Source organism: Miniopterus natalensis, chromosome 1 (genome assembly GCF_054644295.1).
Source record: "Miniopterus natalensis isolate mMinNat1 chromosome 1, mMinNat1.hap1, whole genome shotgun sequence".
NCBI lineage: Eukaryota > Metazoa > Chordata > Mammalia > Chiroptera > Miniopteridae > Miniopterus > Miniopterus natalensis.
In genome coordinates, this window is record NC_142081.1 from 198668552 (window position 1) to 198799106 (window position 130555).

A 130555-nucleotide genomic window follows, 5' to 3' on the forward strand; every position below is an offset into this window, starting at 1 on the left:
CTGACCGGGACAAGCAGCGCTACGTCCGCGAGCTGCAGGCCTACCAGCGCTCCGAGGCCTCCCGGGCCTTCCTGCGGAGGCGGGCGGCATGGGCGCAGTGCGTGAGGGGGCCCGGGACCTACCCCTGATCGGATGAGTGGTTCGCAAGTATTTGCTCCCGTTCTGTAGGTCGCCTTTTCATTTTGTTTGCTGTTTGCTGTGCAGATGCTTTTAAGTTTGACGTAGCCCCACTTGTTTACTTTGCCTTTTGCTGCCTGTATTTTTGGTGTCAAATCCAAAGAAAACATCGCCAAGACCAGCATTTAGGAGCTTCTCCCATGTGTTTTCCTTCTAGGGGTGTCATGGTTTCAGGTCTTGCATGTAAGACTCGAGTCGGTTTCAAGGTCACTGTTGTATACGGTGTAGGACTGGGGTCCGGTTTCCTTCTTTTGCGTGTGGCTGGCCAGTTTTCCCCGTTGCGTGTTGAAATTTGCTAAGTGTTCTCAGGACACACACAGGAAAGGTCACAGTGTGAAGTGACCGATGTGTTCGCTGTGGGCAGGTGGGAAAAGCCAGGCCCTGCCCGCATGGAGGAGCTGGCATCGTCCACTTCCTCGCTGGCTCTCTGGTCGGGGTTCAGACGTGTTCTGAACCTGGTGAAAGATAAAGGCATCTCAGTTCCTCCCACTCGGGAGGGTTGAGGAGCACTCCAGTGTTGCTGGGGCCAGTGATTACTTTTTAGTGCTTTGAAAAGGGAAAGGAACCCGTGGTTTGGAACTTACGCTTCACAAACTCAAAAGTGCCCCCTCAGATCACTGGGAATCTTGTTGAAATGCAGGTTGTGATCCGGCAGGTCTGGGGTCTGCATTTCCAACACACCCCTGGTGCTGCTGTGCTGGGGGGTCCATGTCCCCGCACCATTCACAGTCCCCTCGTGCCAACAGCGTCCTGCTGCAGGCCCTGGCGTTGCCTGGCCAGAGGCACACCAGGAGTTAACATGCCCAGCATCCGTAAACCAGTGCACAGGGGAGTAGGCAGATAAATACCCCCGTCTGCCCCCACTCCTCCCCCAAGGGACAGCTCTGAGTTCCATGCTTTCCCTAGAGGATCCTGGTAGGACTGCACCCCACGGACTGTGGTGGCCCCTGCTCAGCAAGGCCCCTCATACTGGCTTTCTTCCCTTCCCTGACTCCCTTCCCTACTCCCCCACCAGCGTTTCCTGGGATCACTGCCCAAAAAAAACCCATTTGCACCAAAATCACTGCGCCAGAGCCTGCTTCTGGGGGTCCCAGTCCAAGGGAGAGAAGGAGCTTCGTGTTTTGAGTGTCTGCTCTGGCCCATTGTACTTGCAGGTTTCCACGTAGCATTTGTTTTCAATCAAGCACCTGCAGCTGAAAATACTCAACTGGAAAACCGCAGGTCAACATGGAAGTATCACAGGTACACTCGCCCACCGGGCGTAGTGGGGTCTCTGGGGGTGCGAGGAAGCTGCCAGGCAGCTGGTCCCATCATCAGTGTTAGAACTAAGCAGACTGTGCCCTGAAATCTCGGACCACGGGTCCTCTGAGAGCGGCTGTCACTCCCTGCTCATATTTTTATTCCTAAAAATCCCACTTGTCAGATTTAACAGAAAACACGTCCTGTGGCTTCTCTCACTTTTGCGGTGGTTTGCGGACTGTCGTCACGTGGAAGCCGGTGTGTTACCAGGAAGGGCCTCCAAGAGAGCTCTGCTTCTAAACAAATAAGGTGTGTGAAACTGCCTCGTGTAAAACAGTAATTTCTTAAAGTTTACTATATAAAAGCCTAATAATTATAATAAACAAGTGTTAAAATATCACCTAGAATCTGCCACCCTAATAAAAAAGTGAACTATTGTCACTTTTCCCCCTTCCTCCCTAATCCCTGTTCAGTTCCTGGCCCGGTGTTGGTAAACGGAAGTCGGAGGCACCCGCTGTTTCCTTGGTTTCTGGGGTTTTCAGGCCCCGACAGAACCTGAGCAGCTGAAGTCAAGCCCGGCTCCCCCCTTGGGGAGCGTGGAGGCCTCAGGAGAACCCTCTGCAGCCCCAGCAGGCACTCCTGACCTCGTGTTGACTCCCACCCCCGCCCAAAGCGAGGCTGAGCCTTGCCGGGGTGAATGCTTTTGAACTTGATGCCATTTGTCTCCCCGCCAGGAACAGGTGCACCAGGCGGTGAACTCGGGAGCCAGGGCCTTGGCTTCTCAGCAGTCGATGTGTTTTGAGGGTGAAAACACAGTTATAAAATAATCACCCTCATTGAGTGAGGCAGGCTGAAAAATGCCCTCCCCAAGACGTCTCAGCCCTACTCCCGGGGACCTGGGAATGTCACCTTATGTGGAGAGGAGGACACAGCCTTTGAGGATGCGATTAAGGACCTTAAGGTAGGGGGACTATGCAGTCACAGTGATGCCCGAGAGGCGAGTCCCTAGTGGGGACTCGAGCCCTCAGCCAAAAGGGTCCTTGGCTTCGTGCAGGAAAGAATTCAAGACACGAGTCAGACAAGACGTTACGGTAGAAACGCAGGTTTTACCGAACAGGGGGACAGACAGGAAAAGCCACCTTGTGGACAGAGTGGCAGACTCTCCCCACGCGAGAGGGAAGAGAGACCCCAACCGTCTCTAGAGGCTGAGCTTATATTGTTCGTAGTTTCTGTGGAAAAGGCTGGTACGGGGAAGTAGGGTGGAAAAAATGTCGGGATTAACTTTCGCCGTTACGAGGTTTATTCTGTGGTCTGTTTCCCCTTCACGGTCCGGGTAAGCGAGAAGGTCTTGGTGCGGCGCTATTGGTCAGTCTTTGCAGGAATGTCCCCTGCCTGGGGCTCCTTGTGGTCGGCCTGTGTCTCCGGTCAGCCGCGTTCCTCGTCGGGCAGCAGGTAGCAGCCCGACTGAACCTCGTTTGACTTTAGTTTGTATAGTTTTCGCGCCCCTCTTTTGTATTAACAGTGCTCTTACAAGCAGGAGGCATCTATAATGCTATATTTCTATAAGCAAAGGTGAAGTATGGAACTTTTGTCGACGGGTATGTGCAGTTTGGTGGCCTTGGCACCGCATCCTCGCTCCTCTCCCTCCCTGGAGCCCCTTCAGTCACAGTGCCCTCCGTCTCCCTCTCCCAGCTCCCGCTCGGCTCCTCTCTGGAGCGCCCGGGGCTCCTGCTCCACCATCTCAGCTGAGCGGGGTCGTTCTGCTCGCTCAGCGACAGCCAGGGCCCAGCCTCATGGGGGGGCGAAGACATCAGACACGACGCCGTCCAGCCTGGGGCGGTGGCGCTGACGGAGCCCCTCTCCGAGGAAGGAGGGGAGCCCTGGGCAGCAGCGGGCACCGCGTGGCCTGGGCCTGCTCCCTTGCTGGCTGTCCCGGGAGGTGGAAATCAGGCCTTTGTCAGGAAACCTCTCTCGTCAGAGCTTAGGGAGTTTCTACATCTCTGAACTCATAGACGTCGGCAAATGCATGCAGCTAGATACGTCCTTAATTAGCTAGGTTTTTTCATTTAAAAAATAACGTGTGTTCGTGGTACAAAACCAGAATCAAAATGCGCGGAGACTCGCAGCGATGGGGGTCCCGCTCACAGCCCAGAGCCTGTCCCTGGCACCCCACCCACCTCCGCTTCTCAAGGTGACCCGTTTCTAGCGCAGCTTCTAGAAAGGACCCACAGACACACGGGCACCTCCAGGTCAGCGCATATGTATTTTGAGGAAAGGGCACATCCTTGTCATTGTCATAGTTCATTTTGGTCTAGAGCAAAGCAAACTCTTTTAAAATAAGCAAAACCTGGGATTGGTTTTGGACTCACTCAAACAACACCTCCAGTTCTCAAAAATCTCCCCGGCGTTCCCTCCTTGCCACGTACCAACACTTTCTCTCCATCGGTGACGGGGGTCCTGGGATGATTTGAAATTCTCAGGCGTGCTTGGGAAAGGCCCAAACCGTACGCAGTTTTGCAGGCGGAAAAGGGCCTGGCCGGCGCAGACGGAGTCGCTGTGCCCTGCGCCTGAACCCGCTGTCCACAGGGGGACAGGAGCAAGGACCTGTCCTGTCGGCCCCGCAGGCAGTTCCTCAGTTCCCTGCATAGCCAGAAAGAACACCTGCTGGGCAGCACCTGCAGACGCTCGCGGGTAACAGCAGGTGCTGCCCTACTCGGTGTGGCAGACGCAGACCTCAAGTCCCTGCGCCCCGAGCTCACCGCCCCTTCGGACGCCGTGTTCGCTTCGTGTCAAGGCAGGATCTCATCGAACACTCTTAATGCCAGGGGGTGTTGGGGAGGGGTGGGTCTTCCAGGGAACTGTCTATCAGTTTGCTTCCTAGGGAACAAAGCTCACCTGCTCTGGCCTGTCCCTCGGGACCTCGGTGATGTCCTGAGCCCTCAAATTCTTACTCACTTGGCTCCTTACCCGTTCTCAGAGCACGCTGGCAGTGCCCACCTCCGGGCCCCGGCTCCTCCTTATCTCTGCCTGGGCTGCTCTGTGCCCGTCGCTGTGGGGACCACCCCCCTTCTCGTCCAGGTGTTGTTTAGCTGTCACCTTCCCTGGGAGGTCACCGCGGTCCCTCTGCACAGGTGCACACCTGCCTTGCCCACCCCTCTGTCCCTGGTTTATCTCTCCCCATCATTCCATCATCTTCTATTGGCATCTTTCATTTGCTCACTGATCTTCTTGCTTATCTCCCCCCAGAACGCAAGCCCCTCAGGTTTGGGATTTTTTGCCTGCTTTGTTCACCGCGGTATTGCGTGGGCCTAGCAGGCCCTCGGCGTGCACGCGTGAGCGATGAATGAATTAATGGACAAATATGTTCAACCAGTAAATCTTTTCTTTTTAATTCTCACCAGAGGGTATTTTTTCCTTTTTTTTTTTTTTTTTTTTTTTCAGAGAGAGTGGAAGAAAGAGAGAGAAACATTGATGTGAGGGACATTTCCATCAGTTCCCCCCCCCCCCCCCCCGACTGGGGCCGGGGATTGAGCCTGCAACCCAGGTAAGCAGAGTGCTTACAGCACCTGGGACCTCTGGAGGGGGAGGAAGGTCGGAACGAGACCAGAGGGGACTCGGAAGAGGAAGCTGAGCGCCCCTATCTGCTTCCACTCGGGGCCCTGACTCCAGAGAAGGGCTCTGCTTCTCCTGACTTGTGTTTACTGCAAGAGTTTATCTTCAAACTTTTGACAAGTGAGTGGCCAGGTTCAGCAACTAACTCCCTGGTAACTCAGGTGACCTAGGGTGTTATAATCCTAGTCAGTACAGCCTACAGAGTAGGTTATAATATTAAGTGGAACAAAAAGAGAAAGGGTGCCGTCTAGCAGAACAGCAACACGTCAGCACAACAATCGGTTGGGAAACAACCGAGAGCCGCGGACGAGCCAGGCTCCAGCCTAAGCGGTTGATACAGATCACCTCTTAATTCTCATAAAAGTGCTGCAAGGTCGGTAACAGTATCACCTCCTTTAAAGACGAGGAGAGTGTAACACAGAGAAGTTAAGTAACTTGCCCGTGGCTGCACAGCTAGTGAGTGGCAGAGCTAAGCCTTAAACCTGGGCCAACTGCGTACAGTTACGCGCACGGAAACCTCACCAACATCATTGCTGGTTGTCTCTAGGCCAGGGGAGGGTATTTTGTGTGTGTTTTGCTCCTTTCTGGACCTGCCACAATTCCTTTATATCAGCAAAGAAAGAAAGAAACTCTGTTAGAGTGGATTTTGAAGGTGACCCTCGATTGGCAGGGTCCCAGCTGTTGCCTGTGTGAGGTTTGGCTCAAGAGGAAGGGCAGGTTCTACGATGCAAGAGAACAGAAAATGATGGCTTTCTCTCGCCGGTCCTCCCAGTCGAGGAATTTGAGCTCAGAGAGCTGAGGAAGACTCTAGGAAGAGCTCGGGGAGAGCAGGAGGCCCTGCAGAGGCAGCCGGCTGAGTTCCCGGTGAGACGCTCAGGAGGGGAGCCCCTGCGTCTCTGTCGCCCACTGCTGAGCTTGGGGCCCCTCCGGCGGTGTCAGGAAACAAGGGACGGAGACTGCGTGGTCCACTTAATAACATGTCACAAGCCCAGCGCCACCTGCCTCCATATACCTGTTGTGTGTCCTTAGAAGACAGAGCATTTGCCTGTGTCCCTGATGCATGGACCTGCGCCGAGCCTTCCTGTGGGACCTGCTCATTTCGCCCAACACCTGCCTCGTCCACGCCGCCACGTGGCGTTCCAGCTGGGGACCTGGGCCCCTCCCCAAGCCTCGCTTCCCAGGCCTATAGAACGAGGCGGGGATACCTCTGCTCGAGGGTGAGGGGACTCCGAGCCTTGTGAAGGGCCCCCCTCTGCACAAAGCAGCAGGATAGCAACCAGCAGGGGCTGCTTCCTGGAGGAAGGAGGCGACGTCGGGGTGTTCCGGGTCCTGGATTCCACGGGGGCCCCGCAGGAGCAGCTGTAGGACCCCCTTTGGTTAATTGTTGACTTATTTACTTACTCACCTATTTAATCATTTGCTAATTTACTTTGTACTAATTGACGCATTTTCTCGTTTACTGATGCATGTCTGTCTGCTTGTTTGTTCACTTTCGGTTTGTTTCCTCGCTCACTCACTCACTCGCCTGTGGAGCGCGGGCTGTGCACACACGGGGCCTGTCCTTTCAGAGCCGGGGCAGAGGCTGCGGGGCTGCGGGGCTGCGGGGCTGCGGGGCTGCGGGGCTGCGGGGCTGCGGGGCTGCGGGGCTGCGGGGCTGCAGGCCGGGCCTGGAGAAGGGGCTGGAGAACCTGAGCGGGGTGCTGATGCTGTCCCGCTTCGGCCTGCGCGCCATGGACATGGGTGAGCCCGCCATCTAGGCAGCCCCTCTGCCCGAGCCCCTTGCACATGCCCTCCAGGTCCTCACTGCTCCCCGAAACCCAGGCCCCGGAGAGTCCCGTCTATTCACTTACCCACGCCCGCACTCCCCCACTTCGCTCAGTGCACAGTCCCCCTGTGGCCCGCGTGCCCAGGCTCTGCGCTGGTGCTGGGGGCGTGGAGATGAACAGTGATGCTGGTGACCCAAAATCCAGCACCCCCCCATCCCGGTGCCAGGCCCGGAGCTGGGCACCGCCAGGGCCTCAAGCTCCAGTCTGGTGGACAGACCCTGATCCCTAGACTGTTGGGGTGCAGCGTCCCAGCAGGGGCTGCCCTCCATGGACAGGTGCCCCCCGGGAGGCAGTTCCTTATCTGTGGGGGTGGGCTCCAGGAAGGCCGGGACAGAGCAAGGGACATGTCAGCTGGGCCCAGGAGGACAGTCACAAACTCCTCAGCACAGAAGGGGCCCCCAGGCCCCAGGCAGGAGGTTTGGAAACTCAGGTGCAGGGGGAAACAGTGGGTGGTCGTGTCCTGAGCAGTCCTAGTGCAAACACCACCTCTGTGAGGGAAATTCACGAACATCATTCATTGTAAAATACTTAAACATGAGCATTTGGTGAATCGGTCGGCTCTCCCTCCCCACCCCTGCAGCGTTGGGACCCCAGGACATCCCCCCGGGGGTGCTGACGTCGCTTCAATGGAGGCCTCTCTTTCGGTGGAGAAAGGATGGCAGATCCTGGGCCGTGCGGGTAGGATAGTCAGACGGCGCCACTGGCCTGGGGAAAATAAACTGTGTACGTGTGTGTTTGTACCACAGGCTCAGTCTTGTGTGTCTGGGGCTGGGCTATGTCTGCCCTGCAAGTGTCCCTCCTGTGGGCTGAGAGCTGACCACCTTGGCACGGTCTCCCTTCCTGTTTCCTGTCCCCACCTGGGGGCATAGCCCCCCACACCAACTTCAGGACTTCCTAATAGATCATAGGGGTGTGATTAAAATGTTTCCTCAGATAGCCTCACCACAGCCCCCTTAAATTTGCCGATTCAAACTTAGGCCCGGGCAGTCGGAGCCCCAGGCCCGACCTCTCCTGTCTCCATCCTTGAGGCCAGAAACTTGGGCGGGGCCTCTGGCTCTGCCTCCCTGCAGGGCGGGGTGAGACTGAGGGTCAGAGGTGGTAACATCCACACCCAAAATGAGGATTAAACACGTAGCTGAGCTGTTAGGAGCACTGGCTGGAGCCAGACTGGGTGTCCAGACACCGCTGTTTAAGAGCTGGGTGGCCCGGGTTAGTTAGTGTGCCTCCAGGATGCTCGGTTTCCCCATCTGTAAAAGGGGGGCGATAGCAGAACCTCACCAGATTGTTGGAGGATTGAGTGGTTCGCAGCCCAGCTGGCACGTGGTGAGTTCTGTAAACGTCAGCCGGATGGTCATCGGGCCCTTCGCAGGCCTGCAGCCTCTGAAGTCACAGGGCCCCACTCTCCGCAGGGCCTCGCACCTGCTTTAATGCTCGGCTGCCGCCACCTTGAAAGTCTCGGTAATTTTGTCTCCCCAGACAGACCCTACTTGAAGCTTTAAAAAATTTGGGGACATAAATGCTAAGAAAGATTTAAGTACTTTCTGGATTAATGATGGTTATTACCATTATTAATAACATTTATCACATACAAGAAGCAACCAATGAATGCATAAATAAATAGGACAACGAATCGATGTTTCCATCTAAAAACAAGGTTGCTGAAAGTGTAAATGGTGGTGACCCAATCCGTGAACTTGCAGGAAAGCAAGACAGCGAAATCATATAACCAAGCTCTCGTGTCAATAAGGCATCATTTGTTGTATGATATAAATTATGACACCAAAATATTTTTTTTACATTTTGTGCCTTTACGTTGTTACTCATAGGTCACTATTGTCCCTATTACAGTGTCTAAGTGATAAAATATTCCAAAGGGAAAGCTTTACATTAATACCTTTAACTGGCATTTACCCTGTTCCCAGGGGCCCCCTACTTTTATTTTCCGCTGGGCCCCCTAAATTACGTAGCAAAGTGACGGTAACACAGGTGAAACCGTATGATTGTAGCGTGCTGTCCGTGGTATTTCCGAGCACGTTACTGTGGATGCGGGGGTGCTGGCTTTGCCAGGTCCCCGTGAGAACCCCGCCTCGCCAGCGGCGTGTCCTGGGCCTGTCCCTGACTCGGGCGGTTAGACAGCAGGGGCACCTCCCACGGGCACCTGCGCAGAGGCGGGAGGATCCAAGCCCTCCCCACCCGAGCGTGCTCTGAGCCCCACTGCCCGGACGTCACCTGGGAGCATGTGGCAGGTGCAGAACCTCGAGCGCCCCCCGAGCTGCGGAGGCGGACTCTGCACTTTCACACCTTTCCCGATGACCTGTGGGCAGGTGAGAGCCTAGGAGCTCAGGGCACACACTTTTGGGGGGAACTTGTACCGCCTGGTCCTCAATCCCTTTAATTATCCCCAATGTTGCTATTAAAGTCATGTCCACGAGGGGTCACTAGAGCCAAGTGATTATTTATTTGGTTTGACACACACCCCCCCACCCGGGGAGCTTGGAAATAGAAAAAAAAAGTCAGGAACAGGGCTGGGAGTGACTTCAAAAAATCCTTCCCTCGGCCCCCCCCCCCCCCCACGCACATGTGTCTCCCCCAGTGCAGGAACTTTCCGCCAACCTCCTCAAAGGCATGTTTCATCAGAAATCTGCATCTGCAAAGGAGGTGCCCTCTGAGGTGAGAGCCCCAGTTTCCACAGTGAAACCCCTGCTGTGGGCCAGCCTGGTGGGACACGGAGCCCAGGGCTGGGGGGCCCAGTGTTCACAGTGCTCCCGCTGCCACAGGGTGACCTCAGGCCTAAAGGTCTCCGTCCGTAAAGTGTAGGCAGTGGGACCGTGAAATCCCCAGGGTCGCCTTCAGTCCCAAAGCCTGAGGAGCTTGGGTGATGCCGGTCTCTTCCATTGCAGCTTTCGGTCCTGTGCCCCCGGACTTTCCAAGGAAACAGAACAGAGCTCCAGGCCCTGTCTCAGCAGGGAAGACGTCCCCCTCGTCCTGGCCGTCCAGGCCTTGGGACGCCAGGGGCTGGGCCTGGAGCTCGGGTGCCCGGGAAAGCCTGAGGTGATGGCATGTTCATCTCTGTGCCAAGTAGATGGGCTCTGAGCACAGGCGGAGAGGCATAAAGTGACAGGAGGACAGAGCTGGACCAACCCACCCATTTCACAGATGGGGAAATCAAGGTCCAGGCAAGGATGTGGGGGCCTCTGGGTCCCTAGAGCCCGGCAGCAGTGTGGGGCTGGGACTAGGCCTCAGGCGTCCGAGGGCCAAGGGCCGAGGGCAGCAGCCCACATACTGCAGTCTTCCTTCCAGCCGACTTGGATGGATTCTCACTGCCCGGCTCTCGGGGGGACTTAGCGCTCGCTGACTGATGCTCTCATAGGGCCTGCTGCCCAGATGGAGGTCAGAGCCTCGGCCAACAGGGCAGGACGAGGCCAGCGGGGTGGCCCGAGGTCCTAATGTTCTCAGGGTTTCTGCCAGGAAGACAAGAGCAGGGGGTGTCTGCCCACCGCTGGGACACCGTAGTTCTCCGCTTGCCTCCAGAGATACGAACTGCAGACCCTCCAGCCAGTGGGCCACACGGTGGGCTGTCTCCCCAGAGCACAGCCCTCGCCATGCTGGCCCTGCTTAAAGGCCCCAGCGGCTCCTCACTGCAGAAGACCTCACGCGCCTCAGCCCCCCATCAGCATCCTTCGGAATCAGGACTCACTGCCAAGGTACCCACACCCAGCCTCCCTGCCAGACGAGCCCGCTTGCGGGGTGGGCACATAAGCCCACCCTCCCATTACCCCAAACTCCTGCGGGACACACCCCTGGCCTTTGCAGCCAGCCTGCCTTCTTCCAGGAAGGCCCTCTCCCCTCCTCTTACCTAGGACCTAGCTCACAGGCGAGCCTTGCCCCCGCTGCCCCAGGCCCCCTCTGGACTCCACAGGCCTCCGTGGAGATGGCTGAGCTGTAGAGTGACAATAACTCCGGGCTTCCCGCAGTGTGGCACAGCCTGGGTCCTGGTGAGTCCCAGGCAGAATCCCTGCGCTGACATCCAACCAGACGGTCCTCCCCTTGGCTGAAGGACCAAGGGCGGATGAGCTGAGGATGGCAGCTCATGGGCCCTGGGCAGGGGCGGGACAAAGGGAGCCGAATTGAGAACAGCCACCAATACTCTATTTTCTCGGGGATAAATGTCCAGTTCAAAGAATTCACACAGCACACCTTGTCCCACACAGGAGCCGTCCCTAGGCCGGGCCTGGATCACCCCACCCACCCAGCTCCTTCTTTCTCGCCCAGGGGTTCACCGGCATGTCACAGAGCAAGTCGAGACCAGAGTCTGACAGCTCCCATTGTATCGAAAAGTAAGGAAAACAATGATCCATGATCACAGTAGGCTTTCCGGGGAATTTCTATTTCTAACCATTGTCAAAAACAATCTCTCTTCTGCACAACTGTCCAAACTGCTCCCACAAATATCAGAAGGGCTTTGTTCCCCCAGCTTTCTCTGCCAGTCAGCGCGGATCTGCTGCTAAGCCAGGCGGGGGTCAGCAAAGTTGGGGGAGGCTTTGAATGGGGCGCGTTTCAGCTCCTCCTGACTCGTCCTAAGTGCCTTACGCCTGAGTTTTCTCCATTGTTTTCTACTAAAGTGACAAGAAGTTCCCTCTCCCACCACCTGTGGGCTTTGTCAAGATGACAGCGGGAGCTCGGAAGGCCTTCCGGGAAGAAAGCTTATCACTTCGGAGGGAAGGAGCCCTGGGGACAGCCCGCCTCCCCGGGTCGGGTCGCTGTGTGGATCTGATGAGCCGGAAGGTGGTAACCATTCAGGAAGGGGACCTGTTGATTTCTGGTGCCACGTGGAGGGAGCCAGCAGCCACTCGCCCCGCTGCGCCCTGGGCTGTGCTGGCCTCCCCACAGGTAGTTCGAGGGCCTTCCCTACAGCCCGCAGTGTACGGGGCCATGCTGAGGTGACCCTAGGGAGGTCCATGCACCGCCTAAGCCAGACCGACCGACCCAGTGACCTCGCGCTCAGGTCTCTGATGTAGGGGCGGCCCCCTCGGGGGCTTCAGTAGGTGGTGAGGAACTAAACTGCGCTCCGGCCACACCGAGGACCGTTATTCCGCTAAAACGAGACGCGCTCTCCAGGCACGAAGAGACCTGGAGGCACCGTAAACGCCGATGACTAAGTGACGGAGCGGATCTGAGCAGGCTGCACACTGTGTGAGCCCAACCACAAGACATTCTAGAGACGACAGAACTACGGGGACGGCGGAGAGGGCAGTGGCTGTCGGGCTGGGGAGAGGGGGTGAACGGGGGGCGCAGGGGACTTCAGGGCAGAGAAACTAGCCTGCGTGATGCTATAATGGTGGACACGTGTCATATGCACTTGTCCAAACCCAAAGAATGACCGGCACCCAGAGTGAGCCTCGTGTGAACTGTGGACTCTGGGTGATAAAGACATGTCCGTGGGTTCACTGACCGTAACGCGCGTACCATCTGGGACGCGCAGCTGAGAGCGGGGAGGCTGTGCCCGTTGGGGGGCAGGGGGACACGGGAACTCCATACTTCCTGCTCAGTTTTGCTGTGAACGTAAAACTGCCCTAGGAAATAAAGTCTAATAAAAGAAGACAGAGGAGGAAGAGGAGAGGGAGCAGAAGAACAAAGCAAAGTCAGCACCTCCTCCAGGAAGCCTTCCCTGACCACCACAGCCAGCGGCAGTTTTCCCCCCTGCCAGGAACCTGCAGGCAGGCGTGGCTTCCCCGTGGCTTCCCCGTGGCTTCCCTGTGGCTTCCCCGTGGCTATCCCATCCCTCTCCTCTATCAGGTGGCTCCTGTTTCCAGCTTCCGAACCAAAACAGCCATAAGCTCTTCCAGGGCGAGGAGGCAGCATTTCTGTCTCTTTCCTCTGCCTCTAGGGTGGCTTGGGAGGGAGTGCATAGTAGGTGTTCAATGCACACTTCCTCCTGCACCCTGACATTTATAAGATGGACTCGGTGTCATATGAGAGATGCGTGTGCTGGGTATGTGGACGTGCTCAGCAAATGTCACGCTGCCCTGGTGACACAGAACCCTGTGGCCTGTTTGCCATGAGTGGCCCCTATTGCAACGTGGCTGGGCTAAGGGGAGCACGGATAGCTGGCAAAGCACTGCTTCCGAGTGTGTGAGGGCATCTCCAGGAGAGACCAGCATTGGGGTGAGGGCCGAGGGGAGGCGATGGCCTCCCCAGGGTGGGCCGCGGCATCCCTTCAGGGCTGGATAGAGCCGAAAGCCAGAGGAAGGCGGGTTTGCTCTTTGCTTGAACCGGGGCATCCCTCTCCTCCCGCCCACAGACCTCGTTGCCCCGGGTCACGGGCCTTCAGGCAGGACTGACCTCCACCAGCGGCTGTCCTGGGCTCCAGCTCGCAGAGGGCAGGTGGTGGGACTTCTCAGCCTCCAGAATCGTGTGGGCCAACTCCTCACAATACATCTCATTCTCCATCTCCCTGTATGTCCTGTGGGTTCTGCTCCTCAGGAGAACCCCCACTAATGACTAATGACTGTTGACAGTGGGATGACAGGGACACGGGGGAGGTCCCCGTGCGGGCATGTGTCCTTCTGCCTCAGCGTTGCCTCCACGCCCTCAGTGTTCTTTTCTCCGAATGAAACTTCTAAATGTACTTGGTGACTCATCACAAGGCCCTTAAGTGGCATTATTTCTTCGCCTTCAGAGATGAGTAAGTGACCACTCCACTCATGGAGGGGCTCTGAGCCATGGCAACAATGCAGTGTGGGCGGGTGGGTGGGTGCCCTCGTGGAGCTGCAGGCAGGTGGGTGGGTGGAACAGGAGCCCCTGCTGCAGCACCCAGCCCGGGTGACACAGAGCTGTGTGACCGGCACCAAGCCCTCCGTCAGAACTCTGGGCACGTCTGTTGCAATTCCAAGAAGATTGCAGCATGAGCTTCGAGCTTGTGTTTATAAAGGAACATAGAAAAGGGGGGGCACTGGGAGGGGAAGGGGTCAGAGGGGGAGGGGGAAGACAGATGGGCCATAATTAAACAGCTATTTCCCTCTTAATGTGTTAAAAGTAATCAAAGAGCTCATATGCATATAGGTATAACCCACAGACACAGACAATAGTGCGGTGAAAGCCTGGGGAAGGGGAGGGGAGGGGAGGGGAGGGGAGGGGAGGGAAGGGGAGGGGAGGGGACCAAAGGGGGACATCTGTAATACTTTCAACATTAAAGATAAATTTTTAAAAATTAAAAAATAAAAACAAATGAAAGTAAATGGTAATGATGGCCCTTCCCGTGAGGTTTTACTGCCCCCCCCCAGGCACCAAAGCAGACCCTTGTACTTCCTCTCTCCTCCCATCCAGATGTGGTCTTAGGATGTTCTGTCCGCACTCCATCCCTTGCTCCCTCAGCTCCTGGGTTTGCTAAGATGGACTCTATTTTTATGTCCAAGGCAGATTTCCCTTACAGTATGTGGCATATATTTCAAGAATCCTTACTTAGCAATGACTGTGCAAAATCCCAGGCATATTTAGACTGAGCCACGTATTCTGCAAGGGTCCCGGCTCACCACCATCTCCCATGCGCCATGTCCGCTCGACCTTGAGATCGCGGATGTGACTGAACTGTCTCGGTGAGAGGGGAGCTTCCACGGGAAAAAGGGAACGAGGCTGGAGCCCTCTCTGTCTTGTCATTGTCACCGTGTTCTTTCCTTTGCCCTAACAACGAATTCCATCACAGCAGGGGATAGGCCCCTCGGTCAGATACTCAGAGTCCCTGGACATTGCCCCAAAGTCCCCTAGGAATCTGGTGCCACTCTGATTCCTGCCTTTGGACGTGACCGTTAGTTTTCGGATCTCTGCAAGCCTTTCTCCTTGTATTTGGAGACATCGCAGGCCGGCTGCAGCCCAGACGCATTTGCTTCTAGCATTTCTTTCATTGCTGTTTCCCCTCCAGCGCCTTTTGGAGCTCCTGTTCCTTACAGGCTGTATCTCCGGGCATGGTCCTGCAAGCCTCGCATTTCCTTCCAGATGGTTCTCACGTGTTTTCCCTGCACCTGACAAGGCATTTATTTACATCTTCCCCACCCCCACCCTTCTCTTTCTGCATTTGCCTACAACGGTTAAAGTTTTCTTAGTTCTGTGGAGTATGTTCAATGTTTCTATGCTCCAGCTAAGGCTCCTTAAGCAGCTGCGTACATATTTCTTGAAGTTTATTTTCTCTCCTTAGCCCTCCCCAGGAGGACTTATTCAATCTGTCCGCTTCCCTCCGCTTATTGAGTCTGCTCAGAGGATTTGGGGAGTGTCTTGGCCTTTCTGGGATGTATGTTCAGGCCCATAAGGACCAGGACATGGTGGTCTCCCAGGCCAAGTCCTGCTGGGGGAGACCTCTCTGCTTCCAGCCTGGCAGGTGTAGGGAGGGTGGCTGGTTCCCAAGGGTGGGCTGCAGGAGCCATTCAGGTAGGCCCTGCGTTCTCCGAGCTCAAGGAGAGGATGGGTGGGTTGGAAATAAAACAAACTCGTAGAGGTGACTTTTCAAAGAGCCTCTAAGTTCCTAATAGATAAAGGAGAGAGCAGATGGAAATCAAATTACAATAGCAAAGAGACCATTTTTCAGTTACCATATTAGGAAAGAGTTGTTTTAAAAAAAAAAAAAAAAAAATGGTAATTCCCCAAATCCCTCAGAGGCAAACTACAAACAACTTTGAGAAACATGTTTTGGTAAAATGTATCTTTAGATATGAAAAAGTCCACCAGGATCCAATGCTTCTGTTCCTAAGACTTTACATGTACAGGGATCACGGGATCATGGGATCACAGGATCACAGGGATGTTGCCCCAGTGAAACAGCCACACGCGCACACATACACATGCAGTGTAACCAGCGACTCTTGGAGACCCTTTCTTAGATACGCAGAGACCCCAAGATGTGAACAGCAATAGCCTTTGAGTAATTTTTTCTTCTTTCTACTTTTTTTAATTGTCCAAATTTTCTGTAATTAGTATAAGGAGGGAAATAACTATCTATGTCGGAGCCTCAATTTGCTCATCAATAAAAGAGAGTCAGTGCCACCTGCCTCTTTGGGTCGTTGGGGTAAAACGAAAAACCTCAGGGCATGAGAGGCCCCACACCGAGCCTGAGGCAGGAGGGGTGCCGCTCAGTGCCAGTTTCCTTCCTCTGTGAGCCCCGCGGTATTAGATGAGAAGAGGGGAGAGGGTGGGGTGCAGCGGGCAGCTGGGGGGTCAAGTGAGGTGACTGACAGGAACCATGCAGCTTTGACAAATGTCCCGTGTGGGGGGGGTGCAGTGGCCAGAACTCATCTCCAAAAGCACCCGGAATCTTTGCTCCCTAGGCGTTGGTAACATGCCCCTGGCAGCCACTGTGAGCTCAGGCTGGCTGTGAGGTCCCCACCTGGAGCAGAGGACAGGCTGGGGGCCCTCAGGCCAGGGGCTGGGGGCTCACAGCCTCAAGGGCCCCACAGTTGCACGGGTGGACCTTTGCACCTCTCACACGTGGGGCAGGACCAAGGAGGAGGGTTTCCGAGCTGCGAGCCTCGCATCACCCCCTGGGCTAACATATATTCTTAGACGCACCCCACGATTACCCCGTGACTGCCACGTGCATTTGACTTTGTGCGTTTAAAGCCACCCATGGCTACGTGCACGCATTTAAATGCGCACCTTTTTGCAACCCGGCCGCGCTCTGGCGCCGAGGGAGCGCTCAGCCTGCACGTTAATGCTGCAGCGGCGAGGCCACCTGAAGTTGGGGGGCAGAGTGGCGGGCGAAAGGGGGCACGAGTTTAGTCCAAGGGTCCACCCGACCACTTGCTGCAGACTGAGGGCAGAGGTCTCGCCGGGGCGGGGCGGGGCGGGGCGGGGCGGGGCGGGGCGGGGCGGGGCCGAGGCCCGAGTCCGCTCGGAAACTTTCGTGGTTGGACCCGTTGCCCCGCCGCCCTCCGGTCTGGCCGCGCGGGGGACTCGTCGGCGAGGGCGAGGCGAGGCACACGGTGATTGGCGGAGGTTCGCAGTGATTGACAGGCGCGCCGGCCGCTCAGCGGGCCGAGCCGGCGCCGCGTCCCCCCAGCCGCGTCAGGAGTGGAGCGCGGCCTGTGGGCCCGCCCCCGGGCCCGCCCCTCTCGGCGCGGTGGGCGGGGCTCCGCGGCTCTCGGGCTCTCGGGCTCTCGGGCTCTCGGGCTCTCGGGCTCTCGGGCTCTCGGGCTCTCGGGCTCTCGGGCTCTCGGGCTCTCGGGCTCTCGGGCTCTCGGGCTCCCCGGCTCCCGCCGCAGCTGGCGCCGCCCGCTGGTCCCGGCCGCTTCCCTTCGGCCCCGCGAGTCCGGCTCCTTCCGACAACTTCGCCGCGCGCGGGGAGGCCCGGGAGCGTCGCGGCCCGCGTGCGGCCCCCTGGCGGGCGGGTGAGTACTTGGGGACCGGGGCCGGCCGCGCGGGGCGTTGGAGAGAGACGCGGGGCGCCGGGAGTCGCCGCCCGTCTCGGGCCTCAGTTTCCTCGTGGGAGCCGAGGGCCGGCTGGCACCAGCGGACCCCCTGCAAGTTCCTCAGAACTTGGAGGGCGGGGGTCCCCCGGCTCCGCGGCGCCCCCTGCCTGGGTGCGGTCTGCCTAGCGGGGCGAGCGCCCCCGGAGCCCCAGCGCCCCGGGAATCGCGGGGCGCCGCGCGCTCAGAGCCCCGCACGCCCGCGAGACCCCGTTGCGGGGCGAGAGCGGGCCGAAAGGCGGGGGTCCGGCGGGTGCGAGGCCGCCCCGTCCCGAGTTGCCCCGTCACGGCCCTGCCCCCGCGGCCGGTGGGACGGGCGGCCCTCGGTTCCCGCCGGGCTGGGGGCGGGCGCCGGGGCCCCGAGGGGGCGCGAGGGGGTGGGGGAGGGCTCAGGCCCCCGTGGGACCGGCCCGCCCCAGCAGCAGCCCCCTGGGAACCCGCGTGGGCGCTGCCCCTCCCCCACTCCTCCTGGCGAAGGGGGGGCCCTGGCCCCCCGGAACGGTTTCTGTTTTGAAAGATGGATGCTCCCCGGGAAATCCCGCCCAGCCCTGCTGGGCTTGATGTTAGGGCATTTTAAGGACCTCACATCTGTGCAGTACTGAACTCCGCGGGTCGTCCTAGGGTAGGGATCGTAGCTCCACTTCACGCGCGGGCCGAGGCCGCGGGGATTTGGTGACCTGCCCGCGCGGCGCGGCCCCGCCTCTCCTCACCTTGGACCGTGACCCCTGGAGTTCAGCCCCGTGGGAAGGGCTTTCCCTTCCGCCGGGTCCATCGCTCACAGAGGCCCTGGTACCCCTGCGCTGGCCGCCTGCCCTCCCTGCAGCCCAGCGAGGGAGCGGTTCTGGAAGCCGAGGCCGCGCCGGCCAGTGTCCTCTCCTGGGAGTCTCCTGGGAGCCCCGGGGCGGCTGACCAGGGATTTTGACAGAGGCTCCTTTGTCTTCCCCCCGCCCCCAGCAGGTGGACACAGACGTGGCTGGCCCACGGCCTCTCACCTTCCTCCCCAGGATGGAAGAGTATGTGAAGGGGCATCAGGCCCAGGCCTCCTCTGCCTTCCCAAGCCAGGGCGGGACAGGTCACAGAGGGGAGCCTCGCCCAGTCCTGGCCCCCCAAAACGCCTATGCTGTAGGACAGACCAAGCCCTGGTCCGCAGTGGTGGTGACCAGAAGAATCCTAATGCAGAGGGAGCCCTGTGCTTCATACCACCCCCTCTCTTCTCCCCCATCCTCACCTCAGAAAGTGGCACCACCAGTCCTGAGGTGCAGATGCAGCCACCCTCTTCCCCACCCCTCCCATTCAGGTGGTGACGCTCCAGAGCTGTGCTCAGATGCCTGGGCTGGGCCAGGCCTCCTCACCTTTCCCTGGACAGCCTCCAGGCTCCTTTCCTGGTGCTCCCATCATGTCCCCACATAGCCCCAATGGTTAACTGCCACTTCCCTGCTCAGCACCAGCCTGCACTTCCTCTGGTCCTAAACCTGGCACTCATCCAGGCCCTCAGGACCTTCCCTTGCCACCCAGACAGCCTCTTCTCCCATTCCTGTGTCCCCTCCCCCAGAGATCACTTCTCAGCCACCTTCACCCTCCTGGCCACAGTGCTGGCTCACTCGCCCTCACTGCCTTTTTTCCTGGGCAGTCCCTGCTGGAATGTCCCACACCCCCCTTCCTCCACCCTTGCCTGGCTCAGGCCTGCTGGTCCTGAAGGCTCAGTCCAGGCCTCTTCCAGAATCCCTACCCCACCCCCTTTCCTCTGGGTGACAGACACTGTTTCCAGCTGAGTGAGGCCCTACGCTCTGACTCTGTAGTTCTCTTTAGGTGTCCTTCACATCTAGACTGAGCTCTCCAAGGCCGGCCCCACAGGAGCTCTCTCTGGGCAGGGAGTCCCGAGAAGTGCCTGGCATGGGATGGGGCCCAGTGCAGACCAGGTGCCAGGTGTATGGGGGTGCTTAGCCACTGGGGAGATAGTGTGGCTTTCCATGGTCACTACCCTGGACATTCCCAGTGACTCCCCCTTTGTTCCTGTGAACTTGGCACTTGAGAATGTTCCTTGGTTTGGCCCTTAGTACCCTGGGGCAAAAATAGGTACATGGGAGCCTCCAAGGACCTTGTGTCCTTGTCTTGAGGAGCCACCCTGTGCCAGGGGGCTCAGCCGGAGCAGACTTCCCAGGCCCTGGGAACCACCCCAGGGCCACTCACTTAAGAGCTTGGTCACAAATTTTAAAGTAACATTTTGTTGTAATTCCAAAAATCTTGCACATTCATTATACAAAATTAGGGAAAATACTTTTAGAAAAAGAATAAAGTAAAAACACCTGTAATCTCTCCACCCAGAGATAGTCAGGATTTACCTTTTTGGAGGCATTTTCTTTTATCTTTTTCTGCAGATAAACTTTGTTTTCATCCTAAATAGACTCAGGCTACTATGGCATGTTGCTGTAGATCCTGCTTAACAGTGTTACACACACATTTTCCCCACATTTAAATGTTCGTATGCACTATACAGCTGTTAACAGCTGTAGCACCATATGGAGGGGGTGTAGCATTCATAACTGCCTCTCTGGACGATTCTGGGAAGTATAGCGTGACAGACACTAGGAAGAGGGCTCCGCAGGGCAGAGGCATGGAGGTTAGCAGCGTGTAGATGTAGAGGAACACCGGGTTTGAGAGAGAGTGGACCCCGGAAGAGAAAGTGTAGGGAGGGGTCGGGTTGCAGAGGCCCCTTTTTCAGAAACTCGCCGAGGTTTTGCAGATTGGAATTCCAGCTCTCACCCTGATCTGTGTGGCCTCGAGCAGGAGTCAAACCTTCCTGGACCCATGTTTCCCCATCCATGAAATGGGGTAGGGGTTGAAGGATGAGCCATTTCTCCATCCATAACACCAGGATATTACTGCCTACCTGCTAGGCGAAACGAGGAACCCCGAGAAGTCTGTGGGAAGCGCTGGGAACAGAGCTCATGCCAGAAACATGTTTGTCGTCATTAGCGACACAAATGCTTGGTGTAAGTCAGCTATCATTTGGGCAAGCTGCCCTTGGCCATTCTAAGAAGGTGGCACTTGATTCTGGGGCGGCAGGAGCCACAGGATGGCCAGGTAGGACATGGCCCCCTGTGGTTGGAGTCCTGCCTATTACGCCGTTTTGGGTTGGCCAGTGGCCTGCATATGCCCGGCTGTGTGTGCCGGGTCACAGTTGAGGTCCCACCCAGAGCCAGGAGCAAACTCAGTTTGGTCTGCACATGCCACTAAATGACAAATTTTGCAGAAGTTGCCTCTGGTTTGGTTCCTGGAAGCCTGGGGTTTGGAAACAGACCGAGCACTGCTTTGATCTCCAGGCAGATTTGCGTGGCTTGATCGCACCCGGAGGGATGTTTTAAAATAAGGGCTCAGTCCCTGTGAGGCAGGAGTGTCCAGATTGGAACATGCAGGGGTCTTTGATGGACACGGATCCGACCTGTGGGGCCCATGTGTAGCTGGGAACGAGGTGGACATGGCTCATTTCTATAGACCCTCCAGAAACCTGTGTCAGCACCTGCTCCACCAGGCTGGGTGCTGGGAGCTGGGTGTTCGGAGATGTCTGGGACCCTTGCCCCTCTTGTGCACCTCATAGTTTGGTCTCATTTGGTCTTCACAATGCCCCAAGCATGGGGCAGTAGTCCCCATTTACAGTTGAGGAGACTGAGGTGCAGAGAGGGATGAAGCCTGCTCAGGACTGCACAGCTTGTGGGGACAGAGCCCAGGGCAGGGAGCCCTGGCAGGTCAGGTTGGGGAGCCTTTGCCTGCCCGGCACTCGGTGTCCTCATCTCAGTGAAGAGGGTGGATAGGCCTTGAGTCTGGGAGGGGCACGGTGTCCTCTGGGAGTCTGAGGAAGAGCCTCACAGGATCCCCACACATTGCACACATGGTCCCAGCATTTTCAGTGGGTTATGTCCCTGAAGCCAGCCAGGGCCCCAGGTTCAGCTTTCGGCCCCATGGTCTGAGCCGTGTCAGTGGTTGTGTCCATGTTGCCCCCAGCCGGTGCAGCCACTTTCTTGGACTGACTGAGCCCTTCCCCCATCATTAGCCGATCCTAGAGTCTGCACACTCTGGCCTATTCCAGGCGTCTGTCCTCAGACCACCACGCAGCTTACGTCACTCTGCTTTTCTGTGTGTGTTCCTCTCTGGTGGCACTTGAGACCTTTGTCCTTTGGTTCTGGCCTGGAGTTGGGCAGATCTAAATTCTGGTCCCACCAGCTTTGAATCCCCCCTTCCCCTCTGCTCCTTCTAGGGGGTTCTGAGGGCGAGTCCTTTCTGGCTTTTCCAGTTCTGGTGGCTGCTGGTGACTCGGGCGTCCCTTGGGTCGCAGCTGCATTATTCCAGTCTCATCGTGTGGCCTCCTGTCTGTGTCTCTGTTTCCCTCCTCTCCTTGCAGTGACACCAGTCATTAGATTAGGGCTCAGCCACACCCAGGATTACCTCATCTGAAATCTTTAATTATCCCCTTTTCCAAATCGGGTCACCTTCGCAGATTTGGGGTACACCTGTCGTGGAGGCCGCCATCCAGCCCACACAACCAGACACGCCCGTGCTCCACGTGGAGCATCTTGTTGACACCTCGCTTCAGTCATCATCCCTCTGCTCAGATGGGGGCACCCAGGCTGCATGGCTCATGCCCCTTGAGGTGGGGCCTCAAGGCCTCAGATGTTAGGGCCTGAGCTCCTGACTCTGGGACCTGTCGAGCTGGGTGGCCTTGAATGTGTTTTTTCCCCCCATTTCCTTGTCCGTAAAGTGGGCACGGTCTTGTGGGAGCTGTTGTGATGCTGCATGAGGTCACGTAGAGAATGTTGGGCAGCCCCACCCTGTTCCCTTTGCTGTCTCCTTTTTTAACCAAAAACAAGAGGGCTGAGCTGGGCTAGTCCTGGTGTGTCTGACCCACAGCTTTTCTCACCAGCAGGATGGACTCCAGCAGGATGGACTCCAGCGCCCCCTCTCCAAGCCCCTCCAGCCCACAGCCTTCGCCGCCCCCACAGCCCCAGGCCCGCTCACGGCTCAATGGCACATCCTCAGTGAAACAGGAGAAGAATGGGGCACCCCAAGCTCCTGGACCCCAAGTTGGACCTGGACCAGATGTGAGAGACTCAGTGGCCCCAGCGGTGCCCCAGGCCCTTCGTGCCAGGAGCCGAGAAAGGGCAGATGGAACAGGTAAGGGTTGGAGGCCTGAGAAGCTGGACTGTCCTCAACCCACGCTGGGGATGTTACATGGATTCAGGGTGAGCACAGAGTCCTCCCATGCGGTTCAGGGCCCCCCACTCACTGAGGCCCTTTCACCCCTCACCTGCTCAGTGAGCTTTGCTCCTGAGCCCCTAGATGGGTGGCAGCAGATGCCACGTTTCCTTATTTTATTTATAATCAAATGGCCCAGCTCCAACCTGCTTGCACTCTGGGCTGGGGGTGGTTCCGCACCAGGCACTGTGAAGGTGAAGGGGGAAAGACTTCCCCTCCCCCAGCTCTGGTCCCATGCTCTGGGCAGCACTTGGGGAAGCCCATGTTGTCCCCTCTCCCCCATGGCCACTCCTGGGCCATATGGTCAGGCAGCCCTGTTTGGTCTGGGGGCCCCACGTGGCCACCCTCAGAGCCAGCTGCCATAGTGGAATGCGCCTGGGGCCAGCCCAGGTCTCCACTCCCTCTGACCACTGTTCTCCATCCCAAGCTGGGCTGCTAAGAGCTGTCCCCGCTCCAGTCCGTTCTTAGAACTCCTCAGGTTTCCACTCCCCACACCTTCCCAGGAGGTGTCTTCAGAGCAGAGGTGAGACAGTGAGGACTCAGGTGGGACAGGGCAGCTGGTCACAGTGCTGGCTGCCTGCTGACATTGCAGGGGCGCTAGGGTTTGGTCCATCTTCTGTCCACCTGTGGCCCTGAGTGGCTGTGGGAGGCATAGGTGAGTCAGACCTGCCCCAAAGAGTCCACAGTCTCGTGGGAGCAGAGGGAGGCCTGGGGCCTGTGGAGCACTGAGGTGCATGGGCCTAGCCCTGTGTACCTTTGAGAGAGTTGCCCAACCCATTTCTGCATCTGTGAGGTGGGTTCAGTCACACTGACTCTGTTGCTGGGCTCATGTGTGGTTGCTGGGACCTTATGAGGTGCTGGGACCTTGTGCGGTGGGCGAACATTCCTCAGGCCCCAGTGCCGGTGACTGTGGAATCCTGCTGAGTCCCACCCCTCGACCCTGCAGGCACCTGCCTGGTGGCGCACAGAGACTGGCTGTCCATTGAGCTGTGGTACTTGATAAGCTTCGTGAATGTCACCAAGCATGCTCCTAGCCCTGGCTCCTTCACTGAGGTCCTGTTCAGACCTTCTCTTGAGGGCGACCCCTTGCACATTAGTGCATCCATCCAGTTTTATGACCCCCACTAAACTCCCCATAATGTTAGCTCAGGACTGTGTGTGTGTGTGTGTGTATCAGATTTTTTATGTCCTCTGAGGGAGACTTATGCCACAAACTACGTGTGCCTGCTTGCATGTTTCTTTTATCTCCCCCACCACCAGGGGGTGAGACCCTGTGACTTCTCTCTCCTATTCTCAGGCTGAGTTGAGATGGGCTACATTTTCCCCCCGGTGGTCTGTGTGAGTTAAGGAAGCCCCAGCCTCCCACTGCCGCCTGGTCACGCTCACCTCACCTCTCCAGCTCACCCAGCCTTTGTCATGTTTTTCCCACAGAGAGGCCGCAGCCAGAGGCACTTACCCTGGCTCAGCGAGGCCCTGTGCAGAGGCCCCGCACCTATGTGAGCACCTGTCCTCAGGGCTTTATGTGACCCCTACAGCAGCCCAGGAGGGGAGCACTGTTATTAATCCCACTTAGAGATGAGGACACTGAAGCACAGACGTGTCCAAGTGACCAGCCGCTGAGTGAAAGGTGACCCAAGTTTCCTCTCCTACCCCGGCCCTCCCAGCGGAGCCTCTGCCCTCCAGACTCGGTACAGCCAGCCGAGGCTTCCTACTCAGTTCGCACTGGGCTAGCACCCGCTTGGTGCCTTCTGATCATCAGTCTCCTTTAGAGACCTCTGAGTTCTCTGCTTTTATCTCCAAGCCTCTGTGTGGGCCAGGGCCTAACCCTGGAATCTCAACCCAGCTACAAATGCCTCCCAACCGCAGGGTTCAGAGACCAGGGCTGGGCTTGGGTTCAATCTGGCTGATGCAAAACAGCCCTGAGAGGACGAGTCAGACTGTACATTTCAGATAAGGGGTCAGGAAACAGAAGCGGGTTTCTGTTTGGTTCTGCCCCGGAGGGGAGGGGAGGACTGCACTGGGCATGAGCAAAGCAAAGATGGCTGAGATTTGAGCCCAGGCTCAAGGGCTGGCCCCCAGAGCCAGGCTCTGGTAACAGGGGTGGAGGCTCAGGCCTGCCCTCCAGGGACCCTGGGGGGTGGGTCACGGCAAATGGTTCACCAGCCCAAAGGACTGCTGAGTCCCTGAGGCCTCCCAGCTGTCTGTACCAGGCCAGGCACCCGCAGGACCACAGGGATGGTGGCTGGAACCCTTGGGTGAGGGTGCAGCCTGCCAGGAGGTGGTCCCACCAGTGTTGTCCAAGGACCTGCCCAGCCGGGTGCAAGACAGTGGGCAGTGGACAGGAGGGGAGATGCTGGGCATGTAAGGGAAGGAGGACGAGACTGTGCAGGTGTCCTGGGCACAGGGGCTGTGAGGTTGATGGCACTTGGGCAGGCGTGGAGTCAAAGTGTGGGGTCCAGGGTTAGCCAGGCCAAGTGGGACTTCAAAGCTCAGTTCTCGTGAGCACCAGCTCTAGACCAGCACCTCATACAGTGCCTCCTTCTCCATAAACCCTCCTGTTGGCTGGGTGTCAGGTTGCCTTGAAAACTGCTCTTGCTTGGACACGCAGCACTTTGATGCTGATGGCAATTCACGCCGGTAGGGTTTCTCTGCCTGTGCACTCCCTCCCTGTGAGCCTGAGGGAGGGGCCCAACCTGGAGCCCCCAGGCTTTGCATTCTGCCCTTAGTCTGAGTCCTTGGCCAGCACCCAGGAGGAGACCTGATCTTGGGGACGCAGGGGGCACTGGGGAAGGGGCAGCCATCCTGGGCCTGAAGCCATTGCCAGTGAGTCCCCTGTGGACCTCAGCGAGGACACCCAGTCTGAACTTGGCAAGGACTGTCCACCAAGAAAGCTAGGTGCCTGTGCTTTCTTGAGGTCCCGTGAAGAACCCTCCCCTTTGAGCCATCTTCAGCTCCCCGAGCCTTCTTTAGACTGGATGTGATCTCCCCTTCGAGCCTTGAAGGTGTGTCAACCTTAGGCCACTGCCCCTGCCACCTCCTCCTGGAATCCTGTGTCCTGTAGACTCTAGGGCCCTAAACACAGGGTGGGAGGCACCATTGCCACAGAGCTGGCCCTGAGCCGGGCAGAGCCTGGATGAACAAACGGAGGGCTGGACATCGGGCGGTGTTAATGGGGACTGTTCCTGTTTCCTTTCACTCTGCCCTTTGTTTCCAGAAACATCTAGAGAGTGAAAGTTTATTAATTTCTAAGAAGCGCCTACTATGTGGTTAGCAATGGTGCAGTCATATCCAGGTGTCATTGCGAGATGTTGCGCTACCTGCCAAAGTGGGGAGTGGCGATGGACGGGGGCAAGGTGTACAGTGGGGCTTGGCCCCTGAGTGTTGGTTGTGTAAATCAAAGAAAGGGGTGGGTAAAACTGGGTTTTTCAGAAACTTGGTTGTTACATGATCCACTGCCAGTGAGGTTAGAGTGAAACTGTGTAGCGGACATGGTGCTTTTGTGAATTGGGCTCACTTTTTAGGAGTAAAGTACAGCATGCGCCGTGTGGCATTTGGACCCTTGGACCCAGTAATTCACCTGAAGGATCTGCTGGGAGAATAGCACCCCCAGAATGTGCACACAGATGGTTTGTGGCCCCCTTTTATAAAGTTAAGGAGAACTGAGAGTAACCGAATGGCCTGGCGGAGAGGAGAGGCCCAGCACCCTGACTGGTCCCCTCAGTGGGATTTCTGAGCCCCTGAAATGTAAGTTTCAACACAGGCCAATATGGGAAATTGGTTATAGTCCACTGTTATAAATACAGATCTCTCTAAATGCACACGCCCTGGTTGTGGCTCCCAAAAACCGGGTGTGTATAGACTACAGCCTCGGAAAACACGCATTTGGTTTGTGGGGGTTGGGCATTGGGTGCAGGTTTGGCGTTTAGGTAGGGGGCCTTCAGAGCTGCCGTTGCAGCAGGGAGCTGCGGGCAGTGGCGGGACTTGGGTCTGTGGCCTCGTCCCGTACCCCCCCCCCCCATGCCCACCAGAGATCTAGCGGAGACTGAGCTAACTCCCCGGGCCGCTGTCCTTGCTCCTTAGGGGGCTCCCCGGGACATTCTCGCCACACCTTCTCTCGCCTCCTGACCTGGGTTTTCACAGAGAAGCGCGCTTCAGGCCTGAGTGGGTCCTGCCATCCTCTAGACCTCTGAGCAGCAGGGACCCTCTTCGTGACATTCTGACTATTTCCCTTGTTAAGGGCCCTCAAAGGGAGATGTGGAAACCCCCTTTGAAGAAGTCCTGGAGAAGGCCAAGGCAGGGGACCCCAAGGCACAGACGGAGGTGAGGACCACAGGGTCTGGTGGGGGGCTCAGGCCATGGCCCCCAGAACAGCAGGCCTGGACGAGAGCTCCATGGCCACGGAGGTCAGTGCTGTGTGAACGGGGAGTGGGGACCAACATGATGGCACCCACCATGTGCCTGGCCCCCTTTTACTGTCTTTCTTTGCCCGGTCGTTCCTGCCAACCCTTTGGGGAGGTTCGAATTACTCTCCTGTGTCCTGCTCACACCTCACACCTGGTCTTGGGCATCACCTCCTCCAGGATGCCTTCCCTGCTTCGTGCCCATCCTTGGTGCCCGACCCCCACTCTCATTGCATCCGTGGAGGGGGTGCCACACCCTCCTGATGTCTTTGAGGAGCGAGCACCCTGAGGGCCCTATGGCACCCAGCCTAGTGCAGACACCAGTGGGATCCGGTTCCTGCCACCTTTTTTCCTGGCTTGGGTGACAAAGGAGGCTGGCTGGCCTGGAACATGGCCAGGAGGGTCCAGGAAGCCCGAGGCTGTGGGCTGGGGGGGAGGGGGGGCAGCGGGGGTCAGGTCAGGAGCTAGGTGGAGGAGGAGCCCCACTGTGCGCAGGTGGCCTGACTCACGTCCCTGGCAGGTGGGGAAGCGCTACCTGCAGCTGGCGGGAGAGCAGGACGAGGAGCTCAACAGCTGCACGGCCGTGGACTGGCTGACCTTGGCCGCCAAGCAGGGCCGGCGCGAGGCCGTCAAGCTGCTCCGCCGCTGCCTGGCCGACAGGAAAGGTGGGTGCGGTGGGGCCTGGAGCCGCTGCCCGAGGGGTGCGGTGCTGCTTGTTTAGTCACAGCTGAGACAGTAGCAGCAGGAGCCTGACGCAGGCCATGAGAAATACGCCTGATTTCTACTCTCCTTGGGCAGAGGCTCTGGCGTAAGACAGACTCTAGGAGGGGTCCCCTGGGGCCTTTGACGTGGAAGCTGAACTCACTCCTCAGCTCCTGTCTGCACCTACAGGCGACACCCTCAGGGCTCCCATCGGACTGGGGAGTGGACCTCACAGCCGGTGCAGGTGCTCCCTGCGGCAGAGGGGGAAGTGTCATAGCAGACACCTCAGGCACTCGCTGCCGGGAGGGGGTCTGGGCAGCCGGTATGGTATGGCCTGGCCACATGTGGTCACTGTCATGTTGCCCACCTTTGGGAGACTTCGGGCCCTGGGGTCATGGAGGAGCCCACTTCCCGAGGGTTCAGGCCGCAGAGAAAGATGGATATGTGCATTATAAATGCCCTTTTTAATGGCTCCTTTTTCAGATTATAGAAGTATTTTATGTTTGTCATAGAAAACGTAAAGACACAAATTAGCCACAGCCCTGAAACCCAGGGAAAAGTACTCTACAGTTTGCTGCATTTCCTTCTGGTTGGTATCCTGTGTCCAGAGTTACGCTTATACAGAATCTGTTCTCCTTGGAAATTGGGCTGATGCTTTGAAAGCACGGAATTGGTGGTGGTCTGTTAGCCAGAATTTCCCATGGCCCCAGCCTCCTTCTTGGAGCAGGTGGAACGCCTCACGCTGGCCAGAGCTGGTCAGTACGGCCCACACTGCGAGCAGTCAGAGCTAGCAGTTCCCAGAGGCCATGAGGGAGCCAGGTCCGGACAAGGACCACGGGGGCTGTAAGGGGAGTGAGCCAGGAAGACAGGATGGCCACTTGGTGTGTCTGCTGGAGTTGGTCAGCCTCTCCTCTGGAGAGGGGGTGCCCACAGGGACTGAGGCCCCATGTCCTTTATAAACGGGTATCCTTTTCTGCCCTGGTAACCAAGGGGCCTGGGGAGCCCCTTGCATGAGTCCCTGCCAGGCCCCCTCAGGAAGAGCCACCAGGGCTCAGAGCGCCACTCAAGAGTCCCAGAGGGGCGGGGCGAGCCCTGACACCTCCTATCCCTTAGGCATCACTTCCGAGAACGAGCAGGAGGTGAGGCAGCTCTCCTCCGAGACTGACCTGGAGCGGGCGGTGCGCAAGGCGGCCCTGGTCATGTACTGGAAGCTCAACCCCAAGAAGAAGAAGCAGGTGGCCGTGTCCGAGCTGCTGGAGAACGTCGACCAGGTCAACGAGCACCGTACGTGCCTCCCTGGGGGTGGTGGGGGCCTTCCTGCCAGGATGTTGGGGCTCCCCTGTGGGAGCCCATGGGGGCTCTGGGAGCCTAACAAGGGGCCCCCGGGGACCTGGGGATAGCATGGATCTCCCATAGGCCTAGGGAGGGTCCTTCTGGGGACATCCTCCTGTGCTCAAGGACACTTCCTGGGGCTCGGGTAGGGACCCTGAGAGACATGCTTGATATGACAGTTGGGGCCACCCCCGGAGCCCCAGAGACCCCTGCAGTGGCCCAGCCCCATCCCCATGTGCTGCCCCCTCCACTGGGACACCCAGGAAAGGCCTCCTGGGAGCTTATGGTTTATTCCAGGGGAGGGTCATAGCAAGAGACAATGCCAGCAAAGGTGTTCAGGGACAGGTCATGCTGACCAGAAGTCTTGACGTGTCCAGTGCTGCAACTACATCCATAAAGGGGTTGAGCTGTGCCCAGGAGGGCACTGAGTCACCCTAGTGGGTGGAGGCTAGGAGGCAGCTGCCCAGAGAAGTGGCCCCTACAGTGGAGGCTCCAGGCCCTGCGGCCCCGAGCTCGGGGACCCCCAGGAGTGCACAGCTTGTTGTGGAGTGCTGCAGAGCATGAGAGGACAGTCCGCCCACCTTGATCCCCAATCTTCTCTGCCCCCTACAGATGGAGGGGCACAGCCAGGCCCTGTCCCCAAGTCACTGCAGAAGCAGAGGCGGGTGTTGGAGCGCTTGGTCAGCAGTGAATGTGAGTACAGTTGTCCTGCCTCCCCCTGTGGCAGCTCCCCATGCTGTCGTGCCTGGCGCCCCACACCCCAAGTCTACTCTGTCCTTCAGGGTCCAGGCTTGGGCCCCCTAGGATGAGGCCTGATGGATGTCAGTTCTGGGCACTGGGACCTGGGCCTTGCCAAGTGGGAGTACACCCCTTAGCGAGAAGGCAGACACAGCAGAGAGGTCAGCATGCCAGTCCCTGCAAGACAGAGAAACATGGGGGTCTGGGCACATTGTGGGCCTGAGCAAGTCAGCAAGGGGGAGGTGGCAGCTAGCAGGTGGAACGAACCAGGGGGCACCCAGCAGGGAGAGCGGGGGCTCTGCACCCAGCGTGGGCTGTCGGGTGTAGGGCAGAACGTGCGTGGTGGGGGAGGGGATGGAGGCTTGGGGGCTCTGGAAGCTCAGGTGCCTTCCTCTCTGTGCAGCGCCCAGCACGTGGGTGGACTCTTGGTCTCAGAGCTCTGGGATCTCATCCTGGAGGAGACACGGTGGGTGGGAGGACCTAGGATTGCTCAGCACTAATGGGAAGGTCCTCTCCCAGATCGGCCACCACTTTTCACATGACCTGTCTGGGTCTCAGTCTCCCCTTCTTACAGCAGTGGTCATGTTAGAGTTCCCAGGGGTTTCTGTTGCATCAGGGTGGGGGCGAGGGAGGGCTTTGTGTCGAGGGGACACACTTCCCATTCTCCCACACGCTGGTAAGAAATGTCTGGAGAGTGTTGGAGCTCTGGTGGCAAATCCAACACTGAGTGCGAGGGGCCCTCTGCAGGCCGTGGGTGACAGGGACACAGAAACTGTGCTCCCTGTTTGGGAAGGCACAGCACTGTACCTCCCAGTGTCCTGTCTGCTGCACCGGTCACTCCTGAGGGTCATCACGTGGTTTACTGTCTTTCCTAGCTACACGGCTCTGCCCTGGGAGGCTCCATCTCTCTAGTGACCCAGGCATCCCAGGTGCTGCCCTTGACTTCCCCGACCCTGTATCAGTGAGCAGCCCGCCCCGCAGTCCAGACCCTGTTTGCTTTCGTTGTTACTGTCGCTTGGCATTGTGCCCTGCACCTGAAATGCAGCCCCTCTGACAGGAGGCCTCGGCAGACACCTGGTGTACGCCAGGCCAGGCAGGGCCAGCCCTGTGTGTCTGGCAGCCTGTTCATAACTGTGATGGCTCGTGTCCGCTCACCCCACCCCCGGTGCCCTCTGCCAGCCAGAGGGGCGCTCCACGTGGACGCAGCTCTGGGTGCAGCAGGGCGTGACACCTCTGCTAGACTGAGAGCCCAGACTTGGGCACACGCTGGGTTTGCTGAGTTCCCATTCCACACGTTTCCCAGGCTCAGGACATGCTCAGTGCATACGGGTTCTCGGTGGGTGTGTGTTGGAGGGGTTGGTAGGTGGCTGGCAGCTGCCACCAGTGCTGTGAGGAGCTAGAGCTGAGGGAGAGAAGGTGGCAGACAGGTGCTGAGGCTGGTATCTGAGCTGGGCTCGAGGGCAGTGGACCCTGGGATGAAGAGCTGAGAGGAACAGCCTGTCGCCGAGGTGAGGCGGCAGGGGAGACCGCACTCCGCAGCCCTGTCTGCCTCTCGTCGGCCGGGTCCTCGCCCCCCACCCAGGACAGAGGAAGGGCTTCGGAGCCCGTCTCCGCCTTGCCCGTCACACGGGTGACGACGTGCTTGCGCTGCGGGGGGTCGCCATGCCGTGCTCTCTCGTGTTTCAGCCAAGAACTACATCGCGCTGGACGACTTCGTGGAGATCACCAAGAAGTACGCCAAGGGCGTCATCCCCACCAACCTGTTCCTGCAAGACGACGACGACGACGACGAGCTGGGCGGCAAGAGCCCCGACGACCTGCCCCTGCACCTGAAGGTGAGCGCACGGCCAGGCCCCCTGCCTCCCGGGCGGAGCGTGGCGCCAGCACTGCCGTTCGGCTTTGGTTTGGGTTTCGTCACGTTTACAGTGCAGGATGGAGGTTGGTTCCTCAGAGGTGCCTTCCCCCCAGAACAGAGCTGGTGCCCAGGACAGCAGGAGGCCCCGCGGGGCACCGCTTCCCCAGGTCTGCGGGGCAGGGAGAGGTGGGGCGTGCAGAGTGGCGAGGAGGTGAGCCTTGCTTTCCTGGCCTGTGGCTGAGGCTTCAGTTACAGACACACAGGTGGCCCCGCTGCCCTCTCACAATTTACCCCAGTTCATTCACGGGCTGAGTCACGTGGGCCCGTTGGTCACTTTGCAGAGAGCAGGTTTCCAGAAGCTTGGCTGCGCAACCCAGATAGGTTGGCCAGTACAGGGGCCTCGGGAAGACACATCATCACCAGGCCCAGCGTTAGTCTTGGTAGAGGGGACTCAGCCCAGAGGGTAGGAGTGGGGGACAGGCAGTTGACTGAAGTCCCCGTATTGGAGACATCTCGGTGTATGCGCTCCTGGGAGCCTGGGTGTGGTGCCAGGCCAGGGCAGCAGGCATGGCAGCCATGCTCATGGCTGATGGCTGAGTGAGAGTCCCCCAGGGACAGGTGGCATGTCCAGGGGACGATTCTGAGATGCAGGGCCAGGGCGGCTGAAGAACTTGATCAGGGAGGTCATGGCTTTTGTAGAAGGTCCATGCAGAGGCAGGCCTGGGCCCAAACGTGTTCATAGAGTGATGCCACGAGTGTCCTTATTGACATTCAAGGAGAAAGGCGGGTGCTTACTATGGTTCTTGGAGGAGACCACAACCCGGGTGGCCATGGTCTGGGGGTCCTAGTCTGCACTGTCCCGGGTGATGGCTGGTAATGCCTGCTCACCAGAGCTCTCTGGTGTGAACCTCCCTTACGAGCAGCAAGCACAGTGCTGTAAAATCTCTTAAGTTCTTTTTTGGGAAGAGAAGTGTAAAGTGTGTATTTCTGACGAAAAATAAACAGGCTGTGTATCAAAGTTGTCAGAGGCCTTGGAGTCCTTCACAGGTTTTCTCATTAAAAGTCCTTTGCAGAAGAGATGATGAATCATAGCAGGTGCCTTCTGAAGTTGAAAGGTGTCCCAGCTTTTAATAGCCTCTCAGAGAGCAGAGAAACGGACGGGTGCTCAGGGGTCTCCTGCCTCTGAAGGGAACAGTGGCAGGCACCTCGTGAGCTGGCACACCTCCCTTAGAATGTCCCGGGCTGCAAGCACTTTGCTTCTCCAGCCTTTGTGACAGATGAGACCCACCTGAAAATAAGTGCAGTATATTCTAAAACCCCAGCGGACTTTACAGATGATTGCAGAGTACAGCCTGCGAGTGTTTCCCTCAGGCCTACAGCATGCTGTCCAGCGCAGCTTCCTGGGCCTAGTTAGTTCCAGGCGGGCTCTTTGGGAAGCTGCTGGTTGTGACACTCTGTGGTCTTGGTTTCTCATGTCGGGAGTGGCTGACAACCTCGGACCTGGCCGGAGCACTTGTCACTGCCCTTTTACAGAATTTGACTCCCTACTTGTCTTTTAAAATTTCTTCCCTGATCAAAGAAGAGCATGTTTTCATTTGTTTGGACTTTCTCTGTGGAAGATGTTTTTAACCTCAGAGTTTGGTAGACCGCAAGGCATGGGGCTGGGCGGGGCTCCAGGAGGCAGAGTTGGGACCCTGCAAGGAGAGACCTGCCTGTCGCTGCAGCTGGGGCACCAGTGTGCAGGCAAAGGCCGGACTCCCGTGGACCCCCTGTTCTAGAACTTCTGTTGTCATTTAAAAGTTCTCTCAACCATGGGATTGTGTGGCCTCACAGGCAAAAAACAGAACAAAACAAAACCGCATGAATGGCTCTGAACATTAGGGTGGGATTTCAGATTAGAGGGAAAGCGCCAGATGCTTGGGGGCGCTGTGCCAGCTCACCTCCCCACAGCCCTTCCTTCCTCCTCTGCTGAGGTCAAGGCCAGGGGTTCCCTCTGCCCTTTGCCCTGTGTGCAGGTTGGGAGACTGAGACCCAAGGCAGGGAAGGGGCTGCATTTGAATGTAGTCGTGCGGGGTTGTGCCTGTTCTAAGAGGGATGGGGTGGACGGGTGTGTATAGGGGTGGTGGTGGCAGGTGACTGGTCTTAGGTCCCCTGACACCCGTGAACGCATCCCATCTGGGCCTGTTGCAGTTGAATCATCTCCACTTAGTAGAGGTGGCCACGCCCCTGCCCTTCCGTCCACAGACTCTTTTCTGGAGTTCCTGCTCCCACTGCCACTCCTGGGACCGTTCAGAGCCCAGTGTGGGCTGGTGGTGTACTGGTTCCGCCCCCCTCGGTGGATGGGGAGCCGAGGCACAGGGGGGAGGAGACATTTCCGGCAGCCCAGGGCACTGTTGTCCCGACAGCGCGAGACCCCCTGGGGAGGGAAGAGCGCGAAGGGCAGGTTCCTCCAGGCACTGGGATCCCACAGGGAGACCGGCATGCGTGAGTCTGGAGACTGTGGCAGAAGGTCAGCGTCAGGCACTGGCGGGACAGGAGTAGGCGATGGGCTCCAGGGGCCCAGAGGAGGTGGTCAGGACCCAGAACTGGGTGGGAGTGACTGCAGAGCGTGGGGAGGCTGTTCCCACGTGGAGAGCGCGTTACGGGTGGGAAGACCGCTTGGACAGAGGGCCCAGCAATGGGAAGCAGCCGGGGCATCTCGCTCACTCTGCCCACCGCTGGGCGGTTGACTCCAGGGAGTAACGAGGTGACTGCGAGAGGCCTCCTGTCCCGGCGCTGACATCGTCTCCCCCTCCCCGCAGGTGGTCAAGTACCCCTTGCACGCGGTCATGGAGATCAAGGAGTACCTGATCGAAATGGCCTCCCGGGTGGGCATGCACTGGCTGAGCACCGTGGTCCCCACCCACCACATCAACGCCCTGCTCGTCTTCTTCATCATCAGCAACCTCACCATTGACTTCTTTGCCTTCTGCGTCCCGCTGGTCGTCTTCTACCTGTCCTTCGTCTCCATGGTGATCTGCACCCTCAAGGTCTTCCAGGACAGCAAGGCCTGGGAGAGCTTCCGCGCCCTCACCAACCTGCTGCTGCGCTTCGAGCCCAACCTGGACGTGGAGCAGGCCGAGGCGAACTTCGGCTGGAACCACCTGGAGCCCTACGTCTACTTCCTGCTGTCCGTCGTCTTTGTGGTCTTCTCCTTCCCCATCGCCAGCAAGGACTGCATCCCCTGCTCCGAGCTGGCCGTGGTGTCCGTCTTCTTCACTGTCGCCAGCTACATGAGCCTGAGCACCTCCGCCGAGCCCTACACCCGGCAGGCCCTGGTCACCGAGGTGGCCGCCGGCCTGCTTTCCCTCCTGCCCACCCTGCCCTTCGACTGGCGCTACCTGAAGTTGCTGGGCCAGACCTTGGTCACCGTGCCCGTCGGCCACCTGGTCGTGCTGAACGTGAGCCTGCCCTGCCTGCTCTACGTCTACCTGCTCTTCCTCTTCTTCCGCATGGCCCAGCTGCGGGCCTTCAAGGGCACCTACTGCTACCTGGTTCCCTACCTGGTCTGCTTCATGTGGTGCGAGCTCTCCGTGGTCATCCTGCTCGAGTCCACCGGCCTGGGGCTGGTCCGCGCCTCCATCGGCTACTTCCTCTTCCTCTTCGCGCTCCCGGTGCTGGTGGCCGGCCTGGTGCTCATGGGCTTGGTGAAGTTTGCGCTCTGGTTCCTGTCGCTGGAGCTCACCAAGATCGCCGTCACCATGGCGGTCTGCAGCATCCCCCTGCTCTTCCGCTGGTGGACCAAGGCCAACCTGTCCGTGGTGGGGATGGTCAAGTCCCTGACGCGGAGCTCCATCGTCAAGCTCATCCTGGTGTGGATCACGGCCATCGTGCTGTTCTGCTGGTTCTACGTGTACCGCTCGGAGGGCATGAAGGTGTACAACTCCACCCTCACCTGGCAGCAGTACGGCTTCCTGTGCGGGCCGCGGGCCTGGAAGGAGACCAACATGGCGCGCACCCAGATCCTCTGCAGCCACCTGGAGGGCCACCGCGTCACCTGGACCGGCCGCTTCAAGTATGTCCGGGTCACGGACATCGACAACAGTGCCGAGTCGGCCATCAACATGCTCCCGTTCGTCGTCGGCGACTGGATGCGCTGCCTGTATGGCGAGGCCTACCCCGCCTGCAGCCCGGGCAGCGCCTCCACGGCCGAAGAGGAGCTCTGCCGCCTCAAGCTGCTGGCCAAGCACCCCTGCCACATCAAGAAGTTCGACCGCTACAAGTTCGAGATCACGGTGGGCATGCCCTTCGGCACCAACGGCACCCGAGGCCCCGAGGAGGATGACGTCACCAAGGACATCGTGCTGCGGGCCAGCAGCGAGTTCAAGGACGTGCTGCTGCACCTGCGCCAGGGCAGCCTCATCGAGTTCAGCACTGTGCTGGAGGGCCGCCTGGGCAGCAAGTGGCCCGTCTTTGAGCTCAAGGCCATCAGCTGCCTCAACTGCATGGCCCAGCTGTCCGCGGCCCGGCGGCACGTGAAGATCGAGCAGGACTGGCGCAGCACCGTGCACAGCGCCACGAAGTTCGCCTTCGACTTCTTCTTCTTCCCCTTCCTGTCGGCCGTGTGAGCGTGGCCCCAGCCGGAGGCGTCCGGGCAGGTGGCTGTCGGGACCCTCCTCCCGTGTGGCTGCCCAGCCAGGTGGCGCGACGCTAACACTGAGTGCGTGTGAGTGTGTGTATGCTCACGTGTGCACGTGCGGGGCCCTTGGTCACCCCCTGAGCGCCGCCCGCTTCCACTCCGCTGCCTGGAATGCCCAGCGTCGCTGGAATTGCATGCGCAGTCCTGACCCCGCCCGGACCTTTCAGAGTGAAGCCCTTGCCGGGCTGGACAACTCTGTCCTGAGAAGCACTGAGTGACAGCCTCCCTCCCGGCCCCTGAGCACTGGCCCCTTACTCACGCCTGTGTGGATTTGTGTTTGACTGTGCTGCTGTGTAAACTCAACGTGACACTTATTTATTTGGTGACTGCTAAGCCTTGACAGCTGTGTGCCAGTCCCCAGGGCCCTCTGAGCCGTCACATGGTCAAGGCCCTGCCCGAGTCCTTCCACATTGTAGGCAGAGAAGCGGCAGCTCTGGGCACAGCATGTCCACGCCAAGCTCTGAGTCCACAGCTTGCCTCACGCTCTGTCCGGTGGGTGGTGGGTGAGTGTGAGGGTCTCAGACGCCTGAATCCACCAGGACTGGGAAGTAGGACCTGGCGCGTCCCTTCCAGCCCTTAGGAAAGCTTGGCCATGTTCCGTAAGGGAGAGCGGAAAGCAAGGTCCTGAAGCAGCCGAAATAAAGCCTGTGTTGAAACCTGTCGTCTCCTCTCGTGTAAAAGGAGCCCTTCCTCGTAGGTGCCCAAGACTCAGCAGGTGTCTGCGCTCGCGCTGAATTGAGTGCAAGTGTGGTTTGTGTTACGAAGAGCAGAACTGACGTTCTCAGTAGTAGATAGGCCGCCTGCCAGTGAGCAGACCTGGCACCGCCTCCAGGCCAGGGCCCTGTATCGCCATGGCGACAGTGACCACGACCGCCCAGCCGTCGCTCAGGTCTACTACATCTGAAACACGCGTGGTCATGATTATTTGTGAACTAGATCACTGGTGAAATAGCGTGTAAGTGGTTATTCATGGTTTGTGAGACCATGGCCCGTGGTCAAGGCCGGACAGTCTGGCTGCAGCCCCGCATCCCGAGGGCAGCCCCACCCCAGCTCTGATCATGAAGATCTGAGGCCACGAAACGCATCACAGTTCAGCTTTACCCCCCAGACTCACCACTGATTGTTGGGGGTGAGAGGCCACTGGCACTTCCTGAGCCAACACAGGTGACATCCGATCCTAACCCTGTGTGAGGGGGGTGCAGTGACAACCTGAACCACAGAACCCCAGGGAGTAAAACAGGCTCGGGGAGGAGGTCACAGCACGTTAGCAACAGAGCCAGGGTTGGACTGAGGTCTGCCTGCCCCTGTCCCCGGGCCACCACTCTGTGCTCACAGGCACCCCAGCAGAGCCGCCTCTGCTTGGAGCAGAGGGGCTGGTCTAGTGAGGTTTGCTCTGGATTAGGCTTTGGACCCCAAGTTGTGCTTTTTCCATCACATGCCCCTTTGTGACCAGGAGCCATTCAATCTGTCCCCGGGCCTCAGTGTCCCCATCTGTGAAATGGGAAGCCTGAGCTTGGTCAGTGATTTCCAAAATTTAGTATTGAAACTTTTAAAAAAATATATTTTTATTAATTTCAGAGAAAGGAAAGGTCGGTCAGTCATTGATCGGCTGCCTCCTGCACCCCCGACTGGGGATCGAGCCTGAAACCTGGGCATGGGCCCTGACCCAGAATCTTACAGTGGTCGATGTTTAACCGCCGAGCCACGCTGGCCCTGGCTGGGCAGTAATAAAACGCTTTTTAGAAACGGAATGGTGTGCAGGACTCCAGCCCAAGTGAGGAGTGTGTTCATCGTGAGTTCAGGTGCCACATACACAGCAGATGAGAACAGGCAGCTGCTTAGTGGGAACCCACTCCTGGGCCCTCAGCTGTGACCTGGGGCAGGCTCGTGCTTTCCAGGCCTCAGTTTCCTCTTCTGTGAATTGAGGATATAGCAGGACCTGCCTCATTAGTTGTTTTTAGGCTTAAATGAGTTCATTTTCTTGCAGAGTGGATAGAATAGGGCCGGACACTAGTAAATGCTCACTAAATGTTTTAAAAAAGAGTTAAAAATGGAACTTCAGGGCCAGATGAATTGTCCCTTCTAGCTTTTTAAAAACTTACGTTTTGTGAAGATAACCATGTTTAGAGTGGAACTGGTCAGAGTGGCTTAATCCAGGCAGAGGGCCGGATGCCTGATGACGCTCTGTTTGCCCCTCCCCGACACCCCCACACACACCCTGGGAAGCACAGTCCCACCTTCTCCCTGCATCACGGGTTTCATCCCTCACGGCTGCACATTCAGGAAAACTTGGCCAATACCTGTGACCTACCATCTAAACATTATTTAACTTAACTACTGAGCCTTGAACAAATATTTACTGCCCTGTGATGCTCAGCAGATGTGGCCGATCCAGTCTGAGTCAAACCCAGGTTATGCCCCCATGAAAAGCACCCTAGCTGCATGCGAGGGGCCCCCATTCAGAGCAGGCAGCGGGAGCCCGAGGGAGGCACCTCCAGCCCGGGGGGGAGACCGGTCAGGAGGCTTCTGGGAGGGCTCCGGGTGTGCCTACTCGGAACACGGAACTAGATTTGGCGAGGCCTGAGGAAGGCTATTCACCAGCCAGGGCACCACTGGGAGGCCTTGGGCACGGCCCCGATGCCAGCTGGTAGCAGAGGACAGAGCCTGAGGTCAGAGGCCGGGGGAGTGACCAGTCCTGCAAGCAGCCGGAGCCCGGTAAGGTCGCTGAGCTCTGGGAAGATGGTCTCGGTTTGGAGAAGAGACACTGGAAGGCCATCCCCGCTCGGAGCAGACAAGGCCAGCTGTTGTCCTCTGGTTCTGGAGGTCGGACCACTTCCACGGACCCGCAAACATCAGAACACCGTTGACCCTCATGGCCCCAGGGCTCTGGATGTGTTCACCATCCCCCTTTCCTGTTGATAAACAGGCTGCTGCCTGCGACCCAGGACCAGGTGTCCCCCAGGAGGGCCTGACCCGCCCTCTGCAAGGGGAGGGACCTAGGTTTCTGAGCACCACCGTGGGTCTGGCACTGTTTACATGAGGTCATTTGGTCCCTGCAACTAGGTCTCATGCCTCCCCTGCCAACCTTGTCCATGAGAATTCTTACAGGTTCAATGACTTGCCCAAAGTCCCATGGCAGAGCTAAGGTGGGAGCCCAAGCCTGTTCTTTTCTTACTGGGCCATGGAGAAATCAACATTTTCCTGGGTGTCGAATTCCCTCTTCAGAACACTGCCCGTGGAGCTGTCCTTGGACCCCCTGGATGGACTGTGCGGGCCGCAAGGGGCAGCAACAGTCGACAGCATGCCCGGTTATCTGCTCAGGGCTGGGCCTCACCACCCCTGCCCCGGGTGTGGGAGCCCCAGGCACAGCAAGAGCAGGTAATGTCCCCAAGACCCACAGCTCATCAAAGCCAGGATGTGAGTCCCGGCCAGCAGTGGGGCTGCGGGTCCCTGCTCTGGGCCCCCGCCTCAGTGCTGCTCACCTGGTAGGTGCTCAGACAACACCTGTTGGGTGTGTTAATGTAAGAAATCATTCAAACCTGTGAAGAGTTTTTGTGAGTTTATTTGAGCCAAAACTGTCAACAATTGTCGGGAAGCAAAACCTCAATGTACTGAGACGATGCTGCGGAGAATGGCAGTTTTGCACCTTGTTTTAGGCATTATAACAAAAGGAGACGGGAGAGGGTCACATGAAGTCCAGTGGTGACAGATCGGGGAGGTGGGAGAGGGCAGGGCAGGGACACCTCAGGGGTTGGAGAAAAAGTAAAGTGATGGAAACGCTTCTTTTACTCAGGTGGGTGCGGGACAGTTAACAGTCAACAATTAACTCAGTAACAACGAGGGGATGTGTGGTCCCTGCAGAGCGGGGCCTGTGCTTTGAGGGGTCTGGGAAAAGGAAAATGACTTTGATATTCCAAAGATATGTTATCATAGATGCAAAAAGGCAATAAACAGGCTCAGGTAAGGTAAAGATTGACTTTCGTCAGGGAAGATACCTGCCTAGGACATGACTACCCACCATAAACTGCTTTTAGTTAAAAAGCTTTAATCTCAGACCATCCTTTTGTGGTTACTTTAGGTCTCTGAGTTCGCCAGGTCGCCACACAGGCCTCCCCCGGGCTCCTCAGGTTAGCGTGTGGCCCCTTTGCGTCCACAGATGAATAAGTGAATCAGCGGATTTGCAAAGATAAATGGTGGTCCTCCCAAGGCGAGGGGGTTCTCATTTGGCGCATTCATAGATGTCACGGTCACGGGCACCTCGGGTGGCCTTACAAAGGTATTAAGCGAATGATTCACTTCTCCAGTATCCATGCCTATTTTGCATGTTTAACACTTTGGGCTTAATGTCAGTAACAGATTCTTTCATTTCCACTTTTACTTTCATTGCCCCCCACCCCCAGTTGCAGACTTTTCAGTCCCTCTCTAAAAGGCAGCGCCACCTGACTGTGTGGGCCGGGTTCTAGCGGGATCCAGGTGCAGATAATAGGGCTTTGTTTTCCAGGAGGACAGAGCTGTTGGAAATGAGTCACTCACCACTTAGGCAATGACTCTGAGCGCTAAAAGCTTCTCGGTTGCTAGGAAACCCCCCCAGGAGCTGACGAGCCTTTGTTCAAGTTTTTTCCAGGTTTCTGAACTTCTGCGGGCCCTGACCCAGTTGGGGGGGCGGGGGGGCAGGGACAGACTTAGTTCCAGGCAGCTGACCCCAGGCGTCCATCAGAAGTCACCTTCAGGGACCTGGTTCAGGTGGCAGAGAGTCCAGGACCCCGTTTGGGACCAGGCTGCCTGGGGTTCGTCCCATCCTGGCTCCAAGACTCACAAGTTTGCAACCTCGGGCAAGTCACCCCCCCTTTGTGCCTCAGTTTCCTTGTCTGTGAAGTGAGGGAAGTCACAGCACCCTGTTTTAGGGTGCCTGTGCGATGGAATGGGGTGAACCGCGCATGGTGCGGGGCGCGGCTCACAGGTGCCCGAGGTTAACACGGACCGTGGAGGGAAAGAATGCTGGCAGCTGGCTGGGCCGATCACTGAGTGGCCCGCAGGCCAGGCCAGGGCTCAGGGACGGGGCCCAGTGGGCGTGAGGGGCCTCGGAGCTCCCAAGCTGAGGACAGATGGGACGACAGTGACACTTTCATCTGAGATGGTCTGTGGTTGGGAGAGGCCTGGGGAGGGAGCAGAGTCTGAGCATTACTTCACGTTGTTACTGCAAAGAGAACCAGCCCAGAGCAGGTCTGCCTCGGGCCGGCCTGTAGTGTGGGGTCCTTGGCATCCTGCAGGAAAGATTTCTCAACACGCGTCCAGGTGATTGTGAGAGGACGTCTAGAAAAGCTGGGGACAGTGAAACAAGGGAGGCTGGGGTAGTAGATGCGACAGGAGAGAGCCTAGGCGGGGCGGCTTCGTCTGCCCAGAAACGTTATGGGAAAGAAGTGAGCCACGCGGGGCTGCTGTCAGCGCACTGGAGAGTCAGAGAAAAGGGGCCTCGGAGGCAGGATCAGGGGATTGGCCTGGGACGAGCTTCTGCTGCCCATTGCTCCCCTGGCTGCAAGTCTGGCGGGGTCCCTAAGAGTTTAGGGGATGCTGGCTTGAGAGGGAAAGGAGGGAGGAAGAAAGCACAGGTGTGCTCCAGAACGGACACCAGCGCTGGGGCCTTTGTTTGAGGGTTTTTAAAGGCTGGGAGTTTAGGGGCGGTCTCAGGGGAGGGTCCCAATAGAATATTCATCAGCTTTTCCAGGTGTCCCCTTTCTGGGTCGTGGTCTCCTCTGATTGCTCGGCGCCAGGGCAGGGGTCATTAGTCACTGCAGCTGGTCCTGGCATCACCGGCCTGGTTTTGCTGCTTTTCTGGGCCTGGAGCGGAAACAGAACTGAGGCCTAGATGTTATCTTGGGAGGAAAAGTCAGGGGGGGGTCTCACCCGCATGGCCAAAGATATGCCAGGGGAGGAAGGGCCACCCTGGGGTGAGGTCCAGCATCAGTTTTGCCTGTGGTTGCTAGGCACCCAGGGCTTTCCCCCCTGGGGACCTTCTGTATCTGCTATAAATTGCTCGGCCAATTTGCTCAGCCATCTGTCTCAGTTTCCCCATCCCACGTGCCCAGGAAGTTTCCTTGCTTCTTACTGACCTGCCTCAACGTGGCCCCCTCTGTGGTCGCCCACAGCTCTGAGCCCAAGGCGGTCCACGTGTGCAGACCCAGGTGGAGCCAGCCCGGCCGCTCGCCCAGCCCACAGCCCAGCTCCCCACACGTCCCTGGCCTTGCAGGAGCCCCCGCCCAGCCTTCTGTGCCACCATCTGGCTGCAAGCCCCTGAGCACTGCCCGAAGCTCCCCGGCAGGTCCCCCCTGCCACCCTCAGCAAGGGCAACGTGGAGTCCGCCGGACCCCACCTCTCCTGCCCACTCACGTGTGCGCGACACAGGCAGGTGCTCGGAGCCGCCTGAGAGCCCCCAGCCGTGAGCTGCAGGAATCAGCCGGAAGGAGTCAGGTGGCGGGGAGATCAGGATGAAGGTACCCAGCTGTGTTCATCTTCTAGCCCGTGGGACAAATTACCACAAACTTATCCTCACACAGCACAAATTACTCCCTTACAGTCCGTGGGGTCCAAAGTCTGCCATGGGTCTCCCTGGGCTAAATCAAGGCGTGAACAGGGCTGGCTCCTGCCGGAGGCCCCGGGGAGAGGCCATCCGTGCCCTTGCCTGCTCTAGCTCTGGGATGAACCCACGTTCCCTGACCCACAGCCCCTTCCTGCGTCTTCAAAGCCAGAGATGGCAGGCGGGGTCCTCGTGTCCCATCCTCTGGCCTGCCCACTGGGCAGCTCCCTCGGAGTACAGCCGGCAGAGGCGCTCCGCTCTCGAGGACGGGTGTGGTAGGCTGGTCCCCCTGGATTCCCAAGGCTACCCTGCCCCCACCTGAAGGTCCACGACCTGAACCACAGCTCAAAGGGACCGCATGAGGCCTAAATGAGACTGAACAGGTCACGTGCCCCATACGGTGGTACCATGGGTTCAGCCGAGTATTTTTTATTATCTTAGTCATCCCAACTGAGGAGTGGCACTGCCCTCTCCTGGAGGTGCAGCTCGGAGAGGTTAGCCACGTGCCCAAAGTCACACAGCCAGGAAGCGGCTTTCTCCAACTTCATGGTCTGTCCCGAGGGCTGTGTGACTGATGAACTCAGCCGATGAAAGTCCTGCCCGCAGACCCTCCGGAGCAGCTCCTGCCTTCCTCATGCTGGGCCAAGCGTGTAAAACGCCCGTGTGAACATGGAGAGGCGAGGCCTAGGCTCCCAGGAGGGGTGCGTGCAGCGCTCCCCACAGGCCCTTTCGTTTATCTCAGCCATCACGGCAGGCTGGGCCGGGCCCCTCTGGCTTCCGCAGCTAATACAGGCACCTCATGGTCTCTGTCCTCTGAGGCTCCCTTTCCCTGGGACACTGAGGCACTTCTAGGGGAGCCCTGAGTTAGGAGTCAGCCAGCCTAAGCTCAAAACCCGGCACCAACACATGCCAGCGAGGTGGCCGCCAGCTAATTCCTTAACCTCTTGGAACCTCAACTTCTTCATCTGTACCATATTCTCATGCTGGATGTGAGGGCCAAAAAAGATCTTGGAGAGAGTGTGAGAATATTTGGGAATTACGGTGGGTTTTGCTCACCAGCTTCCAAACCACCCACCACATGTTGAGGGCTTGGGTGCCAGGCACTGGGCTTTGCAGGCCACGTCCGACATGATCCTGTCCCTCCTGGAACAAGGAGGTTGATATTATTAGCTCCATTTCCTCGGGGACGAATTCAGAGCTCCGAAAGGTTAAAAGCTGCGCTGGGAGCTGGAGGCAGCAACGCCTCGAGCGGCCCAGGCTTCCCGGCACCCATGTGCACTTCCATCCACCAGGCATATCACCTCCGGACAGGACCCACCGACCTGGGGGGGCCTCCTTATAAACAAACAGCATTCCGAGCCTCATTTTGGATGTAACATTTGTTATTTTATTGGAAAAAGCTGGTATTCACATATTTATAATTTTTATTCAACAGCTGGATAATCTGTGAGACACCAAAGAAAACAATGCACCCATGAGTTACAGAGTCCGAAATGGTCAGGTCTGTCCACTCCCCCAGCACAGGTCCCACGCCACCAAGAGCCTGGCCCTCAGAGAATTCAAATAAAAACAAAGACAGCCAACCACCTCACAAGGACCACGTTAACGGACGCACAGTCAAGAAGAGCCGAGATCTGAACAGTCAGAGAGCAACGTCCGTGACCATTTCACTGGTCCTTCCGCCGTCTTCGGTTTTGCCCCCTGCCCTCCGAGCCTTTTCTCCACACGCGTTCGATCACTCATGGTCTGCTTTGGATGTTTTTTCCTGGGGCTCCAAAGACAGGCTTTTCTTCTGAAAAGATTTTCTTTCTGTTCCTTTTTGGTTTGCTATCCAAGTTTTAAAACAGAAGTTAGACACCGGGAACTGCACGCAGGCCTCCTCGGGAAGACGGCGCAGGCTCCGTGCCCGGCAGGCGGGAAGGGCTAGACCCAGGGCCTGCAGACACCTCCAGCTGCCTGTGCCAGTCTCCTCTCCGCATCTCAATCACAAAGGGGGGCGGGCTGTGCCAAGGACCCCAGGAACCGGGTGAGGCCCCCAGAGCTGGATTTTGGCTTCCACGAGATTTCTATACAATTCACCACATTCCTGAACCTCTTTGCAAAGCAGGGGGAGAGAGGAGCCGATCCTGTGATCGTTAATCTTACTTAGAGTAGGTATGTACATGTAATAGCGTCCAGGCGACCTGGGTTTACGGTGATATAGAAACAAACATTCTTCATTCGTGTTGATTAGAAAACAAAATGGAAAGGCCCGTTTCCCGTGCCCGTGGCCGGAAGGGAGTGCACATGCGTGTTGTGCTTGGACACACAGGTTCACCGTCACCCACGGAGAAGAATCTCAGGTGGGTCTGTACCTGGGTCAGATGACGTCTTGTGGGGAAAAAACAACAACAAAAAAAACCCTGGATTTGGTGGGGGCCTGTGCAGGCTGCTTTCTCAAGCAAACAGCCCGGGTCCCTCCGCCCTTCCTGGGCAGACAACAGGTGGGGGGGGGAGCTGGTCCTGCTGCAGTGGCCCCTGGGGGAGCGTCCCCAGAGGATGCTGCGGTCATTAAAGAAAAGGTCCCTAAAATGTCATAACATGCAATTTCCTTCGCAGGAGCTGCGGTGCACCTGAAAGGAGCCAGGGCGCCGCGTGGGGGGGGGAGCCGGGGCGGCCGAGCTCCTGGAGCCGGCGGAGCGAGCGAGGAGCCACCGGGGCTTCTCTGTTCTGCACCCGGCACCTGGGTTCTCCAGGAGCCCTGTGGTCGCCCCACCGCTTGGTCCTGATTCACAGGCAGAGACCCCGCGGGCCAGACCTCGGTTTCCACGTGAGCCGCCAGCAGGGGCAGGGAAGCACCTGTGCTGGGACCTGGACGGGGTTCCCGAGCCACCGCCTGGTCGGTGCACACCTTGGGCAAACCGAAGATCGTTCAGGGCCTCAGTTTCCTCATTGTGCAGTGGGGGTGATAAACTGCTCACCTTTCCATCCCTGGCACCTGGCACAGGGCCTGGCCCTCGGAGCGGGTGATGTGTGTGGAGGATTCCGGAAGGCCACGGAGGGGCCGGTGGAAGTCCCCAGGAGGTGCCCAGCGACTGCCGCAGAGCGATGGGTGCACAGGGGTCAAATCAATGCTCCTAAGCGACCTCGGGGCAGGCCTGGCACTCGGCCGGCCCGCAGCAGAGGTTGGTGAAAGCAGGAGAGACCAGCAGGCGCACACACGGGGAGATTTCCCTCCCTCCTTTCCACTCAGAAACCTAACAGACCTGGGACATGGAAAGACCTGGAAAGAACCTAAAAGACGAGCCTGCGTCCCCAAAGTCTCGGCGTGAAACCACAACCCCAAATGCACGGGTGAGCCCTCAGCTCCGAGACCACGGAAATTACTCCCTTTATCGTCCGAGGACCCCCGGCTGGCTTGTCTGAGCTTCGTTTCTGTCCCCGGAGCCCCATCTGGGGCCACTGAGGCTCGAGGCTCGTGAGAGTAACAGCTCCCGTTGGCTCCCGCTTCCCCTGAAAGGAGCCGCTGGAGAGAAAAATGAACCCGGAGACATAAAAACCCTAATGATGTAAAGATGGCACACAGGTCAAGGGGAACGAAGGAACCCTGGACTTTGAGGCCGACACCACGTCCAAGTTGCGATCTGTGGCTGTGACTCCTTGTGTTACTCATTTAAACAATTCCCAGCGAAGGCTGCCAGGCCCGGGGCAGCCCGGGGCGGGGCTGCCCCACAGTGACCGCTGCCCCACGGTGCCATTTCCTGCCCCCGTGGCCGCCTGACCGCGTGGGGACAGCAGCAGCTGGTGGCAGGCGGCAGGGGCTCCGCGCACGCCTAGTGCATCTCGGAGTTCACCTTGTCCTGGAAGATGTACAGGTTGTTGGTGGCCGCGATGGCGATGATGTTCTCGGCCGGGTGCCAGGCCGTGTGCAGGATCTTCTTGGTGAAGTCCAAGCTGTCCACGCTGATGTCGTCCCGCCGGCGCTTGCCGCCCACGCACACGCGCCGCGGCTTGAGCACGGCCCGGGGCTTGCTGCTCTCCCTGGAGGCCTCCAGCGTCACGTCGCGCTTGGTGTTGCGGTCGAACATGCGGAAGAAGTTGTTGTAGGCACCGGTCATGATGACGCTGGGGGAGAGAGGCGTCAGGCAGGGGGCGCGGGAAGGGACACCTGCCCCTTGTCAGGACAGGAACCCCGGGTGCAGAAGGGAGCCCACGGGGGGGGGGGCCAGGTCCGCCTCCAGGACACCTGCCCTCGTCCCTCCTCCCATCTCAGCTGCCACCCCACACAGACTCCCCAGCGGGGAGCTAAGGCCCCTTCAGTGAGGGGCTCTGCACCTTCGGCTCAGCCCCAAACATCCTCGCAGGACCCCCTGAGCTTCCCCCTCTGGGCCAGGAGCCAGAGCCCAGGCGGTCAGGAGACAAGGCCACGTGGGATGGGGGCCGGGGGAGCAAAGGGATCCACACCGCGATGCGGGGCTACGCCGCGGGGCTGACTGGCCAGGCCCGCCCTTCCCCGCAGGCCCCGGCCCCTCTGCTCCCTGAGCAGCTGAGTGAAGAGACGACGCCCGTGGCACACGGCTGCTGCGCAGATGTTCACACACCTGCCCCCCCTCGGGAGAAAGTCCTGCCTGTCCCCCCACCGTTCCCACCATGAGAACAAGCGGGCGCCCCCCTCTCCTTTCTCGCCAGTAAGTCAGCCCTGGGAGCTCTGGTCCTTCGCAGGACAAACGTTCACTCGGCCGGGGGCCTGGCACGTCTGGGCCAGGAATTCCCTCCTGGTTCCCGCCCAGCGTGGCTCTGGGGCTCCACTGCCCGGCCTGTGGGTGCCTGGAGGTGGTCGCATCGATGAGGCTGGGCTTGGCCAGAGCCCCCCGCCCGCAGTATGTGTGTTCGGGGTCACCTCCCTTGGCACCCAAACCGCTTTCTCTGACCTCGTGTTCAGGGGTAGGTGGGTAGGTGTTGGGGGCAAACCCTCCATAAACTGGCTCTTCCCTGGGCATTCCAGGGTGTCCAGGAGGACCCAGGAGGGCTCGCCTGGGCAGCCAGCCCTGTGCTGGGGCAGGAGAGTGCATGGAGGGGCCTCTCTGGTGCTATCTGGGGAGCGGTGAGGGTGGCCCAGGCTGGGGGGGGGGTAGTCAATCGATTCCGCCTTCTTCAGAGATCTGTCATCTCCGGAGACCGAGGGAGGTGGGCAGGTGGGGGGAGGTGGGCGGAGAATTCTGATGTATTTTCTGGCTCTGTTCTTTTCTGTTCTAAAATCCTGTCTCTAAAAAACCTTAATCCGTGTGAATAGAACGGTTTGCTGTTGAGACAATTAAATGACATGTGTGGAGGCACAAGGCGGCAGGTGGGGGTGCTCGTAGGCGTGAGGAGCCCACCTCCCGCCAGCCTGAAAACGCCTCTTCTCTCCGGAGGGGCCAGCTCACCCTGGGGGAGGCCGGCTGGCTCTACTGTCCCTCAGTCGCGACCCGGGAGACCTCACTGCACTGTGATCCCCAGTGTGGTAGCAGGGGGTCGGCTGAGCCCCAGATCGAGAGGAGGTCTGGTGACTTAGTCACTGAGGCGTCAGGGCCGCTGGCTGCCCCTCAGCATCCAGGCACCTGGCCATCTTAGCCAAGTGGAGGCCACCCGGTCAGGTCATCACCAGGAGTGCCCTTGACCTTAACTGGGGGCTCAGAAGGGAGACCAGGTTGGAAGGATGGCGTGGCAACCAGGTCCCCGCCCCAGAGCTGTTCGGAGGAAAGACAGGCCCCGGCATTCAGCCTGCTGAGAGCCCACTCGGACCTGGACCATCTGTCCCGGTGGCCTCTGTGGCCCAGCCTTTGTAAGGCCACGCTAGGGGACAGCACTGGGGGCAGGTGAAGCTGGCGCTGCAGCCAAGGCTGGGGGAGCCAGAGAGGCCACACTGCCCCCTGGCCCAAGGTGTCCCAAGGTGTCCCAGGGTGTCCCAAGGCTAGGGAGTGGGGGAACAGGGGCTCAGGGCTGACCCTGGCAATAACGAGTGGACTCTCAGGGGCGAGTGTGGCCTGTTCATTGGCACACTGATCCCCATGCAGCCATGTAGCCCGGGAGGTGACAGAGGGATCAGCCTCCCCTGCGGGTAGGAGAAGGGCATGCAAAGGGCTGTGGGAGCATGAGGTGTGGGGGGGACAGAGAGAGAGATTGGCGCTAGCTCGAACTCTGACCTCCCGACCCAGGGCAGCACCCCCCAGGCCTGTCTTCCCCAGACAAGGGGAGACGTGCCTGTGGTCCAACAGGCACCCGGGGCTCCAGGTGCTGTGCGAGGCCGGGTCCCACCTGCAGGTCCTGAGGGAGTTAAGCACAGTGGTCGGTGCCCACCAGCCAGATGCCTGTGGGCTGAGCTCTCTCAGGGGGGCTCCTGCCTTCCCTCCCTCCTCCCTGCTCCTGATCCCCACGGTGCTGGCCTTGGGACACTGGGGCGAGGCGAAAGCAAGAGAAGGTGGGTCCTCTCCTTTCCCCAGGGAGAGCTGGGGACCCTCCCCTCCCTCATCTGACCTCTCCCTGTGGCCTCCACCCCAGCCCGGGTGGCCCTATCAGGCGGCTGCTCCCCAGAGCCTGGGAAGCAGGGGGACTACTTGGGGTCATCACCCCCAGAAGCAAGGGGGAGATGTCTGCAGTAGGAGAGGGTGCGGCTGGAGTGTAAGGAGCAGGGAAGAGCAGAGGGGAGAATGGACACAAAGATGTCCTCAAGAACACGGCATGAGCCCTGGGTAGCCCTGCCCGGAACTGCTGGGAACGAGCTCAGGCTTGTCCGACTCCTGCAGCCGGAGACGAGGGTTGGCACACGCCTTTCTCCCAGGCAGGGCAGATCAAGGAGAGCTTCCGAGAGGAGGCGGCACTTGAGGTGGGTAAGGAGGCTCTGTGGGTAACGGGGCGGGTACGAGACCAACACACCTGTGTGTGCAAATCATCGGACCATCTGCTGCCACTATGGACCCGGGGGCTTGCCAGGAGCTTCACATGCAAGGTCTCAACCTACAGCAGTCCTGGAGGTCAGGGTCCATTAGAACCACTTTCCAGACCCAGGAGGCTCAGGGGCTTACACACGGCTGGAGAATGGTGGCGTGCGGACCAGAAATCAAGGGCGTCTGACCCAAAGCTTTCCTCTAGGCCAGGCTGCCCACCGGAGCCTTGCTGGAGGTGGGTAAGGGGCCGCCGTGGGTTTAGCAGACATCCGGCAGCTCTGGGTGGCCGTCTGTACACTGTAAGCGTCCCATTAACAGGAGGACGGCACACGCTGAGCCTGTGGGATTCAGCCGGCCTGGTCTGCAGGGGTTGGGCCTGGAGGACAGCACCCGCCCCCCCTCAGCCTCCGAGCTCCTGGAGGGCAGAGACCAGGGTTTATTGTTTCGAGATCCCTGTCCACAGGGCATGCCAGGTCAGGGGAGTGCCAGGACAAGTAAAGAAGGTGGCACATGCCTATGCCTTCTAGAACGTCCATAGCCATTGACTGGACACTCCTGGGGCCCCTGGTGAAGGACTCCGGAAGGAATAAACAGTCCCATCTCCAGAGCACCCCAACCAGTGGGGGAGGCAAACAGGGCCAAGGAGAAAATGTGATAAATACCAAGACATAAAGGAAAACCCAGAAGGCTCGGGGGGGGGGGGCAAGGGGGAGATGACCCTGAGGCCTTCCTGGAGGAGGTGCCCGTGAGTTGAGTCAGAAATGTGAGGTGACAGGAGTGAGCCAGGCGTGCGCAGGGTCCCAGGGCAGAAGCAGAGCGGGTTATGGAGGGGGAAGCAGTAATGGGGGGGGCCACCAGGGCTGGGGTGGCTGAAGTGTAAAGGGCAAGGCAGGAAGCGGGGGGGCACCCGTCCGCAGGGAGGAGCTGGGCGGCTCCTGTTCCAGGGAGCAAGGCCTCGCCTGCCCGCGTGCGCCCCCTGGTGGCGATGTGAAGGAAGGGCAGGCAGTGGTCACAACCCGTGGAAACCACCCCCCCACAGTTGGATTTACCTTCTGCCCGCGTTAAGAACAGAACCCCCACCCCGCTGGCAGTGTTTACCAGGGATCCCCCGATGTGTCAGGGCCTACCGCTTGGGGTGCCTGAGGAGCCTGTCCACACTGTGGGTGTCTGGGGCCAGCATGGGTGCAGGCACCTGGAGGGAGTGCCAGGTGTCCCCTCGGCCCAGTCTCAGGCTGGCGCCTCCATCCTGGCTTTGTAAGCATCAAGTGGACCCCCTGTGACCACCAGGCTGGTCCCTCTGAGAGCACAGCCCTGCTCGGAGACTCCCCCAGGCCAGGTGGCCCCAGGATGTCAGCAAGGCCGTAGGAGCCCCCCCTTCATGAGCATATGGCTTGACCCCACTTGGGGCCCCACTGCTTCCAGGTGGCCCCACCCCCATCCTATCCTGTGGTTTCTGGCCCCTGGCCCCAGACCGGCCTCCCCTTATGGTCCCAGCGTGCCTGAGACCACAGCCACACAGATAGGCTTATACTCAGAGCTCTCACACCACACGGGAAAGCCCAGCCTGCTCCTGGCCACACGTGTGACCGATGGGCTCCCTGTGGATGGACACACAGCCCTGGTGACAGCTGGGTCAGGGCTGCCGGCTCTCACCGCACCCCTGGACTGCAGAGGAGGGGTGACACCATCTGGCTCTGACTGAAAAATTCTGCTACACTGGCCAGTGTGGCTTTATCCTGCACTGTCCTGTCACCTGGACCCCTGGGCTGGGCCTTCCCTGTCCATCCCCCTCCTGGGCTGAGCCAGGCGAGGGGAAAATAGGAACTCACACCAAGCTCAGGGCAGCTTCCCAGGTGGGCAGGGCCGTGAGAGGCGCTGGACCTGGGGACCCTGCCCGCCCCAGAGGGTGCAGGAGCTGGGATGTGCGCCCCCAGCTGCAGTGGGCCTGGAGTGGGGCCCTCCAGAGGCAGCTGCAGCATCCACGGCAGGAGGAAGGGCAGGCAGACTTTGGTGACTAAAGCTCTCCGCCCCACGGATGCCCCGGCACCAGGAACACCCCTCACCCTGACAACCGGGGGATGGACCCAAAATTGAAGAAGTATGTTTCCACCATCACTCAGGAGGACGTGGGCTCACGATGGGTGTACCTGATGGGTGTAGCTACAGAAGGTGAAGTGCTGTTTCCTGCCCTTGAACTGAGAGCTGAGAGTCCTGCCTGTTACGAGAAGGGGCACCTGGATTCATGGAGACATCAACAGCGAATCCCCATGAGGCATCTGCCCAGGTCACGGGCCCCCTGGCCCAGGTCTGAGGTTACCTGTCGCTCCCGTTCCAGGCGCATTCGAACTTGTCGAAGATGCAGTCGTTCTCGTACAAGGAACAGAGCTTGCTGCGAAGGTAATCGTGCACCTGGCGCGAGAAGGGGACCGGGTGAGTCCAGGGGACACCTGCCAGTCCTGCACACCCCCCACCCCCGCGGGGAGAGTCTCACTGAACAGTGAGGGGCTGTGCCCTCTGGGTCTGGTGGCATCCTGAGTCAGCCCCGCTCACCAGGAAGGACCCACAGCCTGGCACATGGCCAACCCCTGAGCTGTGGCCAGAGAGGGGACAGTCACAGTGACAGAAGGGACCAAATCCTGGCTCTACCCCACTTGGGGCCCCACTGCTTCCAGCTGTGCGATCCTGGACAAGTGGCTTCACCTCTCTGAGCCTTGCTTCCTTCATCCTTAAAGGGGTAAGAGTGCAATTCTCAGGGGCTGTTCTGGGCCTGGTGTAGGCCGCGCCTCTGAGGATAACAGTCACATGCCCACGGTGGTGCCCATCATGGAGAAAAGGGGCAGGCGAACCACCCTGCTCCAAGCACCACCCCAGCAAATGCCTCCTGCTGCTCCCCCAGCCCCAGTCTGTCTCCACAGGCAGCCAGGGGGGTCCCTGTGAAACGAAACTGGATCATGTCACACTTCTGCTGAAAACCCTCCACTCCCCAGTCTCCCTGGGCTCTACCCCATCACCGGGAAGGGCAAAGCTTGCCGTCTTAATGGCAGAACCGCAGGTGCTGACTCCTGGGGAGGGATGCCCTCGTCTGCACCTTAATCATTTGCACCCTCAAACTGAGCCCAGCCTGATGGTCATCTTGCTGCCCTGGGCCCCAGCCCGCAAGCCAGTCACAGCCCTGCTTCAGGGCAGGAGCCGGCAGGCAGAGGACACCCAGCTCCCCACGAGGCCGGCTGGGCAGGTCCTCCTCCTGTGTCCGAGCTCTATCTGCTTGATTTCCCGAGCCTCAGCGTCTCCAACTACAAAATGGGTGCATGAAAGCCCCCCCATGAGCAGGAAAGCCCCTCCATGGGAGTTCTCAGCACAGGGAAGGGTGGCTGGGGGCCTCCCACCAGCAGAGGGGCTCCAAGGTTGTCCAACCCACAGCCCACCTGGTAGGTCTCGATGGGCCTCGCCTCCATGTTCAGGTCCCAGACCTTGACCGTGAGATAATCCCGGGTGAGCATGTACCGGCCGCTGTGGCTGAACTTCACGTCGGACACAGAGGAGATGATTTCTGAGAAGAAGGAGCGGTTACTGGGGTCCTCAGGTTCCTCAAAGACTGCAGAGACAAAAAAAATAAAAAATGCCATCACTGGCTGCTCCTGCCCACAGCCTCAGAATGACACGTGGCTCCGTTTCCACCCCGTGTGCTTGCTGTGCGGTCATTCAGTCATTCATCAAACCTGTAACAAATACCTGTCAGGCATCAGCCCTCCTGCAAAGAGGGAAGAACCAGCGACGTTCACTGAGCAGTGACTGAGCCAGAGTCCGTGCTGAGCCCTTTCTCCGCATTACTGCATCTAATTAATCTCCAATTAAAGTAGCATTTTTATTCCCACTTTATAGCCAAGGAAATCAAGGCACAGATGGCTGAAAACCTTGCCGGAGGTCTTGGCGCTGGGAGAAAGGGCAGAGTCGCCTTCTGAGCGGAGCTGCACCGCTACCGCCTCCTGGTGGTGACGCTGAGCACCAGGACCACGAGGTGTCCCCAGATCTTCCAAAGTGCTGGGCCACGTCCGTCCCGGTGGGTCACCTTCCGCCTCTCAAACCTCTGAATTCTGACTGGTCATCTCACAAGGTCATGTTTTGTGCCCCAGTAATAATAATAATTACACTGGTGTCTATTTCTGCAGTTATGAACATCTGTAATTTTCCTTTGATTAGTCAGAAGGGATCAATGGCATGTCCCTTTCCCCTCAGAAGCCTGGAGTAAAGAAAAACACCATTTCTTACTTTAATGAAACAAACAGGCGTATAGATCTAATATTTGGAAGGAAGCGGGCAGAGAGTTTGAGAGAAGAGGGACCCCAAACTCTCAGCAGGGCCCCAGGCGGCCCCAGCGGGCCCCAGGTACACTCGGGAAGGAACGGCTCTGGGCTGAGCTCACAGGGCTGCCGCTGGGGGTCGGAACGGAGGTGAGTTATAAACACAGAAAGCGGGGTGTGTCTCTTGCACCCCAGCTGTGAGGGGGTCTCTGGAACCCCCGCGCCCTCCTCGGTGGTTTCCTCTGGCCAGCCCCCACGTAAAGCACTCGGGCCGGTCCCGCTTACTTCCCCCCACACCCTTGCGGGGTGAGGCGGCCGATGGGGACCAAGTCGCAGCAGGGGCTGTACCCACGCTGGATGTCACAGGGCCACCGGCTGCGTCTCCTGCCAGCTTCAAGGCTCAGGAAACCACGAAGGTGAAGGGTCAGTGGGAAGGTGTACTCCACGGTCGGAAACACGCCCCAAACGGGCCCTGTAACCTCAGTTCCAGCTGAACTTGGTGCCTGCGACGGGCTTTTAAATACAAGGGGTCAGAACTGCCAAAGGTTAATGGGAAGGGATTTTAACAAGCCTGAAAAGAATTATACTAAAAGTTTTCATTTTTCTTTTTAAACATTTCTATGACATTTCTCATACAATAATTTTTTTATCGCGGGACAGCAGAGCCTGCTAAGTCTGTTCCGCATTAGCCCCGGCCCACCCCTCCCCACCTCAGCACCACTTCGTCTCCCAGGGCATCAGTAAGAGATACGGGGGTCTCCCCTCTAATTGATGGAACCACTAAGGACATTTCACGGTAATTATTGCTGCCAAGAGTTTAAAAGAACCATCAGAGCCCCTGTCGCTTGTGATGGGCTCAGTTCTACTTCTCTCCCTGCCCCGATTACTTTGAAGTTGGAGGGCCCTGAATCAGCAGAAATCGCCTTCCTATTTTTTTTTTAAATATTTTTTTCATTGATTTCAGATTGAGGAAGGGAGAGGGCATTGATCGGCTGCCTCCTGCACGCCCCCTACTGGGGATCGAGCCCAAAATCCGAGCATGTGCCCGATGGGAAATCGAACGGTGACCTCCTGGATCCTAGGTCGATTCTCAACCGCTGAGCCACACCAGCTGCGCTTGATCCCGTTTCTCTTTAGTGATGTTGCATAATTAAGGCTCTCTTGGCCCTCGCTGGTCCCCTGATGCCCTTTGGGTGTCTCGTGGTGTCACTATTGTCACACAGGGGACGGGTGAGAAGCACACACCCCTAATAGCCACAGTGAAGTGAAGGGGCTGGGGACCCTGCCCAGGCTCCGAAGCACCTGTGTATCTACAGAAGCAAAGGCAAAGCCCAAGGCCGGTGCTATTGCCCCTCTCCTGCCCACGCACAACTGGCCGGCGTCCCTCTGCCTAAAACCCTGCATGGCTCCCAGCACCCACAGGATCAAGGTTCAAGCTCCATGTGGCTGACAAGCTCCTTCACAACCAGGTCCCCCGGGCTTACTGCTCCAGCCTCACATAAACACAGCCAACCTCTGGCAGCCATGCTCAACCTCTTCCCAGCCAGGGCCCCAGAAACTCCAACGGGAGGCAAGCAAGGCCCTTGGGGTACCGCGATGGACACCTCGCTCTCAGGGTCACCTTAAATGAATGCCGCCTGCAATGACCCCTCGCCCTGCCGCGTGCCAGGCAGCAGAGCAGCTCTGTGTGACCCCTGGCAAGCCCTCTAACCTCTCTGAGCACCAGTTCCCTCACCTGGCGAACAGCGCAACACGGCCTCCGGAGGTGATACCTGGAAGCCCCCGCCCTGTGCGGGACTGGGATCAGCTGCTTAATAAAACTGCGTAACTATTTTTATTTTTTTTTCATATGTTTTCTCTCCCTGAAATTTCCTTTCCCATTTTCAGCTGAGTCTTTCCTACCAACTCCTATACATCCTTCTGAACCTCAAGTGCCCAGCTCTCTGTGCATCTTGTCCAGATGCCCCAAAGAAATCAAACGCTCTCCCCTGTTGACCACATAGCCCCAGGGTGCCCTCTTGTATGGCACCAGCAGGGGTGCATGGTCACCTCCAGGGGCTGTGAGCTTTGGGACAGGAGTCCCTCTGTCATCAGTCATAGTGGCATCCACGTAGCCTGGAGCCGGGCTCAGGGCCCCAGCGCTGCTCACAGGGCAGATAGAACCTCCGGGTGCTGCCTGCGGACGCCCCTTCTTCTCTGTGCCTTTCCTGGCATGTTTCACCCCAACAGTCATTTTTTTTTAATTAAAAATGCCTCTTCGATGGGCCCACTGTGAGCACAGAGGTTCTCCTGAGATGGAAACGGGGAGCCCGGAGGCGGGAGAAGAGATGGGGCGATACAGGCGGAGGTTCGGGTGCTGAACTTTGAGGATGGAGGAGGCCCGGTGGCCTCTAGAAGCTTCCAGAAGCAACACAGCCCTGACAACACCTGGATTTTGGACGGCTGAGCTCCAGTTGTAAAAGAAGGTGTCTGTGTTGTTTTAAGACACCAAGTGTGTGGCACTGTTACAACCGCCCCAGGAGGCGAGGGCGCCCAGGAAGCCGCCGTCGGGGGGGGCGCTCGGAGGACTGAGCCGTGAGCTCCGCACGCCCCCGGAGAGCAGCGAGCGCTCGACACGCCTGAGCCGCACCTGCGGGGCCGCGCACGGGGCCACCGGGGCGGCGGTCGTCACCACCTCCTGTTCTAGGAAGCCTCCCCGCTCGGGCACAGCCCTTCCTCCTGGCAGACGCCAAGCTCTTAGGAGCAGAAATAGCTGTCTATTTCGAGGACCCATGTACAGCCGTTCCCATGGTTACGCTGTCATCACGACCAGCAGACAAAAGAGCGATTTCGCTGCTCCGGAGAAAGACCGGACGTTGCGGGCGCTCGGCAGCCACCCGGCCCCCAGCTCGGCCCTGCCGGGGCCTGGGGAGGCCGCTGCTCTGTCCCGGGCCTCGGGTTCCTCATCCGACCCGGCAGACACGGACCCACTGAGGCCCGGGCGCCCTTCCCTCCGGACCCGGCTCACCTGCTGGAGAGTGACCCCCGACAAAGCTGCCGGCTCCCCGCCTCCGCCGGCCCGCCCTGGGGGGCACCCTGGGGAGCACCCTGTCCTCTCCCCTGAACCTGCAGGGGCCCCTCCCGCTCCCCTGGCCCTCGCTGACCCCTCTGCCCTCTCTTCGACCACACACCTTGCTCTCGACCCTCTGCTGGTCGCGGGGCCTTTAGAAGAGCCCCGGGGGGCGGGCACTTACGTTTGGAGTGCTTGTCGCACAGGGCGGCCGCCCGCATGTCGCAGAGGCGCAGGGAGCCCTTGCTGCTGCTGTAGACGAAGAGGTTGCAGTGGTGCGGGTGGAACTCGGAGGCGGTGATCACCTCCGTGAGGTCCTCCATGTTGGCCGGCTTGATGTCCACGATGTCTGGCTGGTCAAGGAAGGCGCCTGGCTGCTCGGCCTCCCCGGCTCCGGCACCCTCGGCCTGCCCACCCCTCCGAGCCCCCCTCCGGTCCCCAGGCTCCTGACCAGACACCCGCCTCAGAGAGTCCCCGAGCTGCAGACCCCTGTGTCATACTGACCACTGGCTGCCCCTTCCGGGTGCCTGTCCATTGTCCCCAGAAGGCTGGACTTGCCACCTCCCTCCTGACCTGTGCCCTCTCCCCAGCAGTGCCCATCAGCTGCCCAGCCCAAGGGCAGGGCTCCTCCTGAGGCGCCCCCTCCACCCAGTTCCCCATCAGGAAGCAGGCAGGAGGCCGGAGCATTGACAAAGAGCCTACTGCGTGCTGTGCGCTCCTGGTGGGCAGTTTCCACCCTCCCCTCACCCTGTGAATGGCACCTGGGCTGAGGGTGCCGCACCCGTTGGCTCCCCTCTGCCCACACCAGCAGCCTCTCCTCTGCTTTCTGGGTTTCGGGCCCTGGCCTGTGCCTTCCATCCCCCACTCGCAACCACGAGGAATGAGCCTACGGTGTCGCGGTGGCCACGGAGAGACCCAGGACCTGGGCTGCAGGGAACGCTGGGGAGCCGCTCCGTCCCCTCTGCTGGGCGGGTGAGGTGGGGTGAAGGGGCCTGTACCTGCTGCCCTGACAAAGGGAAGCCCTGGAGCCTGAGCGCGGGGCAGCCAGCAGGGAGGCTGGCGCACAGAGATCCGACTCCTGGAGCAGGCCGCACCTGAAGCCACGCCCCCTGCGCCGTCAAATACGGGAGCCGTGAAATCCATTTTCTGCTTAGGAACAAGGATTTTGTTGCCTGCAGAGGAAGTATCCCTGACAGACACCGAAGCACAGAGAGGGTAAGCAGCTTGTCCAGGGTGGCCCAGCAGCACGTGGTGAGGCTGGATGGCTGTCCACTCCCTGTTGCTACCGCAAATCATAACCCCGGTGTGGCGTTCAAGGCTCGGCATACACCAGCCTTTTTACCTGCTTTTCTGGATTCAGATGCTACTAGTCGGACGGCCCTACAGGCACTTTCCCACCTGACAGTGACGCCCTTGATCTCTGGTCTTCCCGGCCCTGCCCGGGGCTCTGCCCAGCCGGTTCCATGTACATGAGAGGCCCCCCCTCCGCACGTGCACATGCCCAGGGGTCAGAGTCTGCAGCCTGAGCCCGGGTTGGCCGGCTCCTGCTGTGTGACCCAGGACGAGTTCCCCGCTTCCCCACGCTTCCGCATCTGTAAAATGGGCTAATAGCTCTAACCTCGGCTTCACTGTGAAGATGAGAAGAGGCAGGGCCCCTGGCGCACTGCCGGGCGCATCTCAGAGCCCAGAGCCCGTCGTCGCCGGTATGACATTCACGGCCCAGAAACCCTGGGACCCCAGCTCCTCCTCCTCCCACCCCAGGCCGCTTTCTCCCCAGTAGAAAGGGGCGTTTCTGTAAACACGAGAGTTTATAAAATATCAGAAAAGACGCTGAATCTGCGATCAGAGGCGCCGAGGAGGGGTCTGTGCTCATGTTAAATCCTGCTCCCCCGAAGCACAGTGCTAACCAGAAACCTAGAATCACAGGAGCTGCATTGCCGGTGCCTGAGCGGTTTCCCTGGAAACTGCGGTTCTCTGCACGATACGGAGCAGAGATTAAATCACGAAAAACGAGCTGAAGGCTGAATGAGAGCGAGCCAAGATGTGTGGCGCTCGTTCCATCGGCACCAGCCCTGCCCCCCGACAGCCCAGCGCCCAGGTTCTCACAGCCCGGCCAGCGGGGGCCCCTCCTGCCAGGGACTCCGCCCTGGCCGGTGTGGCTCTGCGGTCAGAGTGTCAGCCCGAGCACCAAAGGGTCAGGGGTTCGATTCCTGGTCAAGGGCACGTATCTGGGTTTCAGGCTCGATCCCCAGCAGGGGGCATGCGTGGGAGGCAACGAATCCATGTGTCTCTCTCACATCAACGTTCCCCCTCCCTCTTTCTCTCTCTCCCCCCTCCCTTCCACTCTCTCTAAAAAATCAAGGGGAAAAATACCCTCCAGTGAGGATTAACAAGGGGGGGGGTTCTGGGTGCAGTGGGTGCCAGGGAAAGGCAGGTGTGACACACAGAGCCTTCGCTTCCACATGACCCTGGAGGAGGGAGACAAAACCATGTCACGGTCAATGTGTGTCCCTGAATCCCTAGATCCGGAGCCACGCCTGGCAGCCCTGGGGCCGCACAGCACCCTTCAGGACCTGGCCACCTATCCGGGCAGCTCCGGGACCCCTGGCTCAGCCGCCGAGGACCTGCCTGCCTGCTGCCCAGTTCCTCCGGGTGTGAGAGGGACTGGTAACTGAGTGGGGCTGTCCTGTGGAGCCCCCTCGGTCATATCACAGAGCAGAGGCCTGAAGATGCCTCCCGCCAAGGGATGTAGTGAGAAGGAGCCTCTGTCGGTAACACAATTACATCCCCAACTGACACTGCAAACACCCCTCCCAGACTCACATCTGTGGGGCCACGTGCCTGGGAGCTCTGAGGCACACGGTCCAACGCTGACCGTGAGCAGCAGCTTTGACTTCGGCTGTGACTGATGCTGGGGCGAAAGTCAGGGGTTCTGGCCCAGGCATCCGGTCGTTGCTCCCTCTGAGATGTTCAGTGACACGTGCAAAAGCCGTTTCCATCCTGCAAGCCTGTCTCCCCCACTTGAAAAATGAGGGGTCGGGCGTGACCCCAGAGTGCCCTTTCCTTTCCAGGATTCGCCCCCAGGGGGCCTCTCCTTGGTTCAGGACCAGCTGCAAGCACCCACCTGCAGCCGGGCCCACCTGCGGATCGTGCTCTGCAAGGTTCACGGCAGGACCCACCTCCCTGGGGAAGCAGCGTAATTACACTGCCTTGCGAGCCCCTCCCCTGGCAAAGCTGGATGAATTATTCATGCTCTACTTTCCCATCTAATTACTCCAACCGTCTTTTGTGAAACTTCCAATCGCACTTTGGCAGCCAGGAGTGATTTTCCCTGCGAGGGACGTTTGGCAGCCAGAGGAGCGGTCACGCAGGGGTGAAAACGGGAGAAGGCAAAGTCACTCCAGCCCCACACCCTCCGCTGAGCACAAGGTATCTCTCTCTAGCACAGTGGGCCGAGTGGTGCCCCCCAAAGGACATGCCCACCTCCTAGAGACTGTGAACGCAGCTTTATTTAGAAAATGACCTTGTTAATATAACCATGTTAAGGACCCCAAGATGAGATCATCCTGGATTCGGGTGGGCCCTGAGTCCAATGACAAGAGTCCTTACAAGAGACACCCAGAGGATAAGACACATGACAGCCGAGGCAGAGACTGGGGTGACGCAGCCACAAGGGATGCCTGGGCCACCAGGAGCTGGAGGAGGCGGGGAGGACCCTCCCCGGAGCCCCCAGAGGGAGCACAGCCCCGCCTGTACCTTCATCTCAAACTTCTGGCCTCAAGGCCCGGGAGGGAACAATTTTCTGTTGTTTTAAGCCCCTAGTCTGTAGAAATTTCTTGTGAGGACCACGGGAAACTCCACCCCCAGGTTGCCTCCCAGGAGCTGGGGATAATGCCATGGGCACAATGCCAGTACCATGGACATCTCTCTCTTCACCCATCCAGGCCGCCTCTTTCACTTGAATTGTCTTAGCAGCCAAGCCCACGTCCAACAGCCTCCGTCGGGGGCTCCTCGCCTGCAGACCCCTGCCTCTGGCCGTCCTCCCAGCCTCGGCCCCAGTGACCTCCCTGGGCGCCCAGTGCCCTGCTTGGTGGCCTCCTCGCTGTCCACAGAGAACTCCAACACCTTGCTGGGCCTAAAAGACCCCTCATGATCGCCTGACCACGGCTCGGGCCGCACCTTGCCATGCTCGGAAACGGGGGTTTGTGCTACCTCAGAAGGAAGTCTGACTCCTGCCAAGGACACAGGAAGGGAAGGAGCGGAACCCAGGCAGGGCTCCTGCCGAGTCATCAGGTTCGCAGAGATTTTTATAGAAACTCCTTCGCCTTCTACCGCCAAGGGCATCGCCTGATGCCCCGAAGCCGGCTGCAGTCGCACCAGCCCTGCGCACCGTCGCGGCCCTTAGTCCCGGAGCTGCGTGGGTCCCGCGTGGAGGGCCCGTGAAACGTCAGAGGGGAGGTCACTGGGCTCCCAGTGGCCCTGCTCCACTGAGCGGAGCCTCTGTGAGCCTCGGTCCCCCTCACCTGCACGGGGCACAGGTACAAACGGCCATCACTCATCCACTGGGCAAATTTCTACCGACCACGAAACTGTCGAGCACGTGAACCGAGTAAACGTGGCTGGTTCGTTCTGCGAGGAGCTCAAGTGAGGCCTGAGTGGGGAGCAGCCCATAAACTCCGGGGAGCACACAAACAGTAACCGGCGTCAAGAGGGGCTTTAGTGGTGATGCAAGAGATGGCTCTGCAGACACTACAACTATCCAAGCGAGGGGACGCGTCAAAGCCCCGGAGCTGGTGAGGGCAGTGCCCCTGCAGAAAGGGACCCCGTCTTACCCCGTGAAGGACGGGCCCGGGCACACGGAGGTGGCAGAGCAGAGTCCGGCTCCCTGGCTTCCAGCCCGTGCTCCTCCCTCTCCCCTCTGACTGGGAGCAGCTGCATCTCCACAGGACACGCAGCTCCCGATGGGGTCAGCACCCCCAAGGGCACGACTGCTGGGCCTGCTGGACGGTGCACCCCGAGAGCGGGCGGGGCTCAGGGATGAGAAGGACGTGGCCTTGGGCTCCATCGCTGTGACTGAGCGAAGCCGGCTTTACCCTGATGTCTCGGCAGGAACACGCTCTCAGGAAGGGAGCGGCTGTTACCACGGTGACGGCCGCGGAGGCCCGAGGACGGATGCAGCGCTGCCGAGGGCCACGAGGGGCCTCCCACACGGGCCGCCGGGGACGCCGGGTGCGCAGGTGCCCTGGCAGGCCTCCCACGCACGGAGGCGGCCTCGCTGGGGCACAGCCAGCAAGGCGGCTTTTCTCCCAGCAAATTCTCTGCAGAAGATGACCCGGCTACAAGCACGCGCTGGAAGCTCTCAGGCCAAACCACGTCGGGCTGTACGGGAGGGGTCCTGGCAGCCCGTGCCCGCCTGTCAGCTTCGCCAGGCTGCCGTGGCAAAACGCCACAGCTGGTGGCTCTCACAGTTCTGGACACTGGAAGTCCAAGAGCAAGGAGTCAACAGAGTTGGGTCCTTAGGGGCCTCTCTCCTTGGCCTGCACGTGGCCACCTTCTTGCTGTGTCTCCACGTGGTCTCTCCTCTGTGTGCACATACCTAGTGTCTGTGTCCAAATCTCCTCGTATTTTTAAAAATATATATGTTCTTATTGATTTTTAGAGAGGAAGGGAGAGGGAGAGAGAGATACAAACATCTATGAGAAGCAGCAGCAATTGGCCGCCTCCTGCACACGCCCTCCTGGGGATCGAGCCCACAACCCGGGCATGTGCCCTGCCTGGGAACTGAACTGGTGACCTCTTGGATCCTAGGTCGATGCTCAACCACTGAGCCACGCCGGCCGGGCTAAATCTCCTCTTCTTAGGAGGACCCCAGTCATCCTGGCTTAGAGCCCATACCAATGACCTCATTTACCTTAATCACCTCTCAGGCCTTGGCTTATTGCCTCCCTGCAGTCACATTCTGATGTCCTGGGGGTAAGGACTTCACCATACAGCTTTTGGGGGTCACAATTCAGCCCACGACGGCCTCCTTCCCTTCTCCGCCCAGGACCTCGACAGTGACAGTGCGATCTGCTCAGAGAAGAGCCCAGGTTGCTGGGGGCAGGCGGGCCCACGGGAGAGGGCCCTTTCTGCATAACTGCTCACTGCACAAGCCCCCGGACACCCGTGCGTGTTTTCTCCGCGTGGTGAACCAGTCTGTACACTCCGACCACAAGCCAGGTTCTATGACTCCTAAATGCTCAGGCAGGAAAGAAAGCATTGGATTCTGAGTCACAAAGACCAGGACCTGGCAGTCCGACCCCGCCATACAAAGCTGTGTGACTTACAGGAACCTCCTCAGCCTCTCTGTGCCTTGCTTTGCTCGTCTGCAGGATGGGTTGGTCTACCGGCTTTGCAGGGCTGTAACAAGGGTTTAACGAGATGACACATGTCCAAGGCCCTAGCACATGGTTAGTACTTTCAGCAATAATTTAGTTAAGTCAGAATCAGAGCCTTTTTCTTCCTCCAAAGGAACAGAAAGTGAAGTGCGCTGCGGAAGCTGCAGTGTCGTCACCGTGGGGCTTGTGCGGAGCTGCATGCCCAGGTTCCTAAGGGCTGGGGGAGGCCTGAGGCGGAGCAGAGCGGACACGCTCCCAAATGGCTGCCTTCTGCGGGCTCTGAGAAGGGGCAAAGCAGCCCCATCCCGACTTCCCGGGCTCCTAGCCCAATAGCAAAGCCATCAACCCGATTGATGCTCCAGGAGGGACACTCAGGGTGCACACGGGGGGATTTTAACAAGGCCCGGAGCTGGGCTGGAGACCTGGGGAGGGGCCGCTGAGGCAAAGGCAATAAGCCGAGGCCTGAGTGAGCGGCGTTACCTGGCGAGGGCCGGTGCGGGCGTGTTGCACGGACATGACAGGCAGGGGGAGGCTGAGGCGCTGAGAGAGGCAGGCGGCCGGAGCACTGGGGGGGGGGCAGGGCTGCAGCCTGGGATCGATGGGTTTAATCAGGAGCGTGTTATGGACATGCCACGGGGCCTGCTGGGAAGGGATGGGAAGCGCCAGAGAACGGCGCGTCCCCACCATTAGAGGAAACGTCAGAAACCCAGCTGCGGGCCCGTGCACCCAGCCACCTGTGTTACAGAACGGCCCCGGTCTGCCCGGTAATGGTGTGAAAAGCGCCTGCTTCCCCTCGGGATCTAAAACAAAAGCCAGAAACACCATCCCGGCAACAGGGCTGGGTGGGCAGCCTGAGTGACCAGCGCGAGGAGGGGCTGGGGCCAAGCGCACCCACTTCTCGGAGCTCATCTCGGGAGTGGGAAGGACGACTGCACCACCTCCCCGAGGGCCCAGCCGGCTCCCAGGCTCTGCCGCGTCCCAGCCGGGCCCTCGGGGCACGCTAGTTACACCTTTCTGCGGCTCGGTTTCCTCCCGTACAGGGGGGTGTTAATAAGGCCTACTCCTCAGTGTCGCCGAGATTAAATCGGTTAGTAAGTTGCAGGTGCTTAGAACGCCGTCTGGCACAGAGTCGGTCCTCGGTGAGAGGCGCGGGTGGTGCGGGAGGGGGTGAGGGTGCCCGCCCCGCAGGGCCGTGCCGCTCCCAGCGGCGTCAGCACCGTGGGCAGCACTGTCTCCCCCTCAGTCTCGCTCGGTTGCCGCGGAAGTTCTGGGGCCTTCCTGAGGCCCCAGAGCAGCAGGTTCAAGGTTCAATCACAGGTTTTCTGAGCAGAAAACTGCTTTTGAGGATTCAGACTTGGGGCATTTCTGAGCAGATGGACCTGTCTCCTTCTCTGCACAGTGGTTCTGTGGGGGCATGAAGCGAGACAGGCCGGACGGGGCCAGTGTGGGTCGTGGGTCTGCTTGCCGGCATCCCACCCCCCCCAGCCCCAGCACTGGAGGCAAACCCACTGAACGGATGGGACAGAGAGGGTCAGAAAGGCTGAGTGACTGGCAGGTCGCTCGTGAGTGACAGAAGCAGCTTGGACCCCGGGCTCTAGGTTTTCCGGGCAGTGGAGAGCCTGGCAGCTGCAGGGGCCTTGGCCGGTCCCCTCCATTGTCCCCTGCTTGCGGGACAAGCCCGGGCCTCAGGCCGCTGTGTGCTGGAGCTTGGGAGCCTCTGCCCCTGCCTGCGGCCCCGCCACCCAGCCTCACTCAGGACCTGCTCCCTCAGCGGGAATTAGACACTGTTCCAGGCTGAGGGCCGGCGTAATGCCAGCCTCCACCGTGAGAAACCCCTCGGGGGAAGGAAGCTCAGTCTCAGCTTTACAGCCCTCCCTTAATAAAAATAAAGCAGAGGCCCCTTGGCTGAGGCCGCCTGCGCATCTTTACCTCGAAGATGCATCGAACTCGAGAAAATCACCCAGTGCTGCCCGACGGTCTCAAAATGTTGGTATTAAAGCATGTGAGGGGTGGTTTAAAGAGATGTGGAGACGGCACTGGGCCAAAAAAACAGAAGATGCAGGAATTTTGAGAGCCAGCCTTAAATAGCCCAGGGGGCTGTCGTTTAAGACGGAAAATAATGCCGGCCGCCTGCTGGGGCCTGAATAGTCCCGGGCCCTTTATGTGACCGATTTCATTCCTTACAAATGTCCTTACCTTAAGGAATTTGGCCCAGTTTATACCCGTGTAAACTGACAGCCCAGGAGGTTAAGCGATGAACCTGAGCCCCGGTGCTCCAGACCCCAGCACCCAGGCTGCGCCTCTGCAGTGTCTGGGAGCCGAGTGCCCTGGAGCCCGGACTTACAGGGAGGTGCCTACATCCCAAGGCCGGGTGGAAACCGTGAGCCTCATCGCTCCAGAGTCACCATCTTCAACCCTCACAAGCACCTACTATGTGCTGGGCCCTGCACTGTGTGAGGACACAGAGACGGCACAGACTGGGTTCCTAATGCCAAGGGTTTCACCAGAAAATGGGAGAGGCGGTCATATTAACAGACGAGGAGAGCCCAGTGTGGCAGGGAAGGGGGCCAGGCTGGGCCCAGAGGGGCTCTGACCAGCCAGGGAGGGGCACAGAGTGGGCATGGCACAGGCGACCGAGCAAAGGGGGCAAACAGGAGCCAGCCCGGCTATGAGAGGGAGACGGATGGTCAGAGAAGGACCAGCAGGAGGCAGAGCACTGGCCCCGCCCTGGGACATGAAGGGACGCCCAGTGGCCTGAGGTGTGGGCAAGCCTGCTGCCCAGGCCCCGGGGGAGGTGGGGGGCCAGTCCCCAAGAGCTGCAGGACACGGGGGAGCGGCTGAGAGGTTTAAGCAGGGGGCTGACGTGGTCACAGAGGGGCCCGTGAGCCACTCTCAGGGCTCCGCGGTGGGCCGGCGGGCTGGGCAAGGTGGGATTCAGGCAACGGCCAGGCAGGAATGGTGTGGCCGGAGCTGAGCCTCTGACGGGGCTGGAGAGGACATGACTCCAGAGCCATCGGGGGAGAACGGCAGGCCCTGGCACTTCTCTTCATTCTGCGGGCGACGGAGAGGGAGGATGGGGGGCCCCTAACAGGAAGCCTTGGGGCAGGGTAAGGCACTGCTAGCTTTGCTCCTGTCAAACGCTCAAAACAATGCCCATTTTCTCCCCTGTTAAACAAAAATTTCCTTTCTCTTTAAAACCTTTGCTAAAAATTAATTCTGCTTAGGTGGAAAGTGTTACTGTTTGGACACAAGGAGATGGTAATGCAGCAGAAAATTCCCAGAGGCCTCGAGGACTGAACCGCAGCCTTGGGACAAGTCAAGGCACCGGAGAGCCAGAGTTAGAGGCGCGGGGCCCCCAGGTCCCAAGTCCCCCGGGAGGTACCTGTTCACAGGGTGCCTCAAATTCGGAGCAGCTCCCCAGCTCGGCGCCGGTCACAGCTTTCTGGCCTCCCCCCGCCCCGGAAATGAAACACCTTTCCTCATCACTCAGCTGCTATCTGACCCACCACCGATCGCACCTGCAACCCACAGTCCTGACACCTTCCCTGCCAGCAGAGGCTGGGCTCCAAGGGTGGTGCCAGGCCCCCTGTGTCCTCTCACTGGCAGACAAGCAGCAGCAGCAGGCCACGTGGAGGCCACTTGCCGGTGATTCCCTGATGAACCAACCGATCTGATCAGGGGAGCTCTGCGCGGTCACCACAGGCCCTGGAGACTCCCCCAATCCCTCCGTCGGCCTCACTGGCACTCAGGTCTACAGCGAGGGCTGCGGGAGCCCCACTCCGCACCCTGCAGCAGAGTAACACACTCGCTCCCGCTCCTCCATCTCTAAGGGCCGGCGCTTTTACATCTGGTCAACTAACAATTCATTTTCACAAAATGAGAGGCTCCACACAGGCAGGGTCTGCAGCCAGGGAAGCCCCCCGGTTCCCAGGGAGACCCCCAGTCCACCGATGCTCCCTTCCTGTCACTAGCCCTCACCTCGGCTGACTTAGCTCCAGAGTCAAACATTATTTCCACTCCCTTGCGTCCACCGTCCACCCCATGTCCTGGCAAAACCGCTGCCCTGGCTCTCTCCCCCCGGCCACGCCTGCAGCCTGGGCCAACCACGGCCAGAGGCAAAGGCGCGCCACCAGGCTTGCGGGTCCGCTCGCTCGCACGCCACTGATCACCTGCTGGCCTGCTGGACCTTTTACTGGTTTATTACGTCAGTGGTTTATGGTCCATCGGCTCCAGGAGGGAGGGGCCTTGGTCTAACTCAAGCGCCGGAACAGCGTCTCCTTGACATACACCTGGGTGGTGGTCTTCAAAGAGCAGCCTGGTGTCAGAGCTGGAAACGCAGGCTCGGGGCTGGAGGTGTGACGCCTGCTAGGAATGGCTCTGAGCAAGTTCACTTGGGCTCCCTGTGACTCAGTTTCCTCATCTGCAAAGGGTCAAGATTGTATCTGCCTCGGGGTTGTTGTGGGGATGGAATGAGTTCATGTTAACATGTGTTAATGCTGGACAAGAGCCTCACTGTAATGATGATGATGATGATGACCAGTCTTCAAAAGAGTGACAGCTTAGGCCCGGCCGGGCGGGGCTCAGCGGCTGAGCATCGACCTAGGATCCAGGAGATCAGGGTTCGATTCCCGGTCAGGGCACATGCCCGGGTTGCGGGCTCCATCCCCAGTGACTCTCTCATCATTGGTGTTTCTATCTCTCTCTCCCTCTGTTGCCCTCTCTCTGAAATCAATAAAGATATATTTTAAAAATTTTAAAAATAAATAAAGAGTGACAGCTTAGCACCTACCGGCTCTGTCCACTGCAGCCCTGCTGGGCCAAGCCTCAGTCCTGCCCCAGGCCCATGCTCATGTCCACTCCTCACCAGTGGGTGGGCACTGAAGTGAATCCTATTGCCCCTATTGCCCCAGACACGGGGCCACCAAACAGGGCCCCCCAACTCCATCCGGCTGGGCTCCTGACACCCCAGTTGTCACTCTAAGCGCTGGGTGGGACCCCAGGGGGGAGGGTCCAGAGGAGCCGTTGGTGGACGGCCTCAGGTGGGGCAGCGATCCCTCCTCCCCCAGGACCTTATATTCTCCTCTGTCCCTGGTGAGGTCCTAGGTTGATGGGGGTCACAGCCACCCTGGAGGAGGCGAGGGGCCAAAGGTAACCCTCACAGCGTGGTTTTAAAATGCTCATAATTAACTCAGCAAGGCCTCACGTCTGGGCTTCATTCACACACTGGACACACCGAAGATGAAGGAAGCGGAAGCCCCCAAAGCGGCTCGCTCACAAGCAAGCCAACCCCGACCCCCCGCCAGAAGCCGCCGTGGGGGACGCTGACGGAGCTGCGGCCAGAAGGATACTGAAGCTCCTGTCGGTGATGGCCAGGTGCCAGAGGTTGATGCGCAGGTCGTCCGCCGACATGTACGTCTCACAGTCGCTGTTGACGGAAATGGAGTTGATGTGGTAGGTGTGGCCATTGGCAAAGACCCTCCGTGGGCTTACCTCCACCATCAGGTCCATGGGCTTCAGCACAGGCACCTACAGAGCAGGGGGCAGGTCAGAGCAGGGCCACTGCAGGGGGCAGGCCACCGGCCAGGCGGCCACAGCAGGGCCACGTGATCGGAACCAGGGGCTGGAGTCCCCCGGCGGGCACCCGTCCCGCATGTGTCAGAAACAAGCAGCGCCAGTGGCCAATGCCCATCACCGCCAGCCTGCGGGAAAGCCCACCTCCCTTGCCTGGCCTCCTGGGGTTGGTTCTGAGCCACTATGGGACTTTGAATAAGTGACTGAACCCCTCTGCACCCCAATTTCCTCATCTCTAAAATGGAATGAGAAGGTGCCAGGGCAGAATCAGCTGACTCTCCGCCAAACATCTGCATCCCCTCCACCAGGGCTGGAGGACGGTGTGGCTGCCCGGACAGGGAGGGACTACACTTCCCAGCGGCCCTGACAGCGGGCGTGGCCACGTGGCTGGTTCTGACCAATGGGGCGTGAGCACAGCGATGCCTGGCACAAGGGCCCGGGTGGTAAAGAGGTGGGGGTGCCTTCTCTACCCTCTTTCCCCTGCCACTGAAGGAAGGGGAGGACCCCAGCTTTGGGGATGGAGGCGCATGGAATGGAAGGAGGCTGTGCCCCTGCAGAGCAGCCGTGTGCCAATCGGGGACACCCACATTGCACCTTTCTAGGAGCGAGGAATACATTTTGCGCGCCCGGCCCTGCAATGCCGGGGTCATTTGTAGGAGCCGCCAGTGCTAGCCTGCCCCACGGGGCCTCCCGCCGCGGAGGACTGTTGTGAGGAGTCCCTCAGACAGCGCCGGATGCATGGCTCGGCTTCCCTCCTCGCCCTCAGCCTGGACCGCTCGCCCCCTCTGGACACCCAGTGAACCCTGACTCCTGCAAGATCCAGAGGCAACTGCCCCCCGAAGTGCAGCCCTCCTGGCAGGTAGGGGTGGCACACCCCCTGGACACCCCAGCACACCGCCCACATCTCTATTAGGGCTCAACACACACTGCTGGGCGTCATTCCAGTGAACTGCGAGGTCTTCAAAGGTGTAAGGACAGGCGGACAGACAGTCAGGACGTCATCGGTCTCTCCCAGGCCTGGCCTGGGCGTGATGCTCAGGAAATGGTGGCTGGCACCGCCATCCCCACGTCACCGGCAAGAAGGCTGGATGCCAACACGAACCTGACTTGTCTAAGTCACGGGGTCAGGAAATGACAGGGTCGGGAGTGGAACCCAGAGTGACTGTCCCTAAGGGTGTCCTGGTGGGAAGGTGCAGCCCGAGACCTGCCTGCAGCCCCACATCCTGCCCTGCCACTCGCTGGTGTTCCCTGCACCGGGGACTTCATGTCTCGGGCCTCAGTTTCCTTTCCTGTAAAGGGGGGTGAGGCTGGTGCCTGCTCAGAGTTAAGACAGTGCGTTCCGTCTGTGCCGGGCGCCTCCCTGTCCGAGAGGAGGGGCAGGAAAGGCCCACGTGCCTCCCCCTCCTCAGTTTACAGTTACGTGCCGTCGCAGGATGTGTGCGACACACAAGAAAATCTCAGATGCTGGGAGGGAAAGAAAGGGGATTCCCGCGGCCATGGCTCTGCCGCAAATGCCAGGCCCATCAGGAGGTGATAACTGCGTCTTTCCCACCAGAGGAAACCCTTGTAGACTTTCCTGGGGCTGGCTGTGGGGGTGGGGCACCATCACTCCCGTGGCTCTACGTCAAAGCTAATTGGCTTCCCCGCTTGCTCGGGATTTATTTGTGTAATTTGCCCGCCGTTTAGAGGCCACGGTGTTTAAATGTTTATTTCTCCTTCTTGGGAACAACACTGATCGTTAGTTCATATTTGTGACAATCCGCTGGAGGCTTCCTGGCGAGCCAGCGAAGTCATTTCAGAAAAAGTGAGGAAACTGAGGCACAGAGCAGGGAAATGCCCACCCCCACCCAGGGGCAGTGCGTGGAGTGGGGGGCGGTTTGCGAACCAAAGGTGATCTTTTAAGCTGAGCCTCCGTGACGGCTGCACGTCCCAGCTCCAGGCCTCCCTCTGCCCCTCCGCACAGGGCTCGGGATCCGCTCCGCCCAGCCCACGGTTCTCCTCCGGCTCTGCCCCTCAGCTGGGCAGCTTCGGGCGAGTTCCTGACTCTCTCTGGGCCTCAGTTTCCCTCTTTGTGTAACAAGGGGTTGCAGGACTTGCTCTCCACCCTCAGCGGCCGCTGAGAAGCTCCGTCCGGACTTGCAGCACCTCCCCCCGTCCCCGCGAGTCCAGGAGAGGACAGTCATCCCTCCTTGGCTGGGGAGGAAACTGAGGCACAGAGCAGCCAGGATCTGAACCTGACTGTGGCTCAAATCTCAAGGGCCCTTCGAGGCCCCAAATCCTCATCACTGAACGTAGGAAACGGACCTTCCCGCCTGCGGAACCCCGCGGCCGCGCCTCACCTGCAGCGACGTCACCGTGGACAGGTCCTTGAGCTTCCCTTCTTCGTCTTTCAGGTTATAGCCCTCAGGCCTCTTATCTCGTTCCGTGATCTTCCACAACTTGATAGTTTTATCTGTAAAAGCAGAACAGCGTGAAACAAGACCCATGGTGAACACGATGGAACATCCACCCTCGTACCCTGGACACAGACGTGCGACCCAGAGGTTACTCGGCCACCACCTGTGCTCGGACACATGGGTGCTTCCCAATTCCTCCCATATAAATGGGCGCAGTGAACATCCCTGCGTGTGGGACGTCCCTGCATGTGGGACATCCCTGCGTGTGGGACGTCCCTGCGTGTGGGACATCCCTGCGTATGGGACGTCCCTGCGTATGGGACGTCCCTGCGTGTGGGACATCCCTGTGTGTGGGACGTCCCTGCGTGTGGGACATCTCTGCGTATGGGACGTCCCTGCATGTGGGACATCCCTGCGTATGGGACATCTCTGCAAATGGGCCATCCGTCTGCCTTCTCTAGCCAGTTAGCAGCCTCTACACTGATTTCCAGGAAGACGGCGCGGACGCGCTTCCCACATCTGTCAGCCCTTCACTGGGGGACAGCAGCGGGGAGCCCGTGTGATTCCTGAGCAGCGCCCTGCCGTCCGGCACACAGCACACAGCTCTCCAGCAGCCTCACTTCTCTGGACTCCCACCAAGAACATCCAAAGAGTAAGCTTGAGGAGCTGTGATGGTTAATTTTCTGTCAGTTTGGCTAAGCTACAGGTACCCAGATATTTGGTCAAATGTGTGTGAATGTCCCTGTGAAGGTCTTTTTAGATGAAGTTTAATCCACAGAGTAAAGCATTTCAGCCTCCCTACAGTGGGTGGGCCTCCTCCAAACAGTTGAAGGCCTGGAAAGAAAACAGACTCAGGCTGCTCCATCGGCTCTTCCCTGGGTGTCCTGCCTGCCCTGCGGGTTTTGGACTTACCAGTTTCTACAACCACATGGGCCAAGTCCTTAAAATAAAGCTCTCTTTCTACACACACACACACGCACACACGCAACGCGCACACACGCGCACATGCACATGCTCCAGCACATGCACATGTGCACACAGGCACACACACATGCCCCAGCACACAGGCACACACACGCGCACACACTTGGGTACCCACACACACACACGCACACGCACATGCTCCAGCACACGCACATATGCACACAGGCACACGGGCACACACACATGCCCCAGCACACAGGCACACACACGCGCACACGCTCGGGTACTCGCACACACGCACGCACATGCACATGCTCCAGCACATGTGCACAGAGGCACACATGCACAGAGGCACACACACATGCCCTGGCGCACATGCACACACATGCGTGCACACTCGGGTACTTGCACATGCACACGCACACACACGCCCATGCTCCAGCACATGTGCACACATGCACAGAGGCACACACACATGCCCTGGCACACATGCACACACATGCGCGCACACTCGGGTGCACGCACATGCACACACACACGCACACGCACACGCAGGCGCCGCCTCACCGTTGGTGGACAGCAGGGAGTGCGCGGCGTTCTGCTGCGGGAGCCATTTGATCTTGTTGATCTTCTCCTCTATCTCCAGGCTCTTGAGATAATCGAACTCGGGCTCGTGGCTCTGGAAGGTGCTGTAGACGTCGTACTCGCCCTGGCTGTGGGGCGCATTCTTACTCTGCAAGGAAACCCGGGGGCTGGGCTTCAGGGCGGCAGGTGGGTGGGAACAGGCACAGAGCCGGGCCGGGGTGGGTGAAGCCCAAGGAGGGCCCGGCGGCCGTGGCGATCGGCTGCCCCCAATGCCCGGGATCCGACCAAGGGTCACAGGAAACCTACTCTTTAAACCTCCTTGCTGTGTGGCTGTGGTCAAGCCCCAGCTCTTCCTTTGCCTATTAGCAAGGGAAACAGTAACGAGCGAGCTCATGCCGGACACTGAGCTAAGTGTGTCTCACGCCTCATCTCCTTCAATCCTCGAGGCCCCTGTGTTGGCTGCCATGGCTCTCCCCATTTTACAGGTCAGCAAGTGGAGGCTCAGGGGTGACTGGACCTGCCAAGGCCACGTGTCCACTAAGTGTAACTCCCTCCGATGGGGTCCGTCTGATGCAGAGGCAGAGGCTGAGGCTGTGACCACGACGGTCACTGGGGCAAGGGCCCAGAGCCCAGGGCCAAGCAAAAGCGCCAACCCCGGCCTGAGGGCCGGCCCACAGCTGCAGAAGAGCCCTGCGCCCTCCCAGCGGTGGCCAGACAGTGCCAGCTCACCCAGGCTCGGGGCAGCAGCGGCTCTGCCTGTCCTGTTTCTCTGGGGTCCAGGACACAGTGAGCAATCAACAAGCACCTACTGAGTGGACCCGGAGGACTCCCTGCCCCAGCGCACGCTCTCCATGCAGCTCTGGGATCCCGCTGGGAAGGAGGCCAGTTTCCCCAGGGGGGACAGCAGGGGGCACCCTGCAGGATAAAGCCCCCACCCTCCAGGGCCCGCCATACCTCTGGTTCCCGCTGGAAGATGACGACCCGGCCACCCTTGTCGCCTGTGGCCAGCAGCTCTCCCGTGTGGTTGAACTCCACAGTAGAGATGATATCGGCTGGGGGAGGGGACAGACAGGAAGGCAGGGCTCCTTAGGACCCGGTACTGTGCCGGTCAACAGGACCTTCCACCTCACACCCCTTCCCCCCAGAGCAGGGCCACCATCAGGCAGCAGGGGCCCGAGGGGTGGGGAGCACTGACAAGGGGCCAACTGCCCCGCACCCTGGCTGCAGGACAGAGACGGGTTCTTGGGGGGCTTTACTCTCCTGCCTCCTGCCTCCTTCCAGGGCAATTTGAGGGTTTCCTCCTGTGCCAACCAGGTGACAGGGATGCAAATCTGACACTCACCAGCCCAACTCTTCAAGCCAGTGAGACCAACTATACCCCTCCCTGCCCCCCACTCCCCATGGAGGGGACCCCCTGTGACCTTCACAGTCCTGCTGGGGAATCTATAGTCCCAGGAATCTCTAATGTGACTTTAACACAATGGACCTACTTTCAAACAAACCAGAGATCTGACCATGCCTCCCCGGGGCCTCAGGTGGGGCACATAGCTGGCCCACCTCCTGCTTTGCTCTCCTTACATCTGCCAGGGTGACGGTTCACCTGAGTCATGGGGTGTCTCTGCCCAAAACTCTGCACTGGTCCCCAAACCGAATCCTGGCCCTGATCCCTCCCAACCCCCCTCCTCTGTGGCCGTCCCCACTCTCAGGTGATGGCAGCTCCATCCTTCTGCTGGCTCGGCCCAAGGCTTGGAGTCACCCCAACACCCTCTCCCTCTCTTCCTACTGGCCCTTCCCTGCCTCTCCCACATGGGTGACCGAGGCAGCCTCCTAGGCTCTCCTGGCTCCCCCCCTGCCCGGCTGCAGACTAGCCTCTACACCAGAGTCTACAGCGAGAGGGAGCTGGCTCCAAAGCTCCAGGGGCTCCCTTTCCTACCTCAGAGTAAAGCAAAGGTCCCAGGGCGGCCCAAAGCTGTTTGCGACCTGAGGTCCCCAGAGACAGACCACATCAGGAGCCCAAATCTCCCCCCTCTCCTGCACCTGCCCACAGAACCCAGCACTGCTGACCACCGGGTGCCAAGTCACCTGCCCCCACCCGACTCGGCTGGGCCCTGTGATTTGCTTGGGACTGGGGCACACGAGCAGACAGGCCACCGACCTGGGCCTTGGCCGCTGCCGGGAGAAGGACCTGCCCAGCCCAGCCCCTGGGCCCCAGGGAAAGGATGGGGTCTTGGGTGTGACAGACCCCAGCCAAGCCACCCCAAGCAAGCCCAGACCAGCGGAATCAGCAGGTGCACGATTAAAACCTTCAGTGTCCAGCGCCAGGGAGCTCTGTGATGTTAACCCAGTGAAAGGCAACGGACCCCTTCTCCCAGCCCCCCCTTCCCCTCCCCACTCCCCACCGGTCCACCCGGCTCTGGGCTCCTTGCTTTTCTCAAAAGCACCGGCTACCTTTTGTCTCCAGAGCTGCTCTCTTAGCCTCAAAGTGCTTTTCCCGCTTTTATTCAATAAACGCATTTTCCATTCCAATCGGTGGCTGCCCCACCCCCACTGGCCCCTGAGCCACAGGTAAATGCCAGCTTAGCCCGGAAAGAAAAGAGGGGGGAGGTGTTTCGGAAGCAGATGGGCGCGACGTGTCCATCTACCTCGAGAAAAGCACATCCCATTAAACTTAAGAACAAGACAAGACAAGGGGGGCAGCTCTTTGGGGAGTGCTCTGGAGTGTGCGACTGGGAATGGCCAGGCCCGGCTGCTGACACTGCCCTGGGGGGGGGGGGGGGACAGCCTGTCCCGGCCCAGAGACAAGGAGAGCCTGGTGCCAGAGCCGCGGCCCGGCGTGCTGGGGGTCCCAGGCGTGGCACTGGTGCTTGCTATTTCCTATCATCACCCCCTAAGGGGGAAAGCGCAGGATATAAAATTGTATATAAAACGTTTTTAATTATATAGACCAGTGATCACAGCCACGTCAAATAGCAAACAAACCGGGCAGAGAGAAAAAAACCTGGAAGGGACTTTTCCCCCATGTTAGCAGAAGAGGCTTTGAGGTGACTGAAATTAAATCTTTTCCCTTCCCTTTCTGCTTTTCTGTCTTCTAGGTTTTCTGTAGTGAATGTATATTTTAATAGCTCTGCTGAGGTAGAATGGGTGTGCAAGAAATGCATGCATTGAATGTATATGGTTTGATGAGTTTGGGCATATGCATAATTTATATTATTTTTATGATGGAGAAATAACAGTGCTATTAAATTAGAGTGGCAATGTAACCATCGGCACCCAGAGCCAGCGTGGTCCATAAATGCTGGGCGGTTACCACAGTAACAGACACTGAACGTCCGCAGGCAATTTGCCATGTATACCTCAGTTTCAGACTCCTGCCTCCTCTGACTCTCCAGCCACCGAGGGAGATGGGACTGAGATTTCTACTGGCAGCTGGGGAGATGGAGTCCCTGCCTGGCGACAGCCCCCTGAGCTGTTCTAGAGCCAGTCAGAAGTCCTGGTGGGATCTGGGCTCCAGCACCTCAGCTGCGCGGCCATGGGTTGGTCACGCCACGTCCGCGAGACTCAGTTTTGCCATCTGTAGCATGGGTACGGTTGCATCTGCCCAGGATTAGAAGCTCCCGTGAGATGATAGAGGCGAGAGGGTTTGGGAAGAAGAACCTCTGAGTTGTTTGTTACACAGCAGCGCCGGCTGAGACATCACAGCGCCTTCAACACATACATGGCCGTCCCGTCCAGCTCTGCCGTGTATGTTATCACCGCTTGTTAGAGGTGGGGAAGGCATTTAAAAAGACTTTCCTGATCAGAGAAAGCTCAAGCTGTGGACCAGTTTTGCAGTGGGATGCGCACTCCCCTCCCCCAACACACATGTGCCTCATCTACGCTGCGCTGACCACAGTGCCGCCCTTCAGGGGTCACCCAGGCTGTTCTGACCACTCCCCAGGTCTCAGCTCAAGTGTCGCTCCTCCAGGGAAGCCGCCAAGTCCTCCACGCCAACATCTACTTCCTTTTTTTGTATCCCAGAGTCGCATGCTAGGCCTGTGACAGGCCTGGGGATGGGGACAGTGTGAGGCAGCAAGGGGACAGAGGCTCCGTCCCCAGCTTCAGCAGAGGTGCCCTAAGGAGGGGGCAGAACAGCAGAGGGAGTGAGTCCCGAGAGCCAGGACTGTGTGGGGCCCCGAGAACCTGCTCCCAGACTTGGGGACGCCTGGGACCAGAACAGGTCAGAGGAACAGCTGACCCCCGGGTCCTCCTGTGCACTGTGCAGTGTGTACTCCACTGGTTTCTAGTATGTTCACTGTGTTATGCAACCATCCCCACTAATTCTGCACGTTCCCACCACCCCGACGAGAAACCCTGGGCCTCAGCAGTCACTCCCACGCCTCCTGGCACCGCGGACGTGCCTCTCCCGGACGCTCGTGTTAACTGGAGCCACGCCACTGTGGCCTCTCACTCTGCCTCACGTTTGCGAGGTTCGCCAGGTCGTAGGGTAGCCATTATCAATCCTCTTCACAGCTGAGTAATATTCCACTGGGATCACGACGCATTTAAAGACAGGCCCCGTTCCCTTCCAGAAGAATCCCAGTCCCCTGAAGAGGGCCTGGGGCAGAGGGGAGCCTAGAAAACCCAGTCCCCCGAAGAGGGCCTGGGGGGAGCCTAGGAATGGCCCCTGACCCTGACCATGGTTCGCACACCTCTGCCAGCTGAGGGGGCAGCCAGAGCCAGAGAAAGTGGGGACCAGTGCTGCCCCCTCGGTGGGTGCCCCACAAGGCCCAGGGCTGTGGCTGCCAGCTCCCCCTGCCAGGCCAGACAGCCCCCGCTGAGTAGCTGTTGGCCTGGCCGGCACAGAGGCAGATGGGCCTGGGGATGGGGCTGAGCAGCTGAGGGTTTGCCTGTGGTGACCAGGACCCAGCCAGGCCGCGGGGTTTGAATCTAGGCCAGGTCGGGTTGTGCTCACAGCAGCGGTGACGCCCCAGATCGGGCTCCAGCACAGCCCTCCAGGGGCCGCCCCTCAGTCAGACCCCTGGGCCCTCAAGGTGGTCAGATGGCTGAGGCCAGCAGCTACAGGGTCAAGGTGACGGGGACCGAGAAGCCCACCTGCTCCCTGCTGCTCCCTTGCCACACAGTCTCCTGAAGCTCCCACCACACAGTCCCCTGGCTTCCCTCCTGCAGACGGGGGCTCCCAGGGTCCCATCCAGACCCTTGGATCAGAGTCGATGGGCCCGGAACCTGCAATTGACAAGGCCCCCCGGGGTGTGCTGAGGTCTGACAGCCACTGGTGAAGCACTGACCACGCTGGGACGGGAGACCCCACTTTCACGGCTGCCCGATTCTCAGCAACTTACAGACACTCTCTGAGCCTGCTCTGATCTCTGAAATGGGTCTAACGCTGTCCTTTCAGGGTGGTCACGATTTCATGACACAACAAATATCAAATGCCTGGCAATGGAAAACTGCTCAAAAACTGTTAGCTGCAGTCGGTACTAGGTTATTATGATAATGCATCCAAACCAGATCCAAAACTCTCTGGATATGAGAGGAAGGGGGGAGGTAAGAATTAATAAATGAGACAAAGGCAGAGAGAGAGTTTGAGATGTGGGGATTTTGCCATTAGGGTCCCGGCTTTGCATCCTACCCTCTCCCAGCTGTCATTTCACCTCTCTGAGCCTCAGTTTCCCCATCTGTGTGATGGGGACAAGAACTGCCCATGCTGGAGGGGTCTGCAAACGGTACTGTGCTGTCCCTTGTCAGGATGAGGGGCCGCTGTGTGGAGGAGGGTGGGGGCCTGGGGCTGATCCAGACCGACGGCCGGCATCCGGGCAGCTGGCCTGGGCTGGCTCGGTCCTCCCCGCGCTGGCTCCCGCAGGCACATCCCCGGCGCAGGACACAGCCGGCTCCTCACACCCCAGCCGGCAGGCGGGCGAGTGGGGCCAACTGGCCTGCTGACAGGACACCTTTCAGGCCTCATCACATCAGTGTGTCCATCAGACCCCTTGCCAAGCCTGTGTCTGTTCTCGGTGTGGAGGGAGATGGGCTCGGGCACTGAGCTGGGTGCTGAGGTCATGGTTGGCAAAGCTGGCCAAGCCGCTGTCAGCCTCGCCTGCCCCCGCCCGGCCTGGGCACGCACCTCCATGGAGAGTCCCAGGGCGCCCCCCGCCTGGTGCCCTGCGCCCCGACCACTCAACCCCTCCTCCCACCCAGGATCCCTGCTCCCTGAGGCAGGACAGTAAGAAGCGAGGGAAGCTCCTTGACACGTGGAATAAGGGAAACTGAGACAAAATCATTAAGGCCAAACAATCTGAGCAATTTACAGCCAGCTGATAAACCACAAGGTTTTATCTTCCCCAACGAAGGACACTTAGGAGCAAACGGTTACACATTCCAGACCGTCCTGGGGCAGACCGGCCTCGGTCCCTGTTCCTCTTCAATGACATTCTTGATGACGTTCTTGAAAAATGAAACTCACCAACCAGAAAATAATCCCTGACCCCTCTATTTTGATGAATCAACATCCTGAAGGACACACCTGAAAAGCTAATGAATATCCTGTTAGGACTCTAGCCTGAGACTTCCCCTAGGATTCCAGGTGGCGGAAGAAAAATAAAAAGCTTCAAGACGCCCGGCCGGTATGCTCAGTGGCTGCGCGTTGACCCATGAACCAAGAGGTCGCTGGTTTGATTCCCGGTCAGGGCCTGTTCCCAGGCTGCAGGCTCGATCCCCAGCAGGGCCGTGCAGCGGGCAGCCGATTGGTGATTCTCGCTCATCATTGATGCTTCTATCTCTCTCTGCCCCTCCCTTCCTCCCTCTGAAATCAACTAAAAAAAAAAAAGCCTCAAGACCAAGGAGCCACTGAGGCCTCTCACCAGAGCCCAGGCCTCGTATCTCTGCTGTTTTTCTCCTAAACGCTACGTGACCCCACGAGACTCGCAACCAGAGGAGCAGTGGGCAGCAGCAGCTCGACCCGGGCTAACCCCCGGAGCCTGTCTCCGAGGCCCCCTTTCCCTGACTTTCTCTCCCCTGTTGCTTCTCCTACCTTAAGCCCTTCCTTGGTTTTACTGTCTCCAGCTTTAATAAACATACCCTCACAATCACCCCGCAGGAAGTCAAGCACCCACACACTGCGGCGGGCCTTAGGCGGACCCCCCGGGCCCAGACCCCGCCGGTAACGCTCTCCCTCCTCCCGTCCCAGCAGACACGCTGCACCTCCACACGCGGCCCGGAGCGAACCAGACACGGAGACCCCGCCCTCAGGAGGCCCCAGCCTCCTGGGGGAGTCAGGGGTGTAAACAAGAACTGAGTGGCGCGGCCAGTGGAGGGAGACACGGTAACTGAGGGCCCAGCCAGGGGTCAGGGATGGCTTCCAGGAGGAGGGGGCAATGCGGGTGGGAAGGGGCACACGTGTGCAGGGCTGGAGCCCCCATCCCAGGGCGGACGGCGGCCGAGCGGAGGAAGCGGATGGGGCCTCAAACGCCACCCCTCGGGGAGGCCCTGAGCAAACCCCTGAGAAAGACCCGCTCGGTCAAGGAAATGCAGGCGTCCCCTTGCTCTCTGACTAACTCACACCTTCTAGGACCAGCTGGTAAACCAGGAGGCGGAGGAGCCGTGAACCAAGGCAGGAGTCACTCGGGCTAATTAGAACCGCAGAGCAGTCAGAGAACTTCAATTACCGCTCTCGGCGGGAAGGCGGCCGCATCTCCCACAGCTGGGTGGGCTTCGGGAACCGCCCACCGTGCGGGGCAGTAAGGGGAGGCGGGCGGAGCAGCTCCGCGTCACTTACAGGGGCAGGTGGCTCCTCCGCAGGGACAGGCCCTCGGGGGAGCCGGAGACGGGCTGGCTTGAAGCCGAGAATGGTGAGAACAACTCCTGTCTTCTTCGGCTCCCCCGAGTTTCATTTGATGCAAAAAAAATAGATAGAAACAAAATCGCACTTAAGTCCCAACCCTGATTCCAGCTGTGTGGCCACTACGAGAAACGTGGGCTGAGGGAGGCTGCGGAGGGGCCGGCTCCCTGGAAGCCATCGCTGACCCCTCTCCAAGCTCGGACCCAATGCCTCGGAGCGATCCTTTAGTCCTGGGGTCAAACACACAACCACCTCTCACCCGGGGGGCTCCACTCTGCCATTCCTCCCGGGGGGGGGGTCAGGGGGCCCGGCTCCCTCCTGGACCACCACCACCTCGCTGTCCAGCCTCGGCTCTGGTGCTCGGCCACTCAGGACCTCAGTTCGGTTATCTGTAAAGTGGGCAGCGGTGGCTGGACCGGGCAACCAGAAATTCTGCAACGTGCCCAGGGACCGGAGTTGCCATGTAAAAGCCAGGACGCAATCATTCTTCATGTAGGTATATCCCAAATATGATACGGGACATACACACCCTATAAAAAAATTTGTTTTCTGAAATCAAATTTATTTTGGGCAAACTGTCCATTTGTTTGCTAAACCTGGTGACCCTGTCGGGGACACAACCTATTCTAGATCCACGAAGCAGTGGTGCCAACAGGGTGGGCGAGGGGAGGGGAGGGGAGGGACGGGCCTCCGGTAAGAATCCCTCCAGCTCAGTCCCCTCCGCCTGAGAATCACCGAGTCAGGAAAAGCAGATCCCAGGATTTCCGAGGGGCGCCTGCAGCTCTTGGGGCTCAGCTAACCGTACATTCATCTCGGTTCACAGCTGAGGAAACCAAGCAAGACGGGTTGAAGAATTCCCCGAGGTCACGCAGCCCCCGAGAGGAGCGGGTCAGGCCCACAGCCCTGCTTCCCTCCCCGCCTCTGTGTCCAGCAAGCTCTGGACGCTGGCCCTCAGCAGACCCTCCAGGGAGGTTCGCTGAAAAAACGAACGACACAGATGGGGGGGGAGGGATAAACGGACGCCACAGCGAGGACAGGAGCCTCTTCCGACTCAGAGGCAGAGGGAGAATTCCCAGTTTAAAGGCGGGAAGGGATCCCAAGGGCAGCCCCACGCCAGCAGTAACGCAGACGCATTCGTACCGGTTATGGCGTCCCGGGCTCATTAGCAAGTCCCCGGCCCCCGGGGCGGTTAGGGGGGCCAGGCAGGGCCCCTGACACCGGGGAGGGCCTGGGCCTGGGGAGCAGCTGCCCTGGAATCCAGATGCCGACGTGACAACATCAAGGAAACCTCAGTTGCAAGCCCCGAGTAGCGCCATCCTGATGGCCAGACAGAAGGACGGGCACATGGAGCGGGCGTGAACACGCGCGGCCATGGAGCCGGCATCGCCTTGGCGCCCCGAGAACCCCTAGGGCGGGCTGCTGTCGTCCAGCCCCACTGGGTGACAGGGACTCAGCGGCGCCCTCTGCTTTGTATCTGGGCAGGAGTCTCCTTTCCCCTCAGTCTAGCTATCGTCCTCCGCTCAATAACACGGGGGGTGTGACATGCACGTAAACAGTCACGATGAGGACACTGAGCCCTTCTTAGTGCTGGCGGAGCCCAGCCCTTCCAGAGCGCACTAGGTGTTACCCCGTGGCGATTTATTTATTTTTAAATATATTCTTTTTATATATATATATTTTTTATTGATTTCAGAGAGAGGGAGGGAGAGAGAAAGAAACATCGATGATGAGAGAGTCATTGATCAGCTGCCTCCTGCACGCCCCCTGCTGGGAATCGAGTCTGCAACCCGGGCACGTGCCCTGACCGGGCATCGAACCGACACCCTGGTTCATAGGTTGACGCTCAACCTCTGAGCCACGCTGGCCGGGCACCATATTTATTTTTTTAATTTTTAATTTTTTTTATATTTTATTATTACTTTTTTAAAAATATATCTTTATTGATTTCAGAGAAAGGAAAGGAGAGGGAGAGAGAAACATCAATGATGAGAGAGTCATTGATCGAGCCCGCAACCTGGGCAAGTGCCCTGACCGGGAATCGAACCCTGATCGCCTGGATCCTAGGTCAACGCTCAACCGCTGAGCCACGCCTGGCCGGGCAATTTTTTTAATATTTTAAATGTGTCTTTTATTGATTTCAGAGAAAGGAAGAGAGAGGGAGAGAGAGAGAGAAACATCAATGCTGAGAGAGAATCATGGATGGGCTGCCTCCTGCACAGCCCTGCTGGGGACGGAGCCTGCAACCCGGGCATGCGCCCTGACCGGGAATCGCACCGCGATGTCCTGGTTCAACCGCTGAGCCACGCCGGCCGGGCACCGTGTTTATTGTTGAACAATCTAAGACGTCCTTGCCTTTCTGCTGTCTTTCGGTTGCCTCCCTCTGTGAGTCTGACAGATTTGTTTATCAAATTCGCTCACATCCAGCCCTGGCCAAAGTGACCCAACCCCAGCCCACGTGGGCCAGCGTCTCCCGTTACACTGAGAAAGGACGCTGAGGATTTGCCTGTCATAACCCATTACTATCGTCTGCATTTCATACCTGAGAAAGATAAAACCGTCTCGTCTTCCTCACTTCTTCATTCTTACTGTCAAAACCTCACGTTCCACTGCGGTGGGGTGAAAGGCGGCCCTGCAAAAGGTGTGTCCACCCTCCAATCCCCAGAACCTGTAAACGTGACCTTACTTGTGAAGAGGGTCTTTGCAGGTGTAATAGAGTGAAGGACCTTGAGAGGAGAGCAGCCTAGATTATCCAAGTGAACCCTAAGCCCAGTGACGAGTGTCCTTAGAAGGGACGCACTGCGGAGGAGGCAACGTGACAAGGAAGGCGGACACTGGAGTGACACGGCCACAGGCCAAGGAACGCGGGCAGCCCTGAGAAGCTGGAAGGAGCGAGGACGGCTTCTTTCCGAGCGACCCGGAGGGAACACAGCCCTCCCTCGGGCCTCTGGCTGCAGAACTGTAAAAACCAACCAAACAAAACACTCCTGTTGTTTTAAGCCACTGAGTTTGAGGCAATACAACATGGCAGACCCAGAAAACCAGCACACTCACTAATCAGAAACGAGCATCGCCCGGCCGGCGTGGCGCAGCGGCTGAGCGTCGACCTAGGATCCAGGCGATCGGGGTTTGATTCCCGGTCAGGGCACAGGCCCGGGTTGCGGGCTCGATCCCCAGTCGGGGGCGTGCAGGAGGCAGCCGATCAATGACTCTCCCATCATTGATGTTTCTCTCTCTCTCTCTCCTTTCCTCTCTCTGAAATCAATAAAGATATATTTTTTAAAAAAAAGAAAAGAAATGAGCATTGATGATGGTCTACCTGGCCAACAAGGACCCAGCAAAAACAGGACACGGAGAGTCTGGGACAATGGACTTAATGATTTCATGAGCATTTATTACTGGAAACCCAGCATTTTGAAGTCACTGTCTTAGACAATGAACTGAAAAGTCCTTAAACTATTTTAAACTATTCAAAAGTGGGTAAAAATACATTGAAAGGATACAAAGCAAAGTCACCATTCAGAGCCACGATGCCCTGTACAGTGTCCACCTGCCACATGTGGCCCCGGGGCCCCTGAAATGGGGCTAGTCCAGACCGAGATGGGCTGCAAGCATACAACACACACCAGATTTAAAAGATTCAGTGCGAAAAACAGAATGTGAAATATCTCAATAATTTCTATACTGATTATATGCGTGCCCACACTCGGGACGCACCCACAGGGAGGGCATGCCCTGACCTGGAGAGGAGGCCAAGGCCCAGCAATGTTAAGACACTCACTCGGGGTCACACAGCTGCCAGGCAGCAAAGCCAGAATCCAAACCCAGGCCTGTCTGACTGCAAACTCCGTGCTCCCGGCACCAACTCGAGCTGCTCCCAAGGTCACTCCTGTCTTCTCTAGATCCTGCATCTCGGGGCCAAGCCTGGGCCCAGCATGTCTCTCCGCTGGGGCACCGATCGTCCCTCCGGCCCGCGCGCCAGGCAGACACTGCGCTGCGGCTGGCCCTCCCCTCTGCCACCACAGGCTGCGCAGGGGACTCAGCAGAGCACCAGCCTCCCGAAGGGAAGTCACCGCGGGAGTCACCGTTAGGACAGAGGGACCTCAGGGACGGTCGACCCAGAGACGGCTTCCAGAATGGCCCCTTCATTCTTCAAACAAGCCTGCCCTGTGCTCCCGCCACGTGCCAGGCCCTGTGCCCAGCTCCAGGGAGTGACGTGTGAACAGACAGGCCGAGCAGGAAGACTGGGAGGCACGCGCCCGCCTGGCGCTGTCCCCGCGGCCTTCACTCGGGAAAACCAGGCACCGTCCCTCCGACAGGTGAGAGAACCAGCGCCTGGGGCTCCGGTCTCGCCTCCCTTTCGGCAGCCTGTGGCCCCCACGGCAGAACCCACAGGAGAATCCACAGCCACTTGGCCTGACAGGTGGCCGGGCTCCCTACAGACAGAACTGCAGCCCCAGGGCCAGATCCAGCCCAAGATCAAGAATGTTTCCTGCCTTTTTATTTTATTTTTAATATGTTTTTATTGATTTCAGAGAGAGGAAGGGAAAGGGGGAGAGAGAGAGAACCATCAGTGATGAGAGAGTCATTGATCAGCTGCCTCCTGCACGCCCCCCACTGGGGGTCGAACCCGAAACCCGGGCATGTGCCCCGACCGAGAGCAGAACCGCGATCTCCTGGCTGACGGGTCGACGCTCAGTCACCGAGCCACAGCTGCCAGGCAGTTTCTGCCTTTTTAACAGGCTGTGAAACAAACAGCTCACGATGACCACAAAGCAAAGGAAAATATGCAACAGGCACTGTATGTGGCCAGCAAAGTCTAAGATACGGACTCTCTGGCCCTGGCCCGTGTGCTCAGTGGTTAGAGCATCACCCGCTCACTGGAAGGTCCCGGGTTGGATTCAGGCCGAGCGCACGTACCTCGGGTGCAGGCTCGACCCCCGGCCCCTGTTGGGGAGCCAGCAGGAGGCAGCCAGTCCATGTGTCTCTCACATGGATGTCTCTCTCTCTCCCCCCCCCCCCCATCCCTCCCTTCCACTCTCTCTCAAAAAAAAAAAAAAAAATCAATGGAAAAAATACCCTTGGGTCAGGATTAACAAAAATAAAAATACAGGCTATCTGGCTGTTCCCAGAAAACGTGTCACTGCTCCCACCTAACACCTCACTTTGCAGAAGAAGAAACGACTCAGACAGCTCGGGGCTGGGCCGGGCTGTGTCTCCGTTTCCTTTCCCACCAACGGAGACGCTCAGAAGGACAGAACGTGCTCTCTCGAGCTCTGGAGGCCGGGGGCCCGACGCCCAGGTGTCAGCGGGTGGCTCCCCCGGGGGCTCCGGGGGCAAACCCAGCTGCGCCTCCCTGCTACCCTCCGGGGGCTGCCGGCCGCCCTGGCCATGCCTTGGCCCGTAGACTTGTCCCTCCCGTCTCTGGCCCCGTCCTCAGGCGGCCTTCAGCCTGTGTGTCTCCGAGTGTCTGTCTTTTTCTCATAAAGACACCGACTGGATTCAGGGCCCACCCAGCCCAGTGTGCCCTCCTCTTAAGTTAAGCAATTACGTGAGCAAAGGCCCGATTTCCAATAAGGTCATGTCCTGAGGTTCTGGGTGGGCATGAATTTGGGGGACACCGTTCAACCCACTCCTGACTGGAGCCCCCGATTCCTCCTGCCCATAATGCCGCCTCCTCTGGGGCACTGTGTTATCACCAGGTGGGCAAGACTTCCCAAGGACAGGTTGGGCCGACGCGCAGGCTGGCACGCAGCCGTGACAAATGGCTTGCTTCTTGCCAAGCCCCACTGCCAATGTCTCCTTCACGAGCACGAAGCCCCGGTGAGGAAGGTGAGGAGAAGCTCATTCCCCGTGCGTGGATCCAGAGCACGCCACCTGCCACCAGCGGAGCAGCCGTGAGGCCCTCACGGCCACACCCGGGGTTCGGAGCCGCCACTCGACGTCCCCTCCCAGGGATCCATGTACTTTTTCTGCAAACTGTCAGCCACGGCCCTGCCTGCGGGCCCCAGGGGCAGCCCCCCGCTGCTTCCCTACACCCACTCCTCACTCCCGCCCGCTAAGGGAACGGAGGCGGCTGAGAACCTACGATTTCCCAGGACTCGGTCACCTGTGACTGGGTCCCTGTGCTCTCAGCCTACCACGGGGCACACTGAAGGGAGTGCTGGGGTCTGGGGCCCTGTAGATGGTGTTAACCGAGTATAAACAGTCTCTCTCACACCCATGTTTCTCTCTCTCTCTCTCCCTCCCACTCTCTCGGAAAAGCAATGGAAAAAATATCCTCGGGCGGGGATTAATAAAAAAAAACAAACACCAGCCAGAGCGGCTCGGGTCCGACGCGGTTCTGAGTCTGAGTCACACACTGCGGAGCAGCCGCCGCTTGGTCCCGCTTCTGGTTCTGTAATAAGCAGCTCTGACAGGGATGAAAAGCTGAATTTATCACCTGTCTCATACTGTGTAACCAGCTCCTTGAAGCTCTACTGTGCACTCAAACCATGGACGTCGATTCTTGATCGAGCGGAGTGCAGTCAGGGGATAAACAAACACCCGGTCGTGTCCAAGAAGAAAGGGTCTGAGCGCTGGGGAGCCCCTGAGAAGTGGGGTGCGGATGGGGGCCAGCCAGGCCCCACAGCACCCGAGGAGGCCTGAGGGCCCGCTCTGGAGCTGGCCTGCTCCTCCGGGCCAGGCGCACTGAGGACACTGAGGCCCCCAGAGGCCACCTGCCTCGCCCGAGGTCACACGCCAGGTCTGCAGGGGCCTCTCCCAACCTGAATGCACCAGTTTCATCATCTTAGGAGCCTCCCAGGGCTCAACCGGTCACATCACCTCGTGTCTGGACCAAGATCAAACTTCGGGACAGGAACTTCTGCTTAAGATGTGGCCACGTGAATCCATTTCCGTTTCCATGGTGAGCTGCCCTGTCCCAGCACCAAAATCAGCGAGAGTCGCCACAACTATGTCCTGATGTGCAGGCATGGTGCTTCCCGGCTGCCAGCTGCACCGTCCCACCTGACCCCTCAAACCCTGCAAGGTCCCCGAGAATCATCCAGGTTCCCCAGGAGGAAGCAGAGGCCCAGAGAGGTGAAGGAAGTTGCCGGAGGCCACCCAGCCCACACCGGCAGCCCAGCCACCAAGTCCCCGCTTCCTCCGCCTGCCTCTGCTGCAGCATATCGGTGAGAGGCCAAAGGGGTCACAGGTGCAGGCAGACAGAGGACAGCGCCACCCTCAGGGTGCTGGTGAGAACTGGCTCTCAGAGTCTCGGTGAGAGGAGAGGCCCAAAGCCAGTTCTGCTCGCTGGACACTCAGAACCTGGACCCACCCAGCAGGGAGCAACAATAGTGGTCCCCAGCCAGTACTTCTTTGTTGTGTTCATTTGGAAAATTCAGACCAGTTTTGTAATCTATTCATTGCTTATTTCACCAAATTACAGCTCTGCAGACATCACTGTTCTTAGTGAGAATCGAGAAGAGGGAGATAGTTACAACCCCAGGCACTGTGCCACCTGCCAGACTTTGAGAAGCTCGACCTTAAGGGAACCCACTCACGGGGGACGGTGCCTGTGGAGATTCTAGACCACGGGTATAGTTCTGTTTTCAAACCCAGGACCAGCATAACCTAGTAAAGGGGGAGAGAGAGAAGGAGGGGGCTCTGAAAGGCACTAGTGATGTGCCCAAAGGGTTAACAGCTGGCTGGGGTGTGGGTGCAGAGGCCGTGAACTGTAGCATCTGCCAATATCTATGGTGTAAATACTCCTACGAGGGCCTGTTTCAACGTACCAACAAAATAATGACTGGCCACAAAACTAGACCTTTGGCAGAGCTGGTATGAGCCGCCCAGACGCCACTGGTTGAGCCACCTGCCCAGATAAAGCGCGGCAGGGCGCAGGGGGTGCACAGAGAGGACGGCTGGGGCTGAGACAGGGCCCGAGCCTTGCAGCCCCAGCGGTCAGGCCACTACCCCTGGTCCTGCTGTGGACCCGCCCACCCCAGTCTGTGCCCCTGGGGATTGAGAGCAAAGCCTGCGTGGGTGGGTTGCCTCCAGGACTTCTTTCACTCAAGGCATTCTGTATGAGCGAAATTTTCATCCGGTTAGTGGCAACTATTTTCTCTTGCCTATTCTTTACCTGTTCCTTTCCTGGTGTTTTTAGGGTAACACGCTGGTTCTTACTATTATTCTTTATAGATTATTACTATTATCTTTGCATGAGGAGCGTTCTTCCTGAACCATTAATTTATACAAGATTCATGTGCAGGATAGTCCAAAGCGTGAGACAGTTCTTAGGACACAGCGGTGAGTGAGGGTCAGTTCTGTTGGCCTTTACTTGACATTTTTGTGGGCAAAGGTCAGAGGCTACAAGCCTGCACCCCACACGGAGCTCCTTCCTCCACCCTGCCTCCCCAGGAGACTGTTCCTTAAAAATGCGGGTTGTCCCTGTGAGACTATGCTCAGCCCAGACTGTACAAAGCAAAACTTTGTATAAAACTAGGTCTCAGAGATGACTGAATGAATAAAATGTGTATGCAATGGAATATTACACAGCCATAAAAAAGAAGACAATCCCGCCATTCGCGACAACATGGATGGACCTAGAGGGCATTATGCTAAGTGAAATAAGCTAGACACAGAGAGACAAATACTATATTATCTCACGTCCATGTGGAATCTAAACAAACAAACAAAAAGAACCAAGCTCACAGATACAGAGAACAGACTGGCGGTCACCAGAGGTGGGAGATGAGGTGGGTGAAATGGGTGAAGGGGTCAGAAGAGACAAAGTTCCAGTTATAAAATAAGTAAGTCCTGGGATGTGACGTACTGCATGGAGACTGTAGTTAACACTGTGTTGTGTGTCTGAAAGTAGCGAGGAGAGTAGATCTTAAAAATTCTCATCAAAGAAAGAAGACTTTGTAACAATGCGAGGTTATAGATGTTAACTAGACCTGCTGTGATCACAATAAATACAAATAGTGACTCTTTACTGTGTGCACCTGAAACTGATACAATGTTATATCCATTAGACCTCCACGAAAACCAACAGGTCGCTCAGGGAAGGCTCCCACACCAGCCGACGCGGCCTCCGGGCTGCTGCATGGGGACCGGGGGTGTCCCGTCCAGGCGACCGCCCGGTGCGCACTCCCTCCTGCTCCCCGCTGCGCCTGCGCCCTGCAGCCTGGGCGTTGTCGCCCTCGGAGCCTCCTGCCCCCACTTCCGACCCCTACTGAACTTCCCCGCCACGTAGGAAGGGGGATGGCATCTGCATTTCCACTTGTTCCACTTGTCGCTTCCAGATGATTCCCAAAGGGGGAAAGGGAAACACTGTCTTTGCTTTTTAAATAGGAGTTCCCTGAGCCAGGCTCTGAATGTGGTCATTCTGGCTCCACATCCACGATGTGTCCCCTGCCCCTCAATGGCCCATCCCCGTAGGCCGGGAGCAGCGCACGTGCTCTGCAAAGGGCTGCACAGTGCATGCCTGAGGCTCCGCAGGCCACACTGTCAGGGCTCAGCCCCACCGCCGGAGCCCGGAGCAGCCGCGGGCGATCCCCGAGCGAACGGCAGCTGCCCTCCACCCAGCTCGTCCACAGCAATGGGAGGCGTCGGGTTTCAGTCCGTGGGCCACAGTTTACCAAACCCCGGCACAGACCGTAAAGCAGGGGTCAAACAGGGGTCGCAAATGCCCAAGCTGTCTTTGGGCGACTCGGCCCACAGCTGTGCTTTGGCCCCAATGATATTTTAAAACGTCTTGGTGAACATTTAAAAATGGAAAATTTGACATACAAACCCGAAATCCTGATTTATTTTCAGGAACTGTAAGAGCCGGCCACGCTGGAGTCCCACGAAGCTCTGCTCGCCCGCACGCCCCAGTCCCCACCACCCTCTGACGCCTGGGCGGAACGGCACTTTGCCGCGCCTGGCGTCACACTGCACTGCGTCTTCCTTACACATTTTGACCTTTGCTCACTGACACGACCTGCCTGGCTCCTCTGGGCATCCAAGTTTACGGTCACAAAGTGAAGGACAAGTGTCTGGTTCCACTTCCTCAAAAAAGCCAGTCAAGTGCTGGGAGTGGCTGTGAAGATCCACAACTGGAATTACTCAGGAGTAAGTTACCCCCTGGTGACAGCCACCCCTTCCTCCTGCTCGGAACCAACCGGGGAGCCGAGACTGAGGCCTGGAGAGGCCTCGGGGGCCATCTGGCGCAGCCCCTTCCTTTTCAAGTCGGGAAACTGGGGCCCAGAGAGGAGGGTGACTAGACCGGGGCCAGAGGAAGCTGGGAATAGCTCCCGTCAACGTGCCCTTGCCCAGGACGCTGTCACTCATATATCCGCTAGGACCCCGGTCTTCAAAACTGAACTCAACCTAGACAAAGGGGCAAAGCAGAAGGAGTCGCGTCTCCCGCCATCTGTCTGCTGTGTTCACTGAAATGCACTTGAAAAACTCATGAATATTCCCAGGGACTCAGGCCCACAGCAGCGCCACTGTGCCGCGCTCAGCTGTCTGCAGAAGCGCCGGGTGGCACCATTCGAGCTGCGTGAGAGCATCTCCGCCCCCAATGCCATCGCCACCTCCTCTGTCTGCTCTCTCATACCTTGTCTCATCTGACCCTCGCGACAACCCTGTGCACAGACACCCTGCCTTCCGGCCTGCGTGGGTGACTGCCGTCTCCTTTCTCTGTGAGTTTTCTCACCATGAACTATGGACCCTTGCAAGGGAGGGCAGAGGAATATTTTATGAGCTAGTTTTCCTCTCAGTCTTCTGGACCAGTCCCCACACAGTGCTGCAGCTTTCCTAGGTTTTCCGGGAGGCCCATCAGGGCGCACGTCATGGGTCTGCGCCAGAGCTGCCATAACCCTCTCCTTCCTGCCCCTCTTCATCCCAGGCCGCTGGACTAACGGTCCCCAATCGCAGCCCAGGACAGCAGCCTCCAGCCCGCATGTAACAGCACTGCCGGCCACGGACAGTCCGTTCTGCTGCGACCACGGCCTCTGCAAAGCAAATCACGTCACAGGTGACTCGTAACCAGAGAATGATACAGTGTAACGTGGGAGCCAGGTTGGCCTGTCCTGGTTTGTTAATGTTCTGTGCCAGCCACAGGAGCCGCTGAACACAAAATATACCAACAGCTGGACACAGCAAGCGGCCAGGGAGCACGGCCGGGGGCGCCTGTGCTCCTCTTCCCACAGCTCAGCCGGAAGGGTCGGTGGGCGAGTCTCTCTCCCGCACTCGGGACTTGTCTCCCTCCGGACTTTGCTCCCTCCCTTACGGCCCCTTTCCACAAACGACCTTCACCTTTGTTTTTCTAAGATAAAATTGTATAATTTCTGGAACATTTCTTTATTAGGAATTTAACTTGTTTTTTTAAAGCCACGCTACATTGTTACAGCATCGTTACCATTTTTGTTAGTGTTTCAGTTCGAGGCCGCACTAGCTTCGGGTGGGCTTGCCCGCCTCAGCCTGTCCTGCAGCCCGATGCGGTTAACACGCAGCTCGGCGGATGAAACCTCTCGGGGGTGCGTAGGCCCCCTTCCCGCGGAGACGCCCGCGCTTATCTTTACAGTTCCGGGTGTGTGTGTGTGATTTGCTGGTTTTCCATTTATGGTAGAGAGCCAGTTGGTGGTTTGTTTTTTTAATTTTATTTATATTTCTCTTGATTTTTAGAGAAAGAAGAAGGGGGGGGAGAAAGGGGGAGAGAGAAACATCGACGTGGGAGCTATGCATCAATCAGCCGCCTGCTGCACGCCCCTAGAGCCCTGACCGGGCGTGTGCCCTGACCGGGATTGAACAGGCACCCTCTGGGTGCACGGGATGACACCCAACCAACTGAGCCACACCAGCCAGGGCAAGAGACAACTTCTAAAGAAAAATACGACGTGAATACTAACACGAGGGTATACAGGTAGTTCCTGACCCAGGACGGGGCAGGGGGTAGAGACCAGACACAGCATGGGCCCCGAGCAAACACAGCCCGTGGTGGGATGGACCGAAGGGCCTGGAACACGCAGGGCGGACGGCACTGGGACCAGCGTCCCTTCCGCACTGAACCCTTGAGCACGCCGGGGGCGGGGGTGCGGCAGGAACTCAGGGCCTGGGGCTTGTTACTCCTGTTGCCGACCTATTTCTAGAAGAGGCAACAAAGAAGCAAACAGGATCCTCCGCTGCTCGCAAGGGCAGCGAGGCAGTTCAAATACACGTGCTTTCCATTAACCCTGCATAAGCGCTGGTCTGCTGGAATCAGCAGAAATGACTAATTACTCTAGTCCGAAGCCCCCAACAGATAAAGAATTAGATTTATTACAAGTGCGGGGACGTGCCGCGTGTGGAGACGGCTTGTTCTGCGGCCTGTGACGTGCGCTGATTTATGGCACTCCGTCCACGCAGGGCTGCCCCGGCCTCGACTGCTCGCAGCGACACGCGGGTCCAAAAGAAAATTAGAAATCTAACTTTAGCTTGGTTCAAAATAGCTTGTTTCCATCCCAGAAGAGCAGAGATGGGAAGGATCTTTCCTCCCATTTTTTTCCTAAATTAGGGAGACGTGGTCTGGGCCCGCGGGTGCTTCTGGTTACAGCCTCTCACAGCCTGGCCCGGGGACCAGTCCTCTCCCCTCCCGGTTAAGTGGGAAAGCCTCCCCCTCTGCCTGCGCCCCGCCTGGTCCGCTCTCCCATCCAGGCTGGAAAGAACGCCCTAAATTAAAAATCGGACTCCATCACGTTCCAGCTTAAATACCTCTGCTGGACGCTGGACCTCCCAGATCAAGCCCCGGTGCCCCGGGACGCCTGTCGGGGTCCTTACTAACCGAATCCGCACTTCTGCCCACCTCAGCCCGCTGGAGCCCAAACCACGCCTTGCTGCGCGCACAGTGTGCTATTCCGATCCTCTGGGAGCCAACGCCCCCGCCCAGCTGCCCATCGCCTTCACTTCGCTGCGTGGAAAACTCTGGCTAATCTCCTAAGACCAGTTCAAGGGACGTCGCCCCTCCCTTCCCCTCCCCCATCACGACACGGAGGCCTCCCAGCCCCGTCTCTCCCGGGACTTGTCAGAATGGCACTCCAGCTGTCTCTCCCTCCACAGCTCCTTCCCCAGAGCATGGCCAAGGGGACCCCAGCCATCTCCAGGTCCCCAGGGCGTAGCGCAGGGTCAACAAACACTGGAAAGCAAACTGTGCTGGGTGGGCAGACAGACGGACCAGTGAGCACGGGCTCCACGGATTCATGTTCTGGGAAGGCCCAGAGGAGGGCATCTGTCTACCTTTAGAGCTTCGAGCCTGCACAACCAGGCCCCTGTCCCACTGAGCCCAAGCCGGAGTCCCCATCCCACGACCAGGAACAGGAGAAACCAAAGTCTTGTCAGATCCCGTCCCCCTGGGCCAAGAATTTGCAGGGTGGGTGCGAGAGGACAGGTCAGCAGCTCCCTCGGGGAGGCCGGGCCCAGGCACACGGCCCTGCAGAGAACGCGGGGCGTCCAGCAGCGGGGAAGCAGCTGGGCGGCCCTGGGCCCAGTGCAAGGGGGGACCCAGGGTGGCAGCCCAGGCGCTTCCCGGGCGCTGTCCGCGGTGCTGACTCCAGCCTCCAGGTCCTCTGAGGCCTCAGAACGTCCCTCCCGCGGGCCGTGGCCTCAGCGCCTCCTGCCGTGGCTGCTGCCTGGGTCCGGTCTCGTCGTACGTCCCCTGAGCCTCCTTCTGAATGAGTCCCTCGGCCTCTTCACTGCCCTGCATTAGGTCGGGTCCCAGCGAACCCCGACGCAAGGACTCGAGCGAAGGGTTTCCAAGAAAAACCAGGAAGGGGTGGGAAGTGGGACAGGATGGAAAGGAGGCCAGGAGGGGGCGAGACCAAGGAAAGTCCCAAGGATGGTGACTGTGGCTCAATCCTGTCTGTGGGGAGCTCTGGGGACAGTGTTGGTCACCCCTCGGGATGCCCTGGTCAGGAGCGGGGGCGGGTACCACTGCACGTCAGCCCTCAGGTGAGGGCCACGCCTCAGAGGACACGGGTCCCAGGGACTTCCAGCTCCCTGGGCAGCAGCCTGAGGGAGACCCAGGTGCGGGGTCTAGAAAACGAAAGCCCTCTGGGGTCCTTATGCACGAAAGCAGCACAGGGCCCGAGCTGACGTGGCAGACTCCTACAACATCAGCCGCAGCCCCGCCTCCAATCTCCTCTCCTTCAAGTCCCTCTCACCCAACTCTGCGCCCTTCCCGGCCCCTCCGGCTGGCTGTAGGGAAGACCAGTCTCCTCACCTGCCTGCAAGGCCTGCAACCCGCAGCCCCCGACGCCCACTGCACTTCCCAGTCCTGCCTTACGGAGCAGCCTGCGGTCCCTGGGGAGCCCTCCCAGGCTGCCCACCTGGCGGGCCGATGGCTCAGGTGTCACCTTCCACTCTGCAGCTGTCTGTCACCCACTCAGCATACTTGGCCCCTGCCCCTCACCCACCCCTGGGCCTCTTCCCTCAGCCCAGGCCTCGGCTCCCCTCGTCACCACCCCAGAGACGAAGGACGGGACCTTGGCGGTGAACTGGGTATGTGATAAAGGGGTGGTGCTGTGGAAAGAGAGGGGATGGGCCACCATACCCACTCGAGATGATGGCTCTGCCATGGTCTCTGGGCAAGGACCCAGCCCCCGAGTCTCAGAACCTTTGTCTACAGCTCAGGGTCACAGGCCCTCCTGCAAGAGCTAAAACCAGAATTAAATGCCTGGTGCCTGCAGCCCTGGGTCCCACACAGTTCCTTCCCCCTCAGCCCTCGGCCCTCCATGCACACCTCACAGGCCACAGCAGAAGCCACCGGACGCCTGGGTCACGGCCAGCACACAGCCCGTCTGAGCCAAACACTGACCGTGGGTGGCGGAGGCCAGTTGGTGAGCATGACCACCTCATTCTCGGATCCGTCCTGCGCCCCGGGCTGCTGAGCTCGGGCTGTCACACTCTGATCTGACCCAGACGGCTGTGACATGTGGCATCTTGGCGGGCAACTTAACTGCCAGCGGCTTGGGTGGGCCCAGGGCGAGGAGGCCACCGGACTGTCTGACGTGCCGTCTCCTGCGCCTGCCCCCAGCACCTGGCCGCCCCTCCCGGCCATCTGCCCCCAGCAGAAGGCCTGCGCTCCCCTCCGAGCCCGGGGCTGCGGATGACTCTCCCGCCTGCTCTTGGCAGGAAGGCGGGCGAGTGGGCAGAGGCCCGGGCTCGGGACCAATCTACTCAGACACTCCAGCACCCACACGGGAAGCAGAATCCGCCTCCGGCCACCTGCTTCAGCCCCTGGGGCCGCCAATCCATGATCGTGACCACTCAGTTCAGTTTCGTTCAGGTGGTGCCAGGCCCCACTGCACAGCAAGGACGGCACGGCTCCCGCGGGCTGGGAGGGGAGGCGGCGAGCGGCAAGGACCACGGCGGTCGTCAGAGCCGCCAAGACAAACAGCACTGGCCGTGTCCCAGGCCCTCCCTCAGTGTCTTACACAAATTAACTCCTTTCAGCGTCCAACACCCCAGGGCCTGAGTATACCATTTTTTCATCTCCATTTTTCAGGTGAAGAAACAGGCACAGAGAGGTTAAGCAACTCCCTCCAGACCACACAGCTAGCAAGGGGCGTGGGGATTCAAATGCACGTGGCCTGACTCCAGAGTCTAGGCTCTTACCACCGCCCCAGCCCGGAGCAGCTGCTGGCTGTGCGGCCGGCCCGACTTGTCCAGGGCCACACCGAGGCCTTGTCCTGAATCACTGTGCTTGACCGCCTCCCCGCTGGGCTATCGCCACCCACCGCCCATTTCCACACACCGTGGGGAGCCCTGTTTTCCACGGAGGCCCCCTGGAGAACAGAGCCCTAATCAGGAGACGAGGCCCCTCTCTCCCTCCTGGCCTTACCCTCCTGGGGTCCAGCCCACGCAGCAGCCCCGGGCGGAACTAGTTCTGCAAAGCCCCTCAGCCTGACCAGCCTCAGGGGATCAGTGTCAGCTCTCAAAGCTGAGTCCAGCTTATCCACCCTCCCCTGAATTTACTAGAAAGCTCTTTGTAGGCAAAGAGTATCTTATGACACGCAGACCGACCCCCCCCTCCTGGCTGTCCCATGCTGCTCCAGGAAGCAGTCCCAAAGGTCATGCAAAAGCCCGCGGACAGCCCAGGACCTGGCGGTCATCGTCACTGGGAGCGGAGTCCGCTGGCTCCTGCATGAGTCACCCCCGCTTATCAATATCTCCCGTAGGTCACCGCCACAGCGTTCAGCTGGAATGATGACCGTGAACCTCAGTGCCTGGTGGACAGAATGAGAGCTAAGAGGTCAGGAAGCCCTGGGTTCGAATCCCACCTGCCACGTCCTGGCTGTGTGACTCTCACAGGCGACTTGACCACTCTGAGCCCTGTGCTCCTGGTTTGTAGAATCACGACAGCAATGCCTGGCTCGGAGACGCTGGGTGCTCAGCGAATGTATTCCCTCCCCACTCCACCCCCCCGGAGTCCCTGTAGGCCATCTGGTCCAAGGGCTGCAAGCAGATGGCCCCAGGCACATCCCGCCCAGCCTCCGCGTTTGGCCCACGCGGCGTGTGGGTAAAGGGATGAGGCCGGCGTGGGGCGGCCCCGTACACGGCAGACGAGCCGCCAGCCCCGGGGCGATCGGAGCTGCTGCAGCCCCCGGCCGGTGCCTGGGCCTGGAACCCCACTCAGGCTCAAACCCCTGACCAGAAAGAGCGGACAGATTCAAAAACTACAGCCCAGAACCAAGGAACAGACCAAGGTGCACAGTAGAGATGCTAACGAACGCTCAGCGCAGGCTGGAGACGGTCCCCCAGCATCGGAAACAGACTGATGCGTACAACAGAGGCGCGGACGCCTGTCCCAGGAGGTCTGCGCCCAGAGGCCGGGGTGGGCTGGGGGAGGAGGAGGCAGGCCGCCCGTCACCGCGACAGCCCTCACACCCGCTGTCCTATCCAGTCCTCCAGCATCACCAAAGCCTGCCTGCGGCGTCCTGAGTTTACAGACGAGAAGGCTGAGGCCTAAAAGGTCGCATCATGCGCCCAGGTCCCGGGTAACAAGCAGGGAAGCCAGGACGACCAGAAATCCCAAACTCATTCTGCCACTCCCGGGGTCCTCTCGCCGTGCTTCTCCCCGTGGTCCCTCAGCGTTACCGAGCCCCTTCCCGGCTCTTCTCCGCGCCCCACTGCTCCCTGCCCAGTGACTCTGCATTTCACAGGTGACACGGGGGTGGACTTCGTTCCTTCGTTCACTTCTTTGAACACAAGGAAGGAGGGGAATCATGGCACAAACACGCAGACTGTCTCCGTGTTTCCGAGTGGGGACGCCGAGTGGAACGTGGCCAGGCCCTCCCTTAGGTGCACTGGGTCACCAGACCTGGCCAATGAGTCTCGCCACCCTGAGGACACTTCAGCAGGTGCAAAGACCCCGAGGCAGTTCCCAGGGGGTCTCCCCGCCTCTAGGGGCCTCCCACCGTCTGCCCTGTGGCCATGGAGATACTGTTGATGCCAGCACAGCTCACCTTACCCACAGCCGACTTTCTCACCACCCCCACCAACCATCTACGAGGCCAGGCATCCGTGCTTCCATTGATCGGACGGGAAAAGTGAGGCTCAGAGAGGTTAGCCAGTCCACCTTTCATTGAGTGGAGGGTGCTGCTTATGCGAAATAAAACCCGCTGGGTGCAGGAGTGAGTGGATGAATGAATGAAGGCCACAACCGAAAACGAAGGAGTACAGCTGCCGATCAGCACACAGAGCACAGAGGCCGGGCCAAGAGAACCCGGGGAGCTGCGCCGGCCACCACCCGAGACCTGCTGGGGAGAAGAGAGCTTTGGGCCACGGCCAGGCCTGAGGCCCCTGGCAGCCAGCCTGGGTCTCATAGGAAGGAGCTCTGGGGGCTCGGTGGGCAGTGCCAGTGTCGGGGTCGCACTCACTGGCCCAGGAGAGCGGAGGGGGCACTGGCCTCCCCCGGGCCGAGGCTCCCAGCCCGAGACCCACGAGGTGCAGAGAAGGTCCCAGCAGAGGACACGCACCCTTCAGTCGGGGCCACACAGCCTCGGCAACTCACGTTACACAGCTCGCAGAGCAGCCTCCCACCCCCGTTTCCATGGGAATCCCCTTGAAATAACCCCGTCACCAGGCTGCCGTTCTTCAGAGGAGGAGCTGGGATGAGCGTGAGGGTGGGAGGGAGGCCTCACGCCTGGCCCACGCCGCCCCACCTACCACCCCCGGCTGAGACGGCAGGGCCTGGGGTGCAGCAAGACCATTCCCCTGGCGACTGGGAGACACAAAGGGAACTGACGAGAGCATCTCAAACGTCCAGCTGCCTCCCTGAGAAGGCTCCATACCCGCCCAGGTTTGCAGGGACCAGCCTGGGTCCCACACAGCAGCCCCACCTGGACGAGCCCCTGGACTTCGAGCCCCAATTTCTCAGGTGACAGTAGAGGGATCCCCAAGTGCCCACCCAGCCCTCAGCCCCAAACCTCTGGCTCCCAGCCCTGCAGCAGGAGGCGGGAGCCAGTGAGAGTGATCGCCACAAACATTTACTGGGCACTTTCTCTGCGGGAGACATGTTCCAGCCCTTTCTACCCATTTCCTCCACCGTTCTCACAGCCACCCTCTGATCTGAGAGGAACACGGAGAGGGTGGCTTGCTGGACCCAGGCCCAGGCCTCCTGACTCCCCCCCGACCCCGCCCAGCTCCAAGCCCTGGCTCGCTGAAGGCTCAGAATAGGGTCCCAGCTGGACTATCAGGGCAAGGCCCGCTGAGCCTGAGCCTGCCGTGTCTGTCCCCTCAAGTCTGGATCACCCACCCCTCCCCTTAGGCTCTGGGAACTGCCCCTTCCAAGGATGGGAACTGCCCCTTCCAAGCCCCTCTCCTGGCTGTCCCCTCACTCCAGACCAGCAAAGGAACCACAAGCCAGTGGCTATGGTCCCAAAGGGACACTCTGCCTGCTCCAAGTTTACTGAGGTCCTGGCTAACCCAGGTGGGGCCAGTCCTGACCCCAGTAGGTGGCGGAAATGTCCCTGCCAACAGCATTCCCAGCAGAGAGCCCCCCTAGACCCTCTAAGATCTCCCCACAGTCGGCCTTAGTAACCAGCCAGCCAACCTCCATCCCCTAAGGGGTGTCCCTGCAGGATCCTGGCTCTGTCAAGGGTAAGAAGCCGTAAAGCCCAGTGCTGGTGGGGGCTGGGGACCTGAGCCCCACATTAATCACAATAAAAACACACGCACCCTTTGACCCTCCAATTCCCACCCTGGGAGTTAATCCTCAGATACACGGTGCGGCATTCATCTGCAGCAACGTGCAAAATGGGGGGAAAGCCAACCTAGAGCAACCTCAGGTGTTGCTCGGGCGCAGGTTTCATCAGCTCCTCCCTGTGAGGCAGCCTCGCAGCGTCTCCTGAACGGCCGAGTCAGGGAGACCTATTCCCGCAGCCCCTCCTCCGAGCTCCAAGTGTGTGTCTCCCTGTGAGTGCATGCCTTTAATTTCCGATAATAAAATGAGTTTGATTTTTAATGGCTGTAAAAGCAACTGACAATAAAATTCCACTAAATGTGTATTTGAGAGAAATGAAAATGTAGAGTTATACAGATGTGAGGCATAAAGGACCCTGCAGCCCCCAGCCGCTGGACGCCCTGGACCCCTCGGCGTCCCCGACCTGGTCTCTATAAGAAGAGGCTCCCTGGGGGACGTCCACAGCCCCATGCACAGCGGCAGGGCACATGCACAAAACAGGAGAGCTGCACATTTGCAGGGAAGAGACTCCAAGTCCCCGCACACTGGCCCCTCAGGCTCCCTCGGGCCCTGCCTGAGTCCAGAAAGTGGGCCAAGTCCCCACAAGGGCCTGCGCTGAGTGGCCAGAATCTTCTCTCCTTTCTCTGGAAGCCGAATGCTGGGGGGTTCTGACCTCCAGAAGGACAGCCAGCCCCGGATGTGGGAATGGGGCTTCTGGGGGCCAGCAAGGGCTGTGAGAGGAGCTGCAGGCCCCCTTTTTCTAGGGCTCCCTCCTGATTCTCGGTCACGGAGTTCCCGTCCCAGATAGCCCGGGGGGGGGGGGGGGAGGGAGGCGTTTCCTGCAGCAGCAAAATTGGCTCTGGAAGACACCGGGTGTGGTAGAAATAGCATTTGCTTTGGAGTCAGGCAAAGCTGGGCGGAACCCCAATTCCACCACCTTCTGGCTGTGCAACCTCGGGCAAGGAGCCTGGCCTCTCTGAGCCTCCATTTCTCATCTACTGTGGGGGGGAGGGGTCCCAGCACCAACGGCAGATGGTTGCTGAGATGAGGACTGTGGGGCCTTGGCTGTTACCCCGCATCTGTCTCATCCATTCCACAAATACCGGCCTCCCCTCGCCTGCCCTCACGCCCCACTTTCATCTTCAACACGGGGCCTGTCGCATGGGGAGAATGGCTACCTGTTCTTCATCTGGGTCAGAGAAAAATCGAGCAAACGCACGGCCGCCTTCTCCGAGCTGGCCAGGCGCCGGAAGGAAAACGCCAGATGACGGCACAGTGGGTCGGCTCGGGGGTTCCGGCCCCTCGGGCCCTCAGGATGCTCAGAGCACCCCAGCCAATAATGAAGGGAGCTGGCCGCCGAGCCCACGGGCCTCCCTCATGCGGTGCCCACTTCGCAGCCCCGGGGTACAAGGAGGTCCCCGCAGACCTGAGTGCAGGCTGACCTGGCATCTGCAGGCCTGGGTTCAAATCCCAACTCATCTGCTATGAGCTGTGAAACCCCTGCCCCATTTCCTTGTCTGTCAATCAGGGACAGTTCCACACACCACGGAGGGGTCTTGAGCTGGGCCCCCCCCCCGGCGTTGGCTGAGCCTGCTCCTGCCTGCGCCTCCACAAGGCCTGGCCTGGAACCCTCTCCCCCTCCCCTCCCCTGACTCCTACTTCTCCTTAGATCTCTGAACTCCCTCGGGGCTCTGTGTCTCCTGCATCCCCAACACCAATCTCCATGCCTGCACATAGCAGGCCCTGACAAATACACACTGAATGGGTTCACTTCTTCCAGGAAGCCCTCCTGGACTTCCCACCACCCAGCCGTCCTCTGGGCAGCCCAGCCCCTAGATTCCTCCCCACCACAGCTCCGGCACTGGCCCCTTGTCCATCTGGCCTGCTCTGGGGCCCCTGGGACATGGCCCTGGTCACTCATAGCCACAGCTGTATCCCCTACCCCCGTAACCTGTGGGCGGTCCAGGTGCACCACCGCAGAGGCTCCACCACTCCTCACGTCAATTCTCCCACACACATCGGCCCCTTTCTCCCACGTGGCCGGCCTCTCAGCTCCATTCTGTCTTCCCGCCCCTCAGCTCCCTCCTGTCCTAACCCCCCAGGCTCCCCAACTCAATCCCACTTCTTATTGTGACCAAGTCCGTCTAAAACATGAAACCAGCGAGCCTTTTCTTCCACTCCCTGTGTTTTTGTGTTCTCACCAGTGACGGGCCGCTTCTCGGGATGGGGGTGACCGGCTGGGACAGCCCTGGAGAGGGCCCTGGGCCGCCCGCCCAGCCAGCCTGCTACACGAGGCGCCTTTCATAGCCGCTGATACAGCCAAAGCACAGTTACAGCTCAGCCACCCGAAGTCCAGCGACCCACAGCCGGTGTGGGTGGCCCGGGAAGGAGGAGGGGGAACCCTGCTGCCCTGCCCTTCCCTTCCCCTCCGCCTCTGGGCTCAGTTCTCAGAGGGGCTTGGCTAAGGGGCCTTCGGGCCCAATAAGTAGCTCCCGCCCAAGTCGGAAACCCCCGAGGGGGAGAGGAGACTTAGGCCCGTGGAGAGGAGAGTCCTCAGCAGAAGGCGGGCTCCCGAGAGAGGCCCGGGGAGAATGGAGCATAACTCACACCAGCAGGACCGGCTACCCCAGACCCCAGAGCTGCCTTCCCACCCCCACCCCAGCCCTAGGCCAGTCCCTCATGTCACAACCTGCCCAAGCCCACCAATCGGAGCACACCACCGCCCTGACCAGGGTGGGGAGGTCAGGAGGATCCTTCCCCCAGGATGCGGACGGGGGACAGGGCCCCCCAACAGTGTGCATGGGAGATGGGAGGGACCAGGTCCAACACTGTAGAAAAACCAGACGCGTGCCTGCCTTTGGTGTATGAATGAACCCGGCCCCTTCCTGCTGGCCGGGGGCCGTGGCCTTCAGAACGATATAGCACATCCGCACTCAGGTCCCAAATTGTGTGAGCACTGAGTGTAACCCTGGGGCACCCCGTGTGCCCCTTGTCCCAGCTGAGTCCCCTGGATGTTCCCTGGGTCGCCATGAGATCTGTCTCGGGGTGAGGGCCTCGTCCCGTGTGTGCTCCCTTCCGCAGATGTCCCGGCTTCCGAGAGCACAGGCTCTGTGCCCTAAGGCAGGTCTTCACTTTCACATGAGGAAACTGAGGCCCGAGGAGGCCGCGCGGCTTGCCCAGGGTCACACAGCCAGCCACAAGCATGCCTGGGCCTGGGCAGGGGTCCCCAGGCCTGCTGCCATCACCTGTCACCACCTGTCACCACATGGCACGGCTCCTCACAAAGACATGGCCACAGCCACCCCATCCCCCAGGTTTCCAGCCACTGCCCCGATTTCTCACCTGCCACCCCACTGTCCCCAGATGGACACGCACCTGTACCCGAACAAATGTCCCAGTTAGGGGTTTTGAAAATTGGGTCACCTGCAGGAAAGGTGCCATCAACAAGGTGTGCCTGGGGTCATAGGGTTGGCCCCGAGGGCTCCCGGCTCCACCCCAAACGTTCCTAAGCCTGGGACTCAGGGAGTCACTGAGTCCTCATCAGGGAGCTCGCATGGGTCCTGGGGACGTCCCAGCCCAGCAGGTGGGGAGATCCTTCACCCTCCGGCCCGCACCCTGACCCACGCACGCCCCCCGCGGGCCGCGGGCCGAGTCTGATGAGTGAGCCCACATAGTTACTGAATCAACAGCCATATCTCCACGACGGACTGTTATGCGGCCCTTAAAAACTGTTTACTCAGAGCGGGTGATAATTCGGAGAAATGTTTACAGCATCTTAATTATTTAAAAGATACAAAACTGTATTTCTATGGCAACCTACAAGAGCAATCTTCTATTTCCTATAACAAGGAAATAGAACATCATTGAAACAAAGTTCCCGGCGCAGTGAAATCAGCATGTTATTTCCTCCCTCTGTCTTCTGCTGTTGCATTTTCAAAGGTTTCTGTAAAGAGATAAAATAAATAGAGAAATGAAATCAAACTCTTCTCACGAGGCGCATCTGAACATACACTCGGCTTAGCTCCCAGAGGCTGGCACGCAGGGCACGTCTCGGTGATGGGTGATGATGGGTGATGGGTGATGGATGGTGGGTGATGGATGGTGGGTGATGGGTGATGGATGGTGGGTGATGGGTGATGGGTGACGGGTGACGGGTGACGGGTGACGGGTGGTGGGTGACGGGTGATGGGTGGTGGGTGACGGGTGGTGGGTGACGGATGGTGGGTGATGGGTGATGGGTGATGGATGGTGGGTGATGGATGGTGGGTGATGGGTGATGGATGGTGGGTGATGGGTGACGGGTGACGGGTGGTGGGTGACGGGTGGTGGGTGACGGGTGGTGGGTGATGGGTGATGGATGGTGGGTAATGGGTGGTGGGTGATGGATGGTGGGTGATGGATGGTGGGTGATGGGTGATGGATGGTGGGTGATGGGTGGTGGGTGATGGATGGTGGGTGATGGGTGATGGATGGTGGGTGATGGGTGATGAGTGATGGGTGATGGATGGTGGGTGATGGGTGATGGATGGTGGGTGATGGGTGATGAGTGATGGGTGATGGATGGTGGGTGATGGGTGATGGATGGTGGGTGATGGGTGATGAGTGATGGGTGATGGATGGTGGGTGATGGGTGATGGGTGATGGATGGTGGGTGATGAGTGATGGGTGATGGGTGATGGGTGATGGATGGTGGGTGATGGGTGGTGGGGGATGGGGGGTGGGGGAAGGGGGTGGGGGATGGGGGATGGATGGTAGGAGATGGGGGATGGATGGTGGGTGATGGGTGGTGGGTGATGGATGGTGGGTGATGGGTGATGGATGGTGGGTGATGGGTGATGGGTGGTGGATGGTGGGTGATGGGTGATGGGTGGTGGATTCTCTTTCCCAGCCCCGGAAACAGCCCTGCCTCTCCTCGGGGCTCTAAACGCCTCGGGGTTGTTTTACCACCTTCCACCTCAAAGCCGGTGTAGGAACCGCTACGGTTGAGCCAGTTCACCCGATGACGGTTGTCCCCAAAGCAGCCAGGCCAGCCAGGGTTCCGCACAGTAAACATGGGGGAGGGGAAGGGGGGAGCGTCTCTCTCAGTGACCCACAGGCTACCCGACCGTTTCTGCAGCGAGAAACCTGAGTCACTGGACACTCCTGAGCTGCCGCCCTCCAGCCAGGGTCTGAAACATCAGCGTGGCCCAGACACGTGGACGGGCCCACGGGAGCGAGTGCAGGGAGGTCTCATTTTCACAGGTGTGGGGGCCACAAAGGTGACCACGCATGCGAAACCACGCAAAGCGGTCCTCATAGTCTGTGTGGACATCACAAGTGTTCCGTGACCTCAACATTTTTTCAAGACACTAAAAACTCCCCCGCTGATGGTTATGAATGCAACAGAAAACAAACAAGTAAAGCCGGTGTTTACTTAGCACACAGTAATTTAAAGCATTAGAAATACGGAGAACCCAAATATTTTATTTCTTCCTTTAAAATGATATCAAGATCCTGTTAACCAATGTCACCCCAGTAAATTTAATTTAAAAAGTAAAATAAAATCCACAGAGAGCAGTGTGAACAGCGGTGGCCTCCGCTCGTTACAGACGTTAGGACACCAGGCAAACCTCGATCCACCTCGATCCAGGCCTCGGAGTGTCGGTTGTCGTCCTAAGTCAGCACCAGCTCCAGGATTTTACTCTTTGGCCTCCAGCGTCCTCAGGAGAGGTCCTCTCCGCGAGGGTTTTTTTCTAGCGTCACTTCCTCTGGCGTCGCCCCTCTTTCTCTCGGCCCTTTCCTGGCTTCTGCCTGGACGTCCACAGTCCCGAGTCCCCGGCTTCCTAAGAGCCCCGAAGGGCAGGAACTTCAATCCAGGACCCATGATGTCCCCCTGACACTCCACTCAGACCTCTCCTCCATCCGGTCACTTTCATTTCCACGCTGGACATCCTCAGTGGGTCCCCTGCCCTTTGGATTTTCCACTTCTGTAAAATGCCGCCCGGGTTTCTCACGGGGAGGCCAGGAGGCAGGGTCGCCGCACACTCTGGGGCCTGGGTGTAAACTACCAGGAGCACAGTGACCCACTGGCGACAGGCGGGGAAGGAAGCGACTGGGTCGTGGGCCGTGACCCCCCGTTACTACTCAGTGGCCTGCGGGCTGGAGGACTGGGGCGGAGATGTGCTCAGTGCAGTTACTCGGTTTACCGAGGGGGCTGCCGTCAGAGCCCTGCGGTCGGGGAGCGGCCTGGTTTAGCTGAACTGTGATGGCTGAGCCTGTACATGCGGGACCCGTGCAAAGCAAATACTCTTTCCACTCAGGGGAGCTGGCCGGGGAAGGCGCGGCATCTGGTTAAAAATAATAATCATCCAGCCCTGGCCAGTGTGATTCAGCAGGTACAGTGCTGGCCGAGCACTGTCGGGCTGCAGGTTTAACCCACGGCCCCGGCTGGGGGCCCCTGCCGGAGGCCACGAATCGATGCGTCTCCCTCACATCAATGTTTCTCTCTCTCCCCTCCCTCCCTCCCTGCCTGCCTTCCACTCTCTCTAGGAATCCATGGAAACTATCCTGGGGTGAGGGTTAACCAAACAAAAAAATCGGAGCTGCTCCGAGGTCAGGTTTGAAAGGGCGCCATTTGTCCACTCATCAGTCATCCGAACACAGAGCCCGGCACCTGGTGGGGACCAGGCGGGAGCCGCGCACAGAAGCAGCAGATGTGTCCAAGATACGCCTCTACCGACGCTGCTCGGGACAGGACTGCGGTCCTCTGTGTCAGGAAGGCCTGGGGGCCAGTCCTGCCTTACGAGCGGTGCCAGGACGCAGCCCCAGGTGGCACCCCCAGGACGGCAGCCTCCACAGTGCAGGGGGGGCAGGAGGGTGGCCCCGCCCCGCAGTGGCCCCGGCCTGCAGTCGCAGATCCCATCCCTGCCTGGAGCAACTAAGACCTCTGAGCCGCCTTTGTTCTGCCTCAATGGGCCATTCACCCCCAGGCTCTGGAAGACAATGGTTCCCACTGTGCCAGGAGGCAGTGCCCGTCCTGGGCAGCATGGCAGGGCCCAGGTGGGCCCTGATCCGCAGGCAGGCTGGCAAGTGCCTCCTGGGCTCAGGCAGAGAAGCCTGGATGCTTCCAGGGGACAAGCTCATGTCGCTTTGCACATGTTGTTCCTCCTGCCTGGATTGTGCTAAAATGTCATGTCCCTTAAATGTTGGTGAACCTGGGCCTCTGGCTCAGCTCTTCCCGCCTTTCTCTCACCCCACTCCTCACTCTCCCTGCCTAGAACATAGTGAGGGCTCCACAAACATTTGCTGAATGAGTGAGTGAGCGAGTGAATGAGTGAGAGTGAGTGGGTGAGTGAGTGGCTGAGTGAGTGGGTGGGTGAGTAGGTGGGTGAGTGGGTGGGTGAGTAGGTGGGTGAGTGGGTGGGTGAGTAGGTGGGTGAGTGGGTGGGTGAGTGAATGAGTGGGTTAGTGGGTGGGTGAATGAGTACGTGAATGAGTGAATGAATGAGTGGGTGGGTGAGTGGGTGGTGAGTGGGTGGGTGAGTGAATGGGTGAGTGAGTAGATGAGTGAATGAATGAATGAGTGGGTGGGTGAATGAATGAATGAGTGAATGGGTGAGTGAGCCAACGGGTGAGTAAATGAGTGACAGCAACGACCTTGCTCCTCAAGGTTGCACGTCCAGCACCTAACGCCCCCCTTGGCATACACGGTGGATCCCTAAATGTTTGTTGAACAAAAGTGAAAAGAATTTCGACTTCATTGGTATTCAGAAAGGAATTAAAACAAATATTTTTCATCCATGGTATTTGCAAAGGTCAAACAAATTAGAATACCTAATGCTGATCAGCATGTGGTAAAACAGAAACTTTCTGGAGAATAATCTGGTCAGGCGTGTCAGGAACATTAAACACGCTCATAATTCCTACATAAAATTGCATGCATGGGACTCTCTCTTAAGACAATTATTCCAAAATCTGGGGGAGGGACAGGAGTAGGGAGCCTTCAAACACAGTGTTCATTCACTCAGTGCTGGTTGTAAAAGAAAAAAGAAAAGCAACCTAATTGCCCAACAATCGGGGGTGATTAATTGAACGCAGACACATGTATCTGGAAGGCTGTGCGGCCGAGGCGGAGCTGGGGGGGCTGAGGTGCCCACTTACACCCCTCGTCCCTGCGAGGACCCAGACACTAAGATCTGCTTTATTAAAGGTAAACTCGCTGGGGTGAGCTGGGGACTCCAACTCCACTGCGCCTCCCGCGGGCCTGTGGGGACAGAGGGGCGTAGGGGCTGGACTCCAACACGAGAGAATGCAAGCGCCTGGTCATGGGACAGCCCCTGGGGTGCGGGCCCCTGACTACTATAACCCCGCCCAACAGGGAACAGTCGCCCAACGGGTGGCAGGCTCTCACCGTCTCCACCGATCCCAAAAGCCAAGGGTGGGGGCAGGCCACGGAGTCCGCCTTCCCAGAAGGCCAGCCTTCCCCCGCAGCACAGTAGGGCCGACTATAGAATCTGTGGGGCCCACTGCAAACTAAACATTCAGAGCCCCTTGTTAAAAAACCAGGAGGAAGTGTCACGAACGAAACTTAAATATAAAGCCCGTTCATTTTTTTCCATGACTTGTCACGGTATCTGCTATTTAATGCCAATGGAAATAAAGGGAAAAGAGTTTAAGTTATTGGCATGAATGTTATCGCTCATCATTCTGTGCTGCAATTCCGGTTTTAAATGCAAATCTAGGCGCATGCAGCCGGGATGCAGGACCCCCGAAACACGCAGCCTGCATCGGGGAGCCCCCACTCACGCGCCCGAGCGCTGCCCTTCCCAGAGCAGGGGCGACGTTGCCCAACCAGCTCCTCTGTGCCTGTGCCCCGTGGGGTGCCCGCATGCTCCGCACCCCTCAGCGCCGGGCGCGGGACGGGCGAGGGCTGAGAGGAAGGGCCCTGGCGGTCCTGTTCCCCTTCCCTGGGCAACATCATTGTCAGCGTCAGTGACTCGCTAACGAGGGGAAGTACCACGAGCGAGAGCGAACAGGGCCGGGTCCCTCGGTCCTCAGGGCTTTCCAGAAGGTCCCTGCCTCCTTTCTGCTCCGGAACCGAGATCGGGCTCACCCAGAAGGCGCGGCCTCCCCGGGCTGCACGCCTGCACTCACGCAGGCACCCACACACTGGATTCCCACGGCCCGCCGCGCGTGGGAGCTCAGCCACACCCTGCGTGGACACGGGGAGGTGGGCCACGGGCGCCGCCCAGGGGACAGAGGGAACGGACGCTCCTGCGCGTGTCCCCTGGGCTCGCACGCACGCTCCACCGTCCCACCAGGCACCACTTACAAAACACGGCTCAGAGGCGAAAAGATTCAAAACTTCAAGATGGTCACCGCAGAGCGTGGAAGCAAGCGCGGGGCCTTCTGGGCGCGGGCCCTACACGCCCGCCTGGGTGCCCACCGTGGAGCCAGCCCCGCCACGGAGCCCTGGGAAATCTTACCACCTCGTGCTTAACTAGAAAGCAGCCTTCAAATGGTTTACGCCCAGAGATTACAGCTCTCACAAAGGGGTCGAGGCATTTCTCCAAACGGCAATGCTAACGCCCAGGAGCCATCAGGCACTGCGAGGGCCTGGAGACAGTGTCTCCCGCTGGGCCGCCCTGCCACTCCCGAGCCTCTCCCGAGCCCGGCGCCCACAGACACAGGGCCCTCCGAGGCCTCCTACCAAACACCCCGTAGCTCCGCGGGCTCTCGGGATAAAAACAAAAGCTGGAGCAAGTCTGCAACCGGGAGATGATGCGGAAACGGTGGTTAGCATCTGATTTCCATCCTGCAGAAGGAAACTGAGGAAGCCCTACCCTGTGCCTGCGCCAACCTCTGCGTTAGGATTAGTTAAAAGTAAACAAGTGTGTGGTTTACCCGGGCGGGCTGGTGGGAGGGGCCCACAGGACAGTTTGGGGAAACTGTGAACAACAATAACCCGTCCCAGGGGTAGACCTTTGGAGTCCACACGGCCTTTGCCTTAGAGCCTTGTGACACCAGGACAGGACAGGAAGCAATGCGGCGAAACTGAGGCTCAGAGCGGCCTCAGTGCTTTAGTAGAGAAGACCCAAAGGTGTCCTATAGCAGCCTCCGGCCCTCCCCACGCCTGCAATGGAGACAATGTGAGTTTGTAAAATCCCAGGAAAGCTATGCAAGTGATGTTCCTAAATGGAGGCCAAAGAAACAAAGACCTGAGCAGTCCACATCCTGATTTCCAAAAATCCAAGGCTGGCTCTCCCCGCTCCCCCTGGGCTGGCTTCAGGTCACCGACCCCTCTCAGCTGCGGTTCACCCAGTGGGGTGGGGAAAGCACAGGGCGGCCAGTTTGATGACAGTTCCAAGGGCTGCTCTGACTCTGACCCCTAAGGAAAAGACATCATTGCTAGTGGACGATATTTATTAAACGCGGACTGTGCCCCAGGCCCCGGCTGGAGGCTTTCAACGGCCCGAGTTCACCGAGAGTACTGCTTTCACGGAGCAGGGCGGGGAGCGCCTGGAAAAGCTACGGCATCCATCCATTGTGCATTCCTCGTTTCAAGGGATCTAGGCAGCAATCCACGGGAGAAACGACGGCTCTGGGGCACTGAGTGGCCCGCCCAGGATCAGGGACTGGAGCCAGACCCTACTGGACGCGGGTCTCCTGACTCCAGATCTTAGGTGTCTTATCTGGCTGGAAACCCCAGCTCAGTAGCCCCCAGACAGGGGAACCAGAGCCAGAAGCTTTTATTTGAATCCAGTAAAAGAGATGGAAGACAATTCCCACAACGGAACGCAAACAAATCAAAATCCTCTGGGTTTCATGCACCTTGGATGCCGGGGGTGAGTGACAGGCAGCTGCCCGGGTGCCCGGATAACTGGTAAAGTCTGTGCAATCGGGGGGGCGGGAGGGGGCCTCGGCTGCAAGTAACAGACACCTGGCTTAAGGCCTAAAATGTACCAGCTCATGGAACTGGTACATCCAGAGGTGGGTGGACATCCAGGGAGTCACAGATTGTCACCAGCACCCCCAGTTCTCACTCATCTCTGCCCTGCCATCAAGTGTTGTTGGCTTAACACTGGCTACCTGCATGGTCTCAAGGTGGCTGGTGGCAACAGGGGGCTTCCGTGTCCCATCACAGGACAGGGATGGCTTCCTGCAGCTCTCTCCTTCACACCTGACCCCCAGAACGACTGCCATGTGCACCCAGGAACCAGGCAGTGCGAGGGGGATGGGGCTACCCTTGGACCGCGCTGGCCCACAGGTCTCTTGCTGGGAACCACTCCTGTTCTCCCGAGGGTGGGAAGGACTAACTATTTGGAGATCAGCCACCATACCCGCCACAGGGTGCAAATCTGAATGCTGGGTCTCCCACAAGCAGCACCCATCTTCAGGATGGTCTAGGCCTGGGCAGAAAGCTGGCATTACCCAGGGCACAAGTTCAAAACGTGAAGCAGATCCCGTGCTGTAGAAACTGCCCAAGTGCTTGGTAGAGAGAGGCCTGTGCGCCCCTCCTGACCTTACCAGCTCCCGAGCAAGTCCCCTCCCTCCTCCGAGCGCCCATCCACGGCCTCAACTATAAAATCAGCCTACCTCTGAAGAGATAAACCGATTTCTCTGAAGTGGCGTGGCACACACAGGATGGCAAGGATACGGGGTTAGAGAAACAGGAACATTTCTGTCCATGGATGAAAGAGGCGTGTGCATACAACAGAGTTTAAGGGCAGATGTGCTGGTGGGAGGGAAAGTTGTGGACCCAGCAGAAAAGCATGCCTCCAAAGTGCGTCACAAGTCAGGCATCTGGGAGTGACTGTTGCTTCCCAAAGAGACCCAGCCACCTGCCACCTCCCCGGCCACCTCCCCTGGCTGTGAGTTCCTGTATCTGGTCCATCACTGCCTGCCCAGGGCCAGACCCAAAGGAGGCTGGGCTGGTAAATGCTGCTCTAATTCACACTAAGGTGTGAATGACTAACAAAACCTAAGCTCTTCCCAAAGTATTTGAGAGTTTACAAGAGACTCCGAAACTCAAGAAGGGCTGCCACTGGTGATGATGGCACTTAACCTGAGACCTAGAGGGTGAGTCAGTCATGGGAAGAGCAGGAAGTAGATGTTGGGGGGGGGCTCACCAGTGCCACTGCCTGGAAATAAACGGGTGGCCTGAAGGACCAGGAGGTGAGTCGGAGCCACTGGGCTGCACTGAAGGAGCGTTTGTGGACCCAACGACCAGGTGAACAGGCACTGTACACCTGGGTCTTTTGCAAACTCCCAGCATCCACTATTTGCTCATGAAGCTCTTACAGGAACAAGACTTTTAAATTTTAATGGTGCCATTTACTAAATGTTCCTAACAGACCAAGGGCCGAGTTGAGTATTTTCTATATTAGCATAATCGCTGGTTGTCCCAACAGCCTCGTAGGTCGTGTTTCTCCTGTTACAAAGGAAGAGAGTGGAGCTCAGAAAGATTTAGTGACTTGTCCAAGGTTGCACAGCAAGGGGAGCATCGGAAGCAGAATCTGAATACAAGTCCCTCTGACATCCAACTCTGCGGCTACCCTGCGCTCTGAGCACAAAATGCAAGCGAGAAGCAGCGGTGTGAGCGCGGGCCTTCCTGCGGGAGGCCAGGCCTTGCGTAGCACTCTACTCCTAACAGCTTCCTAACAGCTACTGCTGTTGCTTCCTCTACTAGGCCCTGCCCTCCCTGAGCGCAGGAGCTTCTGATCTTGCCTCTGCATCACGGGCACCTGAGCCCTATGCCCTACAGACAAGTGGCACTGAGGCCGGTGTGCACGAAGGCCAGGCCTCAGCTTCCTCATCTGTAGAATGGGGGTGAGGGGCATGTGGATGTTGTGTGAGGCCCCAGAGCACCCCGGGAGCTCAACATACTGCAGCTGCCAGGTAACCACTTATAATCCCCAGGTGGCTCCTTCGCCCACCATCTCTCCTGACCTCACAGAAACCTGAAGACCTGTAGGCAGGATGATATTAGTCAGTCCCATTTTACAGATGGGGAAACAGAGGGGGAGGGGTGCCCCTCAACATCACATGACTCCCTTCCAGAGCAGGGGCTGCTCAAGGGCAGGACCTCTGTCCAGTCCCCAGGGCTAAAAAAGTGACGGACACATAGTAGGTGCTCTGTGGCTACTTGCTGAATGAAGGGGAATTGCAAACCCTCACATCTCCTCGAGCTCTGCGCCTGCGCCTTGCCCTCCCCTGCTGGGAGCTGGAGGCACATGAAGGAAAAGGGGGCAGAGAGGCGGCTGAAGGAATCGGTGTCGCAGGTGCCCCCGTGGGCCGCGCAGGGTGCTTTCCACTTTAATCCCGGAGCCCTGTGCGCTCTCCCACGGTCCTCCACGTGGAGATGGGAAAACAGAGGCTCCCTCCGGAAACACAGGCCAGAGGGACCTGCCCAGACGCGCGCTCTTGGCCAGAGCCTGACCACTGGGCACCTGCCAGCACCCAGAGGCCTCGCGCGCAGACAGAGCCCCTGGCCGCACACACGCCGATCCTTCCCCGACCTCACCGACCAAGGGCCACTTCCAGCTCCCTGAGCCCCAGGAAGCCACAGCTCGGGACGGAGCCCGCGCCCGGCCCTGCGCAGCCCAGCCCCCCCCACCCCCCACTCCCATCGGGAAAGCGTGACTCAACGGTTCCCTTCCGGGGCGCGTGGAGCGCCACCCACAGCGTCCCCGGCCCAGGTCGCACACCAGCCTCTGCTCTGGGGGTCGGGGCGCCCCGGGAGCCCGCCCCGCGCGGACCAGCGCGCCCCCGGCCTCCGCAGGGCTCCGGCTCCGGGCTCCGCTTCGTTTCCAGCAACGCGGGGGCACCACGCGGGGCCCAGTCACGCGCGCCCGCGGAGCCCACGCGGGTTCCCGGCACAGGCACCCGCGCGCACTGCTAAAGACCCCAAACGCCTCTGCGCGCGTGCAGCGCCCCGAAACCCCGCAAGTCCCCAGCCTGCGTCCCCACCTCGCGCCACTCCCGCATCACTCCGCAGGCCCGGGCTGCGGCCCCGAGCGCCCCCGCCGGGCCCGGGGGGGGGGGCGCAGAGGGACCCCGGCAAGTTCCCGGCCTGCAGGAGAGGCGCTGACCCTCCCAATCCCGCCCTCCTGGGGGGGCTGCGCTTTGGCTTCCAGGGCGAATTTAGGGAATTTCAAATGCAAGGCCCTTTGGGGGTAGCATGTCCCACTTTTTTGGGGGGGGGCAAATCCTGGCAGTTTGGGGTCAGCCGCTTCCGTCTCAGTGTAAACTCGCCGGGACCTAAAGGCCGCCCCCGCCGGCCGCCCCCTCCCGCCCAGGAGGGGCCCCCTCGGGCGGCGCAGGGAGGGGCCGCGGCCCGGAGCCTCCCCGGGGAGCCTGCGGCGGGTTTTTTCCAGGTCCCCGCGCGTCTCGGGGGAGCGGGGAGCCTAGAAGGTTCTGCGGGCTTTGGGCAGGGCTGAAACGGGGGACCCCGGGCTCCAAGCCCCTGAATCTCCCCGGATTAACCGCAGATTCCCCGCAGGCCGGCCTGTTGGAGAATGACGGCCGGGGCGAATTCGGGGGGCTGCGGGCCGGGGCGCACCGCCGCCTGCGGAGGGCGAGCGGGGGAGGGCGCGGCCCCTCGGGCGGCCGGGGCCCTGGGGTCCCCCTCCCTCCCGGGCCCGGGGCGGGGCGGGGCGGGGGACAGACACACCGCGCGCGGTCCACACCTTCGGAGGGCACTCGGTGCGACGGCATCCCCACGCCGCGGCGGCCGGAGGGCCTCGGACGCGCGTACGTTACCTTCAGTCACATAGCTGTGGTCCCGCAGGAAGCTGTGGTTGATCTTCCGCGCGTCCGTGTCCTCGCCCATTGAAGGCCGTGCCCGCTGCCCCGGGCATGCCCCGCCGCGCTCCGATGCAATCCGCAGAGGCCGGGCCGGGCGCGCGGGCCATGCCGCCGCCTAGCAGGGGCGCGGGCCGCCGGGGCCCCGGGGGGCGGGCATCGCGGGCGCGGCGGTCAGGCGAGCGCGGGGCGCGCGGGGGGCGGCGGCCGCGGGCGGGGGCGGGCCGGGGCCCGGGCGCGCATCCCCGCCTGCGCGCCGCGTCCGTGCGCCCGGGGGCGGCGGCTGGAGCGGGCGCCTGGCTGCGGCGGCGGCGGGAGGGACGCGCGCGGCGCTGCGCTGGGGGCCGGCGGAGCCGGGCTGCGCGCCTGGGCGGCCCCGTGCGCAGGCCCCTCCCTCGCGCCGCCGCCCTCCGCCCCCGCGCCCGCCGCCCGCCGCGCCCGCCCCGCGCCCCGCAGCCCAGCCGGCCGGGCACGGGCGGCCCCCGCGGGTGGGCACCTTGGCCGAGCGCGCCCGCGGGGACGGAGGGCGGGAGGCAGGGAGGGAGGAGATGGCCGCCTGGGGAGGGGCGCTGGTCAGCTGCGCTTTCAGGGGCACCTTGAGCGCCCAGGTGCTGCAGTCACGCACGAGATGACCGACTGCAAGGGGGTTAGAGGAGGGAGGGCGGTGACAGCGGCCGGGAGGGGGCGGGCAGGGCCCCGGTCGGTAGAGCAGGGGGTAGGACACGTTCCGGGCCCCCCCCTCGGGCCGTAGGAGGAAGCGTGGGGAGGGTCAGCGCTCAGCTGCGTATAGAGAGCGCTGGATGCGATGGCTGGGAGTAGCTGGCCTCCTCCAGGCAGAGCTCCGTGATCTCCCCTCATGTTCCCTTTTTTTAAAAATATATCTTTATTGATCTCAGAGAGAGGAAAGGAGAGAGAGATAGAAACGGAAAGGAGAGAGAGATAGAAACATCAATGATGAGAGAGTCATTGATCCAGCCCACAACCCAGCATGTGCCCTGACCAGGAATCGAACCCCGATCGCCTGGATCCTAGGTCAACGCTCCACCGCTGAGCCCCCCCCCCCCGCTGGGCCCCTTTTCTACTTACTGGTGAAACAAAGCGTTGAAGCGGCCCTGGCTGCACTCCAAAAACAGCCTGTGAAAACGGGGGTCCCTCTTCCTCCCCACCCTTCTCCCCGCCAAACCCAGGGCTGCTGCCAGGCAGGGACCTTCCCTCCTCACCGGGGTAACCTGAATCCACGGTGCACAGTGCCTGGCACAGAACAGGCCCTCAGAAGTACCTGTTCCCTCTTTCATTCATCCGCCACCTCCTCCAGGCTGACCCCTCTGACTTCTGACACGGCAGCATTGCTACGTGGGCTTCCTGGAAATAGCACCGCAGAATGCGAGCGGCTTTGTATCTGGTTCCTTGGGTTGCACGTTAGTTTCTGAAGTTCGGTCATTATCTTATATTACATGTAGCTGTGGTTCGCTCATTTTCATTGCTGCATAATATTCCATTGCAGAAATACTCTGCGGATGTGTCCTCCCGTGGGGGGGCGCTTGGGTGGTTTGGGGTCTGGAGGTGATTATGAATAAAGCTGTGTCTCGGCAAACCCAAGGGCGGGCCCCCTGGGTGTCGTTACTCATCAGGGAACCGCAGGTGATAAGTAGATACCGATGTCAGAGTTGCCCAAAGGGCTGACGGAAGAGAGTCTCTGTTGCCCCCCAGCCTCCTCAGCCCAGGAGTTGTCGCCGTTAGTGATTTTAGCCATTCCCCACTCCGACCACCGCGCCCAACACCCCCCATCCCCACGAGGGAGGAACCGGAGCCGCCCTCCTCCCTCCTGTGGGCTGAGAGCTCCCCACTGTCCCGCTCCGAGGGTTTCCAGGCTCCCAGCTTCCACCTGCTAAAGTCTAAAGGCCCCCCCAGTACCAGCCAGCACCTCCAGCCGGTCCCCCGGGCGCACCATCCGCCGTTCCCCGAGCGTTTGCAGTTTGCTGAGCCAGGCAGGCCCTTCAGGCTGTGCGTTTGTGCCCGCAAGTGCCCCCGCCTGCAGTGCCGTCCCCACATCCCACTTCTCTCCCTCTGGAGTCGGCCTCGACGTCATGACCAGCGGTGACTCCAGCCGCAGCTACGGCCCCTCGACTGGCCGGCCACAGGGAGGTCTTCTGCTGACCCCACCCAGGTGTCCTGCCTCCCCTCTCCTTCGGCACAGGGGTAGATTCCCGTCCCGTTTAAAATTTGGCGCAGTCATGCGCTGGCTGTGGGCGGTGAAGCGTGGCGAAGCGACTGGTGCTCTTCTGAGGTGGAGCTTTGAGAGCCTGAGTGGGGTTTGCCAGATCTTTTTATTTTATTCCAGGCTCAGGGTCTTGAAAAAGCACCCATCAAGATAGAGCCTCGCCCTGGCCGGTGTGGCCCAATGGTTAGTGTTAGCCTGCGCACCGAGGGTCACGGGTTTATTTCCCGGTCAAGGGCATGTACCTGGGTTGCAGGTTTGACCCCTGGCCCCAGTCAGGGAGCGTGCAGGAGGCAACCAATTGATGTGTCTCTCATCCATGTTTCTCTCTCTCTCTATCCCCCCCCCCTTTCCACTCTCTCTAAAAATCCTGGGGTGAGTATTAACAAAAAAATAAAATTAAATATAAAATTTTAAAAAATAGACTCAGGATCTTGAAAAAGCACCTATCAAGATAGATCCTCTATCAGCCAGGTTCCCTGAATGACTACAAAGAACAGGGACCCATATACGATGTGCCGCGTGACCAGAAACAAACATGTGATGTGTTTGGTGCCCAGGACGTGTGGCCTGTTTGTTGCTGGGGCGTAACCTCCCTGTGCTGACTGCCGCATCCCCACTGCCCGGTGGCGGCTCTGCACTGCACGCGTCACCCTGACCTGCCCTTCAGCACGAAGGCTCAGCCTCAGCCGGAAGGGCCTGGGTTTTCCCGCAGCCACGGCTGACCCTGCCAAGGGCAGTGGCTTACAGTCTACATCCCGCTCATGCCACGTGCCCATCACGAGGTGGCTGCAGCTCTGGTCCTTGTCATCTTTGCTCTGGGAGCCAGGCTGTGTAGCAGCCCCAGACTCGGACATGGCTTGGCTTACAGCAGAGGCAAAAAAGAGAAACGGGGGCCACGAGCTCACTCTGACAGCTTCATTGACCCAAATCAGTCACAAGTGCCACTCATGTGTTCAACAGGGTGGGGAGGGGCGTGGTGGTCACGTGGCCACGACCTCAGTGGAGCTCAGTGGAGCGCCCAGGTACAGCCCTCCCCAGGGAGAGGCTGCAAATACAGGGTGTCCCCCAAAAATGGATGCACGCTTTAGCTCAATTTTGAAAATGAAATGTATTCTAATAAACACTGCCTTTATAATTATTCAAAGTGTGTGTATACATGTTGGGGAGACACCCTATATTTTACACAAGAATACCACCTACTGCAGGGAAGGAAAAAAAACAAACAGGCACCAATTCACGTTTCCCAAGTCGCCAGCTAAAAAGTGGATTCCCAGGTCTGTGTGAGTCCAAAGCACAGTCGCCCACACTGGCTGGTACTGACGTAACTACTTCTCTGCCACCTTGCGCCTCAGTGGCTGCCCGGGTCCCGCAGTGGAGCTTCAAAGTGGTCTCTCGGTTCTTTCCGCCGCTGAGGGCCATCTGCTTACCCCGAGAGGCTGCCCCCAGCAGCGCCAGGATGGTCTTTCCTCCAGTGAGATGCTAAACGAAAACCTATCCCCACCCCAGCCTAGACCACAGGACCTCTGGATGGAGACGGTCCAGGACTCAGAAATTCACTGTGACCCACCAAATAGCGATATCAGCGCAGAAGGGCCCAGAGCCGTCCTCCAGCCTGACGCGCACAGTTCAGTGATTTTCTGCCACTGCCTGAGTTACACTTACTCGTGACAGACGACATGGAATGACAGGGAGACAGGAAGCCACGGCGCTGGACCCGAACGTAATTACCACGGACCATTTGGGGGGCGTCATTCCAGGGCCTTTTGGGGAAGAATTTCATTTTTCCATGATCACGATCATTCATTTTTTTTATTATTGTATTTATTTTAATGAAACATTTCAAATAAACATAGATTAGGGTATATTATTACAAACACCCACCTTTTGACTATTGATCCGAAAAGGAATCAGTATTAAGACTCTGCCGTGTTTGCTCCACTTACGGAACGAAACCACAGCGATCCACTGGAGTCCCTGCCTCCCTTTCTCTTTCCAGAGGCCAGCACTGCCCCCAAATCCGTGTTCTTCCTTCCATGTTGTGCTCTTCACCACATATACATGCATCACATCATTTCATGTAATTTTTAAACATACACTAACACGATCACGGTGACTGCACCGTATCACAATTGCTTATTTGCTAAGCATTAGCTTGTCGGCCCGGCCTGCTTCCACGGATGGTCTTGAGTCCCCGCGAAAATAGCCAGTGGTGCGCTGAACCCGCCCCAGAACCTGCCCAGAGCCTCCCCGGGAGCCGGCTGAGCCCAGCTCTTCCCAGCCCCGCGCTCGGTGACGTCGCGGTCAGCGCTAGCTATCAGCCAGGGTGGGAGAATTTACACCCCAGAAATTGGCACAGGCTGCAAATGCACACTTTTCCCCTAGATGGGAAAAGCACACCGCTGACCACAGTTCATTTATGATTGCTCCCGCCGCCCCCCTCCACCCACCTCGCTGGGTAGTTTAGGCTGTTTCCAACGTTTTGGGATTTCAAACAGTGCTGCGGTGACATCATTTTACCTAGTTCCTCATGCCCCCGTGTACAGGCTTCCCAGGATGCACACCTGGGGGTGGGGCTGGGTGTATGCAGATATTTAACTTCCTACGTGTTGCCAGCTCAAGAGATGATGGACACACCTACGACCGTGTGTCGCACTCGGAGCGACGCCTGGGCCTCACCTAAATGCTTGGCAGGCCGACAGGCCGGCGGGCTGCTGTGCGAGGATTGATTTGTGTTTCCGATCGCTAACTGAGGCCGACAGTCTTTCCGTCTGTGGCCACTGGCAGCTCCGCGCGTCCGTGAGCTGCCTGTTCTCCCCTTTGCCCGTTTCTCTGTTGGGTCGTCTGCCTTTTTTTCTTACTGATCTCCTGGAGCGTCTTAATTTCGTAATTTCACTTCCTATCCTCTGTCTGTGTATGTGTGTTGCAAATATTATCTTCCAATTTGTTGCTTTTCTCTTAACTTTGTTTATGGTACTTTTTTTCTTACAGAAGTCACTAAATTGTTTATTTTTTATTTTTTTGGTTAATCCTGACCTGAGGATATTTTTTTCCATTGATCTTCAGAGAGATTGGAAGAGGGAGGGGTGGGTGAAGAGAGCTGGAGAGATGTCGATGAGAGAGAGAGACACATCAATTGGGTGCCTCTCACGCACACACCCCCAACTGGGGCCGGGGATGGTACCTGCGGGCCAATGCCCTAACCACTGAGCAACACTGGCCAGGGCAGAAAGCACTGATTTTGATGCAGTGAAATTTATCAATCTTTTCCGTTAAATATTTTGCCTTTTGTGTCTTTCTGTACCTCCTGAGTCACAAAGAAGGGCTGTAGAACGTCTTTCTTGTACATTTAAGTTTAGCCCCTCTAGAGCACACTGTTCTGTTTGGGTAGAAGGAGAACTCCACGTAAAGAACCTACCGTCCAAACAGCCTCCTCCCACTGACCATGATGCCAGTTCTCTTCCGTACCAAGTTCCCAGATACGTGTATGAGCCGATTTTTGGACTCTCTGCTCTGTCCCACTGACAGATTTGTTTATCTTGACACAAATAGTGCCTCATCGATGACTGAAGCTTTATAATAAGTTCCTGAAATTAGATCATCTTACTCCTCTGACTCTGTTCTTTTCTTTCCACGTCATTCTGGCTCTCGCAGGTCCTTTGCATTTTCATGTGAATTCTAGAACTAGTTTGTCAGTTTCCAAAAGAAAAAGAGCCTGTTGAGATTTTAATTGAATTGTGTCGAATCTACAGATCAATTTAGAGAGAACTGTCCTCTTCACATTATTGAGTCTTCCAACCCACGAACATAGCGTCTCTCTCCACTTCCTTAGGTCTTCCTTCATTCCTCCCATCGATGTTTATAATTTTCAAGGTATAGGTTTTTCAGGTCTGTCGTCAGGTCTATATTCCTCCATATCTCATATTGTCAATGGTATTTTAAAATTCTGATTGATCCTATATCCTGCAAACTTGCTAAAATCATGATTAGTTCTTGTAGTTTTTGTTTGTTTTTTTTATAGGTCCCATCAGATTCCTACGCAGACAGTCATGTCGCCTGTGAATAAAGACAATTTCGCTTCTTCCTTTCTAATCCGAATGTCACTTATTTCCCTTTCTTGCTTTATTGCACTGGTTATAACCTCCAGTACAATGCTGAACAGTCATGGTACCAGTGGCCATCCTTGCCTCGGCCCCAATCTTAGGGGGAAAGCATCCAGTATCTCACCACCAAGTCTGCGGGTTTTTCAGAGATGTTCTTTATTAAGTTGAGGACGTTCACGTCTATTCATAGTTTGCAGAGAGATTTTTACCAGAAAGGCTTTTGCGTGTCTATTGAGGTGATTATTTAGTGTTTTCTTATTGTTAATATGGTGAATTACATCGATGAATTTTCAGATGTTAAACCCCCCTTGCATGCCTGGGATAAACCCATTTGGTCATTCTGTATTCTCTGTTTTCTGTGTTGTTGAATTAGATTAGTTAAGAGTTTTTGTACTGATGCCCTTGAGAGAGATCAGTATCGGTCTGTAGTTTTCCTTTCTCATCACATCTTTGTCTGGTTTTAATTCCAGGGTAAGCTGACTTGGGAAGTATGTCCTTTCCTTAAACTTTCTGGAAGAATTTGTGTAGAATTGGCACTATTTCTTCCTTAAATTTTTGGTAAAAGTCATCGGTGAAGACATCTGGACCCGTAGTTTTCTTTGTGGAAAGGTCCTAAATTATCAATTTAATTTCTTTAATGGATATAGGACTACTCAGGATATCGTTTTCTTCTTCAGTAAGCTTTGGTAGTTCATGTCTTTCAAGTAATTTATAAATTCCATCTAAGTTGTTCCATTTATTAGCAAAGAGTTGTTCATAATATTTCCTTATTATTTTTTTAATATCTGTAGGTTCTGTAGTGATGTCACCCTCTCATTGCTCTCATTCTTGATGTTAGAAACTTTATCTTTTCTTCTGTAGTCCTGGTCAGTCTGGCAAAAGGTCTGTCAATTTTATTGATTAAAAAAAGCTCCAGGAATCAATTTTTGGCTTTATTGATTTTCTCTATTATTTTTTATTTTATAATTTGTTAATTTGTGTTATGATTCTTGTTATTTTCTTTCTTCTGTTTACTTTGGGTTTAATTTGCTCTTGTTTTTCTAGTTCCTTAAGGTGAACCTAAGATAACGTATTTGAGAATATTTTTCCCAGTATAGATGTTTCATGCCATTAAGTTTCCTCTAACAATTATTTTAATGACAGCTCACAGTCTGTGAAATACTGTCTTCATTTTCATTGAGGTAAAAACGCTTTCTAATCTCTCTGTTGATATCTTCTTGGATGCATGAATTACATAGAAAGCTCCAATATCTGGAGATTTTCCAGAGCTGCTTCTCTTATTGATTCTAATTTAATTCCATTGCAGCAGAGAGCATACTTTTTGTAACTTGAATCCCTCTACATTTATTGAAACTTGTTTTGTGGCCCATTATATGGTCTGTTTTGATAAGTGTCTATGGTGTGTACTTGAAAAGAACGTGTCCTGCCCTCGTTGGGTGGAGTGTCCATAAATGTAAACCAAGTCCAGTTGATAGATAGCATTGTTCAAATCTTTTCTTTCCTTACACATTTTTGTTTCACTTGTTTTATCAATTATCAAAAGATGGTGATTGAAACCTCCAACTGTGACTATGGATTCATCTGATGATGCTGGTGGAAACAAACCTACTGTGCAGCTAGTCGTAGGAAAGTGTAGCACATACAATTACAGTCAGTGCATAATATACTTGATAATGATTGACTATTACATTAATAGTTTGACTATTACATTAATGTTTCATGCATTTACTATTCTATACCTTTTATCATTATTTTTGAGTACACTCTTTCTACCTACAAAAAAAAATTGCTATGAAACAGGTTACACCAGCAGCAGCCTCATATATCTTGTGTTTACTGTGTCTCTTGATGGCATCATTTTCTCTCATCCTTGATTTAATCTCCTGTTGTTTGTATACAGTAAGATGCTCTACAGGCTTGTAACCCAGGAGCACGAGGCCCTACCACATGGCCTCGGTGTGCAGTAGGCTGTCCCAGCTAGGTTTGTGTAAGTGCACTCTCTGAATCTCTCACCACGATGAAATCCCCTAAGGATGCACTTCTCAGAACATGTCCCCGCTGTTTAATGGCACGTGACTGTACAATGACTGGACTGGCATCTTTGCTGATCCTGATATCTGCGTCAATTCTGGATCAGTTTCAATTGGTTGACTTTCCGTCTCATTATGGGCTGTATTTTCTTGCTTCTTTGCACGGCTAGTCATTTATTTCTAGATACCAGATATCGTGACCTTTACCTAGTGTGGTGCTGGGCATATTTGTATTTCTATAAATATTCTTGGGCTTTGTTTTGGGGTTGCAGTCAACTCAGAGACAGTCTGACCCTCTCAAGCCTTGCATTGGTAACTTGCTGAGCATGTCTGGAGCAGTTCTCAATCTAGGACTAATTATTCCCTACTCTTAAAGCAAGACTTTCCGGAGCAGACTACCCAGTGCTCCATGAATAATTGTGAGATTTTCCAAGGCTGGCTGGTGAGAGCAGGCACTGTTCTCGATTCTGTGTGTCCTCCAAAGCACCGTTCCTTCTGGTCCTTGGGGTGGTTCTCCCCCTGACTTTTTGTTTTCAAATTATCTTAGTATGTTATTTTTTTAAATCCTCACCTGAGGATATTTTCCCATTGCTTTACAAAGAGAGTGGAAGGGAGAGAGAGAGAGAGGGAGAGAGAGAAACACCAATGTGAGAGAGACACATTGACTGGTTGCCTCCTGCACGTACCCCAACCAGGTCCAGGATCGAGCCTGCAACCAAGGTATGTGCCCTGGCTGGAATCGAACCCGGGACCCTTCAGTCCACAGGCTGCCGTTCTCACCGCTGAGCCAAACCAGCTAGGGCTTAAATATGTTTTTATTGATTTTAGAAAGGAAGTAAAGATAAAGAGAAACATCGATCCGCTGCCTCCTGCAAACCCCCTACTGGGGATCGAGCCCACAACCTGGAGATGTGCCCTGACCGGGAATCAAACCGGTGACCCCTTGGTTCATGGGTCAATGCTCAACCACTGAGCCGCACCGACCGGCCTCCCTCTGACTTTGAGTAATTTCCTCCACGTATGTTTGATCGGTGCTTGGCTGCGACTCGAGCTGGCATCTCCGCGTCTCCGGAGCTCGTGCAGTGCCCTCCTCTCCGTGACTCTGCCCTGTGACTTCTAACCGTCTCGGTTTCCCCACCCTCTCAGCTCCGTCTCCTCAGGCTCAGCTCGGACCACCTCTCCCCGCAGCTTGGCCGGGAACCTCTCAAGGCAGAAGCTGGAGCCATCTGCGGACGCCCTTGTCTGTTTGCATCACGGTCCTTCACCTCCTGACGGACAACCTCTCGGAAACCGCTGCTTCATGTTCTGTCCTGTTTTTACATCATTTTGGGTGGGAAGGTAAATCTGGTCCCCGTTATTCCGTGTTGGCTGGACACCCGGCAGCTACATTTTAAGAGCTGAGTCACTGATCCACACTTGGCTGCGGAGCGGGGGGGGGGGGGGGGGGGGGGGGGTGCACACCTCCTCTCCCTCCCACTTCGCAGGGAGTGGAGCCCCCCCAGGCTCCCCAGAGCAGCCGCCCACAGCCTCCTTGTGCGCCCCGCCCTGCACCCTCCGACCTCCAGTCAGCCAGGGGCCGAAGAGTCCTTGCAGCCAGCTTCTGACAATTGTCTCGGAGAGTCTGTGTCTTCCTCTGGTTCCCCTCTTCCATGTGCTGCTTTTGCACGTCTCGGGGAGGCCTGCAGGAGATGATACCCACAGGGCCTGGCACGTCGCGGGGGCGCTCGAGGATATATTGCTCTCCTGCGCAGGTTCTGCCAGCCCAGCCCTCACACAAGTCAGTCAGGCCTCGGGGGAGATGGGATGAGCACCTCAGCCCCTCTTTGCAGTGCCGGGTAGGACAGGAGCCCCGTGAGCAAGCACCTGGATTCATCCCACCCAGAGTTTGCAAACTTAATCCCAGGGAGCAAAGATGCCATCCCTTTCCACCCCGTAGGCTGGATTCTAGCAAAACAGTCGGGCATAGCACTAATCCCCACCCCACCCCACCCCCAGGCCAGCCCTGGGGAAATTTGAAAAACAGGCAATTAAGCGTGATGGAGCAGTTTGTCCTGGGCGGGAAATGACCTTGCCTACACATTGCTCTCCGGTGATCAATAACTCACAGCACTGCCGGCCAAGCGTCCAGCCTCTACCCATCCATCTCTCCGTCCAGAGGCCCAGCCCTTGCGAGAGGGCCCAGAAGGCCCGATGCTCAGCCCCATGTCCCTCCTGGGCCTGGTGATGTCAGGGAAGGAGAACCCACACCTCCCGAGGACAGGCTCCCGGGAGCTCAGTGCAGTGGCCAGGACCCACTCTCACCCAGGGACAGACCTTCATCTATAAAAGGGGGACCGCAGGGAAAGTAACCTCCCCAGCCTCCTCCAGGGACATGGCATTCTTCTTCCCCATTGGCAGTCCCAAGCCCTCCCCTCATGACACTTCTTCCACGGAGCCCTCCTTGATTACTTCAGTGCTTGAAGTCATCACTAAGTCCTTAACAGCATTTATTCTGCATTCTTTAATTTAATTAGAAGTTATTGATCACCCTTAAGTATCAGGCCCACAGTAGACTTGGGACAGAAACCAATGAATAATACATATTCCTGCCCTCAAGTTCCCAAAGAAATTTCAGTCCTAAGGGTCAGGTGGACAGGGAGCCTTCCAGGTGATCACAGACCACAGTGACACTGAACCTCAAAACCAAGAATTGCTGCCCTGGCTGGTGTGGCTCAGTGGGTTGAGCGCCGGCCCAGGCACCAAGAGGTCGTCAGTTCGACTCCTGGTTGGAAGTTTGATCTCCAGTAGGGGGCATGCAGGAGGCAACCGATCGATGTTTCTCTCTCCCACTCCCTTCCTCTCTCTCTCAAATCAATTTTTTAAAAACATATTTAAGAAAAATAAGAAGCCCGGCCGGGCGTGGCTCAGCGGTTGAGCGGCGACCTAGGATCCAGGTGATCAGGGTTCGATTCCCAGTCAGGGCACATGCCCGGGTTGCGGGCTCCATCCCCAGTGGGGGGCGTGCAGGAGGTAGCCGATCAATGACTCTCTCATCATTGATGTTTCTCTCTCTCTCTCCCTCCCCTTTCCTCTCTCTGAAATCAATAAAGATATATTAAAAAAGAAAGAAAAAGAAAAAGAAGGAGAATTGTTCAGTCCCCCACCTGAGCTCGACATTCCGGGTACTGAGAACATGTCAGGGCAGAGAGCACTGGGGATACTACACAGCTCAGGCCTGAAAAGGAATATTAGCCACAGAGAAGGCCAAGGTTGGAGGGGCACACACACCACGCACTGAGCGAATGCTCTGCGGGCATTATTCCACTCCACCCCCAACCCTGGTGGGCAGGGGCCGTTAGCATCTCCATTTCACAGATGGGAAAACTGAGGTTGAAGAAGTTAAGCAGCCTCTGCTAGATCACACATGAGCGATGGACGGGACTTGAGCCCAGTACTCTGGCGCCAGGACTGGGCTCCAAGCCTCTCCCCGGGCTGAACATGGGGCACCGCCCGCTCTAACCTTTCAGCCTCGGCCCCAGTCTCACACCCCTTCTCCGCTGCATGTTTCCCTCTCGCACTCATCACTGACACGTCATACGTTGTACCAGCTTCCCTGGGGTCTGTCTGCTTCCCCCATCTGTCAGTTCTGTGGGGCCCACCGCTCCTCTTGCCCACCGCCTGGCATGCAGTGTGGCTCAGTCAGGATTGCTGGCTGGATTAGTGGAGGCATGGACAGGCAGGAAACCTACCTGCAGCTCAGGCTCCGACCACCCAGTGAACGGTGGCTCCCCCTCTCCACCAAGTGCCCCCCTTTTCCTGCCATGGTGTGCCCCCAGTGGTCTGAGGACCCTACACGACCTGTTCCTCTCTCCCCACCGCCCCTAGCTCTCCCCACTCCGGCCTCCCTGCTGTTTCTCCAACTGGCCTCAGGGCCTTTGCACCTGCTAGATTAGCCCTCCGCCTGGGACGTTCTTCCCTTGGGCATCTGCAAGACCCAGTCCCTTACTTACTTCAAAACTTTGCTCAAATGTCACCTTCTCAGTGAGGCCAACCAGGATCCCCTATTTACAGCTGTGGCAAACCCCCTACACACACCCCTGCTCCCGGCCCCCTTTACACAGCTTTGCTTTTACGTTTTGCTTTTTAACATAAGATGTAATTTGCTTCTTAAGTACAACTATTATTTGGTGCCTGCCTCCCCCGTCTGAAGGTCAGCTTTGTGGTGGGGGGGAGGGGACTTCTGTCTTGTTCACACTTGAGTCCCAGGGGGGCACACAGTAGGGATCCCTACGTGTTCAGCAAATGAATGGTGCTGGTGGGAGCCATTTGTAACGGAAAATGAAGACAATTAATCCTGCCCCTCAAGACGCACTCCATAGTTACCCCCGCAGCAGCGCTGTGTTATAAACTGCCACTTGCTAATCAATTTACTGCGAAATAAAAGATCAGTTCAGGCTGGTGTCTCTCTGAAGGAGAAGCCGCATCCCAGGGGCCGCTCTGGACTTGCAGCTGGTACAGGGAATATATGGACTTGCAGCCGGTACAGGGAATATACGGTGAGGCCCGCAACGTAGAAGGGCGGGGCCCTCCGCCCCCTCTAATTGCCTCTGACAGCGCCCCCTCCTCGGGCTGCACCGAACCCTCCCCCAGCCGCCAGCACCCTTAATGGTTTTCTCTTTCTGTGACTCTGGTCGTGGGGGATGCAGCTTTCCAATCACACCAGCCTCAGTGTACTCTGTTTCCTAGCAACAGCCATAAATCAACAGAACATGCTGGAAGGTTGCAGCCTGGCTGTTAGACACTTTGGTCTTTTCTAATCCAAATGTGCTCACCTGCCCACCTGCCCCCACACGTCCTTTGCAGCCACTTCTCCTTCACCAGCTCCGCAGAGCACCAGGACTCGGGCACGCTGAAGCTACTGCCGGCTTGTTGGACTCAGCGCGAGTCTTGGTGCTTTCTTGGCACTGTGGGCAGCACCCAGAAACAGGACCAGGCCTGTCCATCCAGCCTGAACACTGCCAGGTCGGCCCCACAGCCAGGGGACCTGCGCCGGCCTTGTGAGTAGCTTGTCGACATAGTACCCTGGCTGGGTCCCTACGGAATGAAGTCCTTTCCTGGGCGCCCTCACCTTGGAGCCCATCCTACACTCACGCATTCATTCCATCATTCAGTCGCTCAACAAACAGTCACAGAGCACTTTCTTGGTGCCAAGCCCTGTGCAGGCCCTGCAGGCAGAGGAACACGGCCTTTGGCCCTCAGAGAGCTCGCATCCCACCGGGGAGGGGCTGCCCAGAACCCAGCAGCACGACAGCCGCCTGCTGCCCAGGCCTAGGCCAGACTTGGCGCAGGGACTCGGGCTGCAGGAGGCAGCAGGACAGCCCCGTCCCAGACCCGAAGGGCACAGCCCACGGGGGAGGGGGAGGGACAGAAAGCAGGCAGTGCTGCAAACACGGGGTGCACAGGCCACGCCAGAGGAGGGCCACCTGACCAGAGAGGCCAGGAGAGAGGCCTTCTAGAAGGAGGGGTCACCTGCGCTGAGTCTCAAGGACCAGACACATGGTGGGGGCTGAGGACATGGTGCTGAGTGATGGCTGGTCCCATGTGGGTTGAGCGGCGTCCCTGCCTGCCCCTTGTTTTCCCAGCGAGGGACAGGCACAAGGTCCCATCTGGGCTCATCCAGGCCGTGGCGAACATCAGCTAGAGGAGAGGGTGTCTGAGGCTTTGAAGTGGCATCTTCCCAGGAGAGAGAGCGGTTACTAAGCTCAGTCTCTCCTCTGCACAGTGTATCAGTGTCCCCCACCACACCATCAGCACCACCACCACCTCCACCTCCACCATGACTATCACCGCCACACCATCACCACCACCAGCAACACCATCACCGTCACACCATCACCATCACCACCATGACTATCACCGTCACACCATCACCACCACCAGCACCACCACCATCACCACCACCATCATCACCAGGACGACTAACCTTTCTGAAGCTCCATGTGGGCCGCTGGCCTAAGCAACGGGCAGATTCTCCTCGGGTGACCCTCACACCGCCATAGAACAGGCACGGTTCTCGTCACCTCCGTTTTTACAGATGAGGGAACTGAGATTAGGATAAATTCAGGGACTTTCTAGTGAGTGTCAAAGGCTGGTCTCCTGACACTTGGTCTCCTTCATTCATTTGAAAAATATTTTCTCAGAGGGTCTCCTAGTACCCGGTGTCATTCTAGGGGCTGAGGGGACAGAACTAACAAGACAGAGGCAGGACAGCTCCATTCCAGAGTACATGTGTGTGCGTGTGCATGCGTGTGCATACATGCATGCATGTGCATCCCTGCAAGCAAGCGTGCACGTGTACATGTGGGTGGGGCAGGGACACAGTGAAGAAGATGGGGTGACTCCCTCCCTCCAGCTTGTGGTCACTTAATAAGTGTTGATAAAGGACCAAGTGCACCTAGATGTGGTGCTAGCTTGGGAACACAGTGCTAAAAAAAAATGGGAATTTTCTCTTCTGTGACATTCCCATCCGCTGGGAAGAGTCAGCACACGAGCAGACGGACAACCCCGCGGATAGCAGTGAGTGGTGGAAGGACTTCGGAGCCTGGAAGAGGGGAGACGATCACGGGGCGGGAGGGGTTCCATCCTGCACAGAGTGGTCACAGAAGGGGACCGCTAAGCAGCTTCCCGGGCAGGGGAAACGGCACGTGCAAAGGCCCTGCAGCGTTAGAGGTCTACGCTTGTGTTAGAAGAAAATGCAAGAAGACCCATGTGACCAAAGCAGAGAAAAGTGGGGGGACAAAGTGCTGGCGAGGGACAGGTAGAGCCTGCGGGAGGCAGAGGAAGGACTCTGGGTTGTCCCGGCCGCCCAAGGAGCTGGAGGGCGCGGCGCTGAGGGTTACGCGGGAAGGCCCAAGGCGCTCTCGGGGACGCGGGAAAGGGATCGGTCTCCTGCTCCCCTGGCCAAGCGAGGCTGTGAAACGCAGACATGCCAAGAGCCCTTCCCAGGCTCCCATGCCTGCCCCAGGGCCCTGTCCTGGGTGAGCTTTAAACACAAGACAAGCCCAACCCCAGACCCTCCAATGCACCGTTTCCAGCACAGCCCAAGGAGAGCCACCCTGATCCCTGGGATGGAGGACAGGGCACAGAAACACCAATAAGATTCTGACGTCTGCTCCCAAGACCCAGACTGTTGGGGTCCGAGCTCCGGCAGCAGCGAGACGCCCGTTTTCTTCCTGCCGTCTGCGGGCACCTGTGTCACCTCACACGTCACCCCTCTCTGCTCTAGGTCAACAACAGAATGAATACCTTTACATATTTCTCTTTTAGAGTGCCAGTGACCTTTCCCAGGGGACAGGGCAGGAGGAGATGGCCTCCTGCTGCGACCGTCCTGGCCGAAAGCGTGGCATGGGTAGGAGAGTGTCTGCGGAGTGTCCGGGACTCGGGTCCGCACCGTCTTCCTACAGCTCACAGCCCTGCCCGGGGATG

General features: G+C 58.3%; 2 protein-coding genes across 2 annotated transcripts; one reads left to right on the top strand and one right to left on the bottom strand.

Annotated features, from left to right (window-relative positions):
• Window positions 1-17131: 17131 nt before the first annotated feature.
• WFS1 (wolframin ER transmembrane glycoprotein) lies at window positions 17132-37124 on the top strand. Its single transcript, XM_087828341.1, has 8 exons — window positions 17132-17227; window positions 22242-22474; window positions 26793-26875; window positions 27476-27620; window positions 28771-28941; window positions 29602-29682; window positions 31414-31562; window positions 34384-37124. Exons 2-8 carry the CDS (start codon window positions 22243-22245, stop codon window positions 36187-36189), a joined length of 2667 nt encoding a protein of 888 aa, XP_087684467.1. The 5' UTR covers window positions 17132-17227; window position 22242; the 3' UTR covers window positions 36190-37124.
• Window positions 37125-46646: 9522 nt separating this feature from the next.
• Window positions 46647-114768, bottom strand: PPP2R2C (protein phosphatase 2 regulatory subunit Bgamma). The gene is made up of 9 exons (XM_087817088.1): window positions 114699-114768; window positions 73897-73994; window positions 72925-73090; window positions 71377-71489; window positions 68815-68992; window positions 57274-57438; window positions 53165-53334; window positions 52057-52148; window positions 46647-46938 (listed from the first exon to the last, which is right to left on the bottom strand). The coding sequence occupies exons 1-9, from the start codon at window positions 114766-114768 to the stop codon at window positions 46647-46649; spliced, it is 1344 nt and encodes a 447-aa protein (XP_087673214.1).
• Between the last annotated feature and the right edge of the window lie 15787 nt (window positions 114769-130555).

What these genes read in the sequence shown, in the direction of transcription:
- WFS1 (XM_087828341.1), top strand. Translation starts at nt 22,243, where the DNA reads ATGGACTCCAGCGCCCCCTCTCCAAGCCCCTCCAGCCCACAGCCTTCG. An exon ending in CTGCCTGGCCGACAGGAAAG is followed by an intron (nt 27,621 to 28,770) that starts GTGGGTGCGGTG and finishes CCTATCCCTTAG; the next exon opens with GCATCACTTCCGAGAACGAG. An exon ending in CGACCAGGTCAACGAGCACC is followed by an intron (nt 28,942 to 29,601) that starts GTACGTGCCTCC and finishes TGCCCCCTACAG; the next exon opens with ATGGAGGGGCACAGCCAGGC.
- PPP2R2C (XM_087817088.1), bottom strand. Translation starts at nt 114,768, where the DNA reads ATGGGCGAGGACACGGACGCGCGGAAGATCAACCACAGCTTCCTGCGG. An exon ending in CATCACCGACAGGAGCTTCA is followed by an intron (nt 57,439 to 68,814) that starts GTATCCTTCTGG and finishes TTGACCAGCCAG; the next exon opens with ACATCGTGGACATCAAGCCG. An exon ending in GGCCCATCGAGACCTACCAG is followed by an intron (nt 52,149 to 53,164) that starts GTGGGCTGTGGG and finishes TTCTCGCGCCAG; the next exon opens with GTGCACGATTACCTTCGCAG.